This window comes from Mesoplodon bidens (genome assembly GCF_964165515.1).
Source record: "Mesoplodon bidens genome assembly, chromosome: 7".
Classification (NCBI taxonomy): domain Eukaryota; kingdom Metazoa; phylum Chordata; class Mammalia; order Artiodactyla; family Ziphiidae; genus Mesoplodon; species Mesoplodon bidens.
The window spans coordinates 36394841-36539019 of NC_138164.1; the positions used below are offsets into that span (position 1 = coordinate 36394841).

At 44.4% G+C, this 144179-nt stretch overlaps 3 protein-coding genes, 1 long non-coding RNA gene and 3 pseudogenes across 7 annotated transcripts; 4 read left to right on the forward strand and 3 right to left on the reverse strand.

Moving 5' to 3' along the window:
• Positions 1-7364: 7364 nt before the first annotated feature.
• Positions 7365-27853, reverse strand: LOC308619847 (BCL-6 corepressor-like). The gene is made up of 6 exons (XM_081239068.1): positions 27542-27853; positions 26169-26355; positions 20527-20770; positions 19109-19290; positions 11352-11508; positions 7365-9927 (listed from the first exon to the last, which is right to left on the reverse strand). The coding sequence occupies exons 2-6, from the start codon at positions 26344-26346 to the stop codon at positions 9636-9638; spliced, it is 1053 nt and encodes a 350-aa protein (XP_081095194.1). The 5' UTR covers positions 26347-26355; positions 27542-27853; the 3' UTR covers positions 7365-9635.
• Positions 27854-46032: 18179 nt separating this feature from the next.
• Positions 46033-47744, reverse strand: LOC308619867. Its single transcript, XR_014016267.1, has 3 exons — positions 47691-47744; positions 46950-46989; positions 46033-46245 (listed from the first exon to the last, which is right to left on the reverse strand). It is a non-coding gene; the product is annotated as an uncharacterized lncRNA (long non-coding RNA).
• Positions 47745-54759: 7015 nt separating this feature from the next.
• On the forward strand, positions 54760-66117 carry LOC308620754 (interferon regulatory factor 6-like; the record flags this gene model as incomplete). Its single annotated transcript, XM_081240668.1, has 6 exons — positions 54760-55380; positions 56082-56121; positions 56826-57059; positions 63707-63910; positions 64939-65001; positions 66065-66117. Exons 3-6 carry the CDS (start codon positions 56984-56986, stop codon positions 66115-66117), a joined length of 396 nt encoding a protein of 131 aa, XP_081096794.1. The 5' UTR covers positions 54760-55380; positions 56082-56121; positions 56826-56983.
• A 348-nt stretch (positions 66118-66465) lies between these two features.
• On the forward strand, positions 66466-82520 carry LOC308619858 (BCL-6 corepressor-like; annotated as a pseudogene). The gene is made up of 8 exons: positions 66466-66999; positions 68184-68370; positions 74027-74272; positions 74627-75003; positions 75466-75717; positions 76048-76302; positions 81193-81359; positions 82377-82520. The product of its transcript is annotated as a BCL-6 corepressor-like (transcript).
• Positions 82521-85581: 3061 nt separating this feature from the next.
• Positions 85582-93483, forward strand: LOC308620755 (centrosomal protein of 78 kDa-like; annotated as a pseudogene). Its single transcript has 5 exons — positions 85582-85690; positions 86742-86851; positions 89084-89258; positions 91250-91363; positions 93354-93483. The product of its transcript is annotated as a centrosomal protein of 78 kDa-like (transcript).
• A 1007-nt stretch (positions 93484-94490) lies between these two features.
• On the reverse strand, positions 94491-96840 carry LOC308620711 (transcription initiation factor TFIID subunit 7-like). The gene has a single exon (XM_081240622.1). The coding sequence runs from the start codon at positions 96084-96086 to the stop codon at positions 95040-95042; it is 1047 nt and encodes a 348-aa protein (XP_081096748.1). The 5' UTR covers positions 96087-96840; the 3' UTR covers positions 94491-95039.
• A 105-nt stretch (positions 96841-96945) lies between these two features.
• LOC308620756 (centrosomal protein of 78 kDa-like) lies at positions 96946-115596 on the forward strand (annotated as a pseudogene). The gene is made up of 9 exons: positions 96946-96967; positions 99042-99177; positions 100368-100417; positions 101836-101966; positions 110996-111073; positions 112536-112702; positions 113763-113934; positions 114257-114304; positions 114843-115596. The product of its transcript is annotated as a centrosomal protein of 78 kDa-like (transcript).
• The last annotated feature ends 28583 nt before the right edge of the window (positions 115597-144179 follow it).

A 144179-nucleotide genomic window follows, 5' to 3' on the forward strand; every position in this document is an offset into this window, starting at 1 on the left:
ATAAATGTGACACAATTCACACCATTATTTCACCCCTATACTCACCTGGATCTAGGTATATACCCAGATACTGATTTGGCTTACCTCTATGTCTCCAAATAACTGAGGCAAATACAAAAAAAAGCCCAGGAAATAAAATTACTCTTAAAAGAGCTCAATGAGCTTGTATACTTCAGTTACATTTCCACTTTGTTTAATCATGCTAACTAAAAAAAAATGTTTAACTGTTCTCATTCCATGATGCCCTATTATTCTGTACTAATTTTACAGAATTCCTAATATGTTTTACATATACATGTTTTATTTATTATATCTATCCATTTCTAATATCATAGCAAAAGTCAATGTAGCTATTTTAAGAATGCTTTACATATGATATAAATTTTTAATAATAATATTAGTGTGATATCACAAATCTTAACTTCTTTGAATGTACTATTTGATTATTAAAATATCACTCTCTTGAAATAACAATGGGCAGACGATCATAAGTTTTTGACTTCATAAACACTCTTAACAACTTATTTAATACACTATTGTCCAAGCAAGTTGATGAATAGAGAATCAAAAACATACAACTTTAATTAGAAAAAAAAAGCTGTATTTATGAAGATGTTTACAATAGTTTGAGGTTATTTCCAATTTTTCACCAATTTAAAAACTTGACCAACTCAATGAAACCTTGTGAATGCAATGTTAGAAAGTATAACTATGAATCACAGAATTTAAATTTAGTATGAAAAGAATGGCAAATTATATTGAAGCTATGTGGAATTATGTGTATAGACAGCAGGAAGAGAAAATTAAAAAAAATAAAAATAAAACCCAAAAATCTTCAAACAACACATTTTTTAAAATTTGTGGTAAACGACACAAAACAGAAAATTTATAATTTTAACCATTTTAAAGTGGACCGTTCAGTGATATGAAGTCAACAAAGTTTTAAAACTTTCAGAGGGCACCTGAATAAAAGATGTGTTGTCCACTGGTGATTTTAATGTATCTGGTATATAACTAAAGTCACCACAAAACTCTTTCTGGGAAATTGGCAGATCATAAACATAAACAATATGCTTTTTATTAAACCTTATTGTTTTGCTGTTTCAAAATTCAAATTTACTCACAAAAAAGAGTCAGTTTCATTAGATTTGGTTTCACAAATGCTGCTCCTGCTATTCATTCTTATCACCAAAAAAAAAAGACTATGTGTGACTAACGATAATATGTTACAGAAAATAAAAAGTTAAAAGGTTTTCAATCTGCATATCTGGGAACCTAAATTAAAGCATCACACAACATTTTCAAAAACAGAAAAGCCATTTGATTTGACTCAAATCTTAGTTTTAAGATGGCAGAAAGTACCTTGATAATTTTCTTTTAAGAAAGAAAGAAAACCAAGCCATTAAAGAGAAATTCTTCCGAGAGAACTGAAACATGTTATATACCTCTGACTTGGCACTCCTTCCATCTGGAGAACTTGTTTGGTAACTGTTTTCATCACAGAATGACCTAAAGTAAAATGAATTGAAATTAGAGTAATTATTTTCCAATGAGTGGCTATTTCCATTTAAAACCAAAAGGCAACTAATTATTGCTTTTCCCATACATTTAAATATGAAATCTACATTATATAATTATACACTTATTTCCCCCTTTGTGTATTCTAATTTCTTCCTCAGAAACCTAAGATGCCATCTTGCAGACTGCCCACAGTGGCTACTATTTTGGCAGCAGCAAAGGTCAACTTGAAACATTTTGCATCTAAAGTGGCTTTGGATACCTTTGGATACAAAGTACAGTCTGAGCACCGTCCAGACACTTAGATACCTAAAGAGCATCTAAGATATCAAACCAGGGCATCCAAGATAACAAACCAAGTCCTGATATTCCCTCAAAAGCTGCTCCTCCCATCAGCCCCCTTCTTCTAAGGGATACTACCCAGTTGCACACATAATCATCAACGACTTGTCTCCGTGTTACTATTTCCTTCATACCTCACATCTATCTGCAGGTCTTGATAGCTACACCCTCAAAACACAACCTGAATTCAACCACTTTTCACTTGCTGCAAACTTCCAACCTAACCTAGGCCATAAACATCTCTTATTTGGAGCACTGTGATAGTCTCCTAACTGGTCTCCCTGTTCCTCTTCTTTTTTCTTTTTTTTTTTTTTTTTGCGGTACACGGGCCTCTCACTGTTGTGGCCTCTCCCGTTGCGGAGCACAGGCTCCGGACGCGCAGGCTCAGCGGCCATGGCTCACGGGCCCAGTCGCTCCGCGGCATGTGGGATCTTCCTGGACCGGGGCACGAACCCGCGTCCCCTGCATCGGCAGGCGGATTCTCAACCACTGCGCCACCAGGGAAGACCCCTGTTCCTCTTCTTTATCCTCCCAAGTCCCTTCTCTATACCAGGTCACCTTATTCAGATACGATTTGGATCATGCCTTTTTCCAGTTCAAACCCCTCTACTCATTTAGAATAATCCACATCTTTACTCTGGCCTTCAAGACTTTACAAGAGCAGACCCCTGGCTAGCTCCTTGACCTCATGTCCTACCACACTCTTCTTCACTCGGTACTCTGCCCAGATTGGCCTCCTTGCTTTTCCTTAAATACTCCACCCACCTACATGCCTACATACTCATTGCCTCCTTGTCCTGGAATGTGCTTACTCCACATCTTCCATGGCTTGCTCCTCTCTTCATTCAGGTCTCCGTTCAAATGCCACTTCTCCAGTGAAGCTGTCCCCTAACAAACCTATCCAATGGAGTCCTACCTGCTCTCCCTCACTCTCCTTACATTAAGATACTTTTGCACTTCCTACTCTCTAAAGTTACATGACTTATCTGTTTACTCATTTCTATCTGATCTCCTTCACTAGAATGTAAGCTCCATGAGGGCAAGACTTTTGTCTGTCTGGTTCACTGCTTTATCCCTAGTCCGTAAACCCGTATCTGGCACACAGAAGATGATTACAAAATTACTTGTGAATCTGACAAATGAATAAAGTACTCCTGGCAAGAATTCAGAGGTTGCAAAGGAAAGAAAGAATGGTCTTGGTGGAAGCAGCCTTAGTATCTAGGTTCACCTCTATTCAGAGTAGAGATAAGAAAAATTGACAAGTATAATTCACTTTAATTAGTACAGTAGCTGCTAAAAACATAAGGGAAGTGCAACACTAGAAAAGTACAGTTGAAGCTTGAACAACATGGGTTTGAACCTCACGGGTCCACTGACACACGCATAGTTTTCAATAAATAGGTACTATCGTCCTACATGATCCGAGGTTGGTTGAATCCACAGATGTGGAACCACTGACTATAAACTTATACCCAGATCTTCAACTGCGTAGGGGTCGACACCCCTAAACCCACGTTGTTCAAGGGCCAACTGGATATGATGAGGAAAGTTAAACACATTAAGTTTTAAAAAACTGTCAATACCTGAACAAATTCTTTTTGTTTTGCTATGTGTTTATCAATTTTAAAAAAGTGACCACATACCAACCAGCAGATTTTTTCTTATATCCAGAACGAGCAGAGTTCTGTTGGTTTCAAGGGCCTTTAGTAGAGCCTTTGCTCCTTCACTGGTGAGGCCGCACTGCTGCAGGTCAAGTGCTTTCGATGAAAGACAAAAGGTCACTTGCTAACTCTACAGATTTAACATATAGACAACTCTCATTTTCTCACGTGTGGAAGAGTCCTGCACAAGACAAGTCATGGCAGGTTTGTAATTTTGGGTATGGAAAAAAACAGAGACATATACGCACACACATAATGCATAATCCAATTTAAAAACCTCTTCTTGGATGTGCAATGATAACCCTGGCTTTAGTACCAATAGATCAGACAACAGATTTTACAATTACAGAACTGAAGAATAACTGTATATAACCTATGAGCAAAAAGCATCACAAAATGAATCTCAGTTCATAATTAGCAAGGGCGGCAGGGGCATGTAAACCTCACAAGCAAAACCTGGTGGAGCTCAGAAATGCACTGCATTCTTTTGATCATGATCTTCAGCTCCAAATCACACTTGAAACTAGTTCAAAGGGGAAAACAAAATAGAAGAAATGTAATAACTGTTAGTTTTAGAGGAAAAAAAGACAAGTCTAAGAGGATACAAATAATAAAAACTTTCAACAATGTGTGAATAGAGCATACTAAAAACCTATCATGAAAGTAGGATGGTCAAGAACCCTCGCAGTAAAAGGTCAGACAAAAACCAGAAAAACTGATCATGAATTCTAGTAGTTCTGGGGCTGAACAACCTACTCATTTAAACCAAAGGGATCATCACTAAAGCGCAGGGATTAAAAAATATTACATGAAAGGAAACTATCATGAGTCTTTTGTTTAAGTGTTGTGTGGACCATCACATTAAAATAACTGGAGTCTTTCAACACCCCCATGACACACAGAAATAGCAAGTCAGACATACGGATCTGACAGGATATGATACAACCCTTACAAACTCTCACTACAGAAGAATGGACACAGGGTATAAATTAACCAAATAGCCAAATTAATACAAACAGCCAGTAAACCTCACCAGTCAATCAGATGAATACAAAATAAAACAAAATGTGGTTATTCTCCTATCAGATGAAGCCAAGATTCTGTAAGAAAAGCCTTTAAATAATGTCTATACCCTTTGGATCCAAAAACTCTCTTTCTAAGAATTTAACCAGAAGAAATAGTCAGAGATATAGGTAAGGATATATATCAGAGTACTATTTGTAACTGAAAAACTGGACAAAGCTTATATACAAGAATGGATAAGCTATGTGCACTGTGGCATATTCATATAATGGAATACTGAACAATCAGAAAAAATGATGTAGGAGATACAAATTTACTGATTTGCTAAAATGCTCATACTAAATTAATTGAAAAAAGTTATAAAATTTGGAGTAATCCCACTTGCATAGAAAATGGACAGGTACTCATTTTTGTAGTTTTACATTTTTTTACAAGTGCTACAGGCCAGTGTTTGTGAGAGGCAGGCTTCCCATCTACTGTTGGGGTGGACTACAAATTGGCATAGCCTTTCTGGGTGGTAATTTGGCCATGTGTATCAAATGTCTTAAAAATAGGTCACACTTAGTCATTCCACTTGTAGTACCTTATTCTACAGAAGTAATCCCGATGCACACAGAGATGTATATACAACGTATTCACATTGTTTCTGACAGGGAAAAGCAAACTGTCTAAATAGAACTGCAAAGAATTAATTAAACTATGGAACATCAATACGACGCAATACTACATAATACATCATTAAGTGAAAAAAGCAGGAATGTGAAATAGCAAGTATACTACAATTCTATTTTTGGAATCCCTAAGTGTACATATATATTTGTAGGAAAAAAAAGACTGAAAGTATATACGCCAAAATGAACAGTGATTATATCTGGGTATTAAAATTATAGGTTCTCTTGTTACTCTGTATTTTCTGTAAAGGATATATGCAACTCTTAGAGAAAGTTGAAAAGCAAAATAAAAGCTATCAGTAAAATGAGGCTTTAAATAATCCTATCACAATAGTATGCCAAAAGCTAAGCATATTTCATATTAAAAATTCAATATTTTCAATTTTAGAATTTCCCTCTAAGCCATAAATCCTCACTAAGAGATTCTGCCAAAGCACTTGCACCCAGGTCACCAATGAGCGTGTTGCAGTTCAGAGTGATGCGCCTCAAACCAGCCATGCAGTCAAGATCAGGTCTCCTGGAATGAAGACTCTCAGCCCAGGTTTCTTCATGCCTTCTGGTAGTCGGATACTTCAAAGATTTAATGGGATGAAATTAAGATGCTTGAATAAGGAAACAGGGTGTGCCTGAGTATGGCTTATTATGTCAGAGATTTACACACACACACAGATCAAGCATATATGCCAGGAGCATCAACCTGAGAAATTCAACAGTCACTTCTGGTTTACGAGTCCAGTGACCCAGATTCTGCTTGGTCAGTGATTAGATTCTAGCCACTGCATTTCCTGTTTCTGAACACTTATGCAAAGTTGGACAACTCAATTACAGTCTATGAATTATTTTCCTTATCTTCTAAGTCAGGGAATTGGTTCTAAATTCTATCTTTGCTGAGGCCCTATATTTCATCATCCTGTCCTCCAATGGCCTCCAAACACCTGACTGGGCAAACCATAAGAAAACTTTTTAATATGCATCTTATTTATTAACAAATTATATACACAAAGTTCCATACATAGAATTTATGTACATGATAAACTACACAGATTTTTAAAAATAATACAAAGGTAAAAATGTTCTAATATTTTCTTTTCCTAACTCCTAAGGCATTATTTTATTTTACTTATTTTTTATAAAGATTTATTTATTTATTTGTTTGTTTGGCTGTGCCGGTCTTTAGTTGCAGCATGCTGGATCTTTTACTTGTGGCATGTGGGCTCTTAGTTATGGCAGGAACGTGGGATCTAGTTCCTTGAGCAGGGATCGAACCCAAGCCCCCTACATTGGGAGCACATAGTGTTAACTGCTGGACCGCCAGGGAAGTCTCAAGCATTATTTAAAAAACTATATTTACAAAATGTACCTCACATGCTACCTAGGGTGTGCACACAAGCTTTAGAGGCCTGGACTATGCAGAGCCAGTTTGATGTGCCTTGGGAAAATAATGGTTTGACATTTAAGCAAAAGTACTGTCTTGAAGACATTCAATTCTTTATATTCATAAAGTAAATTTTGGTAACAGGGAACACTGACTGTCAATGAAAAAAGTCTTATTACATTCCTGAAAAAGTAAAAGACTCAAAGTGCCTTTGTTACTCTAAAAGGAAAATCATTAGTGTCATTTTTCTATTAACAATAACTTATTAAAGCTCCAAGCAGAAACAACAGCAATCACTTACACAGCGCTTAGTATGTGCCAGGCACTATTTATACAAATAAGTGCATTTAAACCTCATAAGGAGGCATAGAGGTTAAGTGATTTGCCCATGGTCACTAGCTATGAAATGGGAGAAAGGGGATTTGAACCTAGGCCATTTGGCTTCTGCACCCAAGTTCCTGACTGTTTTCTACCTCAGGGGTCAATGGACTTGCCCTGTATAGGCTCAAAGAATTTTTCAATTTTTAAAATCTAAATTTAAACATTTCCAGATTTGTGGGCTATACAGTTTCTGTTGCAACTACTCTGCCCCACTGGTGTAGGGTGAAAGGAGCCATAACTACCATGTAAACAACAGGTGCGACTATGTTCCAGAAAAACTTCCTTTACAAAGCCAGGCGACGGGCTGGATCTGGCCCACCAGCCAGAGTTTACCTATCCCTTATCTGCACCATCAAACTATTAAAAAGCCTTCATGTCAAATTATTAACTAACTTTAGGCCTAAATACAGTCATTATAACCACTGTAAAGTTGTTAAGGCATTATTTTAAAAACTGTATTTACAAATTGCTGATGTACTGACTTTTATTAGTTTAAAAACTACAACAGCTAATAAACACTTGATTCATTTAAGTCTTGAAGACTAGAATGGCATAGTTTCTTCAGAGTATTACAATAAAAGTTTTCAGTAAAAAAACATTCATAGAAGTATTATTAGGTATTATATATTAAATCTATTTCTAAAATTAAGTGGACTATCTTTACTAAATGGTAGAATCCCAAACTGAAAACTGGTCACATTCTTTCAGCAAAATGAAAGCTGCGCTCACATGTATCAAAAGACAAAAATTAGGGCTTCCCTGGTGGCGCAGTGGTTGAGAGTCCGCCTGCCAATGCAGGGGACATGGGTTCGTGCCCCGGTCCGGGAAGATCCCACATGCCGCGGAGCGGCTAGGCCCGTGAGCCATGGCCGCTGAGCCTGTGCGTCCAGAGCCTGTGCTCCGCAATGGGAGAGGCCACAACAGTACCACACACACACAAAAAAAAGACAAAAATTAACTGCCCTCTGTATCAATATATTAATGTGTTTCAATCACATATGTTTTCATGAAAGTTTAAACATAAAATCACCTTTAAGATCTAGGCCATGGGATCGGCTCCATGCCATGACAGAATACACCCCGTGAAGTTTACTTAACTTGTCTTAAGTGTGATAGAATTCTTTATACCTTGACAAATAACTAAAAGGAAAAAAAAAACCCACACACACAATAAGATGAAGAGCCTATACATTTGTCAATCTTGACTTATTTGCTTTTCTTGAGTCAGTTGGAAGTTTATAGCCACATTCTCAAAATCATTAACTACAATCTTCCCAAACAGGTAATTGACAAACAGATGCATTCTAAAACTTGTCAGTAACAAAGTGCTATTCCAGTTTACAGCAACAGTTTAATTCTATTTAGATACTAAAACTGAATACACTGAATACTGCAAACTTTATTGCCAACCACTCAGCAAAGTACTACATACCTTTTCAGATATAGGAAAAAAAATAAAATAAAAAGCATACGACTCTTCCTATTTTCATTTCCACAGATACATCCCAATCTTAATGATCAATCAGCGATTTAAACGTCAACTATAAACCCAGTATACTGCTGCTATGCAGTGTACTAGAGCAATAGAAGAGAGAGGACCTCAAACCCTCTGGTTCCCTCAAAGTCAAAGGCAGGCTTCCTGACCCCTCCAGACCACTACTGGACACAGGGAAGGCACACTAATGTTTCAGGACCCCAACCAACAGTCACCTGCTTTGTGATTACTTCCATGACACACCCTCACCAACACCACTGAGTTTGCTGCTCCTACGGGACGTTACATGTATTTCCTATTTTAACACATACCACAGTGCATCATAATTATGATTTCAGATAGATGTTCTAACAATTGAAAGAGAATGATGACTTTTTTGCTCTTTACATCTTGCTATTTCCCTTCCCATAATATTTCTTGAAGCGAAACCATAAAATATAGACAAACACAAAAAACAGAAAATATACAAAACGTGTGCTTTGCACCTTAACGCAAACTTAAGTAAAATTAGTTCTGACAGTATCCAGCATGACAAACTTCCATGGTACAAATGAGAATGGACCAAGGTTTGAGCAGGTACAGGAGACAATCCAGGCATGAACAACACCAAGGAAAGGTAGACAGGAAGTAACATGGTGTGTAGGAAATCACGAGACCAGTCTGATGGGAAGAGACTTAAACAAGACTGAAACTCACTTTCTAAACCTCCATCTCCAATTGGACAATTCGCAGGACACAGGTGCACCAAAGTGGCCAATTTATTCAATCCCTTTAATATGGAGAAAGAGTTTAAAATTTTACTGGTTTGATTTGCCCCAAAAGCAACTCTCAACAGTTATGGCCTCTGTCGTCGGAGCTTTGTATGAAATTAAGTCAAAGTGTGGAGCTCCTTTGCCTTTTTTTTTTCTCCTTAAAAAAGAAAAGAAACAATTGTTCCGAGTAAAAACAAACATATTCCAAAGCATGTGTACACTGAAAAGTAAAGAAACTTTATTAACAACTTCATAAAAACTGACTTAAAATTTTAAAAAGAAAAAAACATGTTTTGAAGTCCTTCTGACTGGAGTCGTGTCTCATAGTGTCCTTTCTTTACAGAAATAGTCGTATTAGGACACATATGCACAAGGATTAACACCATGAAACACTGTACACGGCGGGCCCCGGCGAGCTCACCAGTCGTCGTCTGAGTCCAGGTCTCTGGGGAGGATCCACTCCACGGATGAGCCCAGGAGAGTCTGAAGCTCGTTCGTGAACTCCACCAGATCTAAGAGCTCCTTACTTTCCGGATTAAAGGACTCCAGGTCTTTGGGGCAACAGAATAAGAGACTTGCTGACACTTGCCGGCAGAACTCGGCCTCTGCGATGGTGACAATTTCCACATTTGGGAAATTGCAGCGGAATATGCAGGAGGACATTTGCAGTTTCTTGAGCAGGTCTGAGAGCAACAGCCAGTTACGACGCCTACACCAGAGAAAGGACAGTGGTTTGAGTTTCCGGCAAAATTAGAGGCGCTCCCAACTATGAACTACCCGTCTCCTGGCGGTGAAAGGGCCTGCTCCTTCCACTTTGATTACCCCACCCCCACCCCACTTCTCACTGTCCTCAGAAGATCTACTTCTTCTTTTTTTCTTTAATTTTATTTATTTATTTATTTTTGGCTGCGTTAGGCCTGTTGCTGCGCACGGGCTTTCTCTAGTTGTGGCTCACGGGCTCTAGAGTGCAGGCTCAGTAGCTGTGGCGCACGGGCTTAGTTGCTCCGTGGCATGTGGGATCTTCCCGGACCAGGGCTCGAACCTGTGTCCCCTGAACTGGCAGGCGGATTCTTAACCACTGTGCCACCAGGGAAGCCCGGAAGATCTACTTCTAGCGGGGGAACTCTGGACTCATGTGCATGTGTTAAGAGACCACCTAGGGCGGATCAGCCAACTTAGACAAAAGCAGGAGCAGCGCCCCTGAACGAGCCTCGTTGCAGGCCACCCCAGTGCTGCCTTGGCTCTGGCCACAACTCAGGTCACCCCTCTCCAAGTAAGTGCACCCCGTTCTAGTCACTGGGGAAAACCAGTCTGTATGCCAACCCAAGGGAGATGGCAAACACCTCTTTGACCTCTCCTCTCCTCCGGCCCTCACGGAGAGAGCATGAGAAACACTCGAGGTCACCTGGCTTTCCTTGCCTCTCCCACACCTCCAACCCGCCCCTCAATGCTGCCGGGAGTGAGGCTTTTTCGAGAAGGGAGGTGGTACAATCCTTCCTGATACCCTGCCACGCTTTATCATCTCTATCCCGAATAGAATGTCACCACAAAGGCAGACACGTTCCCAGCCTCAGAGTCCAAGGAGGATGCTACTCCTTAAGCACCGGGGTCAACACACAGCAGAGCAAGGTCTCCTGATGTGTTCACTCCAAAGGGTTGGTCATGGGGCACAGTGGCCCGACTGTGGGGACAAGACTCGATCTAAGCAAATCTGAAGACACATAAGATCCCAGGTGCCACATACGGCTTTCTCTAATCTTATACGAGAAGACGGTACACATCAGTATCGTCCCGTGGACCTCACGCGCCTTGGACGGCCCCTATGGTAGCCGTTTGGGGTGGATCCCTTCCCCAAGAGTTTACTGACTGAAACTGTGCAATTGCAGTCGCTGACTCCCGTGTCCTTTGGGCTCTAGGGGTGTGTTCCAATGAGGGCAGTTGGCTGGGGAGCCCTCCCACCCCACAAACTTTTCTGGAAAAGTTCCACTGCATTATGTGAGGTCGGTGGACACTTGGTGAGGGATTCACTCACCCCCCAACCCAGCCACCCTCATCTGCTGAAGGGGATTTCTAACTCCTGCCACCCCACAGAACAGCTGGGCTGGCTCTCGACCACATGCTGGCCACGCTCACCCCTGAGCGACGGACACCTGGACGTTATAACACGACAAAACGGGGTCTTCGGAAAATTCAAACTCCAATAGGTCACCATAGGCCTCGTTGCTGTCATCCTGGTCCTCCGGTCGTGGGGGATTTGCTAAAACATCGTAACCACTTTCATCATCTGGTTCTAACCGGGGGGGGGGGGCGGCAAACAAGAGAGAGGTCAGTAAGCTGGAGCAAGATTCCAGCTGTTCTCCAAAAAGGACCCTGGAAAAATTCTTTCCCAAGCAAGTCCTGCTCACAGCATCACCCCCACCCCCACCCCCACAAGCCCAGCTGAAACGAACAAGGCTGCTCACCACACACACAGCTGCCAGAGAACTCCGAAGAGCAACCGGGGCTACCGTCGTCAGGAGCCTGCAGGTTACTTAAACAGTCTGCAGAGAGAGGGGGAGAGAGAGAGAGAGAAAGAGAAACAAGATAACACCTGCTGGTAAGAGGCAAATGCTGCTGGAGTTCGGGAACATCTCACGCTGGGGCTGGTGTCACCTCCTGACAAGTCCCACTGCACACGCCTCCAGGTATCTGACTGAAACCTCCCCACGCGTCCACCCGCCTTCCTGAGGGACTGCCCGCCTCACCGCCCCAGCCTGCCAAACAAAAGCTAGCCTGGCTAGCTAAGAGTTTTCCAGCCCCCCACCTCGCAAAACTCAAAGTATGTATCTCTTCTTTGACAGACTAACATTGGGCCGCTTTTCCCGGTAAAGGGTCACTTAGAGTAAACGGGGGGTGGGGGTAGGGGGAACCCAGGTGAAAGGCTGTGAAGTCACCGTCTAGATGCTTGAACAAGACCGTGTCTTGACCTCTGCCGTACCTGTTAAGAACTTCTCCAGAAGTTCGCTGTGGTTCACTTTCTTGATGGTTCTACCTGAGTACGTAGCCAGGGTAGCATCAGCACCGTAGGAGAGGAGCAAGCGGACAATTTCGAGATGATCATTCTTGACAGCATCGTGGAGAGGCCTAGGAGAGGTGCGGAGGATTACACCTGTGCACGCGACGCTTGCTTCTAAGGACACGGGGCAAAATCGAGCGTGTGCGGGCAAGCCTCATAGGCGCGCTATTTCACCGAGGAGGTGAGTGTACGGTCGCTGCGACAAATTACTCTGTTATTTCAACACATAACCCTTTACGGGACAGGTGAAGGGACCATCTCAGGCCTAATTCTTCAATGCAAATCTCTCTTAATGCATGGCCCAAGGAGGAACTCAGGCCACGATGAAAACGTTTCCAATGAACTTAAATAGTGACAGACTGTATGAAGGTAACATACGGCGGGGTGGGGGGAAGAACCCCAGCATCACGGAAGCAGATACGACAAGCCATTGTTATACCATTACAAACAAAACCCAAAAAGTGCAGTTTGTAAAAGAAACTAGGGGCAAAGTGGAACCTCTCCTGAAACCAATTTGGAGATGAGTGATCAACCCTCTCGCCCAGAAGCAGTCGACAGGCAGGGCGAGTTCTCAGGAGGATACAGAGTCCTCCTGTCCGTGTCCACTGGGGTCAGGAACACTGTCCGCAGTCCCATCCAGAAAGGATGCTATTTGGAAACCATGAACCACCAAATACCTTACGGTTTTGCTCATTTTATGACTGTCAGGAAAGCCCCAGTGCCCTGCCTCGTGGTGGCATCCCAGGTCCAACCAGGAAGATGCTTGGGCTGACTCACACCTGGGCCTCTGGCCAATAAACCGAGGTCAAGGACAGAGTGGGGGTCAGGCCCGGGGATGTGGGTGGACACGGCAGGTCCTATCAAGCCAGTTGCCACTGGACCTGTCTGTACTCCTGCAACTTTCAACTCACATATATGTTCAAGATTGAGATTCAACAGACGCTGGTGGAGAGTCCAGGGTCTTAAAAGAGAACACCCCTGATTATTCATGCAGGCTCAACATTTTCAGGGACTTCTGTCCATAAGAGCGTCACAGAGTTTTAAAGTTCTATGTAAATTTGCCAGAAAGATCTGTCCGATTCCATTCTAGAGGACTCCGCCACCAGTGTGCTTACATGGCACTCACTCTCCATCTTTCCTTCTGGGGTTCCCCGCACACCCTGAGAACCACTGCCTATGCCCCAGCAGGGCCACACCAAGAGCAACACCGCCACTGACCCGGTTCCATCCTGGGCACTGCAGTTGACATCGGCACCATATTCAAGGAGGTGTCGTATGATGTTGAGCCAACCTCTTGCACAAGCCTCGTGCAGGGCACAGTAACCCGTGTTGTCGCGGTGGTTCACATCACAAATCTTGTTCTCCAGGCAGTACAAGACCACTTCCTACGGGGAGAGGAGAGGAGAGGAGAGGAGATACCATCAGACAACCATACAGTGAAACTTGTAAGGGTGACATCCCCATAGCTTGGCCGTGCCCACTTTCAAAGGCATACATCCTTGGGGCCAAAAGCCCACCATGGCGCGGGGAGGTGGCAGGCATCCTGGTGGGGCATGAGAGTGTGTGAGAAGGGCTTGGAGATGCAGACAGTGTTGTCTAAGGCTCTGCTGCACCAGTGGCCTGGCCATGGGCAAGTTACCCTTGAACTTCTCCAAGCTTCCACAGGGCTGCTGAGAGGATGCATTCGGATAGCGATGAAAGCCCTCAGCCCAGGGGCCGAAGTGACCAGTACAGAGGTGTCACGGCTGCTAACATCTTAGATGACACATTGCCAAGCACAGACCATTCTCACTTGATGGGTCTGTTCAGTCAGTGGCAGTGGACGATAACACAAGTTTAGATAAAAGTATGGATGACCAACACTTAAAGAGAGCTTCAATCAGCCGGAGAACATTCCCCAGCTTAGAGAAGCAGGGACACCCAGGTCAGCTACATCCTCGCGCCCCCTGTTAAGACCCCAAATCAGAACCTGGGCCTCAGATGCTCTTGTCTGTATGTTAAGTAGAGTTAAAGAGAAGCTCTCTCCCTCCATTCTCGAGGAATGACACAAAATGCCTCCAATAACCCCACCCTCTATTTTGCCTCACTCCACCCTCTCGAGTAAATATGAAAATTTTAGACTGATTCTGCCCCAAGTTAATGACAGAAACCTGATACACCACAGGCTGCAACCTCCACATTTCAAGAATCAAATAAAATGTTCACCCCCGCCCCCGGAGATGTTCTGTGTCAACACTGTGCATTAGAATCACTGTTATTAACCTTATTTCTTTGGCTTGTTAAAATATTAATATGAACCACTCCCAGTAAGCAGAGCAGGAACTTATTCAATGTTTTATTACCTTAAGAAAGTTTTCAGACACATCGAAAGCATTTGCCAACAGAAAACACGTTATACTGTTTATACTGGGTAAGTCGTGCCCAGCAGAGAGCTGTCAGGTTCTGAGAGCTGGGAGTAGGCAGAACGTGCATGTGGCCCAACACATGGTCTGCTGGGTAAGGGGGGATGGGATGGGGTCAGAACAGGCCTCCTCGTGACATCTCTCAGGTAACTCATCTGTTAAACCTAAAACGGGGGTCATTCTAGCCGCCCATAAGTGCGAGATGGGTTCTGTAAAACCTTTTATGCCCTTTGGAGGACACGCCAATCAAAGGTGACCACTCACTTGGGAGCGAACTAGAATGTTCCATTTGCTTACCACGTGAACCTAATGGGGCATGCTGGTAAACCTGGCCATCGGTGCCCTGTTACTTCAGGTCACTGCAGCAGCTCCCTTCCAAAACAAGAGGAGGAAGAGAAAAGGCACGCCCACGAATGCGTTTCTCCGTTTACATCCCAACCTGCCAGAAAGCCCACAATCCTCTGGGCTCCCAGGCCACCTGCCCCGAGCCCTGGTATCCAGGATACCGCATGAAGCTGCTGCTCTTTTAGCAGGCCCTCACTAGCCAGACTTGAGTGGACGGCTGCAAGCTAATGAGTTGTGTGCCCCAGCCAGGGAGAGGCCCTGTCACGTGGCTCTGGGATCAGGTCTGAACGCCACCAACTGCTGTGCACACATCAATTTACTCAACCCAGGGTTTATTTGCTGTGACAATCATGGCCTTCACCTGGAAACCTTCATCACTACTAGGGCAGATTCAAGGGTACCTAGAAATGAAAGGCCGTCCAAGCTGATGGGTAAGTCAACTCTCTTCTCCTGGAAGATGGCAGCAAAGGCAGCAGTAGCCCCACGGCCAGGTCAGACTTTTTGCCACGGGCTGTCCTAACTCAACCACGTTGATCCCACTATTTACACAGTGCTTCTCATTTCCCCAGATGAGGACGTCTTCTGTCACCCACAGGAACCCAGGAGATAGCAGGAAAGGAAGGTAGTACTATCCTCATTCAACACTTGGAAACTGAGGCCCAGAGATATTAAACCCCAAGTTCAACATGAAGTACTAGACCTATAACTCAGGTCTTTGGTACCTGGTCAGCTGGGAAGATTCAAAAGGCCCCAGAGGGCCCCAGTTAGAGGGATGCAATCCAGCTGTGACGAGCATCCCACAGGCCTTCTCTGTTGGGGGTCAAGTGGGCTAACTACACTCTCCTAGCTAGGAGGGTGATGGCCTCTAAATGGATGGCAACCATCGCCACCAACACTTTCTCTAACTGAAAGGTGAAGAAGCGGGGCGAGTCTGTCGACGCAACAAATTCCTTGGTCTATTTTCTCCGCTAGAAATAAACGGGAGTGTCTGAAGGGCAGCCCAGCCATTCCCGAGCAAAGTCAAACTGCTTTTGTCGGACAGCTCTCTGTTCAGCAGCTATAAGCCGAATGCCATTACCCGCAAAATGTAACCATAAAGGCCATAAGCCCGACGTTGTGAGTTAATTAAATGCCTCATTAACTTTTTAAGAAACATGACATTCAATTCATAGAAAATTTAACCATCACCGCTAAAGGCACAAGCATGTGGTTGCACACTGGCGTTTTAGCCTAAGAAATAGAAGCCTTTTTCCCAGGAGGGAAAGGTTTGAGGTCTTTGGCCACACAAGTGATCTATTTAACGCGGATCTGAAGCCAGAGTGTGTTTCTAAACTTCCAGAACCAGATTATCATGACATAAAGATCAGACAGCCTTTATACTGCACATGGTATCTTTGGCTAAGCAGAAGAAAATAACCAAGAATGCTGAAGACAAAACTTCAGGAAAACCCTCCCAAACCACACCCTTATCTGCTTAAGCAAACTGTCCTTCAATTTGAAAAGGTTGAAGCTGCCACATCTCCCAACTGGGCCATCATCCCAACATTTAAAATTCTGCCCAGAGAAATCCCAGAAAGTTGGATTCAAAGTTGAAAGCGTTCATCTACTTGTCACAATGTTCAGCATCAACACTGGTGATGTGTGGAATCTACATATTGAAATTTACATTTGAAGAAAAAAACAAATCCCACCGTAAACATTCCCAAGGCTTCCTGTGCAATCAAAGGCCAGGTAGCCTAAAAAAGGATGGATCAAGTGCCCCTTGGTCCAGGCCTCAGAGCCACCAAACCAAAATGGAAACTGTCTTAGAGGACCAACGAGGGTCTTTTGACCTCTCTGGTCCCAAAGGGAGGCTGCTGGAAATGATGCCAAGCTCACAGGTGGGGCTCGGAGCCCCGCCCTCCACGGCGGGTGCAGCAGCACCCCGCCCCCCCATCTCCAGCATTTGCTGGAAGCGGGAGTCTACTTTCTCAACCCTAACCCAAAAGTTGGGGTTAGGGGTCTCCCCCGCACCTCCAGCGTTTGCTGGAAGCAAGGAGACTATCTTCTCAACCACGGGGGGTCTAGCTCCACACTATGTTCAACAACTGCTCTGTCCTCCTAGGCGCCCGCTCTCAGCTCTTGGGAAACCAACTGGGTGCTCCTTGGACTTCACCTGCAAGTAACTGCGCTAACTACCACAAAGTGCTCTCTAGCTAATGGAGAGGTCTCCAAGAGACGTGCAGATATAAACAACAGCACATTCAACCCACAACAACAACAAAAAAACACCCCAAACTAAGCATAGCCCTAGTGCTTCGAACTACCCACCCACAGGCAGGCCTTAGGGCCAAGGCAGGCACACTTCCAAGGGCTCACGGCACTATGGACCGGGGTGGGGGGACACGACGGGAGACGGGGGACAGGGGCACAGAGCTGGCTGAGGGTGTGGGCGCCAGGGCTCCGGGCCAGCCTGGGTCCTGCCACCCCAGTGCTCAGCCACACCTCCACGCTCAGCCTGCTGCACCGCGTTTTACTGTCACCATTCAACTCCCAGAGGGCTGATGCCAGCACAGAAAAATGCCTTTGCCCTGTGGGCTATTACATCACAATTGCTACTGACAAGTATGGTGGGGGAACTGCACAGGGCAGAGAGAGTCATCTGTCTCACAGAGGTTTTGAACTGTCAAAAGGGCAATTCCAGTGTGAGCCAGTCTTGCTGAGGAGCGTGGTGGGCTGTGGAGCACTGCTGGATTGCTACCTGTACGGGTATCAGCTAACCCCTCTGAGGCTCAGTTTCCTCATCCGAGAGTGGGCTAGTACTCGTTACTCCCAAGTGAAGATGTTAAAAGGGTGAAAGGAGTTACTACAGATCACACGGGCTTAGGCAGATATCAGTTATCTTTCTATGTTGCTCTAGCAATAGAGGCCATCACTGTCATCAGCCGTGCTGGGTTGGGATACAGCAGTGTGGACAGGGAGTTTTGTGCAAGGCTCAACCCGCCCATCAGCCCTCGGCTCCCGTGCCCTCTCAGAAAGAGACTGCTCAGGTCTGCCCCACTCCCACCCCTACTCTGCACAGACACTTCCCACCCGCTACCCCACAGTGGCATCACTCTGCCCCAAACAGCACAAGTTAGTAGAGCTAATAACTACTCTCCTTCTTGCTATTCAGAATCCAAAAGGGCTCATTAAAATTCCCCTGGTCGCCAAGCCCTGGGTTAGGTCAGATTTTATATCAGAGATAAGTGAGCCAGACTGGCCGAAGCAGCCTACCTGCCTGAACGGGAACGGAACATCAGAGAGGCCTGCCTTTCTTTTCACACCACGACTGAACAAGCCACCAAAGAGCCCGCAGTGTGAGCGGGAGCCAACGCAAACACCCTGCTGGAACACCCAGCCCAGCCCGCCACGTGGAGGGGGCTGGGCTCTGAGACCCGCCCCCCATCCCCAGCCAGTGTGTCCCCCACCCAAGGAGCAGCAGCCGGCGGATCCTGATCCGGGGCACCCACAAGGATGCTCACCTCATAGTCAAGCCGGGAGGCCTGCTGTAGGAGGGTCTCGCCCGCATTCTTATTGACAATAAGTCTCCGCGCTTCCGGTGGCATCGGGCGGGACTGGGTGGTCTCTGGAGGGGAGCTTGACCATGTCAGCTGCGAGGCCTGGGAAGCTGGTAACAATTGCTGCAAACAGTCCAAGGGCTTCTGGTCCTGCTTGGCCGGCGGAGGATCATAGTCAGAACTGGGCTCAGGCCGCTTTCAAAATCTCCGGACGGTCACCTATCACGAAACCAGGCAGCGCATACATTTCAGGCTGTCCTTCCTCCACCCGGCTGGTTCGCCTCCTCCCTGAGTTACAAAGCTGAGTGGAGGAAAGCACTTTTCCTCCTCTCTGTCTGGGGGAGGCAGGGTGCGAGGAAGGGGTTGCATTTTTACTCGCTGGAAACTTCACCGCCACCCAGGAGACAGTTCCCCTAGGAAGGGGCAGGGACGTTTTGGGGGGAGGGGTTCAGGAAAAGGAAAGCTTTGTCCCCAGAAGCAGAGAAGTAGGCAGGCGGGATGTGCCTGCATGGGCCCGGGGGGCGGGGGAGAGCCAGGGGCAAGAGGTACCTTGCCATCCGCATTGTCCACCTAGGAGTCCCCTGGCAGCGGCAAGCCCCGCCTGGGCTCCTGAGGGATCAAATGCTTGGTTTTGCACGGTCGCTTCCCGGATGGTTTCTCGCTGTTGTCGGTGTATTGCTGCGGCAGGGGCGAAGGCTGCCAATCCATTTCTTCGTCCATGCACAGCACATCTGTCAGGGGAGAAGAAGCGGGCGTTACACAGTTGTAGCCGGTGAGGAAAGAAAAGCCCATTGTTAGCACTGATCGTTGGAGCAGCTTCAGTTTTTAAAGATATACCAATTATGTTTTCAAAGCACTAATATTTTAATCATCCCACATTCAACCGGCAAATAGGCTAACCCACGAAACGCCAAATGGCAAGTCGCTTCAAAGGGCCGCAAGACAGGGCAGAAGCCAGCCCTTCGTGCGCTCCCGGCCCCACCCGTGGGGGGCCTGGGTGCTCGGGACAGGGCGACTGGGGACAGCCTGAGGCTGGAATGAGGGCACTGACAAGCGCCCGGGGTCACCCAAGACTTCCCTTCCTGCCCAGCCGCGGGCTGGGTGATGAGGAGCAGCCCAGGAAATCGAGCTCCCGCCTCACTGTCCATTCCATAAGGAAGTGTGCAGGCTGAAAGGACCTCATGAAGAAAACTCCCCGCTCGCCACACGCTAGTCTTGTCAACTTGGATGGCCCTCAGGTCCCCTCCAGGGCCGTTTCCCACAGAGGGCGGGTGATCCAACCTCCAGGAGCGCCCCCCGCCCCGTGCGTACCTTGTTCATTGTCACTGCATTTAAGGGACTCCTCCAACCAGCTGCTGTTGCTTTTGGCCTCTGCCCTTTTCCTGCCAGGTTTCTCTTCGGAGATGCTATTGCCCTGGGGGGTGACCGCAGGCTGAACCGCCTGGGTCACTTCCTTCCTGCCCTGCCGGCCAGGTTTGCTCTCTGCTCCCGACGTTCTCTAAGGTGCAGCAAGCGGCGCTGCTTTCTGGGATGGAGCCCTGTTAATTCAATGCACACCTCAGGTTGGTCAGCTCACTATAATGTGGCTCTTCTAAGTGGTTAGAGGAACTGTTTGTCATTTCCCTCTCAGGCCAGTCAGCTAATGGAGAAATAACTACAAATTAATGAAGAAGCCCCCCAGGGCAGGGTGGGGGAACAAACTGTCTTACACATCACTAACAGGGGTGGGGGAGGGGAGAGGTGTGGTCACTGTGTTGGCTGGAACTTGTCACCAAGTCTCGGGAGGGGGCCTATTTGCCTTTGGCCACCTTTGGGCTCCAGCCCCGGCACCTCGCTTTGGGGGGGTGGGGGGTGGGAAGGTGTGAGTGGCTCCCCCCAGGGCTCCAGGGTGGGACTGGAACTTTCCACTGCTCCGCTCCAGGACTTCCGAAGGGTGCCCTGCGGGCCTGAAGCGACATCGAGCTCACCTTTGCAGACCCGTTTCCGCTTGGCTTTCAGCAGAGTCCTCGGGGAGCACAGTGGTCTCAGTGTGGTTCCTATTGCCAGACACCTTGCGCTTTCTGTTCAGCCGGAGGGTGGGGCTGCGTGACGCGTCCGGGGCCGCCTGGTCGGTGGGGGACTCTCTGGGGGGCTCCGTGTCCATGTCCTCAGGAAGATCACTGTCTTCTGGGGCTTCAAAGCGGTCAGGTTTGCTTCCATCATAACACTCCCCTAGGGGAGGGGAGACAACCCGGAAAGGAGGGAACAAAGGTCACCAGGAGCAGGCAGGATCCCCATGCCCAAGGCAATCTGCTACCAACAGACCACCCCCCTTTGGAGACCAGGGGCCTCACACGCCGGAAGCACAAAACCCTCAGAAAGACGTCCCAAAGGAAGGACAGCTGAACACAACCAGCAAAGAAAGCACAAAATGAGGCGCGTAGCCCACTCACAATCCATCCTTCAAGGGTCAAGGTGAGGCATCTACACCATCCCTCTATAGGCATGTGAGATCACTCCCTAACTGCTTAACTCTCCAAGGTGGCTTACTTTTAAAGGGGGGGTGAGTGACCTCACAGTAAGATCCAACCAATCAGGGCATAGCTACAAATGACTATGGAAACAGCTGCTAGTCAACAAAAAAGGCTGATGTCATCAAGAGACCAAATAGCCCCCAACTGCCATGTACACAGACATAGCACCAATGTTCACTTGGGTCAGCAGGGGCGAGGGTGAAGAAAAAGGGTACGGAAAGAATGGTGGGAGGCTGGGAAGCTGGGGAGACCAAGGCAAGAGGAGCCTGGCAAAGGGAAAGGAAAGGCTTCCTGGTGCACACACAAGGGTCAAGGGCAATTTCAAAGAACTCAACCAGATTGCTACAAGTCCGTCTGTCCTCCTTCCACACCCGTGGGGGGAAAAGCATTTCACTGCCATCGAGCGGCTGCTCCTAGTTCCTGTCTAGGAAGAAGGCCTTCAGTGACACCAGTCACCCACCTGGCACGTCTCCACGCCTTCCTTCCCAGGCAACAAGCATCTAAGGACATTTCAAAGACAAGACTCCAACCCCCTTCGTGGGGGTGGGGTGGGGGGGTGCGGCGGGCAGGGCTGAACTGCTCACACCTCAGCTCCGCCTGTGTTGCTCCTGCCCCCTCTGCTCAATCTAGCATCCACTTGGGGCTTTTCCTCCAATCACCCCAGCCTAACATCACTCCTCACTTTTGCTCTAGCCAAAGAAACAGTTCAACTGCTTTGCTAGTCACATTGTTTCTAACACACAAATAATTCCATAATGATCACTGTGCTGTTAAAGAGTTCCCCGAAGATGACCCTGTGTCCATCACCGGCCGGGGGTGGGGGTGGGCGTATGAGTTTGGTATTTTGTTAACACCTGAGCTAAGCTCCCACAGCCCGTTTTTCTAGATGAAATCATGGACACACCCCTCACATGCTGCTCGCATTCCTCCTCCTCTCCCTAGACCACTTCAAGTATCACTCCCACTTCTGCCCAGCCGGCTGGTCCCCTGATCAGCCTCTCTTGGGGGCATTCCCAGCATTTAATGGCAGCCAGTTGTGGGGATGAACCTCACCCTGGCCTGGGCTAGCCTGACCTGTGTTCTCAATGGTGGAACACACTTAGCTTTTCTCCAAGGGTATCCCAAGGTGGGAGAGATCCCCATCTACTCTTGCCGGAATGGTGGAATCACCCCAACCGCGAGGGTCTCCTGCCATGGCAGCAGGAGAAACCCCAAACTCCTGGCCTGTGCTTACAGGTGATGCAGCCCAGGCTACCGCAGGCCCGGTGAAGACGGCGTGCTGCAACTCTCACTCGGGCTGCTCTGTGACCCTCTTAAACACTCGGGCAGGAATGGCGCCGCTTTACAACTCGGCCCCCTTCACTTGTAAAGTGGGAATGTTACTGCTAGCCTCCCTCCAGGGTGGGCTTCATAATCACGGGCCGGGCTCAGCACAGAGAAAGGCTGGAAAAATCCCTTTAACCAAAAGATGCCAAGACTTTCAGACCAGCCTGAATCTCAGGCCTGAAATGTAGGAAATTTTAAGAGGTGAGCCCTGCTGGTTACACCATTGGACTTCTCTGGTCCAATCTGGTCCAATCAGCCTTCCCTAAAAGCTCCGTGGGAGGGGATCCATGGAGGAATGGAAGGGCTACCTTAAGAACCCCCATGTCCAATTTGAAAGTTTCTTTTTCCAAACTAGGTCCATCTACCCTTCCCCCAACCCCGGAGCCTTTTAGGGCAAAGATCTCAATTCCCCTCAGCTAAGGCCCCCCAAGACCTTACGCTAGTGTGACCTTACCCAGGCCAGTAATAACCCTGAAGGACACCCACCCCGACTGCCCAAGATGCCCATGGCCACCAGCCATAGGGTAGAGGCTCCGTGTCACTTAGAGCTTCTCAAAGACTGTTCTAACCATGACCCACAGGAGGATTACCCTTGAGGGCAAAGGAGATGGGGAGATAAATAGATACACGGGGATCCTAACCATCAGGCTTTGCCATCATTGCTACTTTTGGCCCTTCTAAAAGTGGGAAGCCACGTGCCCTTGGTCACCCAGTCTAAGCAAGATGTGAACGTGGTCCCTGCAGCATGGTCCTATGACTCACAGCACATATATCCCAAATTCATTATGATTGTACCATAGCATCACCTCACAGAAGCATCACCACAGCAACATTTACAAGTCACTGTGGCAGCAAAGCACCCTCACCACTGTTGAGCCATGCCCAGTGAGGCCTAAACAAGGTGAGAGGGTTCTGACCTGCTGGAAGGCTCCCCAGGATTAAAATCCCCTTCTCTGTAGCTTAACTATAATAGCACCTCCAGTCAGGGCTAACCTTGTTCAAAGTTACACCCGCTACACAAGGAATGCAGGGGATCTCTGTTCCAAAGTAGTTTACAAACGTGCAAGTGCTCAGCTGGAAGAGAAGTTCCCTGAGCAAAGAAGTTTCATGAAGCCCCTCGACTGAGGCTTCCTCCAGCTCCTGGCCAGGCACTGCCACTGAGCAAGTCCTAGGCCTGTCCCAGCCAAGTGGTTGGCAAGGGAGATGGTTACTCCAAGTTTGAGAAGGAAGGGACCAGTGCCTCCTTGCCCCGCCCCATCTTCAAATGCCACTGAGGGTTCCTAGTGATGAACTTCCAAGTCTGGGGAACCTCCCAACTCATTTGGTGAACTTCCAAAATAAAAATTTCACTCAGCCACCCATGTGATCATAAAGAATAAATGAGTATCTCGGCCACTGTGTTTTCAAGTTAATTCCTTTTTTTAAACAAGCCCCTAGCAACAAGATGCACCCGCACCAGGACAACCAGGGCCACGCAAACAGCACCCACCACCTTGGAAGCTCCTGGTCCCTCCATGGGTAGGGGCTGCCTCAGAAGGGGGAAGGCATCTTGAAGGCATCCTGGACCCTCTCTGTGACCCCTGCCCGCCCCAAATCCCCGCCCCAGCTCCCATGTGCTCACAGCTCGGCTCTCGGCCACACCTACACCCATGAGAAGGACCTGAGCCCATATCAGCTCAAGACATGATGGCCCAAGAACAAGAAGGCCCATTCATATCCAGCTGAATGGAGTGAACACCTGCTGGGCCTTGGACGTGGAGGCCGCAGTAAGAACAGTGGCCCCTTCAGGTGACCTTTCCTGACCCGCTATTTACAAACCCCACGTCTCTACAAGATAGAGGGTGGGTGGGGAACCCACCTCCGTTGCCCCAACCTTTCAAACGGAGCCCCTCACCTTCCCCAACCCTTCTCCTGCCCTCCCATGGTGGCCATTCATGGCTCACTGGGCCATGTCCCGGGTGCTCCAGGAAGAGACCCGTCGGTCGGTCTGAGATTGAAGGCAGGCGGTGGGGGGAGGGGGCTTTCGGAATCATCTGGGGCTCAGGCCCTGCTCCCCATCAGCCACACCGAGTTCTCGTCTCCACGCTCAGCAGGAAAGACTGGGAAGGACGCACACAAACGTCTCTGGGAAGAAGGGCGGGTGAGGCCACTGAGACGTGAAGGGCAGCGGCCACCCTGGGTTTGGCCACGTTGCTGGAGAAAAGGGCGAGAAGACTCGAGGCCGGTTAACTGCCCGCTCCCTTCCTCCAGCCTCCCTCACCGTCCACCCACAACAGGCAGATCCCATCCTCAGAAAAGTGCAGCCCCGTGAACTTGGCCTTGCCCACTTTTATCACATCTCTCGGAGAAACTTCCCCAGGAGCTGAGTTATGAGGCCACTCAGGAGGGTAAGGGCTGCGTGTCAGCTGTGAGCACAGGCAAGGAGGGAGGCCTTCTTGCTGCTTCACTCCAGGGTGGCCTGGACCCTCCGTTTTTCATTCCAATCCCGAGGGGGAGGAGCTCGGAATCGTCTACTCCAGGCACATCAAGAGCCCCATCCCTCGGGTAAGGCCACCACTGACTAGCCCCAGAAATCCCCTTCTACGGGAGCCACGTGGGACAGACCAGTCCCAGTGTGGCTTACCCAGAACCGTGGCCACAGGCCTTTGTCTGACCCCAAAGATGAGCTGGGGGAGGGCAGTGCTCCAAGCAGCAGAGAGAAGCACACGCTGCTGCTGACCACAATTCTCCCGAACTGCATCAGGCACCCACGACCTAAGCGTGCGGGCGAACGCCGACCCTACGACCGGGTCCAAGGGCCTGGGCCTCCCAAACGTGCCCACCACCCCCGACTGTCCCGTCTCAGGAGGATTTCATGCCCACCCTGTCCTCGACGTTCACCGAGGTGCCCTCACTCACCATCACCGGTGAGGTTTCTGGGGTCCGGAGCAGGCTGCAGGCCGCAGGCCACAAGCACGCACACTGAAGAAAGCGGGAGAAAGACCTCCACTTGCTGCCAACGCATCTCATTCGCCCTGGAAGTCTCGAGGGCCAAGCCCGAAGTCAACCCCAGTGGGGGAGCAGCCGATGGGACCGCAGAGTGTGACTCGAGGCCAACACGAGCTTTCTCTCCAGTTCGGCCTCCAGAACAGAACACACCCGTCTGGTGGGAAGAACGGCCTCGCTGATCCCACGGCCTGGGAGCGTGGTGTCAGCTCCTCATGACTGCAAACGAGCCTCCACAGAACACAATGATGCTCATCTCTCTGGGGCCTTCATCAGCCCTCATCGCACTTGAACGAAACCTCTGCCTCTGGAGGGAGAGTCCGAGTACTCTCCACTCCCACCCACAGGAGACTGTCACTCTGGAGGGTCTGGCTCTGGCTGCAAGTGCCATTCCACTGCTACCAAAAACCCGTGTCCGTACCTGCTACACAACAGAACACATACCTGCTACGCTGGAGGTCCTGCACTGCCATTCCTCTGCTCTACTGTATCAGACTATGACTAACTACAGGACTAGCATTGCTCCGGAAAAAGGAGACGCGTGCCAGGGAACAACATTTCATAGGTGCTTCACTCCTGGATGCCGCAACGCTCAAAAGGACAGCCAGCCTTGCAATCCACAGCTGGGAAGGGTGGCCAGAGCAGCCCGTTCTCCGAACAGCCAGCACCCAGACGCTGGGCCGTCGGAAGCGTACTGTTTCCTCTCACCTCCCTCGGCACTGGGAGCGGAAGCGCCCCGTTCCCACCGACGTGGTACCACACGCGAGCCGCCTGGGTTCACTTACATCTCTCACTGTCGTTCTGGTCGGCAATGGCCTCCTCCGGGGCGACCGACTTTGGCTTTTTGTCCTGACTTCCTTTCAGCCTTTCCCAGTCAGCGGGGCTGAATTTGCGCACCTCGGAGTCTTTGGTCGTGGGGTGGCCACCTTCTCGCTCTTTCATCTCCAACTCTGAGAAGCGCATCACTGCACGCTACAAAGAGAACGGAGATGGAAAAAAGACACACCTTACCACCAAAGCTATTTCACTGCCCTTACCTTAAAGGAAGGTATCTTCAAAGAAAAGTTTGCCCAAAACCAACCACAATTTATGATACAACTGAGATATTTTAAAATTGAACGATAAAAACGTAAGAGTGTCTATGTGTAACTAGTCACACACTCTTTATTCGTAAAGCCATACGTATGTAGAGATATATGTGGTGTGTATATATAGCCATACATACACTGTGGCATACAGACAGACATTCTCTTTCGAAGGTAAATAAAACAAAACAAAAACACAACACAAAGAAAGCGAAACAAAAACACAACAGAAAAGAAAACAAATGCACAGTGAATAAAGACGACCATGGCCCACAAACTTCCCTTTGTATATTTGGAAATGAAATTTAACTGAAAAGGTTTATGGAAGATTCTAGTAATAAAAATTTGAAGAACTGACCTCACAGTAAGCAGCGGGTAGACATAAAATACTGTCCTCTTGTAATCCTTCCATCTATGTAATTAAAATGGGCACTCAATGGATCATTTAGATAACTTCATCCATTTTTATAAGCATAAACCAATTTTTTCCTTAACATTGCAAAACAATTTGGCTTTATTTGTCTTCTAATTAAAAGTAAAATATCTTAAGGAAATTCTTATACAACATCTATCATTCACTAGCAAGTTAAATACATACTCTATCCCTTTAAGCAAGGTTTGTGTTTTTGTTTTGTTTGTTTGTTTGTTTTTTGGGTGGAAAAAAAATTGCACGAATCTCACAGACATGCGGCCGCTACACACCTCCACCAAGTATCACGTAAGGCATTCTAAGCAGCGCTTTTAGGTATATTTGTTAACGTACAGTAACGGCAGAGAAATCAAAGCGACTGATAGGTAAATGTCATGCAGTCTTTTAGACATCCTTCGCAATAATTGAAACTTCCGTTATCAGCATTCGAGGGGAGTTCGCTTAAAATCTACAGAATAACTTAAAGTATCCACTTACGTCCCCTTACTGGACACATTTCAAACATTTAAATTATCCTAAGCTTCATTAACCAAATCAGCCCGGTGTCCTGCCCTATCATACCCCCGGCCCCCTCCTCTTCACACATTAAAAAAACCTGACAACTGGTCAAGCTCCTGAAATTCGGGTGTGTGGGGGGGCTCACCTGCAATGCCCGCTGCTCCCGGCCGAGCTGACTGGAGTCTGCGTACAGTCCGGTAGCGACACACTTGAACCGGTCACCCACGTAACCAGCGGAGTTTGCGATTCTCTTTGCCAGCTTAGATGGCTTCGGGTTCAGAACTTTGCCATCGGTTGATCCTGCCTCGTCAGCTCCGTCTTTGGTGTCGGTGGGGGTGACGTCCACACTCGGTGGGGCACTGCCCACGCAAAATGGTTTGGGATCCTCTTGGGTTTTCCCGAAAGTGACCGCAGAGCCGTCGCTCCCCAGGGTCGGCTCCAGGAATGGAGTCGAGACCGGCGTCGCTAGCTTCTCCTTGTTGGTTACCACTGGAACATTCTCCTTGCTGAAGCCGGAAACTGGCTGGCCCGGAGCCTGTTTGAAAGTATAGGCTTCGTGGAAGTCACTGATGCGTCCCAACTCCTCTCTCAGGGCAATGAAATCCCGGTGTGGCTGTAGGGCCACATTTTACTTTTTTATTTTTAATATACGTTCACATGTTTCCAGAAAGGATCCAAGGTGGCCCATAACGTAAGGACACACAATATTAGCTTTAAAAAAACATGAAAAAAAAAAAAGGGAAATCATGATCCTGGAAATGGGTTGCATCCTTTTAAGGGGTGAGAATAACAGAATGAGTGAGCCAAAGATTTGGGAAAGGATCTCACATTTCCAAATGTCCAAATCTTAAAATTGCACCAAGTGGGAATGTAGCTGTGGCAGTATTAACCTGAGAGAGCTCTATGATCGCTGTCTTTACTCATCACTTGGTTGCAAGGTTATAAACGACAGGGTAAGTGAAGGAGGGCAAGTAGACAGGTAAGAGTCATTTCCTGATTCTCAAAAGAAGGGGCATCACCTAGGGAAGGGCACTCCAAAATCCTACAGGAATCATCTGGATATACTAAATTTCCTAGGTGGCAAAAGTATCTCATTTGACCCTAGCAGCCAGATGGAACTTAGAAAAGCAGTGAAAAGCTACTCAACTGAATGCAAGTCATATGACTAGGAGCACGTCAGTGAAAAGTTCAAGGGAAGATGCTGTGGAAGAGCAGTTCACCTTGTGGTTGAGCGTCCTCAAAACGTGCAATGGGAGGTGCAGCACCTGCTCTGTCTCACAGGGACCCTCCAATCTCTAAACTCATCTTTCCTGGGAAGCTGAATTCAAAGAGTCAATTTAAAAAAAAGATAGGGCTTCCCTGGTGGCGCAGTGGTTGAGAGTCCGCCTGCCGATGCAGGGGACACGGGTTCGTGCCCCGGTCCGGGAAGATCCCACATGCCGCGGAGCGGCTGGGCCCGTGAGCCATGGCCACCGAGCCTGCGCGTCCGGAGCCTGTGCTCCGCAATGGGAGAGGCCACAACAGTGAGAGGCCCGCGTACCACAATAAATAAACAAATTAATTAATTAATTTAAAAAAGATAAAAGTCTCTAGTAGAGAAATTGTATCAGAGCCTAGTATTAAGAGCTGTAGAGCCACAAGTTTCCCACGATACGGCCTTAGCAGAGGCTGTTAAGGCAGTGACAGAAAATTTGTACCGAGGGAAATAGCAGAAGAGTTTGCCTACAACTCACGAAAAGGATCCCTGCACTTGGCCTGAAGGAAATCAGCAAAATTTGTAACAGCTTGTGTATTTGTATGCGGGATTGAGAATGAATTTCATTTTTTAATTTCTCTGAATTATCACGTAAGATTCAGAAGATGCTCTCTCTGCCTAGAAGCCACCCCACTGGGATAACTATGCCTACGGAGTGCCTTTGCCTATGACTCCTACTTGCTAACAGACTGGCAGCCTGGCCCCAGGGCCTGGTCGCTGCTCCCAGTGCAATGGTGGATATGGTGTCAACGGTTGCAAAATCAAAGCCCCGTACATCCTCTCCATGCCTCTGTCCCACCCCCCACCCCACTCACCACTGATGTTCAGGAAGGGGAAGGTGTCCTGGATGGGAACGTGGTGCTGTGACTGGTCCAACTCATCCTCCTCATCTTCTTCATCCACACCATTATCTTTCTCATCCCAAGGAGCAGATCCAGTGGATCCTACCTGAGAAACACACACACACACACACAAAGGTCAAAAGTGAGGCGCTCACGTTGCACTGTCATCCCTGCAGCTGACCCACTGTTCAAGCTAGGCACTGCCAGCACAGAGGTTCCTTGGGTTCAGTGTGCACCCTCAATGCCAAAGAGTGGGAACCAAGGGTGTTCACCCCACTCCCAGCTCCTCCTACGGAGCCCCAGTGCAAGCTCTCATCCCCTCCCCTATCCAGGAGCTGCACACCCTACTCCCTTCTCCTAGAAATCTTTTAATTCCTACTCTAAACCCCTTTCTACACATTCGCATCCCTTCTAAGGACCCAAGGAGCACAGCTTCTCTCCTTTGTAAGCTTACTGTGAAGACAGACCCTTCCCTCATGGCAGAGCCTCACTAGATTCACTGGAGGTCAAGTCTAAATTATCTGGCTCTTAGTCGGAACTGGCTCAACATTGAGTAAATATAGGGATCAGGTGGTATTCTCCTAGGAAAAATACCATACAAATTAAATGATCACTTACCCATCATTTATAAAGAGAACTTAATACCCTTCATAATGTCATGGCAATTGATTCTTAGAACAGCCTTTGAAATACGCAGGAAAGATGAGAACCCAGATTTTATAGTGGAAGAAGCTGAGGCTCAAAACGTTGAATGACTTGATTCAATGTCCCGCAAGTAGTGAAATGGAAAGACCGAGGTTTATAACTCAGACCTTCTAAGTTTTAAGCCCTCCGTCTTCTAAACTACCTGGCCTCTCTTCTCAGTGTTGAGTCCCAAGAGAAGTTATTTTTTATAGAACTCAATACCCCCTCTTCTTTCTAATGCTTTACTGTTCCACTGGGTGGGCAGGAAGACTGTGCTGAGTTTATATCTTTTGTTCTCTGGGTTCTTTCTAGGGACAGCATTTCTTGCTTTGTTTACCAGTCTTCAACTTTGTAAGCGAGGCGACTTTCAAGTCGACTATCGCTTTAAGGGTCCAGCCGGGAACCTGGCACACTGTCCACCTTCTCCCCAGCAGCTGGGGCCTCACCTGGGTTAATGATAGAGCCCTGGGGCTGGGGGATGTCACACACTTGATATATCTTCACTGGGTTCATGGGCACCTCCTTGGTGCCGTTGTACATCAGGTTGAATTCCCTGCTCTTGTTGAGCGCACAGTGGAGCTGGGCCTTCCATTTAGCTGGGTCGGGGTCGTCCACCCCTTCCTGGTACTTCCCCTGTCTCCACAGCCCAGGCCTGAGGGATAGGAAACTGCAGTGAGTGCCTGCTTGTTGCCCAGAAACACTGGAAAGTGTGCCCCTCCTCCCTCGTACAGACACAGATACACACAGCCCTGCCTGACCGCCCCATCACCCCAACTCCAATTTACAGAGACTGCAGCAGAAAACACCATGCTGGGGACCAGGCAAGGCAGGGCCTGAGACAAATTAAGCCATATGCAAATACAGTATTTTAAAAAGAGGAGCCTCATTTCAAGTGCTTGTGCCAGCATCATCTGTCGAGACTACAATGGCCTTAATGAAGGGTTGAAAATAAAGAAAAATCTGGAACACATATACACCAAAATACTAATGGCAACTTTTGGATAGCAAGATTTCAGGTAATTTTGTTTTGTTTTGTTTGCCTTATTTGTTTTTCACATGAATTGCTTATATAATAAGAAGAGAAAGGGAGGTGGCGTATGATATGAAGAATTTAGGCTTGCTGTTCCTCTCCCTTCAGTCTTTAATCTGATGCACAAATAACTGTTGAAACCAAGTACCTTTAGGAGTAGCAGCCCATAGGAGGGCAGGAAGCACGCTCTGGGGGTTCAGCTGGCCTCAGTGCGAGGCTGAGGGCCTCAAGTCCTAATAAACTCACACCACCTGCCTTTCCCTGCTTCCTCAAACTCCCACATTGGGAACATTTTGCTGGGAACACCAGTGGCTGGTGGCCTGGGCCAAAACCAGTGTGGCCCCGCCTCTCTGGTTTTCAATTTCCAGGTCTAACAGGCATTTATGTGTCTGTTCACGGGACATCAGCCCTCCCCCACTGTTAACCTATCTCAGATGTCTACACTTTCTTCAGGGCTGTGACGTATGTGCTGGTGCAGAAAAGGGGGATGTCTTTTGCAGAGGACTCAAGATCAAGAGAACGAGATGGACCGGCCAGACTGCTCCCACTCGATGTCAGGAAGATAAGGTGGCCGTGTAGTTAGAATTCTGCAGGGAAACATAGCCTATACAGTCTATGGGTTTGCGGATCCACAACTTTTATTTTTTCAGTAATGCCAACCAAGCTCATAAGAGACTGACATATAATCCAGAATGCCAGTCTACTCATTTTCAAAGGGGGATAAAGCTGGTCAGTGACCAGCATGGTTAAGTCCAATAACCTGGACATAACCATGTATGATCTCAACCAGTAACTCCTGTGTCTGGTTTCTAATGACAATTCCAAGAACATAAGACCCACTCAACATTTAAATCCAAATTTTCAGAGGACTCCAAAGCTAAATGGAAATGATTTGATATTGAACTCTAAATCTGCATTATCTAGACTATCTCTTACCCAGTTGGGTAACCCAGAAGCGACAGTAAGAGGCTCCTGCTTTCCCAAAAATCACAGGGCGTAAAGATGAAAAGCACTGGAAAGGCAAGACCCCCAGTGAATTTGCAAAGCTGCTCTTGTGTCTTTTTCTTTGTGACCTTGAAGCCAGGAGAAATTCTAAAAATACAAATGTATTCATTTTTAAAACTTGACTTTACTGACTATTGTTCAGATCCCCAAGCCTACAAAAATAATTTTATTTTTTTAAAAATGCTCCCTGCCCCAAAGGAGTTTACAATCCCTTAAAGGAGACAGATGAGTCCACAGATCAGAAATACAGATACTATGTGAACACCAGTAAAACTGCCTAATCCATAAAGAGTCGGGGGGTAGGTATGGTTGGCCAAGTTTATCAGAATTTATGATTCTAGGGCTGAATCTTGAACATGGGTAGAAGTTAACCAGGTGAGAAGCGTGGGTCACGATACTCTAAGCAGAAGAAGCTTTATGGGCAAAGGCAGAGGCTGAAAAGCACAGTGCTTAGGGGACCTACAAGCAGTTCAGCTTGCGTGGAGGCAGCATGAGATGAAAGTCTGGGCTTGTAAGTAGGAACCATGCCAAGGAGTTTGGACCTGATTCTTAGAACACTGAGAACCACTGAGAGATTTAAGCAGGTTGAGATGGGATCAGATTTAAGTTTTAGAAAGAACCCTCTAGCTGCAGGACTGAAAAGGGTTTGGAGGGAGGCAAGGCATGAAGATAACACATAGTCTCTATATAAACCATATAATAGTGTCACTAGGGTCTGAACTAAGGAGGTGGCGGTAGGGATAGAGGATACAGGTAACGAAGGAGCCGTTAAAGACGCTGACTTGACAGAGCTTGATGAGGAACTGAGTCCTTGAAGAAGGTGAGAGAGAAATCAAGGATGATTCCCTGGTTTAGGGTTTGGGAGACTGGGTGGGGGGTGATGCTGGCCACTGAGATAGGAGCAGGTTTAGAAAGATGATTTCCCTTTGGAAACGTCGGAGTTCAAATGCCTGTGGAAGGCCTAGGGGAGAAGGCCCAGCATGCCCAGGGCAGTTTTTTATCCCCACTCACCTCTCACATCACCTGAGGGACTCTCCCTGCCTGCCTCCAGCCTGGACGAAGGTCCACCAGATTACTGACGTCTCTGCCCTGTGGGCAAGGACCAAGTTCGTTTCATTTCTGTATCCCTGCTCAGGCTTTAGCACACAGTAGGTCAATGTGTATTTGTTGAATTGCCTCAAATTTACAGAAATACACTTCTTGGGGAATGTATAAGTTGCTATTACAGATGGAAGACGAGAAAAACAGCTATGAGCAGAAGGCCAAGGAGACACTGCAGAAAGTGCTGGAGGAGAAAATGGGTTGCAGAACAGCAACTGCAGAGCAAACAGGTGTGGGGATGCTCCATAATCCTTGGGGCTGGGAACCCTGGGGCAGTCTGGGTGGCAAGGAAGGGAGCCAGCTGCACAACTCCCTGGAACCCCCAAGGCACCACCCTCTCCTCTGATCTCCCTCAGCGGTCCCCGGCCCTGGCCGAGCACAAGTGTGAAGAGTGGAAGAGCCAGTACGAGAGCCAGCCCCAGCATGCAACTGTCCCCTACCCTGCCAGCCCAGTAATCATGAACGCCGTCTTCCTTCTCTTTTTTACAATGTGGTACATATGGATTTTTTTTGAATGAGATTCAACCAGCTTTTAAACCTTTCTTCTTTCTAACAATATCAGTACTCTCTGACTCTCCAAATGCGCCTTTTCAAGTTGATTTAATTTATGGAAACATCACCCTTCATACTTTCCCTTTCTTTTTTAAACCTCCCCATGGTAGTGGAATGTAGTAGAAGGAGATTTGGCCTGGGAGTTTGGACACCAGGGTTCTAGCGGCAGTAACCCACAGTTACACACGTTATATTATTAAAGAAAAAAGTAACTTACAGAAATGTATGAGGCCATTATGCACATACACACAAACATATATTCACTCATATATCCATAAAAAAGTAGTCTGGAAGGTTCTATAAAATGTTAAAGGTGTTCATCCCACGGTGGAGGAGATATACGTTAACTATATTACCCTCTTAAATTTTTACAGTAAATATATATTACTTTTATAATTTAAAAAGCCAAACTTTTCATTTTTAAAAACCTAAAACATGAAAGAAAACTGGAAAACCAACAAAATTAAAACAATCCCTAAGTCTGAGGCGACGATTTTTTTATCCGAGTCCAAGTGATGAATGAAAATACTAAGAATGGTGTGTGACACCTCAAAGTATAGAAAAAAATACAGTAAGGCAAGTAGGCATTAAGATAATAGAATATAAAAAGTTACCCAGATATATTCAGACAATGGACTACTATTCCAGTAATAAAAAGAAATGAATTACTAATATGAGCTACACGGATGAGTCACAACAACATGAGGAGCCAAAGAAGCCACGTGCAAAAGGGTACTTGTTGTATGCTTCCATTCATATGAATTTCTAGAATAGGAAACACTAATACATAGTGAAAGAAAGCATGTCAGTGGTTGCCTGATGCCAGGCCTGGGAAACTGACTGTAAAAGGACAAGAAGGAACTTTTTGCAGGTATTGGAAGTGTTCTGTATCTTGACTTTGGCGATGACAATATAGATATACACATTTGTCAAGACTTATCAAATTACATGCTTAAAACGGGTACACCTTGTTGAATGTAATTCATACTTCAATAAAGTTGATTTTAAAGTTAAATTAAAAAGTCACCTATGGGGACTTCCCTGGTGGCACAGTGGTTAAGAATTCGCCTGCTAATGCAGGGGACGTGGTTTCAAGCCCTAGTCTGGGAAGATCCCACATGCCGCCGAGCAACTAAGCCCGTGCGCCACAACTACAGAGCCTGTGCTCTAGAGCTCGTGAGCCACAACTACTGAGCCCGTGTGCCACAACTACCGAAGCACACGTGCCTAGAGCCCATGCTCCACAACAAGAGAAGCCACCACAGTGAGAAGCCGGCGCACTGCAACAAAGACACAATGCAGCCAAAAATAAATTAATTAATAATAATTAAAAAAAAAAATAGTCACCTAGATGTCTGAGTGAGACAGAGTTCCTTTCAGCTTTCAGTCCCAGCTCTTCTCTGAAGCCTCCCCTCATTCACCCTGGCAGCATGTGACCACTTTGCATCTCTTTAACACCTTATATTTATCGGTTCCATTCAGATTGGATGCTTGAAAAGTTTTGTGTATTTTATGTCTATCTTCCATTAAACTTGGTTCCTCTAAGGCAGGAACAATCATCTCTTTCATAAATTGAGACCATTACAAAAACAGAATTATGTTCCCTTTCCTCTCAATCAGGGGAATTTGAAGTAGGATTGATGAAATCCTGGAAATCATAAGCAAAAATGTCATTTCTGCATTTTTATGGCCACAGGGTCCTGTGTTTTCATCAGATTCTTGAAGATATCACAGAGCCCAACAATGTTAAGAATCTCTGCTTTGAATCCATGTGCTTTCACCCAGCTCTGTGGTACAAGGCACCCTGCCCCTGGGGCAATCTGTCTGTGGTCCCTGCAAAGATGATAAACCCACATCAGAGACACTCACTCTTCTGCATGTCAGTGGACTCCACTGCCAGCTCTTCCTCCACAATGACGTCACTCTCGCCATCTTCAAGATTCATTTCTGTCTCATCTAGAACACTGTCTTCTTCCTCTTCCTCCTCCTCATCTTCCTTGGAGACATCCTTTAATGTGGCAAGTAGTCTGTTGTAACCAGAAACTTGTTCTGGTTCACTCTATGCTTCACTTTCAGAACTTGAAGTATCTATAAACTCTCTGACTAAAAGGAAAATGGGGATTTTAAAAACAAAAATTATACTGTTCTTGTTGCTACCCCACGACTATCATCAGGTCCACAGTGGAACCAAGTTCAGACTTTTCTAGATAAAAACTAGCTTTTCTGCAAATATGCAGTCCTATCTATTCAACCAGACCGAGCACCAAATTTGTTTCAAACAGCTAATCTAGCTATGATTCTAGAAGCGCTTCCTCTTCTTTGAACTGCTCATGTTCCACATGGGAAGACAGCAAACTAAACACACGGAGCTTTAGGTTATAAGGCGATCTAACCTATGTGTCAGACATTTGGCACCTTTAAAGGAGCAACAGGAAAACTTACAACAAAAAAGTGTACTTTATTTCTGAGTCTGTGGTAATGAAATAAGACCTTTGATGATTTTGCACTCTATTTTATGTTAAGCAAACATGACATTCCCTCTTAGGATTCACCAAGAGCCCTCTGGTAAGCCTCCTTAACAGGTTCTAACAGGCTAATCTCTCAGGACAGTTTCATACTCTATACTATATTAGTTATCACAATGGCATTTTAACAGACATCTGCACTTAAAACTAAGCAATATTACTAAAGTATAGCTTACATCTAAAATCAAAGAGAGTGGAAATGTAGCCAAACTTTACTACCATATATAATCTTAAAAGTAACAGTCCAGAATCTACTATCATAAAGAAGGTATAAAGCATTACCAGTTGACAAGTCTGTGGTTTTGCTTCCTTTCTGGAAACCCTGAGAAGAAACAGGCAATGTTAAACTTTAACTACAGTAGGTAGCAATTAGGAAAAGTCTAATGATACAACTTTAAATGAACATGGCAGACTATACCGTTATAAATACATTATATCTATTGTCAAGTAAAAACTCCATATGCATTTGGACAGGTCTTGGAAGGATATGCCAAATAGATAATAAGAGACGAATGAAAAAGTCTAACAAGACCACATGACAAATACTACAGTCACACAGTAACAGGCTCTCATCCAAAAGATGGGAAATTTTGGCAAATAAAAGCCCTCGGGGTTCACCTTTTCTAGCAAATTTCTTAAGTAGACTATCCCTCTAACTGTTGATAAAGCAGCCCAAAGGGGTGGGATGAGCACTAAGATCATAACTGAGAGTCTGGACACTTAGAGAGGAACCCACAACTACCCAAACATTAGTTTCCTCATGGTCATTGAATAGATAGGTAATGTCGAGGGTCCCAAGCAATTCTTTTTTATTTTTTTTAACTTCTTTAATTTATTTATTTTGGCCTGCTATGGGTCTTCGTTGCTGCGCCCGGGCTTTCTCTAGTTGCGGCGACAGGTGGCTTCTCTTGTTGCGGAGCAGGGGCTCTAGGCTCGCGGGCATCAGTAGTTGCACCACCCTGGCTCAGTAGTTGTGGCTCGCGGGCTCTGGAGTGCAGGCTCAATAGTTGTGGCGCACGGGCTTACTTGCACCGCGGCATGTGGGATCTTCCCGAACCAGGGCTCGAACCCCTGTCCCCTCCCTTGGCAGGCGGATTCTTAACCACTGCACCACCAGGGAAGCCCCCAAGCAATTCTTTAAAAACATAGAAAACGAACACAAGCTTATAAAACCTCTGCCCAGTCGCCACACAGGAGGCGTGCCGTCTAGCATAAAACTACAGGCTCAACAAAGGGTAGGAAGACCGGCGAGGAACCCCACCTCAGGCGGGAAGCCGCCAGGATCCCCGGGCGAGCTAGGCCGGCGCCGGGGCAGCGTGGCACGCGGCGGGAGCTGCCCTGTCACTACCCCCGGGGCACCGGCGGACCAAACGCGGGGACACGCGGGCTCCCACCGGGAAAGGACGCCGGCAGCGCCGGTCCCAGCCTCGCCTCTCCATACCTGTCATAGAAGGGATGCTCCTCGCCGAAATCCCTTAGATGCTTCTTCTGCCTTTTAGTTAGGGAGTTGAGCAGCTGGCTCTGGCTCCGGCTCCGGCTCCGGCTCCCGCGTTTGCCCATGGGGAAGACGTCAAGTCAGCCAACCTCCAAGAATCGCGTTTTTCACCTGGCAGTCGTCTCCTCAACCAACTAACGCGGGATTGCCAACGGCGCTTTACGGCGGAAGCAGGGTGCCATAAAGCAGACCCGCTTTACGTCGCGCTTGTACGACAGGCGTTAGAACCTCCTGTTTCCCATTCCGCCCCCTAGCGAGGCGCTTTGGAAGCACGCGCACGCATGCGCAGCTTTTCTCTGAGCCCCGTAAGGCAGGCAGGCAGGCAAGGGAGGCTTCGGGCTTCCCCAGGTGGGTGAATGGGTGGGTGTACTTTGTGCGTCTGTTTTGGCTGTGAGAATCAGCCTGCATAAACGTGTAGTAACTGAGATGGTTGAATGCAGTGCCTTTCTATTATGCCATAATACAAATACCAACTAACATTTAAGGCTGCCGGTGCATCTCAATTCATCCTCACAACAGTAAACAAATAGACCTCGTTAATAAGCCTGATATTGGAGATGAGAAAGCTGATGCTTACAAAAGGTTACATACACACTAGCAAGAGAGGAGATGGAAACCTAATTCTCTCTGATGCGACCACAGGCTTTTCCCACTAGGATCTGCCACATGCGTGTGCTGTGTGAAGAATGAGGACGCAAGGCTGAGATTCCCGCCCTTACCCTACCCCCTCATTTTCTGAAAGTATTGCAAGGACCCTTGGTAACATATCTGTTCTGGCATTTTTCATGTTATAAAAGCAAAAACACATCCAGAGAGGTAAAGTGACTTTCCTAAATCACCCGGAGAGTCGATGTTAGAGAAAGAAGTAAAACTCAATAAAGTGTCTCAAAACTGAATTGGGGCAAATTGGGATGGAAAACTTTTAAAAGTTAAGTAACTTTGCTATATCTGGGTCGTGGTGGTGGTTACACCTGGTATACAATTACCAAAATTAATCAAACTGTACCTTTGAAATCGGTACATTTTAATGCAAGTAAATAATAATCTCAATAAACAAAGAGGTGAGAACAGCGCAACTGGACTTAACACTCTAGAGACAGGCAGAGTGTGCAGGGATACTTAAAAACCACAGGATAGGGCTTCCCTGGTGGCGCAGTGGTTGAGAGTCCGCCTGCCGAGGCAGGGGACATGGGTTCGTGCCCCGGTCCGGGAGGATCCCACGTGCCGCGGAGCGGCTGGGCCCGTGAGCCATGGCCACCGAGCCTGCGCGTCCGGAGCCTGTGCTCCGCAATGGGAGAGGCCACAACAGTGAGAGGCCCGCGTACCACAATAAATAAATAAATAAATAAATAAATAAATTTTAAAAAGATAAAAGTCTCTAGTAGAGAAATTGTATCAGAGCCTAGTATTAAGAGCTGTAGAGCCACAAGTTTCCCACAATACGGCCTTAGCAGAGGCTGTTAAGGCAGTGACAGAAAATTTGTACCGAGGGAAATAGCAGAAGAGTTTGCCTACAACTCACGAAAAGGATCCCTGCACTTGGCCTGAAGGAAATCAGCAAAATTTGTAACAGCTTGTGTATTTGTATGCGGGATTGAGAATGAATTTCATTTTTTAATTTCTCTGAATTATCACGTAAGATTCAGAAGATGCTCTCTCTGCCTAGAAGCCACCCCACTGGGATAACTATGCCTACGGAGTGCCTTTGCCTATGACTCCTACTTGCTAACCGACTGGCAGCCTGGCCCCAGGGCCTGGTCGCTGCTCCCAGTGCAATGGTGGATATGGTGTCAACGGTTGCAAAATCAAAGCCCCTTACATCCTCTCCATGCCTCGGTCCCACCCCCCACCCCACTCACCACTGATGTTCAGGAAGGGGAAGGTGTCCTGGATGGGAACGTGGTGCTGTGACTGGTCCAGCTCACCTTCCTCATCTTCTTCATCCACACCATTATCTTTCTCATCCCAAGGAGCAGATCCAGTGGATCCTACCCGAGAAACACACACACACACACACACACACACAAAGGTCAAAAGTGAGGCGCTCACGTTGCACTGTCATCCCTGCAGCTGACCCACTGTTCAAGCTAGGCACTGCCAGCACAGAGGTTCCTTGGGTTCAGTGTGCACCCTCAATGCCAAAGAGTGGGAACCAAGGGTGTTCACCCCACTCCCAGCTCCTCCTACGGAGCCCCAGTACAAGCTCTCATCCCCTCCCCTATCCAGGAGCTGCAGACCCTACTCCCTTCTCCTAGAAACCTTTTAATTCCTACTCTAAACCCCTTTCTACACATTCGCATCCCTTCTAAGGACCCAAGGAGCACAGCTTCTCTCCTTTATAAGCTTACTGTGAAGACAGACCCTTCCCTCATGGCAGAGCCTCACTAGATTCACTGGAGGTCAAGTCTAAATTATCTGGCTCTTAGTCGGAACTGGCTAAACATTGAGTAAATATAGGGATCAGGTGGTATTCTCCTAGGAAAAATACCATACAAATTAAATGATCACTTACCCATCATTTATAAAGAGAACTTAATACCCTTCATAATGTCATGGCAATTGATTCTTAGAACAGCCTTTGAAATACGCAGGAAAGATGAGAACCCAGATTTTATAGTGGAAGAAGCTGAGGCTCAAAACGTTGAATGACTTGATTCAATGTCCCGCAAGTAGTGAAATGGAAAGACCGAGGTTTATAACTCAGACCTTCTAAGTTTTAAGCCCTCCGTCTTCTAAACTACCTGGCCTCTCTTCTCAGTGTTGAGTCCCAAGAGAAGTTATTTTTTATAGAACTCAATACCCCCTCTTCTTTCTAATGCTTTACTGTTCCACTGGGTGGGCAGGAAGACTGTGCTGAGTTTATATCTTTTGTTCTCTGGGTTCTTTCTAGGGACAGCATTTCTTGCTTTGTTTACCAGTCTTCAACTTTGTAAGCGAGGCGACTTTCAAGTCGACTATCGCTTTAAGGGTCCAGCCCGGAACCTGGCACACTGTCCACCTTCTCCCCAGCAGCTGGGGCCTCACCTGGGTTAATGATAGAGCCCTGGGGCTGGGGGATGTCACACACTTGATATATCTTCACTGGGTTCATGGGCACCTCCTTGGTGCCGTTGTACATCAGGTTGAATTCCCTGCTCTTGTTGAGCGCACAGTGGAGCTGGGCCTTCAATTTAGCTGGGTCGGGGTCGTCCACCCCTTCCTGGTACTTCCCCTGTCTCCACAGCCCAGGCCTGAGGGATAGGAAACTGCAGTGAGTGCCTGCTTGTTGCCCAGAAACACTGGAAAGTGTGCCCCTCCTCCCTCGTACAGACACAGATACACACAGCCCTGCCTGACCGCCCCATCACCCCAACTCCAATTTACAGAGACTGCAGCAGAAAACACCACGCTGGGGACCAGGCAAGGCAGGGCCTGAGACAAATTCAGCCAAATGCAAATACAGTATTTTAAAAAGAGGAGCCTCATTTCAAGTGCTTGTGCCAGCATCATCTGTCAAGACTACAATGGCCTTAATGAAGGGTTGAAAATAAAGAAAAATCTGGAACACGTATACACCAAAATACTAATGGCAACTTTTGGATAGCAAGATTTCAGGTAATTTTGTTTTGTTTTGCTTGCCTTATTTGCTTTTCACATGAATTGCTTATATAATAAGAAGAGAAAGGGAGGTGGCGTATGATATGAAGAATTTAGGCTTGCAGTTCCCTCTCCCTTCAGTCTTTAACCTGATGCACAAATAACTGTTGAAACCAAGTACCTTTAGGAGTAGCAGCCCATAGGAGGGCAGGAAGCACGCTCTGGGGGTTCAGCTGGCCTCAGTGCGAGGCTGAGGGCCTCAAGTCCTAATAAACTCACACCACCTGCCTTTCCCTGCTTCCTCAAACTCCCACATTGGGAACATTTTGCTGGGAACACCAGTGGCTGGTGGCCTGGGCCAAAACCAGTGTGGCGCCGCCTCTCTGGTTTTCAATTTCCAGGTCTAACAGGCATTTATGTGTCTGTTCACGGGATATCAGCCCTCCCCCACTGTTAGCGTATCTCAGATGTCTACACTTTCTTCAGGGCTGTGACGTATGTGCTGGTGCAGAAAAGGGGGATGTCTTTTGCAGAGGACTCAAGATCAAGAGAACGAGATGGACCGGCCAGACTGCTCCCACTCGATGTCAGGAAGATAAGGTGGCCATGTAGTTAGAATTCTGCAGGGGAACATAGCCTATAGAGTCTATGGGTTTGCAGATCCACAACTTTTATTTTTTCAGTAATGCCAACCAAGCTCGTAAGAGACTGACATATAATCCAGAATGCCAGTCTACTCGTTTTCAAAGGGGGATAAAGCTGGTCAGTGACCAGCATGGTTAAGTCCAATAACCTGGACATAACCATGTATGATCTCAACCAGTAACTCCTGTGTCTGGTTTCTAATGACAATTCCAAGAACATAAGACCCACTCAACATTTAAATCCAAATTTTCAGATGACTCCAAAGCTAAATGGAAATGATTTGATATTGAACTCTAAATCTGCATTATCTAGACTATCTCTTACCCAGTTGGGTAACCCAGAAGCGACAGTAAGAGGCTCCTGCTTTCCCAAAAATCACAGGGTGTAAAGATGAAAAGCACTGGAAAGGCAAGACCCCCAGGGAATTTGCAAAGCTGCTCTTGTGTCTTTTTCTTTTTGACCTTGAAGCCAGGAGAAATTCTAAAAATACAAATGTATTCATTTTTAAAACTTGACTTTACTGACTATTGTTCAGATCCCCAAGCCTACAAAAATAATTTTATTTTTTTAAAAATGGTCCCTGCCCCAAAGGAGTTTACAATCCCTTAAAGGAGACAGATGAGTCCACAGATCAGAAATACAGATACTATGTGAACACCAGTAAAACTGCCTAATCCATAAAGAGTCGGGGGGTAGGTATGGTTGGCCAAGTTTATCAGAATTTATGATTCTAGGGCTGAATCTTGAACATGGGTAGAAGTTAACCAGGTGAGAAGCGTGGGTCACGATACTCTAAGCAGAAGAAGCTTTATGGGCAAAGGCAGAGGCTGAAAAGCACAGTGCTTAGGGGACCTACAAGCAGTTCAGCTTGCGTGGAGGCAGCATGAGATGAAAGTCTGGGCTTGTAAGTAGGAACCATGCCAAGGAGTTTGGACCTGATTCTTAGAACACTGAGAACCACTGAGAGATTTAAGCAGGTTGTGATGGGATCAGATTTAAGTTTTAGAAAGAACCCTCTAGCTGCAGGACTGAAAAGGGTTTGAAGGGAGGCAAGGCATGAAGATAATACATAGTCTCTATATAATCCATATAATAGTGTCACTAGGGTCTGAACTAAGGAGGTGGCAGTAGGGATAGAGGATACAGGTAATGAACGAGCCGTTAAAGACGCTGACTTGACAAAGCTTGATGAGGAACTGATTCCTTGAAGAAGGTGAGAGAGAAATCAAGGATGATTCCCTGGTTTAGGGTTTGGGAGACTGGGTGGGCGGTGATGCTGGCCACTGAGATAGGAGCAGGTTTAGAAAGATGATTTCCCTTTGGAAATGTCGGAGTTCAAATGCCTGTGGAAGGCCTAGGGGAGAAGGCCCAGCATGCCCAGGGCAGTTTTTTATCCCCACTCACCTCTCACATCACCTGAGGGACTCTCCCTGCCTGCCTCCAGCCTGGAAGAAGGTCCACCAGATTACTGACATCTCTGCCCTGTGGGCAAGGACCAATTTCTTTTCATTTCTGTATCCCTGCTCAGGCTTTAGCACACAGTTGGTCAATGTGTATTTGTTGAATTGCCTCAAATTTACAGATATACACTTCTTGGGGAATGAATAAGTTGCTATTACGGATGGAAGACCAGAAAAACAGCTATGAGCAGAAGGCCAAGGAGACACTGCAGAAAGTGCTGGAGGAGAAAATGCGTGCACAACAGCAACTGCAGAGCAAACAGGTGTGGGGATGCTCCATAATCCTTGGGGCTGGGAACCCTGGGGCAGTCTGGGTGGCAAGGGAGCCAGCTGCACAACCCCCTGGAACCCCCAAGGCACCACCCTCTCCTCTGATCTCCCTCAGCGGTCCCTGGCCCTGGCCGAGCACAAGTGTGAAGAGTGGAAGAGCCAGTACGAGAGCCAGCCCCAGCATGCAACTGTCCCCTACCCTGCCAGCCCAGTAATCATGAATGCCGTCTTCCTTCTCTTTTTTACAATGTGGTACATATGGATTTTTTTTTGAATGAGATTTAACCAGCTTTTAAACCTTTCTTCTTTCTAACAATATCAGTACTCTCTGACTCTCCAAATGCGCCTTTTCAAGTTGATTTAATTTATGGAAACATCACCCTTCATACTTTCCCTTTCTTTTTTAAACCTCCCCATGGTAGTGTAATGTAGTAGAAGGAGATTTGGCCTGGGAGTTTGGACACCAGGGTTCTAGCGGCAGTAACCCACAGTTACACACGTTATATTATTAAAGAAAAAAGTAACTTACAGAAATGTATGAGGCCATTATGCACATACACACAAACATATATTCACTCATATATCCATAAAAAAGTAGTCTGGAAGGTTCTATAAAATGTTAAAGGTGTTCATCCCACGGTGGAGGAGATATACGTTAACTATATTACCCTCTTAAATTTTTACAGTAAATATATATTACTTTTATAATTTAAAAAGCCAAACTTTTCATTTTTAAAAACCTAAAACATGAAAGAAAACTGGAAAACCAACAAAATTAAAACAATCCCTAAGTCTGAGGCGACGATTTTTTTATCCGAGTCCAAGTGATGAATGAAAATACTAAGAATGGTGTGTGACACCTCAAAGTATAGAAAAAAATACAGTAAGGCAAGTAGGCATTAAGATAATAGAATATAAAAAGTTACCCAGATATATTCAGACAATGGACTACTATTCCAGTAATAAAAAGAAATGAATTACTAATATGAGCTACACGGATGAGTCACAACAACATGAGGAGCCAAAGAAGCCACGTGCAAAAGGGTACTTGTTGTATGCTTCCATTCATATGAATTTCTAGAATAGGAAACACTAATACATAGTGAAAGAAAGCATGTCAGTGGTTGCCTGATGCCAGGCCTGGGAAACTGACTGCAAAAGGACAAGAAGGAACTTTTTGCAGGTATTGGAAGTGTATCTTGACTTTGGCGACGACAATAGAGATATACACATTTGTCAAGACTTATCAAATTACATGCTTAAAACGGGTACACCTCGTTGAATGTAATTCATACTTCAATAAAGTTGATTTTAAAGTTAAATTAAAAAGTCACCTATGGGGACTTCCCTGGTGGCACAGTGGTTAAGAATTCGCCTGCTAATGCAGGGGACGTGGTTTCAAGCCCTAGTCTGGGAAGATCCCACATGCCGCCGAGCAACTATGCCCGTGCGCCACAACTACAGAGCCTGTGCTCTAGAGCCCGTGAGCCACAACTACTGAGCCCGTGTGCCACAACTACCGAAGCCCACGTGCCTAGAGCCCATGCTCCACAACAAGAGAAGCCACCACAGTGAGAAGCCGGCGCACTGCAACAAAGACACAATGCAGCCAAAAATAAATTAATTAATAATAATTTTTTAAAAAATAGTCACCTAGACGTCTGAGTGAGACAGAGTTCCTTTAAGCTTTCAGTCCCAGCTCTTCTCTGAAGCCTCCCCTCATCTACCCTGGCAGCATGTGACCACTTTGCATCTCTTTAACACCTTATATTTATCGGTTCCATTCAGATTGGATGCTTGAAAAGTTTTGTGTATTTTATGTCTATCTTCCATTAAACTTGGTTCCTCTAAGGCAGGAACAATCATCTCTTTCATAAATTGAGACCATTACAAAAACAGAATTATGTTCCCTTTCCTCTCAATCAGGGGAATTTGAAGTAGGATTGATGAAATCCTGGAAATCATAAGCAAAAATGTCATTTCTGCATTTTTATGGCCACAGGGTCCTGTGTTTTCATCAGATTCTTGAAGATATCACAGAGCCCAACAATGTTAAGAATCTCTGCTTTGAATCCATGTGCTTTCACCCAGCTCTGTGGTACAAGGCACCCTGCCCCTGGGGCAATCTGTCTGTGGTCCCTGCAAAGATGATAAACCCACATCAGAGACACTCACTCTTCTGCATGTCAGTGGACTCCACTGCCAGCTCTTCCTCCACAATGACGTCACTCTCGCCATCTTCAAGATTCATTTCTGTCTCATCTAGAACACTGTCTTCTTCCTCTTCCTCCTCCTCATCTTCCTTGGAGACATCCTTTAATGTGGCAAGTAGTCTGTTGTAACCAGAAACTTGTTCTGGTTCACTCTATGCTTCACTTTCAGAACTTGAAGTATCTATAAACTCTCTGACTAAAAGGAAAATGGGGATTTTAAAAACAAAAATTATACTGTTCTTGTTGCTACCCCACGACTATCATCAGGTCCACAGTGGAACCAAGTTCAGACTTTTCTAGATAAAAACTAGCTTTTCTGCAAATATGCAGTCCTATCTATTCAACCAGACCGAGCACCAAATTTGTTTCAAACAGCTAATCTAGCTATGATTCTAGAAGCGCTTCCTCTTCTTTGAACTGCTCATGTTCCACATGGGAAGACAGCAAACTAAACACATGGAGCTTTAGGTTATAAGGTGATCTAACCTATGTGTCAGACATTTGGCACCTTTAAAGGAGCAACAGGAAAACTTACAACAAAAAAGTGTACTTTATTTCTGAGTCTGTGGTAATGAAATAAGACCTTTGATGATTTTGCACTCTATTTTATGTTAAGCAAACATGACATTCCCTCTTAGGATTCACCAAGAGCCCTCTGGTAAGCCTCCTTAACAGGTTCTAACAGGCTAATCTCTCAGGACAGTTTCATACTCTATACTATATTAGTTATCACAATGGCATTTTAACAGACATCTGCACTTAAAACTAAGCAATATTACTAAAGTATAGCTTACATCTAAAATCAAAGAGAGTGGAAATGTAGCCAAACTTTACTACCATATATAATCTTAAAAGTAACAGTCCAGAATCTACTATCATAAAGAAGGTATAAAGCATTACCAGTTGACAAGTCTGTGGTTTTGCTTCCTTTCTGGAAACCCTGAGAAGAAACAGGCAATGTTAAACTTTAACTACTGGTAGGTAGCAATTAGGAAAAGTCTAATGATACAACTTTAAATGAACATGGCAGACTATACCGTTATAACTACATCATATCTATTGTCAAGTAAAAACTCCATATGCATTTGGACAGGTCTTGGAAGGATATGCCAAATAGATAATAAGAGACGAATGAAAAAGTCTAACAAGACCACATGACAAATACTACAGTCACACAGTAACAGGCTCTCATCCAAAAGATGGGAAATTTTGGCAAATAAAAGCCCTCGGGGTTCACCTTTTCTAGCAAATTTCTTAAGTAGACTATCCCTCTAACTGTTGATAAAGCAGCCCAAAGGGGTGGGATGAGCACTAAGATCATAACTGAGAGTCTGGACACTTAGAGAGGAACCCACAACTACCCAAACATTAGTTTCCTCATGGTCATTGAATAGATAGGTGATGTCGAGGGTCCCAAGCAATTCTTTTTTTATTTTTTTTAACTTATTTATTTATTTTTGCCTGCTATGGGTCTTCGTTGCTGCGCCCGGGCTTTCTCTAGTTGCGGCGAGAGGTGGCTTCTCTTGTTGCGGAGCAGGGGCTCTAGGCTCGTGGGCATCAGTAGTTGCACCACCCTGGCTCAGTAGTTGTGGCTCGCGGGCTCTAGAGTGCAGGCTCAATAGTTGTGGCGCACGGGCTTACTTGCACCGCGGCATGTGGGATCTTCCCGGACCAGGGCTCGAACCCCTGTCCCCTCCCTTGGCAGGCGGATTCTTAACCACTGCGCCACCAGGGAAGCCCCCAAGCAATTCTTTAAAAACATAGAAAACGAACACAAGCTTATAAAATCTCTGCCCAGTCGCCACACAGGAGACGTGCCGTCTAGCATAAAACTACAGGCTCAACAAAGGGTAGGAAGACCGGCGAAGAACCCCATCTCAGGCGGGAAGCCGCCAGGATCCCCGGGCGAGCTAGGCCGGCGCCGGGGCAGCGTGGCACGCGGCGGGAGCTGCCCTGTCACTACCCCCGGGGCACCGGCGGACCAAACGCGGGGACACGCGGGCTCCCACCGGGAAAGGACGCCGGCAGCGCCGGTCCCAGCCTCGCCTCTCCATACCTGTCATAGAAGGGATGCTCCTCGCCGAAATCCCTTAGATGCTTCTTCTGCCTTTTAGTTAGGGAGTTGAGCAGCTGGCTCTGGCTCCGGCTCCGGCTCCGGCTCCCGCGTTTGCCCATGGGGAAGACGTCAAGTCAGCCAACCTCCAAGAATCGCGTTTTTCACCTGGAAGTCGTCTCGTCAACCCACTCACGCGGGATTGCCAACGGCGCTTTACGGCGGAAGCAGGGTGCCATAAAGCAGACCCGCTTTACGTCGCGCTTGTACGACAGGCGTGGCTGTGAGAATCAGCCTGCATAAACGTGTAGTAACTGAGATGGTTGAATGCAGTGCCTTTCTATTATGCCATAATACAAATACCAACTAACATTTAAGGCTGCCGGTGCATCTCAATTCATCCTCACAACAGTAAACAAATAGGCCTTGTTAATAAGCCTGATATTGGAGATGAGAAAGCTGATGCTTACAAAAGCTTACACACACACTAGCAAGAGAGGAGATGGAAACCTAATTCTCTCTGATGCGACCACAGGCTTTTCCCACTAGGATCTGCCACGTGCGTGTGCTATGTGAAGAATGAGGACGCAAGGCTGAGATTCCCGCCCTTACCCTACCCCCTCATTTTCTGAAAGTATTGCAAGGGCCCTTGGTAACACATCTGTTCTGGCATTTTTCATGTTATAAAAGCAAAAACACATCCAGAGAGGTAAAGTGACTTTCCTAAATCACCCGGAGAGTCGATGTTAGAGAAAGCAGTAAAACTCAATAAAGTGTCTCAAAACTGAATTGGGGCAAATTGGGATGGAAAACTTTTAAAGGGTAAGTAACTTTTCTATATCTGGGTCGTGGTGGTGGTTACACCTGGTATACAATTACCAAAATTAATCAAACTGTACCTTTGAAATTGGTACATTTTAATGCAAGTAAATAATAATCTCAATAAACAAAGAGGTAAAAACAGCGCAACTGGACTTAATACTCTAGAGACAGGCAGAGTGTGCAGGGATACTTAAAAACCACAGGATAGGGCTTCCCTGATGGCGCAGTGGTTGAGAGTCCACCTGCCGAAGCAGGGGACGCGGGTTCATGCCCCAGTCCGGGAAGATCCCACATGCCGCGAAGCGGCTGGACCCGTGAGCCATGGCCGCTGAGCCTGTGCGTCCGGAGCCTGGGCTCCGCAACGGGAGAGGCCACAACAGTGAGAGGCCCGCGTACCGAAAACAAACAAACAAACAAAACATGAAAAAGTCTCCAAAGTCTTTTGGAGGTGGGCAGCATCAGTAGCGAATCGGCTGCTCCAGGAAGGCGTCGGAAAGGAAGATTTAATGTCCTTGTCACCCATACAGACATCACCGTGATTTCGCTGAAGTCCAAATCGGTTCACATAACCCCCTTGCTTGAAATCCTTTAAGGGTTCCTCACCTTACATGGGATTGGGCCTCAATGCCCCAGCAAGGCATGCAAGGCCTTTAGTGGGCTGAATCCTCACCTGTCCGTCTCTCCAACCTCTCTACTCCCACCCACCCACCTCAGCAACAGGGTCCACAGACAGTTCTCCAAACCCATCTTTCCACCTTGCTCATGCTATTCCCTCTCCCTGGAACCTTCTTTCCCAGGAAACCCTGACTCAGTGCATCCTCTGTGCAACTCCCCATGACCTTTCCTCTCTCCTCCACAGAAAGAGGAGCTTCTTTATCTTCTGGGTTCCTAAAACCCTTTGTAGACACCCTTCTAATCTAGCCCATGACAACATAATTATTTGTTCATTGCTTTGTCTCCCCCAACTAGACTATGAGGTCTTTCAAGGGGAAAGCCTGAGTTCTGAGCTTTTTAAATCATTAATGCCTAACATTATGACAGGAACATGGTAACTGTTTAGAAAATGTTTGATAAATGAATGAAGGTTTGCCTGCTAAGCTTCTGCCAGAAAAATGTGAAAAACAGAATGTAGTTACACCAACATTCCACTAGAGAGAGGGAGGTAAAACTTTATCCCCTCTAGTGTAGCATTTTAGCCTTGTTCTCAGTCAGGTGAATATAATCTTTTTTTTTTTTTTTTTTTTTTTTTTTTTTTTTTGCGGTACGCGGACCTCTCACTGTTGTGGCCTCTCCCGTTGCGGAGCACAGGCTCCGGATGTGCAGGCTCAGCGGCCATGGCTCACAGGCCCAGCCGCTCCGCGGCATGTGGGATCTTCCTGGCCCGGGGCACAAACCCGTGTCCCCTGCATCGGCAGGCGGACTCTCAACCACTGCGCCACCAGGGAAGCCCCAGGTGAATATAATCTGATAAAATATTTCAGTTTTAGGCTAGGCCTAATATAAAACAACCTCTGATAAGCTTGAGGAAACATAATTATTACAGGTCACTCTATGCCAGTCTCTGGGTTTCACAATGGATAGTTCTTCTGGGTACAGATGAATAGAAAGTGAATGAATAGGCACTATATATAATATGAATAGGCACTATATATAATAGTGTTTTACATTTTCAAGTTATGTAGAGTGCATTGAAATGCATTACAAAGCTTTTCTCTTTTCAGACATAATCTCGTTATCTAAAACATGCTCCACCTAGAAAGCTCATTGCTCCTTACACAATAAACGCTGTGGAATCCGATGACTACCCAGCTCTCTAATTTCCTGTTGCCCTATATCCCTCATACCCTGTCTTGAACACACACACATGCTGTTCATGAAGTCAGCTGAAACAACTCATACAGCCTAAAATCTAGAATCTAGATTAATCTCAAGTTCAATACCGATGTTCAATGAGCGTGACAGGCTGACAAACGCTCAAAGGCAGCAGATGACCCTCCCCCCTGGCCCCCAACCCCCATCAGCACCAAAACTCTGACTGAGCTGCTTCCTTAGCACCCAGCATCTATCAGTTTAGCATTCATCACAGTGTATCGTAAGAGTCTGCATACGTATCCATACCTGGATGGGCTGAGAGCTCCTTGAAGAGGCTGGAATGGATCTTATTCTTCCCCCAGCCTCAGCTACTAGCACAGCACCTGGCACGTGGTGTTTCGTACATTTTTTTTAATGAATAAACAAGCTCATTTCATTGTACAGGTAGCGAGAGACTGATTTCTGCCAGCCCTCTCAGGAAGAGGCTGGATGGCTTTGGGGTGTATACAGTCATGTATGCATACATGTGGTGGAGGAGACTGTCTGATTTGAGGCATCTAGGAGGAGACAGATGTGTGGGTGCACACACACCTTCCCCAGAATCTTCCCAAATCAGTAGCTGAGGTGTCAGAGCTTTCATAATTAGAGAGTCATACCTTTGGATTATTTATGGCTCCCTGTCAACATATCTTGAACACATGTGCCCTTGTTACCACTTATATTATCACATAAATTTCAAAACTCAAACTTCCCCAGCATCTGATCTGTATCCTCAAATTGTGCTCCTTCCCCACCTTCCCATTCCTGCTCTGTTGAGAATCTCAGATAGACTCCTGTTTCCTTTCTGTGGTTTGTATTAGGACATAGTTTGTCTTTTCAAATACATCACTATATGTCAAATAAGCTCTTTCAAATCATGTACACCATAATACTTGCAAGGGATTAAAACACATCAATTTGTATAATTCCATGAGTTCATAATGATACTAAAAATTTAAAAAAAAACTTGATTGGTCAACATGAGAAGATCCAGTGAATTGACTCCTTGTGTTGAAAATTAGTAAATGAAGGGAGAGACTCAAGCATTTCTTCTGCTTTTCCTATACAAACAGTACCACTGGGTAAGCAAAATTTAGGGGAAGGAAAAGCTTGCTTTCATAGAAATAGTCCAGCAAGTAAGTGAAGAAGAAATGATAGAATTAGAATATCACCTCATGATAGAATTAGAATGTGACCTCTAATGAATTAACGAATTTAGACATTGACTACCAATGACGGGTAACATCACAAAATGAAAGACAACCAGACGGTATACGCCTCCTGATGGAAGTCTAAAATATCAGCTATAATGAAATCTGATCAAAGTTCTAAATCCCACAATGTATTCGCGAGAGACACAGAGAACAGCAGAACATGTTCAACTAACAGTGTAAAAAAAAAAAAAAAAGACGACATTTATGAGACAATCAGAAATCTGAATACTGACTGGTTACATGATGATATTAAATAATTGTTATCATCTTTTTTTAGGTGAAATAGTGCCATTGTAGCTATGTTAAAGAAAGAACCCTTATCTTTTAGATATTTAGAAATAAATATTTACAGATAAAATAATACAATGTCTGGGATTTGCTTCAAAAATAATACAGGGGCGGGAGGTAGGGGTAGTGGGTGGGCATACCTTGCATTGAAGCCGAGGGATGGGAACATGGGAGTGTATTATACTGTTTTGTCTACTTTTGTATATACTTGAAATTTTCCAAAGAAAAAGTTTTTAATAAAGAAAAACTAACACTTTTCTGAATATTCTGACCATCTTGTCTTAAGGGACAGCCACCCCCCTCCCACCCCTTGAGATCGTTATCCTAGGGAGTCTCCCCGAATTGAAAGTACCCAAGTAACATTAATTCATCAGCCTCTCTTTACAAACTAGTATAAAAGATTATTTCCTGGATTGTTTTTACCCCAGAAAATACTGAGTCCCTGAGGGCAAAGGGCAAAGAAAACCCTGCAGGAGGGAAAAGGAAGGGCTGAGCGTGAGAAGAAGAAAGGGAAGAACAAATTTTGCCTTTATTACAATTTTCCCAGGGCCTTCACTAGTTGGCACATGCATCTTCTTTGTGTGGGTTTTACTAAGAGAACTTTCACTGGAGGCATGAAAAATATGTTTCAATTCCGAACTCTCAGGTTAAAATTTCACAAAGCATCCCCTTTTATGTTGTCAAAGGCTAATATAAATATTTTCAGAAGCGGGCTCAGTGAGCCAATGATGAGAGCACTTGGGTGAAGCTAGGGCACAGTTGTGTCTGAACCTGGGAACAGTCTAGAGCTGTCCATAGGACTACAATGACATGGAAAGCAGGAGAGAGTAAAGAGTCACATCAAGTGCTCAAGAGTATAGCTTTTTATAGCAGATCTCTGGAAGAACACCAAGAAACTGGTTTCCTCTGGGGAGGGAAGCTGGGGCACTTGGAATAGGGTGGGAGGAGAAAAAACATTGTATGACTTTATTGTCATAGCCAGGTTATACTGTGGTTAGTGCCTTAGTATGTATGATGACATTTGCAAGCAGCCTTTTGTTTACGTAAGTGACTGTACTTTTTATCTTGAAATGAGACAGAAGACACATGTCTGTTTGTTTCTGGGTTCCTTGGCTGGGCCATCTGCTGGCACTACCTGCTGTTTGCACATTTTCTTGATACTCCCTCCCCTTGCCTCCGTATGCCACCCTAAGCTCCCAGAATCTAATTAGGAGTAGATGGTCCCCAGGACGACAAAACTAGGATTTTAATAGTTGTAGTGCGACTTCTATAGGTGTGACATGGTATTGGACAAAGCTCCAATTCTCTCACAGACACTCCTCTAATAGCAGAGGCAGTGAACACTATCTTTGATGGCTCCTATTTTACCTTAAATATTCAGGTGAATTCTGTGGTTTATGATTGACATTGTAAGTTACTATTAGAAAAAAAGTGTCTCTGTGTTTATCGTTTGGTTTTTGTTTTGTTATTTCGGTACGCGGGCCTCTCACTGTTGTGGCCTCTCCCGTTGCGGAGCACAGGCTCCGGACGCACAGGCTCAGCGGCCATGGCTCACGAGCTTAGCCGCTCCGCGGCACGGGGGACCTTCCCGACCTGGGGCACGAACCCGCGTCCCCTGCCTCGGCAGGCGGACTCTCAACCACTGCGCCATCAGGGAAGCCCTATCCTGTGGTTTTTAAGTATCCCTGCACACTCTGCCTGTCTCTAGAGTATTAAGTCCAGTTGCGCTGTTTTTACCTCTTTGTTTATTGAGATTATTATTTACTTGCATTAAAATGTACCAATTTCAAAGGTACAGTTTGATTAATTTTGGTAATTGTATACCAGGTGTAACCACCACCACGACCCAGATATAGAAAAGTTACTTACCCTTTAAAAGTTTTCCATCCCAATTTGCCCCAATTCAGTTTTGAGACACTTTATTGAGTTTTACTGCTTTCTCTAACATCGACTCTCCGGGTGATTTAGGAAAGTCACTTTACCTCTCTGGATGTGTTTTTGCTTTTATAACATGAAAAATGCCAGAACAGATGTGTTACCAAGGGCCCTTGCAATACTTTCAGAAAATGAGGGGGTAGGGTAAGGGCGGGAATCTCAGCCTTGCGTCCTCATTCTTCACATAGCACACGCACGTGGCAGATCCTAGTGGGAAAAGCCTGTGGTCGCATCAGAGAGAATTAGGTTTCCATCTCCTCTCTTGCTAGTGTGTGTGTAAGCTTTTGTAAGCATCAGCTTTCTCATCTCCAATATCAGGCTTATTAACAAGGCCTATTTGTTTACTGTTGTGAGGATGAATTGAGATGCACCGGCAGCCTTAAATGTTAGTTGGTATTTGTATTATGGCATAATAGAAAGGCACTGCATTCAACCATCTCAGTTACTACACGTTTATGCAGGCTGATTCTCACAGCCACGCCTGTCGTACAAGCGCGACGTAAAGCGGGTCTGCTTTATGGCACCCTGCTTCCGCCGTAAAGCGCCGTTGGCAATCCCGCGTGAGTGGGTTGACGAGACGACTTCCAGGTGAAAAACGCGATTCTTGGAGGTTGGCTGACTTGACGTCTTCCCCATGGGCAAACGCGGGAGCCGGAGCCGGAGCCGGAGCCAGAGCCAGCTGCTCAACTCCCTAACTAAAAGGCAGAAGAAGCATCTAAGGGATTTCGGCGAGGAGCATCCCTTCTATGACAGGTATGGAGAGGCGAGGCTGGGACCGGCGCTGCCGGCGTCCTTTCCCGGTGGGAGCCCGCGTGTCCCCGCGTTTGGTCCGCCGGTGCCCCGGGGGTAGTGACAGGGCAGCTCCCGCCGCGTGCCACGCTGCCCCGGCGCCGGCCTAGCTCGCCCGGGGATCCTGGCGGCTTCCCGCCTGAGATGGGGTTCTTCGCCGGTCTTCCTACCCTTTGTTGAGCCTGTAGTTTTATGCTAGACGGCACGTCTCCTGTGTGGCGACTGGGCAGAGATTTTATAAGCTTGTGTTCGTTTTCTATGTTTTTAAAGAATTGCTTGGGGGCTTCCCTGGTGGCGCAGTGGTTAAGAATCCGCCTGCCAAGGGAGGGGACAGGGGTTCGAGCCCTGGTCCGGGAAGATCCCACATGCCGCGGTGCAAGTAAGCCCGTGCGCCACAACTATTGAGCCTGCACTCTAGAGCCCGCGAGCCACAACTACTGAGCCAGGGTGGTGCAACTACTGATGCCCACGAGCCTAGAGCCCCTGCTCCGCAACAAGAGAAGCCACCTCTCGCCGCAACTAGAGAAAGCCCGGGCGCAGCAACGAAGACCCATAGCAGGCAAAAATAAATAAATAAGTTAAAAAAAATAAAAAAAGAATTGCTTGGGACCCTCGACATCACCTATCTATTCAATGACCATGAGGAAACTAATGTTTGGGTAGTTGTGGGTTCCTCTCTAAGTGTCCAGACTCTCAGTTATGATCTTAGTGCTCATCCCACCCCTTTGGGCTGCTTTATCAACAGTTAGAGGGATAGTCTACTTAAGAAATTTGCTAGAAAAGGTGAACCCCGAGGGCTTTTATTTGCCAAAATTTCCCATCTTTTGGATGAGAGCCTGTTACTGTGTGACTGTAGTATTTGTCATGTGGTCTTGTTAGACTTTTTCATTCGTCTCTTATTATCTATTTGGCATATCCTTCCAAGACCTGTCCAAATGCATATGGAGTTTTTACTTGACAATAGATATGATGTAGTTATAACGGTATAGTCTGCCATGTTCATTTAAAGTTGTATCATTAGACTTTTCCTAATTGCTACCTACCAGTAGTTAAAGTTTAACATTGCCTGTTTCTTCTCAGGGTTTCCAGAAAGGAAGCAAAACCACAGACTTGTCAACTGGTAATGCTTTATACCTTCTTTATGATAGTAGATTCTGGACTGTTACTTTTAAGATTATATATGGTAATAAAGTTTGGCTACATTTCCACTCTCTTTGATTTTAGATGTAAGCTATACTTTAGTAATATTGCTTAGTTTTAAGTGCAGATGTCTGTTAAAATGCCATTGTGATAACTAATATAGTATAGAGTATGAAACTGTCCTGAGAGATTAGCCTGTTAGAACCTGTTAAGGAGGCTTACCAGAGGGCTCTTGGTGAATCCTAAGATGGAATGTCATGTTTGCTTAACATAAAGTAGAGTGCAAAATCATCAAAGGTCTTATTTCATTACCACAGACTCAGAAATAAAGTACACTTTTTTGTTGTAAGTTTTCCTGTTGCTCCTTTAAAGGTACCAAATGTCTGACACATAGGTTAGATCACCTTATAACCTAAAGCTCCATGTGTTTAGTTTGCTGTCTTCCCATGTGGAACATGAGCAGTTCAAAGAAGAGGAAGCGCTTCTAGAATCATAGCTAGATTAGCTGTTTGAAACAAATTTGGTGCTCGGTCTGGTTGAATAGATAGGACTGCATATTTGCAGAAAAGCTAGTTTTTATCTAGAAAAGTCTGAACTTGGTTCCACTGTGGGCCTGATGATGGTCGTGGGGTAGCAACAAGAACAGTATAATTTTTGTTTTTAAAACCCCCATTTTCCTTTTAGTCGGAGAGTTTATAGATACTTCAAGTTCTGAAAGTGAAGCATAGAGTGAACCAGAACAAGTTTCTGGTTACAACAGACTACTTGCCACATTAAAGGATGTCTCCAAGGAAGATGAGGAGGAGGAAGAGGAAGAAGACAGTGTTCTAGATGAGACAGAAATGAATCTTGAAGATGGCGAGAGTGACGTCATTGTGGAGGAAGAGCTGGCAGTGGAGTCCACTGACATGCAGAAGAGTGAGTGTCTCTGATGTGGGTTTATCATCTTTGCAGAGACCACAGACAGATTGCCCCAGGGGCAGGGTGCCTTGTACCACAGAGCTGGGTGAAAGCACATGGATTCAAAGCAGAGATTCTTAACATTGTTGGGCTCTGTGATATCTTCAAGAATCTGATGAAAACACAGGACCCTCTGGCCATAAAAATGCAGAAATGACATTTTTGCTTATGATTTCCAGGATTTCATCAATCCTACTTCAAATTCCCCTGATTGAGAGGAAAGGGAACATAATTCTGTTTTTGTAATGGTCTCAATTTATGAAAGAGATGATTGTTCCTGCCTTAGAGGAACCAAGTTGAATGGAAGATAGACATAAAATATACAAAACTTTTCAAGCATCAAATCTGAATGGAACCGATAAATATAAGGTGTTAAAGAGATGCAAAGTGGTCACATGCTGCCAGGGTAGATGAGGGGAGGCTTCAGAGAAGAGCTGGGACTGAAAGCTTAAAGGAACTCTGTCTCACTCAGACGTCTAGGTGACTATTTTTTTAAAAATTATTATTAATTTATTTATTTTGGGCTGCATTGTGTCTTTGTTGCAGTGCGCCGGCTTCTCACTGTGGTGGCTTCTCTTGTTGTGGAGCATGGGCTCTAGGCACGTGGGCTTCGGTAGTTGTGGCACACGGGCTCAGTAGTTGTGGCTCACGGGCTCTAGAGCACAGGCTCTGTAGTTGTGGCGCACGGGCATAGTTGCTCGGTGGCATGTGGGATCTTCCCAGACTAGGGCTTGAAACCACGTCCCCTGCATTAGCAGGCGAATTCTTAACCACTGTGCCACCAGGGAAGTCCCCATAGGTGACTTTTTAATTTAACTTTAAAATCAACTTTATTGAAGTATGAATTACATTCAACGAGGTGTACCCGTTTTAAGCATGTAATTTGATAAGTCTTGACAAATGTGTATATCTCTATTGTCGTCGCCAAAGTCAAGATACAGAACACTTCCAATACCTGCAAAAAGTTCCTTCTTGTCCTTTTGCAGTCAGTTTCCCAGGCCTGGCATCAGGCAACCACTGACATGCTTTCTTTCACTATGTATTAGTGTTTCCTATTCTAGAAATTCATATGAATGGAAGCATACAACAAGTACCCTTTTGCACGTGGCTTCTTTGGCTCCTCATGTTGTTGTGACTCATCCGTGTAGCTCATATTAGTAATTCATTTCTTTTTATTACTGGAATAGTAGTCCATTGTCTGAATATATCTGGGTAACTTTTTATATTCTATTATCTTAATGCCTACTTGCCTTACTGTATTTTTTTCTATACTTTGAGGTGTCACACACCATTCTTAGTATTTTCATTCATCACTTGGACTCGGATAAAAAAATCGTCGCCTCAGACTTAGGGATTGTTTTAATTTTGTTGGTTTTCCAGTTTTCTTTCATGTTTTAGGTTTTTAAAAATGAAAAGTTTGGCTTTTTAAATTATAAAAGTAATATATATTTACTGTAAAAATTTAAGAGGGTAATATAGTTAACGTATATCTCCTCCACCGTGGGATGAACACCTTTAACATTTTATAGAACCTTCCAGACTACTTTTTTATGGATATATGAGTGAATATATGTTTGTGTGTATGTGCATAATGGCCTCATACATTTCTGTAAGTTACTTTTTTCTTTAATAATATAACGTGTGTAACTGTGGGTTACTGCCGCTAGAACCCTGGTGTCCAAACTCCCAGGCCAAATCTCCTTCTACTACATTACACTACCATGGGGAGGTTTAAAAAAGAAAGGGAAAGTATGAAGGGTGATTTTTCCATAAATTAAATCAACTTGAAAAGGCGCATTTGGAGAGTCAGAGAGTACTGATATTGTTAGAAAGAAGAAAGGTTTAAAAGCTGGTTAAATCTCATTCAAAAAAAAATCCATATGTACCACATTGTAAAAAAGAGAAGGAAGACGGCATTCATGATTACTGGGCTGGCAGGGTAGGGGACAGTTGCATGCTGGGGGTGACTCTCGTACTGGCTCTTCCACTCTTCACACTTGTGCTCGGCCAGGGCCAGGGACCGCTGAGGGAGATCAGAGGAGAGGGTGGTGCCTTGGGGGTTCCAGGGAGTTGTGCAGCTGGCTCCCTTGCCACCCAGACTGCCCCAGGGTTCCCAGCCCCAAGGATTATGGAGCATCCCCACACCTGTTTGCTCTGCAGTTGCTGTTCTGCAACACATTTTCTCCTCCAGCACTTTCTGCAGTGTCTCCTTGGCCTTCTGCTCATGGCTGTTTTTCTGGTCTTGCATCTGTAATAGCAACTTATTCATTCCCCAAGAAGTGTATTTCTGTAAATTTGAGGCAATTCAAGAAATACACATTGACCAACTGTGTGCTAAAGCCTGAGCAGGGATACAGAAATGAAAAGAAATTGGTCCTTGCCCACAGGGCAGAGATGTCAGTAATCTGGTGGACCTTCTTCCAGGCTGGAGGCAGGCAGGGAGAGTCCCTCAGGTGATGTGAGAGGTGAGTGGGGATAAAAAACTGCCCTGGGCATGCTGGGCCTCCTCCCCTAGGCCTTCCACAGGCATTTGAACTCCGACATTTCCAAAGGGAAATCATCTTTCTAAACCTGCTCCTATCTCAGTGGCCAGCATCACCCCCCACCCAGTCTCCCAAACCCTAAACCAGGGAATCATCCTTGATTTCTCTCTCACCTTCTTCAAGGAATCAGTTCATCATCAAGCTCTGTCAAATCAGCGTCTTTAACGGCTCCTTCGTTACCTGTATCCTCTATCCCACTGCCACCTCCTTAGTTCAGACCCTAGTGACACTATTATATGGATTATATAGAGACTATGTATTATCTTCATGCCTTGCCTCCCTTCAAACCCTTTTCAGTCCTGCAGCTAGAGGGTTCTTTCTAAAACTTAAATCTGATCCCATCACAACCTGCTTAAATCTCTCAGTGGTTCTCAGTGTTCTAAGAATCAGGTCCAAACTCCTTGGCATGGTTCCTACTTACAAGCCCAGACTTGCATCTCATGCTGCCTCCACGCAAGCTGAACTGCTTGTAGGTCCCCTAAGCACTGTGCTTTTCAGCCTCTGCCTTTGCCCATAAAGCTTCTTCTGCTTAGAGTATCTTGACCCACGCTTCTCACCTGGTTAATTTCTACCCATGTTCAAGATTCAGCCCTAGAATCATAAATTCTGATAAACTTGGCCAACCATACCTACCCCCCGACTCTATGGATTAGGCAGTTTTACTGATGTTCACATAGTATCTATATTTCTGATCTATTGACTCATCTGTCTCCTTTAAGGGATTGTAAACTCCTTTGAGGCAGGGAGCATTTTTATTTTTGTATTTTTTGTATTTTATTTATTTATTTATTTATTTATTTATTTTTATTAGTTTCTGCTTTATAACAAAGTGAATCAGTTACACATATACATCTGTTCCCACATCCCTTCCTCATGCATCTCCCTCCCTCCCACCCTCCCCATCCCACCCCTCCAGGCGGTCACAAAGCACCGAGCTGATCTCCCTGTGCTCTGCGGCTGCTTCCCACTATCTATCTACCTTACATTTGGTAGTGTATATATGTCCATGCCTCTCTTTCGCTTTGTCACAGCTTACCCTTCCCCCTCCCCATATCCTCAAGTCCATTCTCAAGTAGGTTTGTGTCTTTATTCCCGTTTTACCCCTAGGTTCTTCATGACATTTTTTAAAAATTCCATATATATGTGTTAGCATACGGTATTTGTCTTTCTCTTTCTGACTTACTTCACACTGTATGACAGACTCTAGGTCTATCCACCTCATTACAAATAGCTCAGTTTCGTTTCTTTTTATGGCTGAGTAATATTCTGTTGTATATATGTGCCACATCTTCTTTATCCATTCATCCGATGATGGACACTTAGGTTATTTCCATCTCTGGGCTATTGTGAATAGAGCTGCAATGAACATTTTGGTACATGTCTCTTTTTGAATTATGGTTTTCTCAGGGTATATGCCTAGTAGTGGGATTGCTGGGTCATATGGTAGTTCTATTTGTAGTTTTTTAAGGAACCTCCATACTGTTCTCCATAGTGGCTGTACCAATTCACATTCCCACCAGCAGTGCAAGAGTGTTCCCTTTTCTCCACACCCTCTCCAGCATTTATTGTTTCTAGATTTCTTGATGATGGCCACTCTGACTGGTGTGAGATGATATCTCATTGTAGTTTTGATTTGCATTTCTCTAATGATTAATGATGTTGAGCATTCTTTCATGTGTTTGTTGGCAGTCTGTATATCTTCTTTGGAGAAATGCCTATTTAAGTCTTCTGCCCATTTTTGGATTGGGTTGTTTGTTTTTTTGCTATTGAGCTGCATGAGCTGTTTATAAATTTTGGAGATTAATCCTTTGTCAGTTGCTTCATTTGCAAATATTTTCTCCCATTCTGAGGGTTGTCTTTTGGTCTTGTTTATGGTTTCCTTTGCTGTGCAAAAGCTTTGAAGTTTCATTCGGTCCCATTTGTTTATCTTTGTTTTTATTTCCATTTCTCTAGGAGGTGGGTCCAAAAGGATCTTGCTGTGATTTATGTCATAGAGTGTTCTGCCTATGTTTTCCTCTAAGAGTTTGATAGTTTCTGGCCTTATATTTAGGTCTTTAATCCATTTTGAGCTTATTTTTGTGTATTGTATTAGGGAATGATCTAGTCTCATACTTCTACATGTCCCTGTCCAGTTTTCCCAGCACCACTTATTGAAGAGGCTTTCCTTTCTCCACTGTACATTCCTGCCTCCTTTATCAAAGATAAGTTGAGCATATGTGCGTGGGTTTATCTCTGGGCTTTCTATCCTGTTCCATTGATCTATCTTTCTGTTTTTGTGCCAGTACCACACTGTCTTGATTACTGTAGCTTTGTAGTATAGTCTGAAGAGGGAGCATTTTTTAAAAAAATAAAATTATTTTTGTAGGCTTGGGGGTCTGAACAATAGTCAGTAAAGTCAAGTTTTAAAAATGAATACATTTGTATTTTTAGAATTTCTCCTGGCTTCAAGGTCAAAAAGAAAAAGACACAAGAGCAGCTTTGCAAATTCCCTGGGGGTCTTGCCTTTCCAGTGCTTTTCATTTTTACGCCCTGTGATTTTTGGGAAAGCAGGAGCCTTTTACTGTCGCTTCTGGGTTACCCAACTGGGTAAGAGATAGTCTAGATAATGCAGATTTAGAGTTCAATATCAAATCATTTCCATTTAGCTTTGGAGTCATCTGAAAATTTGGATTTAAATGTTGAGTGGGTCTTATGTTCTTGGAATTGTCATTAGAAACCAGATACAGGAGTTACTGGTTGAGATCATACATGGTTATGTCCAGGTTATTGGACTTAACCATGCTGGTCACTGACCAGCTTTATCCCCCTTTGAAAACGAGTAGACTGGCATTCTGGATTATATGTCAGTCTCTTACGAGCTTGGTTGGCATTACTGAAAAAATAAAAGTTGTGGATCCACAAACCCATAGACTCTATAGGCTATGTTCCGCTGCAGAATTCTAACTACATGGCCACCTTATCTTCCTAACATCAAGTGGGAGCAGTCTGGCCGGTCCATCTCGTTCTCTTGATCTTGAGTCCTCTGCAAAAGACATCCCCCTTTTCTGCACCAGCACATACGTCACAGCCCTGAAGAAAGTGTAGACATCTGAGATACGTTAACAGTGGGGGAGGGCTGATATCCCGTGAACAGACACATAAATGCCTGTTAGACCTGGAAATTGAAAACCAGAGAGGCGGGGCCACACTGGTTTTGGCCCAGGCCACCAGCCACTGGTGTTCCCAGCAAAATGTTCCCAATGTGGGAGTTTGAGGAAGCAGGGAAAGGCAGGTGGTGTGAGTTTATTAGGACTTGAGGCCCTCAGCCTCGCACTGAGGCCAGCTGAACCCCCAGAGCGTGCTTCCTGCCCTCCTATGGGCTGCTACTCCTAAAGGTACTTGGTTTCAACAGTTATTTGTGCATCAGGTTAAAGACTGAAGGGAGAGGGAACTGCAAGCCTAAATTCTTCATATCATACGCCACCTCCCTTTCTCTTCTTATTATATAAGCAATTCATGTGAAAAACAAATAAGGCAAGCCAAACAAAACAAAATTACCTGAAATCTTGCTATCCAAAAGTTGCCATTAGTATTTTGGTGTATACGTGTTCCAGATTTTTCTTTATTTTTTTTTATTTTTTATTTTTATTTTTTTTTTGCTGTATGCGGGCCTCTCACTGTTGTGGCCTCTCCCGTTGCGGAGCACAGGCTCCGGACGCGCAGGCCCAACGGCCATGGCTCACGGGCCCAACCGCTCCGCGGCATGTGGGATCCTCCCAGACCGGGGCACGAACCCGTGTCCCCTGCATCGGCAGGCGGACTCTCAACCACTGCGCCACCAGGGAAGCCCGAGACTCCTCTTTTTAAAATACTGTATTTGCATTTGGCTTAATTTGTCTCAGGCCCTGCCTTGCCTGGTCCCCAGCGTGGTGTTTTCTGCTGCAGTCTCTGTAAATTGGAGTTGGGGTGATGGGGCGGTCAGGCAGGGCTGTGTGTATCTGTGTCTGTATGAGGGAGGGCGGGCACACTTTCCAGTGTTTCTGGGCAACAAGCAGGCACTCACTGCAGTTTCCTATCCCTCAGGCCTGGGCTGTGGAGACGGGAAGTACCAGGAAGGGGTGGACGACCCCGACCCAGCTAAATGGAAGGCCCAGCTCCGCTGTGCGCTCAACAAGAGCAGGGAATTCAACCTGATGTACGACGGCACCAAGGAGGTGCCCATGAACCCAGTGAAGATATATCAAGTGTGTGACATCCCCCAGCCCCAGGGCTCTATCATTAACCCAGGTGAGGCCCCAGCTGCTGGGGAGAAGGTGGACAGTGTGCCAGGTTCCGGGCTGGACCCTAAAAGCGATAGTCGACTTGAAAGTCGCCTCGCTTACAAAGTTGAAGACTGGTAAATAAAGCAAGAAATGCTGTCCCTAGAAAGAACCCAGAGAACAAAAGATATAAACTCAGCACAGTCTTCCTGCCCACCCAGTGGAACAGTAAAGCATTAGAAAGAAGAGGGAGTATTGAGTTCTATAAAAAATAACTTCTCTTGGGACTCAACACTGAGAAGAGAGGCCAGGTAGTTTAGAAGAAGGAGGGCTTAAAACTTAGAAGGTCTGAGTTATAAACCTCGGTCTTTCTATTTCACTACTTGTGGGACATTGAATCAAGTCATTCAACGTTTTGAGCCTCAGCTTCTTCCACTATAAAATCTGGGTTCTCATCTTTCCTGCGTATTTCAAAGGCTGTTCTAAGAATCAATTGCCATGACATTATGAAGGCTATTAAGTTCTCTTTATAAATGATGGGTAAGTGATCATTTAATTTGTATGGTATTTTTCCTAGGAGAATACCACCTGATCCCTATATTTACTCAATGTTGAGCCAGTTCCGACTAAGAGCCAGATAATTTAGACTTGACCTCCAATGAATCTAGTGAGGCTCTGCCATGAGGGAAGGGTCTGTCTTCACAGTAAGCTTATAAAGGAGAGAAGCTGTGCTCCTTGGGTCCTTAGAAGGGATGCGAATGTGTAGAAAGGGGTTTAGAGTAGGAATTAAAAGGTTTCTAGGAGAAGGGAGTAGGGTCTGCAGCTCCTGGATAGGGGAGGGGATGAGAGCTTGCACTGGGGCTCCGTAGGAGGAGCTGGGAGTGGGGTGAACACCCTTGGTTCCCACTCTTTGGCATTGAGGGTGCACACTGAACCCAAGGAACCTCTGTGCTGGCAGTGCCTAGCTTGAACAGTGGGTCAGCTGCAGGGATGACAGTGCAACGTGAGCGCCTCACTTTTGACCTTTGTGTGTGTGTGTGTGTGTTTCTCGGGTAGGATCCACTGGATCTGCTCCTTGGGATGAGAAAGATAATGGTGTGGATGAAGAAGATGAGGAAGGTGAGCTGGACCAGTCACAGCACCACGTTCCCATCCAGGACACCTTCCCCTTCCTGAACATCAGTGGTGAGTGGGGTGGGGGGTGGGACCGAGGCATGGAGAGGATGTAAGGGGCTTTGATTTTGCAACCGTTGACACCATATCCACCATTGCACTGGGAGCAGCGACCAGGCCCTGGGGCCAGGCTGCCAGTCTGTTAGCAAGTAGGAGTCATAGGCAAAGGCACTCCGTAGGCATAGTTATCCCAGTGGGGTGGCTTCTAGGCAGAGAGAGCATCTTCTGAATCTTACGTGATAATTCAGAGAAATTAAAAAATTAAACTCGTTCTCCATCCCGCATACAAATACACAAGCTGTTACAAATTTTGCTGATTTCCTTCAGGCCAAGTGCAGGGAGCATTTTCGTGAATTGTAGGCAAACTCTTCTGCTATTTCCCTCGGTACAAATTTTCTGTCACTGCCTTAACAGCCTCTGCTAAGGCCGTATCATGGGAAACTTGTGGCTCTACAGCTCTTAATACTAGGCTCTGATACAATTTCTCTACTAGAGACTTTTATCTTTTTTAAATTTATTTATTTATTTATTTATTTATTGTGGTACGCGGGCCTCTCACTGTTGTGGCCTCTCCCATTGCGGAGCACAGGCTCCGGACGCGCAGGCTCGGCGGCCGTGGCTCACGGGCCCAGCCGCTCCGCGGCATGTGGGATCTTCCCGGACCGGGGCACGAACCCGTGTCCCCTGCATCGGCAGGCGGACTCTCAACCACTGCGCCACCAGGGAAGCCCTATCTTTTTTTAAAATTGACTTTTTGAATTCAGCTTCCCAGGAAAGATGCGTTTAGAGGTTGGAGGGTCCCTGTGAGACAGAGCAGGTACTGCACCTCCCATTGCACGTTCTGAGGACGCTCAACCACAAGGTGAACTGCTCTTCCACAGCATCTTCCCTTGAACTTTTCACTGACATGCTCCTAGTCATATGACTTGCATTCAGTTGAGTAGCTTTTCACTACTTTTCTAAGTTCCATCTGGCTGCTAGGGTCAAAGGAGATACTTTTGCCACCTAGAAAATTTAGTATATGAAGAGGATTCCTGTAGATTTTGCAGTCCCCTTCCCTAGGTGATGCCCCTTCTTTTGAGAATCAGGAAATGACTCTTATCTGTCTACTTGCCCTCCTTCACTTACCCTGTCATTTAGAACCTTGCAACCAAGTGATGAGTAAAGACAACGATCATAGAGCTCTCTCAGGTTAATACTGCCACAGCTACATTCCCACTTGGTGCAATTTTAAGATTTGGACGTTTGGAAATGTGAGATCCTTTCCCAAATCTTTGGCTCACTCATTCTGTTATTCTCACCCCTTAAAAGGATGCAACCCATTTCCAGGATCATGATTTCCCTTTTTTTTTTTTTTTTTTTCATGTTTTTTTAAAGCTAATATTGTGTGTCCGTACGTTATGGGCCACCTTGGATCCTTTATGGAAACATGTGAACATATATTAAAAAATAAAAAAGTAAAATATGGCCCTACAGCCACACCGGGATTTCATTGCCCTGAGAGAGGAGTTGGGGTGCATCAGTGACTTCCACGAAGCCTATACTTTCAAACAGGCTCCGGGCCAGCCAGTTTCCGGCTTAAGCAAGGAGAATGTTCCAGCGGTAACCAACAAGGAGAACCTGGTGACGCCGGTCTCGACTGCATTCCTGGAGCCGACCCTGGGGAGCGACGGCTCTGCGGTCACGTTCGGGAAAACCCAAGAGGATCCCAAACCATTTTGCGTGGGCAGTGCCCCACCGAGTGTGGACGTCACCCCCACCTACACCAAAGACGGAGCTGACGAGGCAGGATCAACCGATGGCAAAGTTCTGAAACCGAAGCCATCTAAGCTGGCAAAGAGAATCGCCAACTCCGCTGGTTACGTGGGTGACCGGTTCAAGTGTGTCGCTACCGGACTGTACGCAGACTCCCGTCAGCTCAGCCGGGAGGAGCGGGCATTGCAGGTGAGCCCCCACCACCCGAATTTCAGGAGCCTGACCAGTTGTCAGGTTTTTTTAATGTGTGAAGAGGAGGGGGCCGGGGGTATGATAGGGCAGGACACCGGGCTGATTTGGTTAATGAAGCTTAGGATAATTTAAATGTTTGAAATGTGTCCAGTAAGGGGACGTAAGTGGATACTTTAAGTTATTCTGTAGATTTTAAGCGAACTCCACTCGAATGCTGATAACGGAAGTTTTAATTATTGCGAAGGATGTCTAAAAGACTGCATGACATTTACCTATCAATCGCTTTGATTTCTCTGCCGTTACTGTACGTTAACAAATATACCTAAAAGCGCTGCTTAGAATGCCTTACGTGATACTTGGTGGAGGTGTGTAGCGGCCGCATGTCTGTGAGATTCGTGCAATTTTTTTTTCCACCCAAAAAACAAACAAACAAACAAAACAAAAACACAAACCTTGCTTAATGGGATAGAGTATGTATTTAACTTGCTAGTGAATGATAGATGTTGTATAGGAATTTCCTTAAGATATTTTACTTTTAATTAAAACACAAATAAAGCCAAATTGTTTTGCAATGTTAAGAAAAAAATTGGTTTATGCTTATAAAAATGGATGAAGTTATCTAAATGATCCATTGAGTGCCCATTTTAATTACATAGATGGAAGGATTACAAGAGGACAGTATTTTATGTCTACCCGCTGCTTACTGTGAGGTCAATTCTTCAAATTTTTATTAGTAGAATCTTCCATAAACCTTTTGAGTTAAATTTCATTTCCAAATATACAAAGGGAAGTTTGTGGGCCATGGTCGTCTTTATTCACTGTGCATTTGTTTTCTTTTCTGTTGTGTTTTTGTTTCGCTTTCTTTGCGTTGTGTTTTTGTTTTGTTTTATTTACCTTTGAAAGAAAATGTCTGTCTGTATGCCACAGTGTATGTATGGCTTTACATACACACCACATATATCTCTACATACATATGGCTTTACGAATAAAGAGTGTGTGACTAGTTCCACATAGACACTCTTACGTTTTTATCGTTCAATTTTAAAATATCTCAGTTGTATCATAAATTGTGGTTGGTTTGGGGCAAACTTTTCTTTGAAGATACCTTCCTTTAAGGTAAGGGCAGTGAAATAGCTTTGGTGGTAAGGTGTGTCTTTTTTCCATCTCCGTTCTCTTTGTAGCGTGCAGTGATGCGCTTCTCAGAGTTGGAGATGAAAGAGCGAGAAGGTGGCCACCCCACGACCAAAGACTCCGAGGTGCGCAAATTCAGCCCCGCTGACTGGGAAAGGCTGAAAGGAAGTCAGGACAAAAAGCCAAAGTCGGTCGCCCCGGAGGAGGCCATTGCCGACCAGAACGACAGTGAGAGATGTAAGTGAACCCAGGCGGCTCGCGTGTGGTACCACGTCGGTGGGAACGGGGCGGTTCCGCTCCCAGTGCCGAGGGAGGTGAGAGGAAGCAGTACGCTTCCGACGGCCCAGCGTCTGGGTGCTGGCTGTTCGGAGAACGGGCTGCTTTGGCCACCCTTCCCAGCTGTGGATTGCAAGGCTGGTTGTCCTTTGGAGCGTTGCGGCATCCAGGAGTGAAGCACCTATGAAATGTTGTTTCCTGGCACGCGTCTCCTTTTTCCGGAGCAATGCTAGTCCTGTAGTTAGTCATAGTCTGATACAGTAGAGCAGAGGAATGGCAGTGCAGGACCTCCGGCGTAGCAGGTATGTGTTCTGTTGTGTAGCAGGTACGGACACGGGTTTTTGGTAGCAGTGGAATGACACTTGCAGCCAGAGCCAGACCCTCCAGAGTGACAGTCTCCTGGGGGAGGGGGTGGAGAGTACTCGGATTCTCCCTCCAGAGGCAGAGGTTTCGTTCAAGTGCGATGAGGGCTGATGAAGGCCCCAGAGAGATGAGCATCATTGTGTTCTGTGGAGGCTCGTTTGCAGTCATGAGGAGCTGACACCACGCTCCCAGGCCGTGGGATCAGCGAGGCCGTTCTTCCCACCAGACGGGTGTGTTCTGTTCTGGAGGCCGAACTGGAGAGAAAGCTCGTGTTGGCCTCGAGTCACACTCTGCGGTCCCCTCAGCTGCTCCCCCACTGGGGTTGACTTCGGGCTTGGCCCTCGAGACTTCCTGGGCTAATGAGATGCGTTGGCAGCAAGTGGAGGTCTTTCTCCCGCTTTCTTCCATGTGCGTGCTTGTGGCCTGTGGCCTGCAGCCTGCTCCGGACCCCAGAAACCTCACCGGTGATGGTGAGTGAGGGCACCTCGGTGAACGTCGAGGACAGGGTGGGCGTGCAATCCTCCTGAGACGGGACAGTCGGGGGTGGTGGGCACGTTTGGGAGGCCCAGGCCCTTGGACCCAGTCGTAGGGTCGGCGTTGGCCCACACGCTTAGGTCGTGGGTGCCTGATGCAGTTCGGGAGAATTGTGGTCAGCAGCAGCGTGTGCTTCTCTGTGCTGCTTGGAGCACTGCCCTCCCCCAGCTCATCTTTGGGGTCAGACAAAGGCCTGTGGCCAGGGTTCTGGGTAAGCCACACCGGGACCGGTGTGTCCCACGTGGCTCCCGTAGAAGGGGATTTCTGGGGCTAGTCAGTGGCGGCCTTACCCGAGGGATGGGGCTCTTGATGTGCCTGGAGTAGACGATTCCGAGCTCCTCCCCCTCGGGATTGGAATGAAAAACGGAGGGTCCAGGCCACCCTGGAGTGAAGCAGCAAGAAGGCCTCCCTCCTTGCCTGTGCTCACAGCTGACACGCAGCCCTTACCCTCCTGAGTGGCCTCATAACTCAGCTCCTGGGGAAGTTTCTCAGAGAGATGTGGTAAAAGTGGGCAAGGCCAAGTTCACGGGGATGCACTTTTCTGAGGAGGGAATCTGCCTGTTGCGGGTGGATGGTGAGGGAGGCTGGAGGAAGGGAGCGGGCAGTTAACCGGCCTCGAGTCTTCTCGCCCTTTTCTCCAGCAACGTGGCCAAACCCAGGGTGGCCGCTGCCCTTCATGTCTCAGTAGCCTCACCCGCCCTTCTTCCCAGAGACGTTAGTGTGCGTCCTTCCCAGTCTTTCCTGCTGACCGTGGAGACGAGAATTCGGTGTGGCTGATGGGGAGCAGGGCCTGAGCCCCAGATGATTCCGAAAGCCCCCTCCCCCCACCGCCTGCCTCCAATCTCAGACCGACCGACGGGTCTCTTCCTGGAGCACCCGGGACGTGGCCCAGTGAGCCATGAATCGCCACCATGGGAGGGCAGGAGAAGGGTTGGGGAAGGTGAGGGGCTCCGTTTGAAAGGTTGGGGCAATGGAGGTGGGTTCCCCACCCACCCTCTGTCTTGTAGAGACGTGGGGTTTGTAAATAGCTGGTCAGGAAAGGTCACCTGAAGGGGCCACTGTTCTTACTGCGGCCTCCACGTCCAAGGCCCAGCAGGTGTTCATTCCATTCAGCTGGATATGAACGGGCCTTCTTGTTCTTGGGCCATCACGTCTTCAGCTGATATGGGCTCAGGTCCTTCTCATGGGTGTCGGTGTGGCCGAGAGCCGAGCTGTGAGCACATGGGAGCTGGGGCGGGGATTTGGGGTGGGCATGGGTCCCAGAGAGGGTCCAGGACGCCTTCAAGATGCCTTCCCCCTTCTGAGGCAGCCCCTACCCATGGAGGGCCCAAGAGCTTCTAAGCTGGTGGGTGCTGTTTGCACGGCCCTGGTTGTCCTGGCGCGGGTGCATCTTGTTGCTAGGGGTTGTTTAAAAAAAGGAATTAACTTGAAAACACAGTGGCCGAGTTACTCATTTATTCTTTATGATCACATGGGTGGCTGAGTGAAATTTTTATTTTGGAAGTTCACCAAATGAGTTTGGAGGTTCCTCAGACTTGGAAGTTCATCACTAGGAACCCTCAGTGGCATTTGAAGATGGGGCGGGGCAAGGAGGCATTGGTCCCTTCCTTCTCAAACTTGGAGTAACCATCTCCCTTGCGAACCACTTGGCTGGGACAGGCCTAGGTCCTGCTCAGTGGCAGTGCCTGGCCAGGAGCTGGAGGAAGGCTCAGTCAAGGGGCTTCATGAAACTTCTTTGCTCAGGGAACTTCTCTTCCAGCTGAGCACCTGCACGTTTGTAAACTACTTTGGAACAGAGATCCCCTGCACTCCTTCTGTAGCGGGTGTAACTTTGAACAAGGTTAGCCCTGACTGGAGGTGCTATTATACTTAAGCTACAGAGAAGGGGATTTTAATCCTGGGGAGCCTTGCAGCGACTCAGAACCCTCTCACCTTGTTTCGGCCTCACTGGGCATGGCTCAACAGTGGTGAGGGTGCTTTGTTGCCACAGTGACTTGTAAATGTTGCTGTGGTGATGCTTCTGTGAGGTGATGCTATGGTACAACCATAATGAATTTGGGATATATGTGCTGTGAGTCATAGGACCATGCTGCAGGGACCACGTTCACATCTTGCTTAGACTGGGTGACCAAGGGCACATGGCTTCCCACTTTTAGAAGGGCCAAAAGTAGCAATGATGGCAAAGCCTGATGGTTAGGATCCCCGTGCATCTATTTATCTCCCCATCTCTTTTGCCCTCAAGGGTCATCCTCCTGTGGGTCGTGGTTAGAACAGTCTTTGAGAAGCTCCAAGTGACACGGAGCCTCTACCCCATAGCTGGTGGCCATGGGCATCTTGGGCAGTCGGGGTGGGTGTCCTTCAGGGTTATTACTGGCCTGGGTAAGGTCACACTAGCGTAAGGTCTTGGTGGGCCTTAGCTGAGGGGAATTGAGATCTTTGCCCTAAAAGGCTCTGGGGTTGGGGGAAGGGTGGATGGACCTAGTTTGGAAAAAGAAACTTTCAACTTGGACATGGGGGTTCTTAAGGTAGCCCTTCCATTCCACCATGGATCCCCTCCCATGGAGCTTTTAGGGAAGGCTGATTGGACCAGAGAAGTCCAATGGTGTAACCAGCAGGGCTCACCTCTTAAAATTTCCTACATTTCAGGCCTGAGATTCAGGCTGGTCTGAAAGTCTTGGCATCTTTTGGTTAAAGGGATTTTTCCAGCCTTTCTCTGTGCTGAGCCCGGCCCGTGATTATGAAGCCCACCCTGGAGGGAGGCTAGCAGTAACATTCCCACTTTTTTTTTTTTTTTGCGGTATGCGGGCCTCTCACTGTTGTGGCCTCTCCCGTTGCGGAGCACAGGCTCCGGACGCGCAGGCCCAGCGGCCATGGCTCACGGGCCCAGCCGCTCCGCGGCATGTGGGATCTTCCCAGACCGGGGCACGAACCCGTGTCCCCTGCATCGGCAGGCGGACTCTCAACCACTGCGCCACCAGGGAAACCCAACATTCCCACTTTACAAGTGAAGGGGGCCGAGTTGTAAAGCGGTGCCATTCCTGCCCGAGTGTTTAAGAGGGTCACAGAGCAGCCCGAGTGAGAGTTGCAGCACGCCGTCTTCACCGGGCCTGCGGTAGCCTGGGCTGCATCACCCGTAAGCACAGGCCAGGAGTTTGGGGTTTCTCCTGCTGCCATGGCAGGAGACCCTCGCGGTTGGGGTGATTCCACCATTCCGGCAAGACTAGATGGGGATCTCTCCCACCTTGGGATACCCTTGGAGAAAAGCTAAGTGTGTTCCACCCTTGAGAACACAGGTCAGGCTAGCCCAGGCCAGAGTGAGGTTCATCCCCACAACTGGCTGCCATTAAATGCTGGGAATGCCCCCAAGAGAGGCTGATCAGGGGACCAGCCTGCTGAGCAGAAGTGGGAGTGATACTTGAAGTGGTCTAGGGAGAGGAGGAGGAATGCGAGCAGCATGTGAGGGGTGTGTCCATGATTTCATCTAGAAAAACGGGCTGTGGGAGCTTAGCTCAGGTGTTAACGAAATACGAAACTCATACACCCACCCCCACCCCCGGCCGGTGATGGACACAGGGTCATCTTCGGGGAACTCTTTAACAGCACAGTGATCATTATGGAATTATTTGTGTGTTAGAAACAATGTGACTAGCAAAGCAGTTGAACTGTTTCTTTGGCTAGAGCAAAAGTGAGGAGTGATGTTAGGCTGGGGTGATTGGAGGAAAAGCCCCAAGTGGATGCTAGATTGAGCAGAGGGGCAGGAGTAACACAGGCGGAGCTGAGGTGTGAGTACTTCAGCCCTGCCCGCCGCACCCCCCCACACCACCCCCACGAAGGGGGTTGGAGTCTTGTCTTTGAAATGTCCTTAGATGCTTGTTGCCTGGGAAGGAAGGCATGGAGACGTGCCAGGTGGGTGACTGGTGTCACTGTGGGCCTTCTTCCTAGACAGGAAATAGGAGCAGCCCCTCGATGGCAGTGAAATGCTTTCCCCCCACGGGTGTGGAAAGAGGACAGACGGACTTGTAGCAATCTGGTTGAGTTCTTTGAAATTGCCCTTGACCCTTGTGTGTGCACCAGGAAGCCTTTCCTTTCCCTTTGCCAGGCTCCTCTTGCCTTGGTCTCCCCAGCTTCCCAGCCTCCCACCATTCTTTCCCTACCCTTTTTCTTCACCCTCGCCCCTGCTGACCCAAGTGAACATTGGTGCTATGTCTGTGTAGATGGCAGTTGGGGGCTATTTGGTCTCTTGATGACATCAGCCTTTTTTGTTGACTAGCAGCTGTTTCCATAGTCATTTGTAGCTCTGCCCTGATTGGTTGGATCTTACTGTGAGGTCACTCACCCCCCGTTGTAGCTCTGCCCTGATTGGTTGGATCTTACTGTGAGGTCACTCACCCCCCCTTTAAAAGTAAGCCACCTTGGAGAGTTAAGCAGTTAGGGAGTGATCTCACATGCCTATAGACGGATGGTGTAGATGCCTCACCTTGACCCTTGAAGGATGGATTGTGAGTGGGCTACGCGCCTCATTTTCTGCTTTCTTTGCTGGTTGTGTTCAGCTGTCCTTCCTTTGGGACGTCTTTCTGAGGGTTTTGTGCTTCCGGCGTGTGAGGCCCCTGGTCTCCAAAGGGGGGTGGTCTGTTGGTAGCAGATTGCCTTGGGCGTGGGGGTCCTGCCTGCTCCTGGTGACCTTTGTTCCCTCCTTTCCGGGTTGTCTCCCCTCCCCTAGGGGAGTGTTATGATGGAAGTAAACCTGACCGCTTTGAAGCCCCAGAAGACAGTGATCTTCCTGAGGATATGGACACGGAGCCCCCCAGAGAGTCCCCCGCCGACCAGGCGGCCCCGGACGCGTCACGCAGCCCCACCCTCCGGCTGAACAGAAAGCGCAAGGTGTCTGGCAATAGGAACCACACTGAGACCACTGTGCTCCCGGAGGACTCTCTGCTGAAAGCCAAGCGGAGACGGGTCTCCAAAGGTGAGCTCGGTTTGGCTTCGGGCCCGCAGGGCACCCTACGGAAGTCCTGGAGCGGAGCAGTGGAAAGTTCCAGTCCCACCCTGGATCCCTGGGGGGAGCCACTCACACCTCCCCACCCCCCACCCCCATCCCACCCCCCACCCCCCCAAAGCCAGGTGGCGGGGCTGGAGCCCAAAGGTGGCCAAAGGCAAATAGACCCCCTCCCGAGACTTGCTGACAAGTTCCAGCCAACACAGTGACCACACCCCTCCCCTCCCCCACCCCTGTTAGTGATGTGTAAGACAGTTTGTTCCCCGCACCACCACCCCCGCCCCGGGGGGCTTCTTCATTAATTTGTAGTTATTTCTCCATTAGCTGACTGGCCTGAGAGGGAAATGACAAACAGTTCCTCTAACCACTTAGAAGAGCCACATTATAGTGAGCTGACCAACCTGAGGTGTGCATTGAATTAACAGGGCTCCATCCCAGAAAGCAGCGCCGCTTGCTGCACCTTAGAGGACGGCGGGAGCAGAGAGCAAACCTGGCCGGCAGGGCAGGAAGGAAGTGACCCAGGCGGTTCAGCCTGCGGTCACCCCCCAGGGCAATAGCATCTCCGAAGAGAAACCTGGCAGGAAAAGGGCAGAGGCCAAAAGCAACAGCAGCTGGTTGGAGGAGTCCCTTAAATGCAGTGACAATGAACAAGGTACGCACGGGGCGGGGGGCGCTCCTGGAGGGTGGATCACCCGCCCTCTGTGGGAAACGGCCCTGGAGGGGACCTGAGCGCCATCCAAGTTGACAAGAGTAGCGTGTGGCGAGCGGAGAGTTTTCTTCATGAGGTCCTTTCAGCCTGCACACTTCCTTATGGAATGGACAGTGAGGCGGGAGCTCGACTTCCTGGGCTGCTCCTCATCACCCAGCCCGCGGCTGGGCAGGAAGGGAAGTCTTGGGTGACCCCGGGCGCTTGTCAGTGCCCTCATTCCAGCCTCAGGCTGTCCCCAGTCGCCCTGTCCCGAGCACCCAGGCCCCCCACGGGTGGGGACGGGAGCGCACGAAGGGCTGGCTTCTGCCCTCTCTTGCGGCCCTTTGAAGCAACTTGCCATTTGGCGTTTCGTGGGTTAGCCTATTTGCCGGTTGAATGTGGGATGATTAACATATTAGCGCTTTGAAAACATAATTGGTATATCTTTAAAAACTGAAGCTGCTCCAACGATCAGTGCTAACAATGGGCTTTTCTCTCCTCACCGGCTACAACTGTGTAACGCCCGCTGCTTCTCCCCCTGACAGATGTGCTGTGCATGGACGAAGAAATGGATTGGCAGCCTTCGCCCCTGCCGCAGAAATACACCGACAACAGCGAGAAACCATCCGGGAAGCGACCGTGCAAAACCAAGCATTTGATCCCTCAGGAGCCCAGGCGGGGCTTGCCGCTGCCAGGGGACTCCTAGGTGGACAATGCGGATGGCAAGGTACCTCTTGCCCCTGGCTCTCCCCCGCCCCCCGGGCCCGTGCAGACACATCCCGCCTGCCTGCTTCTCTGCTTCTGGGGACAAAGCTTTCATTTTCCTGAACCCCTCCCCCCAAAACGTCCCTGCCCCTTCCTAGGGGACGTGTCTCCTGGGTGGTGGTGAAGTTTCCAGCGAGTAAAAATGCAACCCCTTCCTCGCGCCCCGCCTCCCCCAGACTGAGAGGAGGAAAAGTGCTTTCCTCCACTCAGGTTTGTAACTCAGGGAGGAGGCGAACCAGGCGGGTGGAGGAAGGACAGCCTGAAATGTGTGCGCTGCCTGGTTTCGTGATAGGTGACCGTCCGGAGATTTTGAAAGCGGCCTGAGCCCAGTTCCGGCTATGATCTTTCGCCGGCCAAGCAGGACCAGAAGCCCTTGGACTGTTTGCAGCAATTGTTACCAGCTTCCCAGGCCTCGCAGCTGACATGGTCAAGCTCCCCTCCAGAGACCACCCAGTCCCGCCCGATGCCACCGGAAGCGCGGAGACTTATTGTCAATAAGAACGCGGGCGAGACCCTCCTACAGCAGGCCTCCCGGCTTGGCTACGAGGTGAGCATCCTTGTGGGTGCCCCGGATCAGGATCCACCGGCTGCTGCTCCTTGGGTGGGGGACACACTGGCTGGGGATGGGGGGCGGGTCTCAGAGCCCAGCCCCCTCCACGTGGCGGGCTGGGCTGGGTGTTCCAGCAGGGTGTTTGCGTTGGCTCCCGCTCACACTGCGGGCTCTTTGGTGGCTTGTTCAGTCGTGGTGTGAAAAGAAAGGCAGGCCTCTCTGATGTTCCGTTCCCGTTCAGGCAGGCAGGCTGCTTCGGCCAGTCTGGCTCACTTATCTCTGATATAAAATCTGACCTAACCCAGGGCTTGGCGACCAGGGGAATTTTAATGAGCCCTTTTGGATTCTGAATAGCAAGAAGGAGAGTAGGAGAGCAGTTATTAGCTCTACTAACTTGTGCTGTTTGGGGCAGAGTGATGCCCCTGTGGGGTAGCGGGTGGGAAGTGTCTGTGCAGAGTAGGGGTGGGAGTGGGGCAGACCTGAGCAGTCTCTTTCTGAGAGGGCACGGGAGCCGAGGGCTGATGGGCGGGGAGCAGGGGTTGAGCCTTGCACAAAACTCCCTGTCCACACTGCTGTATCCCAACCCAGCACGGCTGATGACAGTGACGGCCTCTATTGCTAGAGCAACATAGAAAGATAGCTGATATCTGCCTAAGCCCGTGTGATCTGTAGTAACTCCTTTCACCCTTTTAACATGTTCACTTGGGAGTAACGCGTACTAGCCCACTCTCGGATGAGGAAACTGAGCCTCAGAGGGGTTAGCTGATACCCGTACAGGTAGCAATCCAGCAGTGCTCCACAGCCCACCACGCTCCTCAGCAAGACTGGCTCACACTGGAATTGCCCTTTTTACAGTTCAAAACCTCTGTGAGACAGATGACTCTCCATGCCCTGTGCAGTTCCCCCACCATACTTGTCAGTAGCAATTGTGATGTAATAGCCCACAGGGCAAAGGCATTTTTCTGTGCTGGCATCAGCCCTCTGGGAGTTGAATGGTGACAGTAAAACGCGGTTCAGCAGGCTGAGCGTGGAGGTGTGGCTGAGCACTGGGGTGGCAGGACCCAGGCTGGCCCGGAGCCCTGGCGCCCACACCCTCAGCCAGCTCTGTGCCCCTGTCCCCCGTCTCCCGTCGTGTCCCCCCACCCCGGTCCATAGTGCCGTGAGCCCTTGGAAGTGTGCCTGCCTTGGCCTTAAGGCATGACTGTGGGTGGGAAGTTGGAAGCACTAGGGCTATGCTTAGTTTGGGGTGTTTTGTTGTTGTTGTTGTGGGTTGAATGTGCTGTTGTTTATATCTACACGTCTCTTGGAGACCTCTCCATTAGCTAGAGAGCACTTTCTGGTAGTTAGCGCAGTTACTTGCAGGTGAAGTCCAAGGAGCACCCAGTTGGTTTCCCAAGAGCTGAGAGCGGGCGCCTAGGAGGACAGAGCAGATGTTGCACATAGTGTGGAGCTAGACCCCCCGTGGTTGAGAAGATAGTCTCCTTGCTTCCAGCAAACGCTGGAGGTGGGGGGGAGACCCCTAACCCCAACTTTTGGGTTAGGGTTGAGAAAGTAGACTCCCACTTCCAGCAAATGCTAGAGATGGAGGGGCGGGGTGCTGCTGCACCCGCCGTGGAGGGCGGGGCTCCGAGCCCCACCTGTGAACTTGGCATCATTTCCAGCAGCCTCCCTTTGGGACCAGAGACGTCAAAAGACCCTCGTTGGTCCTCTAAGACAGTTTCCATTTTGGTTTGGTGGCTCTGAGGCCTGGACCAAGGGGCACTTGATCCATCCTTTTTTAGGCTACCTGGCCTTTGATTGCACAGGAAGCCTTGGGAATGTTTACGGTCGGATTTGTTTTTTTCTTCAAATGTAAATTTCAATATGTAGATTCCACAGATCACCAGTGTTGATGCTGAACATTGTGACAAGTAGATGAATGCTTTCAACTTTGAATCCAACTTTCTGGGATTTCTCTGGGCAGAATTTTAAATGTTGGGATGATGGCCCAGTTGGGAGATGTGGCAGCTTCAACCTTTTCAAATTGAAGGACAGTTTGCTTAAGCCGATAAGGGTGTGGTTTGGGAGGGTTTTCCTGAAGTTTTGTCTTCAGCATTCTTGGTTATTTTCTTCTGCTTAGCCAAAGATACCAAGTGCAGTATAAAGGCTGTCTGAGCCTTATGTCATCATAATCTGGTTCTGGAAGTTTAGAAACACACTCTGGCTTCAGATCCGCGTTAAATAGATCACTTGCGTGGCCAAAGACCTCAAACCTTTCCCTCCTGGGAAAAAGGCTTCTATTTCTTAGGCTAAAACGCCCATGTGCAACCACATGCTTGTGCCTTTAGCGGTGATGGTTAAATTTTCTATGAATTGAATAAGTCATGTTTTTTAAAAAGTTAATGAGGCATTTAATTAACTCACAACGTCGGGCTTATGGCCTTTATGGTTACATTTTGCGGGTAGTGGCATTCGGCTTATAGCCGCTGAACAGAGAGCTGTCCGACAAAAGCAGTTTGACTTTGCTCTGGAATGGCTGGGCTGCCCTTCAGACACTCCCGTTTATTTCTAGCGGAGAAAATAAACCAAGGAATGTGTTGCGTTGACAGACTCGCCCCGCCTCTTCACCTTTCAGTTAGAGAAAGTGCTGGTGGCGACGGTTGCCATCCATTTAGAGGCCATCACCCTCCTAGCTAGGAGAGTGTAGTTAGCCCACTTGACCCCCAACAGAGAAGGCCTGTGGGGTGCTCGTCACAGCTGGATTGCATCCCTCTAACTGGGGCCCTCTTGGGCCTTTTGAATCTTCCCAGCTGACCAGGTACCAAAGACCTGAGTTTTAGGTCTAGTACTTCATGTTAATTGAACTTGGGATTTAATATCTCTGGGCCTCAGTTTCCAAGTGTTGAATGAGGATAGTACTACCTTCCTTTCCTGGTAGCTCCTGGGTTCCTGTGTGTGACAGAAGACGTCCTCATCTGGGGAATGAGAAGCACTGTGTAAACAGTGGGATCAACGTGGTTGAGTTAGGACAGCCCGTGGCAAAACGTCTGACCTGGCCGTGGGGCTACTGCTGCCTTTGCTGCCATCTTCCAGGAGAAGAGAGTTGACTTACCCACCAGCTTGGACGGCCTTTCATTTCTAGGTACCCTTGAATCTGCCCTAGTAGTGATGAAGGTTTCCAGGTGAAGGCCATGATTGTCACAGCAAATAAACCCTGGGTTGAGTAAATTGATGTGTGCACAGCAGTTGGTGGCGTTCAGAACTGATCCCAGAGCCACGTGACAGGGCCTCTCCGTGGCTGGGGCACACAACTCATTAGCTTGCAGCCGTCCACTCAAGTCTGGCTAGTGAGGGCCTGCTAAAAGAGCAGCAGCTTCATGCGGTATCCTGGATACCAGGGCTCGGGGCAGGTGGCCTGGGAGCCCAGAGGATTGTGGGCTTTCTGGCACGTTGGGATGTAAACGGAGAAACGCATTCGTGGGCGTGCCTTTTCTCTTCCTCCTCTTGTTTTGGAAGAGAGCTGCTGCAGTGACCTGAAGTAACAGGGCACCGATGGCCAGGTTTACCAGCATGCCCCATTGGTTTCACGTGGTAAGCAAATGGAACATTCTAGTTTGCTCCCAAGTGAGTGGTCACCTTTGATTGGCGTGTCCTCCAAAGGGCATAAAAGGTTTTACAGAACCCATCTCGCACTTATGGGCGGCTAGAATGACCCCCGTTTTAGGTTTAACAGATGAGTTACCTGAGAGATGTCACGAGGAGGCCTGTTCTGACCCCATCCCATCCCCCCTTACCCAGCAGACCATGTGTTGGGCCACATGCACGTTCTGCCTACTCCCAGCTCTCAGAACCTGACGGCTCTCTGCTGGGCACGACTTACCCAGTATAAACAGTATAATGTGTTTTCTGGTGGCAAATGCTTTCGATGTGTCTGAAAACTTTCTTAAGGTAATAAAACATTGAATAAGTTCCTGCTCTGCTTACTGGGAGTGGTTCATATTAATATTTTAACAAGCCAAAGAAATAAGGTTAATAACAGTGATTCTAATGCACAGTGTTGACACAGAACATCTCCGGGGGCGGGGGTGAATGTTTTATTTGATTCTTGAAATGTGGAGGTTGCAGCCTGTGGTGTATCAGGTTCCTGTCATTAACTTGAGTAAATATGAGAATATTAGACTGATTCTGCCCCGAGAGGGTGGAGTGAGGCAAAATAGAGGGTGGGGTTATTGGAGGCATTTTGTGTCATTCCTCGAGGATGGAGGGAGAGAGCTTCTCTTTAACTCTACTTAACGTACAGACGAGCATCTGAGGCCCAGGTTCTGATTTGGGGTCTTAACAGGGGGCGCGAGGATGTAGCTGACCTGTGTGTCCCTGCTTCTCTAAGCTGGGGAATGTTCTCTGGCTGATTTAAGCTCTCTTTAAGTGTTGGTCATCCATACTTTTATCTAAACTTGTGTTATCGTCCACTGCCACTGACTGAACAGACCCATCAAGTGAGAATGGTCTGTGCTTGGCAATGTGTCATCTAAGATGTTAGCAGCTGTGACACTTCTGTACTGGTCACGTCGGCCCCTGGGCTGAGGGCTTTCATCGCTATCCGAATGCGTCCTCTCAGCAGCCCTGTGGAAGCTTGGAGAAGTTCAAGGGTAACTTGCCCATGGCCAGGCCACTGGTGCAGCAGAGCCTTAGACAACACTGTCTGCATCTCCAAGCCCTTCTCACACACTCTCACCCCCCACCAGGATGCCTGCCGCCTGCCCGCGCTATGGTGGGCTTTTGGCCCCAAGGATGTATGCCTTTGAAAGTGGGCACCGCCAAGCTATGGGGAGGTCACCCTTACAAGGTTCACTGTATGGTTGTCTGATGGTATCTCCTCTCCTCTCCTCTCCTCTCCTCTCCCCGTAGGAAGTGGTCTTGTACTGCCTGGAGAACAAGATTTGTGATGTGAACCACCGCGACAACGCGGGTTACTGTGCCCTGCACGAGGCTTGTGCAAGAGGTTGGCTCAACATCGTACGACACCTCCTTGAATATGGCGCCGATGTCAACTGCAGTGCCCAGGATGGAACCGGGTCAGTGGCGGTCTTGCTCTTGGCCTGGCTGGGGCATAGGCAGTGGTTCTCAGGGTGTGCGGGGAACCCCAGAAGGAAAGATGGAGAGTGAGTGCCATGTAAGCACACTGATGGCGGAGTCCTCTAGAATGGAATCGGACAGATCTTTCTGGCAAATTTACATAGAACTTTAAAACTCTGTGACACTCTTATGGACAGAGGTCCCTGAAAATGTTGAGCCTGCATGAATAATCAGGGGTGTTCTCTTTTAAGACCCTGGACTCTCCACCAGCGTCTGTTGAATCTCAATCTTGAACATATATGTGAGTTGAAAGTTGCAGGAGTACAGACAGGTCCAGTGGCAACTGGCTTGATAGGACCTGCCGTGTCCACCCACATCCCCGGGCCTGGCCCCCACTCTGTCCTTGACCTCGGTTTATTGGCCAGAGGCCCAGGTCTGAGTCAGCCCAAGCATCTTCCTGGTTGTACCTGGGATGCCACCACGAGGCAGGGCACTGGGGCTTTCCTGACGGTCATAACATTAGCAAAACTGTAAGGTATTTGGTGGTTCGTGGTTTCCAAATCGCATCCTTTCTGGATGGGACTGCGGACAGTGTTCCTGACCCCAGCGGACACGGGCAGGAGGACTCTGTATCCTCCTGAGAACTCGCCCTGCCTGTCGACTGCTTCTGGGCGAGAGGGTTGATCACTCATCTCCAAGTTGGTTTCAGGAGAGGTTCCACTTTGCCCCCAGTTTCTTTGACAAACTGCACTTTTTGGGTTTTGTTTGTAATGGTATAACAATGGCTTGTCGTATCTGCTTCCGTGATGCTGGGATTCTTCCCCCCACCCCTCCGTACGTTACCTTCTTACAGTCTGTCACTATTTAAGTTCATTGGAAACGTTTTCATCTAGGCCTGAGTTCCTCCTTGGGCCATGCATTAAGAGAGATTTGCATTGAAGAATTAGGCCTGAGATGGTCCCTTCACCTGTCCCGTGAAGGGTTATGTGTTGAAATAACAGAGTAATTTGTCGCAGCGACCGTACACTCACCTCCTCGGTGAAATAGCGTGCCTACGAGGCTTGGCCGCACACGCTCGATTTTGCCCCGTGTCCTTAGAAGCAAGCGTCGCGTGCACGGGTGTAATCCCCCGCACCTCTCCTAGGCCTCTCCACGATGCTGTCAAGAATGATCATCTTGAAATTGTCCGCTTGCTCCTCTCCTACGGTGCTGTTCCTACCCTGGCTACATACTCAGGTAGAACCATCAAGAAGGTGAACCACAGCGAACTTCTGGTGAAGTTCTTAACAGGTACGGCAGAGGTCAAGACACGGTCTTGTTCAAGCATCTAGACGGTGACTTCACAGCCTTTCACCTGGGTTCCCCCTACCCCCACCCCCCCATTTACTCTAAGTGGCCCTTTACTGGGAAAAGCGGCCCAACGTTAGTCTGTCAAAGAAGAGATACATACTTTGAGTTTTGCGAGGTGGGGGGCTGGAAAACTCTTAGCTAGCCAGGCTAGCTTTTGTTTGGCAGGCTGGGGCGGTGAGGCGGGCAGTCCCTCAGGAAGGCGGGTGGACGCGTGGGGAGGTTTCAGTCAGATACCTGGAGGCGTGTGCAGTGGGACTTGTCAGGAGGTGACACCAGCCCCAGCGTGAGATGTTCCCGAACTCCAGCAGCATTTGCCTCTTACCAGCAGGCGTTATCTTGTTTCTCTCTCTCTCTCTCTCTCCCCCTCTCTCTCCACACTGTTGAAATAACCTGCAGGCTCCTGACGACGGTAACCCCGGTTGCTCTTCGGAGTTCTCTGGCAGCTCTGTGTGTGGTGAGCAGCCTTGTTCGTTTCAGTTGGGCTTGTGGGGGTGGGGGTAGGGGTGGGGGTGGTGCTGTGAGCAGGGCTTGCTTGGGAAAGAATTTTTCCAGGGTCCTTTTTGGCGAACAGCTGGAATCTTGCTCCAGCTTACTGACCTCTCTCTTGTTTGCCCCCCCGGTTAGAACCAGATGATGAAAGTGGTTACGATGTTTTAGCAAATCCCCCAGGACCGGAGGACCAGGATGACAGCAGCGAGGCCTATGGTGACCTATTGGAATCTGAATTTTCCGAAGACCCCGTTTTGCCGTGTTATAACGTCCAGGTGTCCGTCGCTCAGGGGTGAGCGTGGCCAGCGTGTGGTCGAGAGCCAGCCCAGCTTCTCTGTGGGGTGGCAGGAGTTAGAAATCCCCTTCAGCAGATGAGGGTGGATGGGTTGGGGGGTGAGTGAATTCCTCACCAAGTGTCCACCGACCTCACATAATGCAGTGGAACTTTTCCAGAAAAGTTTGGGGGGTGGGAGGGCTCCCCAGCCAACTGCCCTCATTGGAACACACCCCTAGAGCCCAAAGGACACGGGAGTCAGCGACTGCAATTGCACAGTTTCAGTCACTAAACTCTTGGGGAAGGGATCCTCCCCAAACGGCTACCATAGGGGCCTTCCAAGGCGCGTGAGGTCCACGGGACGATACTGATGTATACCCTCTTCTCGTATAAGATTAGAGAAAGCCGTATGTGGCACCTGGGATCTTATGTGTCTTCAGATTTGCTTAGATCGAGTCTTGTCCCCACAGTCGGGCCACTGTGCCCCATGACCAACCCTTCGGAGTGAACACATCAGGAGACCTTGCTCTGCTGTGTGTTGACCCCGGTGCTTAAGGAGTAGCATCCTCCTTGGACTCTGAGGCTGGGAACGTGTCTGCCTTTGTGGTGACATTGTATTCGGGATAGAGATGATAAAGCGTGGCAGGGTATCAGGAAGGATTGTACCACCTCCCTTCTCGAAAAAGCCTCACTCCCGGCAGCATTGAGGGGCGGGTTGGAGGTGTGGGAAAGGCAAGGAAAGCCAGGTGACCTCGAGTGTTTCTCATGCTCTCTCCGTGAGGGCCGGAGGAGAGGAGAGGTCAAAGAGGTGTTTGCCATCTCCCTTGGGTTGGCATACAGACTGGTTTTCCCCAGTGACTAGAACGGGGTGCACTTACTTGGAGAGGGGTGACCTGAGTTGTGGCCAGAGCCAAGGCAGCACTGGGGTGGCCTGCAACAAGGCTGGTTCAGGGGCGCTGCTCCTGCTTTTGTCTAAGTTGGCTGATCTGCCCTAGGTGGTCTCTTAACACATGCACATGAGTCCAGAGTTCCCCCGCTAGAAGTAGATCTTCCGGGCTTCCCTGGTGGCACAGTGGTTAAGAATCCGCCTGCCATTTCAGGGGACACACGTTCGAGCCCTGGTCCGGGAAGATCCCACATGCCACGGAGCAACTAAGCCCGTGCGCCAAAGCTAATGAGCCTGCACTCTAGAGCCCGCGAGCCACAACTAGAGAAAGCCCGTGCACAGCAACAGGCCCAATGCAGCCAAAAATAAATAAATAAATAAAATTAAAAAAAAAAAAAGTAGTAGATCTTCTAAGGACAGTGAGAAGTGGGGTGGGGGTGGGGTAATCAAAGTGGAAGTAGCAGGCCCTTTCACCGCCAGGAGACGGGTAGTTTATAGTTGGGAGCGCCTCTAATTTTGCCGGAAACTCAAACCACTGTCCTTTCTCTGGTGTAGGCCTCGTAACTGGCTGTTGCTCTCAGACCTGCTCAAGAAACTGCAAATGTCCTCCTGCATAGTCCGCTGCAATTTTCCAAATGTGGAAATTGTCACCATCGCGGAGGCCGAGTTCTACCGGCAAGTGTCAGCAAGTCTCTTATTCTCTTGCCCCAAAGACCTGGAGTCCTTTAATCCGGAAAGTAAGGAGCTCTTAGATGTGGTGGAGTTCACGAATGAGCTTCAGACTCTGCTGGGCTCATCCGTGGAGTGGATCCTTCCCAGAGACCTGGTCTCAGACGACGCCTGGTGAGCTCGCCGGGGCCCGCCGTGTACAGTGTGTCATAGTGTGTCATGGTGTTAATCCTTGTGCATATGTGTCCTAATACGACTATTTCTGTAAAGAAAGGACACGATGAGACACGACTCCAGTCGGAAGGACTTTGAAACATGTTTTTTTCTTTTTAAAATTTTAAGTCCGTTTTTATGAAGTTGTTAATAAAGTTTCTTTACTTTTCAATGTACACATGCTTCGGAATATGTTTGTTTTTACTCGGAACAATTGTTTCTTTTCTTTTTTAAGGAGAAAAAAAAAAAGGCAAAGGAGCTCCACACTTTGACTTAATTTCATACAAAGCTCCGACGACAGAGGCCATAACTGTTGAGAGTTGCTTTGGGGGCAAATTAAACCAGTAAAATTTTAAACTCTTCCTCCATATTAAAGGGATTGAATAAATTGGCCACTTTGGTGCACCTGTGTCCTGCGAATTGTCCAATTGGAGATGGAGGTTTAGGAAGTGAGTTTCAGTCTTGTTTAAGTCTCTTCCCATCAGACTGGTCTCGTGATTTCCTACACACCATGTTACTTCCTGTCTACCTTTCCTTGGTGTTGTTCATGCCTGGATTATCTCCTGTACCTGCTCAAACCTTGGTCCATTCTCATTTGTACCATGGAAGTTTGTCATGCTGGATACTGTCAGAACTAATTTTACTTAAGTTTGTGTTAAGGTGCAAAGCACACGTTTTGTATATTTTCTGTTTTTTGTGTTTGTCTATATTTTATGGTTTCGCTTCAAGAAATATTATGGGAAGGGAAATAGCAAGATGTAAAGAGCAAAAAAGTCATCATTCTCTTTCAATTGTTAGAACATCTATCTGCAATCATAATTATGATGCACTGTGGTATGTGTTAAAATAGTAAATACATGTAACGTCCCGTAGGAGCAGCAAACTCTGGTGTTGGTGAGGGTGTGTCATGGAAGTAATCACAAAGCAGGTGACTGTTGGTTGGGGTCCTGAAACATTAGTGTGCCTTCCCTGTGTCCAGTAGTGGTCTGGAGGGGTCAGGAAGCCTGCCTTTGAATTTGAGGGAACAGAGGGTTTGAGGTCCTCTCTCTTCTATTGCTCTAGTACACTGCATAGCAGCAGTATACTGGGTTTACAGTTGACGTTTAAATCGCTGATTGATCATTAAGATTGGGATGTATCTTTGGAAATGAAAATAGGAAGAATCGTATGCTTTTTCTTTTTTTTCTTTTTTTTCCTATATCTGAAAAGGTATGTAGTACTTTGCTCAGTGGTTGGGAATAAAGTTTGCAGTATTCAGTGTATTCAGTTTTAGTATCTAAATAGAATTAAACTGTTGCTGTAAAGTGGAATAGCACTTTGTTACTGACAAGTTTTAGAATGCATCTGTTCGTCAATTACCTGTTTGGGAAGATTGTAGTTAATGATTTTGAGAATGTGGCTATAAACCTCCAACTGACTCAAGAAAAGCAAATAAGTCAAGATTGACAAATGTATAGGCTCTTCATCTTATTGTGTGTGGGGTTTTTTTTTTCCTTTTAGTTATTTGTCAAGGTATAAAGAATTCTATCACACTTAAGACAAGTTAAGTAAACGTCACGGGGTGTATTCTGACATGGCATGGAGCAGATCACATGGCCTAGATCTTAAAGGTGATTTTATGTTTAAACTTTCATGAAAACATATGTGATTGAAACACATTAATATATTGATACAGAGGGCAGTTAATTTTTGTCTTTTTGTGTGTGTGTGTGTGGTACTGTTGTGGCCTCTCCCATTGCGGAGCACAGGCTCTGGACGCGCAGGCTCAGCGGCCATGGCTCACGGACCTAGCCGCTCCGCGGCATGTGGGATCTTCCCGGACCGGGGCACGAACCCATGTCCCCTGCATTGGCAGGCGGACTCTCAACCACTGCGCCACCAGGGAAGCCCTAATTTTTGCCTTTTGATACATGTGAGCGCAGCTTTCATTTTGCTGAAAGAATATGACCAGTTTTCAGTTTGGGATTCTACCATTTAGGAAAGATAGTCCACTTAATTTTAGAAATAAGAGATTTAATATATAATACCTAATAATACTTTTATGTATTATTTTACTGAAAACATTTATTGTAATACTGTGAAGAAACTATGCCATTCTAGTCTTCAAGACTTAAATGAATCAAGTGTTTATTAGCTGTTGTAGTTTTTAAACTAATAAAAGTCAGTACATCAGCAATTTGTAAATACAGTTTTTAAAATAATGCCTTAACAACTTTACAGTGGTTATAATGACTGTATTTAGGCCTAAAGTTAGTTAATAATTTGACATGAAGGCTTTTTAATAGTTTGATGGTGCAGATCAGGGATAGGTAAACTCTGGCTGGTGGGCCAGATCCAGCCCGTCGCCTGGCTTTGTAAAGGAAGTTTTTCTGGAACATAGTCGCACCCATTGTTTACATGGTAGTTATGGCTCCTTTCACCCTACACCAGTGGGGCCGAGTAGTTGCAACAGAAACTGTATAGCTCACAAATCTGGAAATGTTTAAATTTAGATTTTAAAAATTGAAAACTTCTTTGAGCCTATACAGGGCAAGTCCATTGACCCCTGAGGTAGAAAACAGTCAGGAACTTGGGTGCGGAAGCCAAATGGCCTAGGTTCAAATTCCCTTTCTCCCATTTGATAGCTAGTGACCATGGGCAAATCACTTAACCTCTATGCCTCATTATGAGGTTTAAATGCACTTATTTGTATAAATAGTGCCTGGCACATACTAAGCGCTGTGTAAGTGATTGCTGTTGTTTCTGCTTGGAGCTTTAATAAGTTACTGTTAATAGAAAAATGACACTAATGATTTTCCTTTTAGAGTAACAAAGGCACTTTGAGTCTTTTACTTTTTCTGGAATGTAATAAGACTTTTTTCATTGACAGTCAGTGTTCCCTGTTACCAAAATTTACTTTATGAATATAAAGAATTGAATATCTTCAAGACAGTACTTTTGCTTAAATGTCAAACCATTATTTTCCCAAGGCACATCAAACTGGCTCTGCATAGTCCAGGGCTCTAAAGCTTGTGTGCACACCCTAGGTAGCATGTGAGATACATTTTGTAAATATAGTTTTTAAAATAATGCTTGCGACTTCCCTGGCGGTCCAGCAGTTAACACTATGTGCTCCCAATGTAGGGGGCTTGGGTTCGATCCCTGCTCAAGGAACTAGATCCCACGTGCCTGCCATAACTAAGAGCCCACATGCCACAACTAAAAGATCCGGCATGCTGCAACTAAAGACCTGGCACAGCCAAACAAACAAACAAGCAAATAAATAAATAAATCTTTATAAAAAAATAAGTAAAATAAAATAATGCCTTAGGAGTTAGGAAAAGAAAATATTAGAACATTTTTACCTTTGTATTATTTTTAAAAATCTGTGTAGTTTATCATGTACATAAATTATATGTATGGAACTTTGTGTATATAATTTGTTAATAAATAAGATGCATATTAAAAAGTTTTCTTATGGTTTGCCCAGTCAGGTGTTTGGAGGCCATTGGAGGACAGGATGATGAAATATAGGGCCTCAGCAAAGATAGAATTTAGAACCAATTCCCTGACTTAGAAGATAAGGAAAATAATTCATAGACTGTAATTGAGTTGTCCAACTTTACATAAGTGTTCAGAAACAGGAAATGCAGTGGCTAGAATCTAATCACTGACCGAGCAGAATCTGGGTCACTCACTGGACTCGTAAACCAGAAGTGACTGTTGAAGTTCTCAGGTTGATGCTCCTGGCATATATGCTTGATCTGTGTGTGTGTGTAAATCTCTGACATAAGAAGCCATACTCAGGCACACCCTGTTTCCTTATTCAAGCATCTTAATTTCATCCCATTAAATCTTTGAAGTATCAGACTACCAGAAGGCATGAAGAAACCTGGGCTGAGAGTCTTCATTCCAGGAGACGTGATCTTGACTGCATGGCTGGTTTGAGGCGCATCACTCTGAACTGCAACCCGCTCATTGGTGACCTGGGTGCAAGTGCTTTGGCAGAATCTCTTAGTGAGGATTTATGGCTTAGAGGGAAATTCTAAAATTGAAAATATTGAATGTTTAATATGCTTAGCTTTTGGCATGATACTATTGTGATAGGATGTTTTAAAGCCTCATTTTACTGATAGCTTTTATTTTGCTTTTCAACTTTCTCTAAGAGTTGCATATATCCTTTACAGAAAATACAGAGTTACAAGAGAACCTATAATTTTAATACCCAGATATAATCACGGTTCATTTTGGCGTATATACTTTCAGTCTTTTTTTCTTCTACAAATATATATGTACACTTAGGGATTACAAAAATAGAATTGTAGTATACTTGCTATTTCACATTCCTGCTTTTTTCACTTAAAGATGTATCATGTAGTATTGCGTCGTATTGATGTCCCATAGTTTAATCAATTCTTTGCAATTCTATTTAGACAGTTTGCTTTTCCCTGTCAGAAACAATGTGAATACGTTGTATATACATCTCTGTGTCCATCGGGATTACTTCTGTAGAATAAGGTACTACAAGTGGAATGACTAAGTGTGACCTATTTTTAAGACATTTGATACACATGGCCAAATTACCACCCAGAAAGGCTATGCCAATTTGTAGTCCACCCCAACAGTAGATGGGAAGCCTGCCTCTCACAAACACTGGCCTGGAGCACTTGTAAAAAAATGTAAAACTACAAAAATGAGTACCTCTCCATTTTCTATGCAAGTGGGATTACTCCAAATTTTATAACTTTTTTCAATTAATTTAGTATGAGCATTTTAGCAAGTCAGTAAATTTGCATCTCCTACATCATTTTTTGTGATTGTTCAGTATTCCATTATATGAATATGCCACAGTGCACATAGCTTATCCATTCTTGTATATAAGCTTTGTCCAGTTTTTCAGTTACAAATAGTACTCTGATATATATCCTTACCTATATCTCTGACTATTTCTTTTGGTTAAATTCTTAGAAAGAGAGTTGTTGGATCCAAAGTGTATAGACATTATTTAAAGGCTTTTCTTACAGAATCTTGGCTTCATCTGATAGGAGAATAACCACATTTTGTTTTATTTTGTATTCATTTGATTGACTGGTGAGGTTTACTGGCTGTTTGTATTAATTTGGCTATTTGGTTAATTATACCCTGTGTCCATTCTTCTGTAGTGAGAGTTTGTAAGGGTTGTATCATATCCTGTCAGATCCGTATGTCTGACTTGCTATTTCTGTGCGTCATGGGGGTGTTGAAAGACTCCAGTTATTTTAATGTGATGGTCCACACAACACTTAAACAAAAGACTCATGATAGTTTCCTTTCATGTAATAGTTTTTAATACCTGTGCTTTAGTGATGATCCCTTTGGTTTAAATGAGTAGGTTGTTCAGGCCCAGAACTACTAGAATCCATGATCAGTTTTTCTGGTTTTTGTCTGACCTTTTACTGCGACGGTTCTTGACCATCATACTTTCATGATAGGTTTTTAGTATGTATTCTCTATTCACACATTGTTGAAAGTTTTTATTATTTGTATCCTCTTAGACTTGTCTTTTTTTCCTCTAAAACTAACAGTTATTACATTTCTTCTATTTTGTTTTCCCCTTTGAACTAGTTTCAAGTGTGATTTGGAGCTGAAGATCATGATCAAAAGAATGCAGTGCATTTCTGAGCTCCACCAGGTTTTGCTTGTGAGGTTTACATGCCCCTGCCGCCCTTGCTAATTATGAACTGAGATTCATTTTGTGATGCTTTTTGCTCATAGGTTATATACAGTTATTCTTCAGTTCTGTAATTGTAAAATACGTTGTATGATTTATTGGTACTAAAGCCAGGGTTATCACTGCACATCCAAGAAGAGGTTTTTAAATTGGATTATGCATTATGTGTGTGCGTATGTTTCTGTTTTTTTCCATACCCAAAATTACAAACCTGCCATGACTTGTCTTGTGCAGGACTCTTCCACACGTGAGAAAATGAGAGTTGTCTATATGTTAAATCTGTAGAGTTAGCAAGTGACCTTTTGTCTTTCATCGAAAGCACTTGACCTGCAGCAGTGCGGCCTCACCAGCGAAGGAGCAAAGGCTTTACTAAAGGCTCTTGAAACCAACAGAACTCTGCTCGTTCTGGATATAAGAAAAAATCTGCTTGTTGGTATGTGGTCACTTTTTTTAAATTGATAAACACAAAGCAAAACAAAAAGAACTTGTTCAGGTATTGACAGTTTTTTAAAACTTAATGTGTTTAACTTTCCTCATCATATCATTGGCCCTTGAACAACGTGGGGTTAGGGGTGTCGACCCCTACACAGTTCAAGATCTGGGTATAAGTTTATAGTCAGTGGTTCCACATCTGTGGATTCAACCAACCTTGGATCATGTAGGACGATAGTACATATGTATTGAAAACTATGCGTGTGTCAGTGGACCCGCGAGGTTCAAACCCATGTTGTTCAAGCTTCAACTGTACTTTTCTAGTGTTGCACTTCCCTTATGTTTTTAGCAGCTACTGTACTAATTAAAGTGAATTATACTTGTCAATTTTTCTTATCTCTACTCTGAATAGAGGTGAACCTAGATACTAAGCCTGCTTCCACCAAGAGCATTATTTCTTTCCTGTGCAACCTCTGAATTCTTGCCAGGAGTACTTTATTCATTTGTCAGATTCACAAGTAATTTTGTAATCATCTTCTGTGTGCCAGATACGGGTTTAGGGACTAGGGATAAAGCAGTGAACCAGACAGACAAAAGTCTTGCCCTCATGGAGCCTACATTCTAGTGAAGGAGATCAGATAGAAATGAGTAAACAGATAAGTCATATAATTTTAGAGAGTAGGAAGTGCAAAACTATCTTAATGTAAGGAGAGTGAGGGAGAGCAGGTAGGACTCCATTGGATAGGTTTGTTAGGGGACAGCTTCACTGGAGAAGTGGCATTTGAATGGAGACCTGAATGAAGAGAGGAGCAAGCCATGGAAGATGTGGAGTAAGCACATTCCAGGACAAGGAGGCAATGAGTATGTAGGCATGTAGGTGGGTGGAGTATTTAAGGAAAAGCAAGGAGGCCAATCTGGGCAGAGTACCGAGTGAAGAAGAGTGTGGTATGACATGAGGTCAAGGAGCTAGCCAGGGGTCTGCTCTTGTAAAGTCTTGAAGGCCAGAGTAATGATGTGGATTATTCTAAATGAGTAGAGGGGTTTGAACTGGAAAAAGGCATGATCCAAATCGTATCTGAATAAGGTGACCTGGTATAGAGAAGGGACTTGGGAGGATAAAGAAGAGGAACAGGGGGCTTCCCTGGTGCCGCAGTGGTTGAGAATCTGCCTGCCGATGCAGGGGACGCGGGTTCGTGCCCCGGTCCGGGAAGATCCCACATGCCGCGGAGCGACTGGGCCCATGAGCCATGGCCGCTGAGCCTGCGCATCCGGAGCCTGTGCTCTGCAACGAGAGAGGCCACAACAGTGAGAGGCCCGTGTACAGCAAAAAAAAAAAAAAAAAAAAAAGAAGAGGAACAGGGAGACCAGTTAGGAGACTATCACAGTGCTCCAAATAAGAGATGTTTATGGCCTAGGTTAGGTTGGAAGTTTGCAGCAAGTGAAAAGTGGTTGAATTCAGGTTGTGTTTTGAGGGTGTAGCTCTCAAGACCTGCAGATAGATGTGAGGTATGAAGGAAATAGTAACAAGGAGACAAGTCGTTGATGATTATGTGTGCAACTGGGTAGTATCACTTAGAAGAAGGGGGCTGATGGGAGGAGCAGCTTTTGAGGGAATATCAGGACTTGGTTTGTTATCTTGGATGCCCTGGTTTGATATCTTAGATGCTCTTTAGGTATCTAAGCGTCTGGACGGTGCTCAGACTGTACTTTGTATCCAAAGGTATCCAAAGCCACTTGAGATGCAAAATGTTTCAAGTTGACCTTTGCTGCTGCCAAAATAGTAGCCACTGTGGGCAGTCTGCAAGATGGCATCTTAGGTTTCTGAGGAAGAAATTAGAATACACAAAGGGGGAAATAAGTGTATAATTATATAATGTAGATTTCATATTTAAATGTCTGGGAAAAGCAATAATTAGTTGGCTTTTGGTTTTAAATGGAAATAGCCACTCATTGGAAAATAATTACTCTAATTTCAATTCATTTTACTTTAGATCATTCTGTGATGAAAACAGTTACCAAACAAGTTCTCCAGATGGAAGGAGTGCCAAGTCAGAGGTATATAGCATGTTTCAGTTCTCTTGGAAGAATCTCTTTAATGGCTTGGTTTTCTTTCTTTCTTAAAAGAAAATTATCAAGGTACTTTCTGCCATCTTAAAACTAAGATTTGAGTCAAATCAAATGGCTTTTCTGTTTTTGAAAATGTTGTGTGATGCTTTAATTTAGGTTCCCAGATATGCAGATTGAAAACCTTTTAACTTTTTATTTTCTGTAACATATTATCGTTAGTCACAAATAGTCTTTTTTTTTTTTGGTGATAAGAATGAATAGCAGGAGCAGCATTTGTGAAACCAAATCTAATATGAAACTGACTCTTTCTTGTGAGTAAATTTGAATACTGAAACAGCAAAACAATAAGGTTTAATAAAAAGCAAAATAAATTTTTTATGTTTATGATCTGCCAATTTCCCAGAAAGGGTTTTGTGGTGACTTTAGTTATATACCAGATACATTAAAATCACCAGTGGACAACACATCTTTTATTCAGGTGCCCTCTGAAAGTTTTAAAAATTTGTTGACTTCATATCAATGAATGGTCCACTTTAAAATGGTTAAAATTATAAATTTTCTGTTTTGTGTCGTTTACCACAATTTTTAAAAAATGTGTTGTTTGAAGATTTTTGGGTTTTATAAAGGTATTGTATTAGCATAAAAATGAAAAATTTAACAGACCACCTCTAATCCCATTCTCCTATCAAGCAATATTTACATTTTAATTTTCTCTTCCTGCTGTCTATAAACATAATTCCACATAGCTTCAATATAATTTGCCATTCTTATCTTTTCATACTAAATTTAAATTCTGTGATTCATAGTTATACTTTTTAACATTGCATTCACAAGGTTTCATTGAGTAGGTCAATTTTTTTAATTGGTGATAAATTGGAAATAACCTCAAATAAACTATTGTAAACATCTTCATAAATACAGCTTTTTTTTTTTCTACTTCAAATTGTATGTTTTTTTGATTCTCTATTAATCAACTTGCTTGGACAACAGTGTATTAAATAAGTTGTTAAGAGTGTTTATGAAGTCAAAAAAAAGCTTATGATCGTCTGCCAATTGTTATTTCAAGAGTGATATTTTATTTTTTTTTAAGGTGAAAATTACTTGCTTTTATTTATTGTTAAAACAACTTTATGAAATGATTTGCAATGCAAAATGTGGAAAACTGCTTTGAATAACTGGGAAAATAGCTACAGCATGGGAAAACGTATGTAAACAAACTTCACTGCCACCAAACTAGAATCTACTAATTTATCTCAGATGGCATCACAGAGTAGCAATGGCAGCTTCTGGTAAACGGAGAAACAGCAGCAAAGTCCTGCAGTGAAGCTGTGATTAATTACCAAACTGAACTGTTCACTCCACTAATCCTACAACTTCCCTACATTTATCTGTCTATACATTCCTACTTACTACAGGACAAACACCCACCGAAGTGGTTCCAAAAAACAAATGAGATAGAAATTCACAATTATAAAACAAATCCAATAGAAGGCAGTGGAGGAAACTGGGAACTACTGCAAAGTTTTACTATCTAGTCCAGGTGATGAAAACAAAGTTTTTCTTTCAAGGCTGACCACTGTCAGGAATGAAATTAAGTATCAAAACTCTCCTCACTTCTCTAGGAGTGATTCTAGCTCTTCTTGCAAAGAGCTGAGCTGCTCCTTTTCTCGGTCTTCCTTTTGTTTCAGTTCATCCAGCACAGCCTGAAATCTGTTCTTGAGAGCCAGGTTCTCCACTTTCATGATGAGATCCTCCTGTCGCTTTGCCCTGTCCTGGGTCTCTTGGAGCTTGCCTTTCATGTTATCAATCTGTTTCTGAATTCCCATAACCAGCTGATTAGTTCCCTCGTTTTCTTGGTGGTGTTCATCTGACTCATTTAGCTTGTGCTGTAGCTGCCTTTCCAGATCTTCCTCAGTGTCAATGATGTTTATATCTTCATCTTGATGCTGTGTCTCATCTTCATCTTCACTGCTGCTGCTGAGGTCATTGAATATCTCCCGAAGCTCATCATGTTCTAATGAGTCATGGCCCTGCCTGTGGCCAGACATTCCGGGGGAAGAGATATCAAGGCCTTGACTTTCTGCTTCTTTTGTTTCATCTTCAGCAATTATTTCCCAACGGGTACTGACAGCTTCAGCATCTGTGCTCAGCAACCGCTTTACTTCTTTTTCCACATCTGGAGACTCAATATATTTCTTCTTTGCTGTCTTACGGAACCTTCTCTTTCTGACATTTTTTAGAGGCAGAGTAATTCCATGGTTCCATATAAACTTTTTCTCTTTGTCCTTATCCTTTTTCTTGCTTGCTTTGGGATCAGCAGTGGCAACTGGTTCCTCAACAGGAGGATAGAGATCACCATCAGCTGTACAGACAAGCATCTGAGAGATATCAGCTGTCTTGTAAAAGGTTTTTTTATCAATGGTTTTCAAACTTTCCATAACACATGGCAGATCTACCAATTTTGACGCCAATGGGACCTGGTCCACTCTGACAATTCCATGACGCCCATCAGGGTGTAACTCAATTGTCAGTCTGTCCTTCAGGTTGACATGACCAGACTGTATCGCCCGCCTCACAGTAGAGGCATACTCCGGAGGTAGGCGTAAGATAAACTGGCTCTCTACTTCGTGAGGAGCATCATCTTTGCTCTTACTCATCTTTATTTCTTTGTGACTCAGTTTTTCTCTAATAACCAGTTGTTGCACTAAAAAATTTCAGCTATTTCAACAGAAAGACCAGTTCTTTATAAATTGACGTCTTTAATTACAAAGAGTTCTAGGTAGAAGAGCAACTAAGCGTCTATTCGGAATTAAGTTCCAAGTCTTTCTAAATATGCTGTGACAATACCAGTCGTTAATGACGCATTGCCTTACTCAGGTCCATTTAAATCTGTTAGCTGCAATGCCAAGTTCCAACCTCTAGATAGAGGTTGTCCTGCCGCTGCAGGACAACGCAGGGAAAGCAAATGGCGGCTCCTACGAAATGATTTTCGGCACAGAAAGTAAGGCTCAGCAGATACTCCCAATCCACAAACTCTCCCGGAACAAAGATACGCAAAAAGCGGGGCGTAGTGAGCTCTCTTCGCCTCGGGTACTTACAATCCAGTGACGGTTATAAGTCCAGTTTCTCCGGACAGGCGCGAGCGGGAAACGAAGCCACTCAGAGAAAGGCGGCCGGGAGCCGAGAGTCTCCTTCCGAATTCCTTTGTTCTTCCCGGCACTTGGCAAAGCGATCCGCTGATTTTCAGTGAAACGGCTGAGGACGGACAACGCGAAACCTCGCCAAGAACCGCAGCTCCGAACGCCAGATTCTGCAACTCCGCAGCTCAGGCGGCCTCCGTCCGTTACAGCAGACCTAGCCGAGAAAAAACAGCTGCGTCACCACGCGAGACCGGCAGCTGCTGTGAGTCGCAACACGCCACGGGCGGAAGTGCGAGCTGCCCCAGCGCGCGCAGGCACAACGTGCGATTAAGCTATCCGGCGTCTTGTCGTCTCGCGAGAACTTAGCCTTAAAGGGATGAAGACTTTCGCCAAGAGCTGTTGGTTTAAAAGTATTTAGAGGAAACGGTTCTAAGAAGGACATGGATTCTCCCGCGCGCCTCCGCTACCCCCTCCGCTAAAGAGAGTGATATTTTAATAATCAAATAGTACATTCAAAGAAGTTAAGATTTGTGATATCACACTAATTAGATATTATTATTAAAAATTTATATCCTATGTAAAGCATTCTTAAAATAGCTACATTGACTTTTGCTATGATATTAGAAATGGAAGGATATATAAATAAAACATGTATATGTAAAACATATTAGGAATTCTGTAAAATTAGTACAGAATAATAGGGCATCATGGAATGAGAACAGTTAAACATTTTTTTTTTTAGTTAGCATGATTAAACAAAGTGGAAATGTAACTGCAGTATACAAGCTCATTGAGCTCTTTTAAGAGTAATTTTATTTCTTGGGCTTTTTTTTTGTATTTGCCTCAGTTATTTGGAGACATAGAGGTAAGCCAAATCAGTATCTGGGTATATACCTAGATCCAGGGGAGTATAGGGGTGAAATAATGGTGTGAATTGTGTCACATTTATATTGTACTTATGTATGCCTAATAAAAGATGGGAACTTTTATTAGAAATTTTTTAATCTCCTAACAAGAAAAGTGTAATTTTAAAAAATTTTAATACACACACATATATATATATATATATATATATATATATATATATATATATATATATATATATATATATATTGTGTGTATGTGTGCGTGTGTGGTACGCGGGCCTCTCACTTTTGTGGCCTCTCCCGTTGTGGAGCACAGGCTCAGCGGCCATAGCTCACGGGCCCAGTTGCTCCACAGCATGTGGGATCTTCCCGGACCGGGGCACGAACCCGTGTCCCCTGCATCGGCAGGTGGACTCTCAACCACTGCGCCACCAGGGAAGCCCTCCTATATATTTTTAAGAGGCATGTAAATCACAGAGGATCGTGTGGTGATTATCAATAAGCTACACTCTATGAAATATTTGTCCTATATTACCGAATACACTCCATTTTACCCTGCATCCTAATGCTGCTAAAATATAGTAGAAAGCAGCAGCATAGCACAGGGAGATCAGCTTGGTGCTTTGGGATGACCTAGAGGGGTGGGATAGGGAGGGTGGGAGGGAGGCTCAAGAGGGTGGGATATGGGGACATGTTTATGCATATGGCTGATTCGCTTTGTTGTGTAACAGAAACTAACACAGAATTGTGAAGCAATTATACTCCAATCAAGATCTATTAAAATAAATAAATAAAATAACATAAAATATAGTAGCTTTGAAGGATAAATATAACCATTTTAACCTATGATGTTTGTTTTCAGTAAATTCAAATTAAATATTTAAATGTGAATTTTAATATATGGCTTGTTCTAAGTAAAATATTAACACGTAGGTCTAGTTTTTGCAACCAAATGTTTCCTATAAAGATACTTGCCTCTTTACTGCTGAAATATAGGGTAATTCTCCACATTTCACTCTTTCATCCAGTGGGTTTCATTTGTTTTTTTGTGTGTTTTCTATATGAAATCAAAGGAGCAGTGAAGGTTGACAGGCTTATAGGAGGGTAAAATTGACTCACCTACCCCCCAGCAACTTGCAGCCTTATAACTTGTATTGTTTTTACATAGAAAAATTCATCTTAAATTTAACTTTTGGTCTACTTCTGAAGATTCTGTTTGGCAGAAGTCATGGGTGTATCTGTGTTTCTGTGTCCTTGAGATTCAGAAATGCCAAAGGTGTTCTAAGATTCAGGAAACTTGAGTGTTTCTGCATGATACATAAAATGTATCATACTTTGGGATTTTTTTTTAAACTTTTATTTTTGCATTTCTGCACATCTCAATACTTTTGTTTTAGTTAAAATAACTTGTTACTGTAGAGAACTTATGTTTTTTTAAAATGCTGGCTTATGTAAAACCTTTGTACAAAACCGATCCTCTTTTTAATGGGCTTGGCATCGTTGTCAAGTGCCTTTTTGATTCCTTTCGACGTGTGCACGTGTGACATTTGCTCTGTAGACCTTTGGTGCATCTTGATTCCTTCTTTTCATGCTTTGTCAAACGTAGTCTTGGCCGCAAAGAAGCCTGTAAGTAATGGAAGGAAATACTCTGCTGGTAAAGAATGTTACCCTCCTGAAGCGCTACCACCTGGAGTGTCTGGTTTCCGGCCATTGTGTCCTGCAGAAAGTGCAAAAAGCAACAGGTAACCTGTTTGCATTCCCTGTCTTTTTCAGTCATTTAGAGTTCTTTATTTTGGAACTTGTATTATGTGGGTGGTCTCTGGTGCTTTGTGTAGAGGAAAAAAGGTAACTCACACATGGCTTCTGCCTAATGAGCCCTCTAAGGAAGAAAAATTAAAAGTAATTGGGAGTTTCAAGTTGTTTCTCAAGTGTCACAACAGAGGTAACTCCGTGGGAGTCTTGAGGAGACTAAAATGATCACCAATTGTGCATGTGAGAGAAGTTTGATTAAAGGCAGGTGTAGTTGAGCGAAGCCCTACAGCACAGAAGTAGGAATTTGGATACGTACGAATGGGAAAAAAGACATTTTAGGCATGGGAAATAGTTTAATGCAGAATGGATGAAAAATGTGCATTAGACCTATTCTAAATCAACTGGCTTATTAACTCAGTAAATCAGATTTAGTGAGTCAAACTAGCATTACCTGATTTCTTATCCAGGGGATAGCTGTTCATAGTAATTTTTGTCACAGAACACTAAATAAAATGGTTGAATTATAGCTTTAGGCTTGCTAAGTGAAATAGATGGCTCTAGATGATCTTCAGGTGACTTACTTGGTAGTAATCAGGAAATTGGGGATTAACAATTGCTTAAGAAAACAAAGAGAATTGATTTTAAATAGTACTTGAAGTAGTTCCTGTGTAAAATATCTCTTCAGTTGCTCATGTTAAATGGATGTTTCTAATCCCCACTGGACAACCGACTACTTTTTTGCAAATGGTAATGTGAATTGCTGTTGCATAAACTATAGTGTTGAATCCCCAGTGTTTGCACTTGAGTTTCACAGCTCTGTGGTTTCCTATCTTCTTCCTGAGACACTTAATCGCAGGTCCATCCTCGTCACACAGGGTGGTAAATTAGAGAACGATTAATATCACCATTTAAAGAAGTGAGACTGAAATCTCAACCATCCTGAACATAGGAGCTGAAGGGGCCTCTCAGCAGTTCAGAGAGTGATTACCAAGCCAGTAGGCTGAATTCTGTTCTGTTTTCTCCGTAGCAGAGCCCTCCAGGTCCTTGTTTTGAGCTTATTTATTTTTATACACAATTCTGTATGGATACTGTTCATACTACTAAATAGTTGTATTAACTGGGTTTAACTGGTGATGTATTTACATGAAGATCTAACTTCGTTTTGTTGCTATCTTTTTAGGGGCTTTCCATTCATCAAAGCTCGTGATGTATGTAATCAGTTGGTGGTGTGTAGCTATCATATTTATGATATATAGGGCTTGAATTGGGAAAGGTGGATGGTCTTGCTTGGATTTTTCTTGCTTTTTAAACTGACAGAGCCTTCCAAGAAGCATTTCCCTCTCTGAAATAAATCCATGTAAAACATGTTTGGTCGCTCTCCCAATGCAACTGTGTATTTGTGTGGATTTAGCGCACACCTGGCAGCCTTGTGGTTATGTCTGTAAACAAGGAAGCCTGTTTTCCAGTCCGCAAATCAGCTGTTACCCAGTGAAACGAACTTGACTGCCATTTCTGACCCCTCACATGGAGCTGTCATACTCAAGAATGTTCACGTTTTCAAGAAACGTTGTTTGCGGGCTATATGTACAAATTCCTGATCTGAAAGCCAATATAAAGCAACATCTCCCAAACCTCTGCTCTCTCACCAAGACCACACACATTCCCTCGCTTATGGCCTCGTGGCAAGCTAATACTGTCAGTATCAGACTCTCCTTCCCAGTGGTCTTGGGAGACTGCATAGTTGCTCTGTGAAAGGCACCACTGCTGAGGTTGAGAGAAGAGCATCTTGGGTGTCAGTCCTGGCCTTGCATTCCCAGAGAGAGGGGTGTGCACCTCGTTCTCCTGTTAGGGTTTTCCTATGCTGCAGGGTTTGCTGCTTGTTGTCAAAATGATGTCCTAGTGACTTGTCTTCTGCGTGGTTTATAATCCCAGCACAGTTCTTTATGATCTGTAGACTTTTATGGGGTTGTGGCCAGGTCAGTTTTTAAATGTTTGGAAATGTCCTATTGAACAACATTGCAGTGGCAGTGAAGCTTGCTGGGAGAATTGTTGCCCTAGTTTTGGCTTAAGGGTGGTGAGAAGATGAAATTTTTGATGGGTCAGTTTTAGTTGTGTATGTGTATGTGATTTATTTTTTTAAATTCTAATGTCTATTATTCACAGCTTAGATATGTTGACTTCCTGATTATTCATCAGTCCCTTTACTGATGTATTTTCCTCTGAAAAACTACATTTTCTTCCAGACTGTTTTTGTCTGATGGTGAAGAATAAATTTTTCATTTGCAGTATAAAGTTGATCTGAGAAAAAATGTTTACCTTGGATCTTCACTTGGCTTCTGTGAAAGAAACTTAATAAAATAATATGGGCAATTCCCATTACTAATCCTAACCACGTACAACAGAGGTCTGTACAGTAACATAGCAAAAATAAGTTCCTGTACTTTTACTTAGTCATTGCCTGTTTTACACTAAAGAGCAGTGAGAGACATTTATAAAGAATGATACCTCAGATCACTTTTGTTAAATGTCCTCTAATATTTGGATATTTGGTATCTGGCTTGTGTTGTCTTTTATACAATCTTGTCTTCTTTCTTTGCACTTTAGTGTAACAACTCTGTGGTTTCCTGTCTTCTTCTTGTGACACTCAGGTCCATCAGAATTTCCTGTGACTGTGACAGTAGGGAGTCCTTCCTCCTCAGAAATCGAAGAGGTCGATGATTCCTCAGAACGTGTTCAGGAAGAGCCAGAGAAAATCCGTTTGAAACAAGAAGCATTGCAGGTACAAAGTTATCACTTTAAAGCTATAGAGAAGATTATTTTTCAAACGGAAGGCTGATTGCAACACAGCACAGCTTGTGTGAGGGTTCTGTTTTCTCCTCCCATCTGCGTTGTATCCCCTTGAATGGTTCCTTAAGCTTAGACCAAGGTGAATGGTGGACATTTGAACTCTAAGAAACTAAAATCAAAACATGTCGTTAGTAATATATTTTCCTTTGCTTAGAAGCTTAGTATTTTAGATTTAGGGAGAAGCTTAGTGATCATAAGATAAGGAAATTGAGTTCTGAATGAATACAGTCAGCTGATTCAGTGCTCTTGTTTTACAGATGAGAAAATAGACAGTTCTAGTTGAACTCTCTTTTTATAAGAGGAAAATATGGCCTCATTTTAAATAAAAGTAAAGTTGAAAAAAGTTTTGATGTTGATATTCTCCTTTCCTAAAATCAAAAATATCAAGAAGCTACATTCTATTGCCAAATAAACCTGACCTCTAATGTCATTCCATACTTTTGTTTGTATGGACAGAAAAGAAAAATTGATTTTTATAAGAAATTTTTGCACCTCAAAATTAATATATTTATTTTATTTCAACTTTAATGCAGAGCTGAACATTTCTAGTAAATAAAGGAACACCATTTGGGGGGGACCTTGTCTTTGTGCTACAAAGTCCATGTTTAATTTTTTAAAATTATTTAATATGATTTTCTCTTCGTATGAAACATGACACTTGACAGGTTTCAGAACTAATTATCCCATTATTGTAGGACTACGGGAACTACTCTTTGATTTTCAAAAGAGAAAGTTAGATTTTTATTTTTTAATTAAAATTAATGATAATATAGAGAAATTTTAAGAAAAGAACTTAGAAAATTATGAAATGTTAGAGTAGGAGAAATCTATAGTTCATGTAGAGTTACTCCCTTTCGTTTTATAAATGCGCACCTACAATTTGTAGAACGTAAGTGGTTTATTAGTAAATGGCAGAGTATGACTAGACCCTAGAGCATCTAACCCGCATTCCTTGTTATTTTAGATGTGGTGTATTCATTTCCTTCACGAATAGACCATGAGATTGTATTTGTAAAAGCAGTAATAGACAGTGGGGAAGTCCAAGAAGTTTAAACACTGGGACCACAGAATAGCAGATTCAGAATGCACTGAGAACCCTTTTAGCTCTTCTCTGTTTTGACAAGACACTACAATGATGGTATCAAAGTGTTTAAGTATATATGCACACAACTATCAAGAGATTTCAACATAGTTTTGAAAGAAGACAGGTGGAAGAGTGTGAAACTGAAGCAGTAGAACAGAGGAAAAGCATCACCTAGAATATGCACAGGGACCACGTGCAACTGAGGAGGATTCTGACCCCACCTGAAAAAGTAGCCCCATGCTCAGGTGCGCATGTAGGAGAGAGGGTGGAGTTAGTTAAAAGTGTGACCAATAGGGGAGCTCATTGAAGGGATGTGTTTGGAGGAGTGGACTCCCTGCCCCGCCCTAACCCTCCTGAAATGAGATGATTTCATTTTGAAGACAGTGAAACTGGCGAGAACTGGGGCAGCTACTGTGAGTTTTTACACCCTAGAAAACTGTTTTTGGGGGAGATCCTGTTACAGTTACTCCCCGCTTCTTCCTGCATAAGAAGCCAATCAATCGTTGACTTCAGGGAGCTTTCTGCGCTCATTCTTAAATAGAAAATAAGTGTCATTTGCCTGTTAGTTGAGTAAAGCTTACAACATGAGAGAGGGGGAAAGAGTGCAAACATATCCTAGTAGGACCAGGGACAATTTAGGGCACAGAATAATTTAAGAAAAAACCCTAATTAGCATCCTGAGAGAGGTTTAAAAAGAGCTAGCAACTATAAAATAAGACTAGGGTATTAATGAAAAGGAGAATGGTCAGAAAGCAAGAGAGGTCTCCTGGAAATGAAAATATGGTTGCTGAAATAAATTCAGTAGGAATTTAAAAAATTTCTCAGTATATAAAAAAGAAAGACACAATGGAAAATGTGATAGAAATATGTTAGAGAGGCTGCATCTGGGAGATCCCACATGTTACTATTAGAAAGTCCAGACCCAGAAAAAAAATGGAGGGAAGCTGTCAAAGGGCAACAAAATTCCCCACAGCTGAAAGTAGACATCAGGCCTCAGATTGAAAATAGTTATGCAAGATGAGTAAGAATAGACTCATACCTAGGCACCCTTCATTGTGAAACTTTCAAATACTTAAAAAATAAATTAAAATAGAATAAAATACTGAGAGGATACATCCATTCCAGAGAGAAAAATACTGGTCACCTAAAAAAAAAGGTTACAATCTGACTTTATCATACTTGTCATGAGCACCATGGATCCTGGAAGGCATTAGAAAGATACCTCCAAAGTTTTTCAGGCACATAATTTTCACCCTAGGGGTTTGTATCCAGCCAAACTATCAGTCATACGTGGAGGCTGAAGAAGATATTTTGTACCCAAAGAAATTTGAAAAATTGACCTCCTGTGCTACACCTTAAGCTATTTATAGACATAATCCAGCAAAATGAGGCAATAAACCAAGAAGGAAGGTAATAGGGGATTCAGTGCAGATTGCAGCTAGTCTATAGTGGAGAGGCTTCTATTGATTGTGTGATTGAGAGCTTAGAAACACCTTGAGGCGTATCGTACTTACTAGGTGTTAGGCACTGTTGGAAGGGAGGAGGGAGAGGAAGAGGAGAAGGAACTTGAACTCCAGAGGAGAAAAGGCTATACGGACATAAAGCTGAAGCACACTGAACTATGGTTGATTTTTAACCTACTATTGGTGAGGAAGGGAAGAATCCACTTCAACTTGACACTATAGATGTCCCCCTTTTCAGTGACACACAGGGGTAATGACCACCTATCTAATTTGTTGTCCAAACCGGAACTTGTCCAAACTCCTTACACTTCAATAGTGTAAGGAAGCATTCTAATGCTGTAACATCAGGACAACAGGTATAAACTGGAACAGCCCAAGGCGGCTTGGGGTATGTGGTCACCCTGCACAAGGGCAGTGACACTGGCACAGTATGGAACGAGGTATAGTCTATACACAGAGACACAGTACATCTGCAGTGGGCAATATTAATTTCATTGTAATAATGGCAATACTGTCTTGGTTTGCAGCTTTTATTGCCAACTTGCATGTAATCACAAATAACTAAAGTAAACTATACTTAGTATGTATTAGTATTAACTTGGTATGTACTGAAATGTATTGTGTACTAGTATGTACTTAGCATATATTAGGCTCTAAGTGTTTTTGCATATATTAACTCATTTAATCCTCTGAATAGCCTTATGAGGTTGGTGCTAATATCATTCCCACTTTTGAGAGCAGGAAGCTAAGTCAGGGAAGGAACTTGCCCAGGCTGTACCTAATTTAAGGTTGGATCGAGGCTTTGAGTTTAGGCTCTCTGCCTGTTCTCTTAAACCTTACTCCGTACTGACTCTCAAGTAACAGAAGACTTAACTGCACATAGAACAGAATATAAATTTCAACTTTGACAACGTAACAGCTGGGTTTGGAAGGTAGACAGGAGGTAGAAAAAAGGGAAGATGGTAAGAATGTCCTCATTTTACAAAGCGTGACGTTGAGAGAGCTTCTAGTTGATCAACAATGTAGGTTTTTAAGTATATGACTACAAGTCAAAGAGATCATGAGCAGTGGAATAACTCATGATGACATAACTTTACTGAGCAGTGTGGACATAGGAAAGAGTGTAGAGGAACTAAACCCTTACTTATTAGTAAGTTAGAAAGTGAACTGATAACGCCTCCAATTTAGTGAGAAAATAGTCATGTAAGCGTATTACTTGGACATGGAGAAGAATTCAAAATAACAATAGTTGGACCTCCCTGATGGCGCAGTGGTTAAGAAACTGCCTGCTAAGGCAGGGGACACGGGTTCGAGCCCTGGTCCGGGAAGATCCCACATGCCACGGAGCAGCGAAGCCCGTGCACCAGAACTACGGAGCCTGTGCTCTAGAGCCCGTGAGCCACAACTACTGAGCCCACGTGCCACAACTACTGAAGCCTGCGCGCCTAGATCCTGTGCTTTATAACAAGAGAAGCCACCGCAATGAAGAGTAGCCCCCGCTCGCCGCAACTAGAGAAAACCTGCACGCAGCAACGAAGACCCAATACAGCCAAAAGTAAATAATAATAATAAAATAATAAAAAATAACAATATTTGATGTAAACCTCATAAAAAAGGAAATCCATACAGCCAGTAAACACAGAAAAGTGTACGACTTCATGAAGTAATAAGTGAAAAGTGAGTCAAAACCAAGGAAACTACATGTCAATCAGATTGACAAATACATAAATAAAAAGTCTGGTAGTATCAGGTATTGTAGACCTGAAGTACTATGGGAATCTTCTACCCTGTTTATACTGGAGTATAAATCGACACAACTACTTTGGAAAGCATTTAGCACTCTCCATCAACTGAAGGTATATAAATAGCCTGTGAGCCAGCAGCCCTCACCCCCGCCCTGTGTAAATGCACCAGAATAGCGGGTACAGCAGGATTCCTGTCCATGATTTGCATTAGCACAAACTGAAAACAAACCAAATGTCCATTAAGAGTCAAAAATTAAATAAATGATGTGTATTTGTACAGTGGGAAAACTATCCAGCAATAAAATTGAATGAACTAGAGCTACAGGCAGCAATGTGGATGAATTTTTTAAACCAACGTTGAGAGAAAGAAATAAGATAGAAAAGACTTCATATACTATGATCCTGTACATAAAGTTAGATGTTGACACAACTAAACTCTTTTGTTAGGGATGCATGCAGGTTAAAGGAAATGACTGTCAAGAAGTGAGGTTGGTGTTTAACCGGGAAGAAGGAAGGAGCTTGTGATGAGAAAAGGATATGGGGGGTTTTTGCGATGCTGACAGATTCTAGTAGTGCTTATGTAAGTATTCTCTTTTTCTTTGTCACATTGACAGTTTTGTTCTGTGCACTTCTCAGTACACATATCGTATTTTACAATTAAAAACTGCATAAAGAATCGGTCGCTTCTTGAGTGCTGGATGTGGGAGTGGGATGAGACCGTTTCATTTGAAGCCCTTCACTACTGTTTGCATTCGCATGTTCATTCATTCAGCATTAATTGCACATATTCTATGTACCAAGCACTCTTCTAATTTTATATGTGTTTTAACTCATGTAATTCTCACAAGAGCTCTGTAATATGGGAGCTTATCTCCATTTTATAGATGAGGAAGTTGAGGCCTAGAGTTATACAACTTGTCCAAGGTTATGTAGCTAATGGGTAGTGCCAGGCCCATTTGCCTCAGAGAATCTGAATATTTACAATATAATCTAAAAGAGAAATTTAATGACTAATTATAAGCAAAAAAATTGCACATTAAAGAAGATGACAAGTTTTCATCTATCCAGTTAGAGAAAAACACACAGTCTTTCACACACGTACATCTTATATGTACGTGTGTGGCAGGGATTTTCCTTATTAAGCAATTATTTATTGACTGTCTACGTTGTGCTAGGCACAGGTGCTGGGGATAAACACTTAATAAAATACACCCCCTATCTTCAAATAACTTGCACTCTAAGTGAGGAAGTAAGCCAACAGTTACAGTAGAGGTTATATACCAAGTGATACATCGCTGATGGCAGTGTAAAATCTCAGAAATCTTTTGGAAAGAAGTCTGGAGATAGGTACCTCAGAGCCTTAAAAATGTTCATTTGCTTTGATCTCAAACTCATTTTTATGGATTTATTGTAAGAATGTTATTCTCAATATGGAAAAAAGCCTTCATGCATAAAAACGGTTATTTTGTCTGATAATACTGAAAAGTTGGAAAGAATTTAAATCTGTAAAATGGTTAACCAGTAAACCCACTCAGTGGAATATTTTGTAGCCCACACAAAAAAATCAAGGTTATGAATCCCCTGATTATATGAGAAATGATTGATTACAATGTTAAATGGAGAAAAGTTGAACATAAAATTTGATATCCAATATGATGGGAGCTTTGCCCCAGAAAAATCACCCTAGCTGGTGTACAGAAGGGTGGAATGGAGAGCAGATGGAAGGAAGGAAAATTATTCCAAAGCCTTATCATTAGTCTTACTTAAGTAATAGAATATCAAGCAATTTTACTTTCTAACTTTTTTGGTTCCATATTTCCATGTAAGGGACATGAATTCTGAATATTTTGTAGGAGGAGGGTACACTTTTTCACAAAAATTGAACACTGTGTTCTAATTCCCTCCATTAGAGGGAGAAACTGTTGCATGTAATTGCACTTTGATGTGCTATTTAGAACCAGTCAGGAATTTTAGTCTACTTTCCTCTGACCGTGCTGAGGGTTTTTTGTTTTTTTGTTTATTTGTTTAGAATTTCTTTGAAATCAGTTTTAGAAGATTGACTAAACCATTATATTAAAAGTAGAGGAATTTTGCAATTTTTTCCCCTTTTTCCCCATTGAAAACTTGACTGGCTTTAGTAATGAAACATTAAAGAATTTGAAGTTCTTAGACTGTCAATTTTTTAAACATGTTCTGAATATAAAAATATATGTTCATTGAGCAAATGTTTGAAAACAATGAATAACTTCTTGAAGGAAATAAAAGCCACCTCTGCATGTACACACACCTAATCTGTTCTTTTGTCTTAAAAAAGTATCAGAAATATTTTGCCATGTCACTAACTACTCTTCTACATCAGAGAATTTGATTAAGCTTATGCATCATCTCCCAGGAAAAACGCACAGATATATTTTGAATGTAGCACTCCTGAAGCCCATTCATGAACTCTGGTTGAGACCTCTTGTCATTCTTAGAGGCTTCATAGCGCATTCCTTCAGACGATGAGCTGTTTTTATTTAAACCAGTCCCAATTCGGAGGCTCTTAGCTTTCTTCTAGGGTTTGGTTATCAACAATCTTATGACATCATGTTGGTAGATAAATCTTTGCCCACATCTTTGATTTCCTTAGGGTAAACTCCTGATGTAGGATTGTTGTTAGGTACCAAAAGCTACTCTCCAGAAAGTGATACCAGCTCCTCTCCCAATGATGGCAGGTAATAGAGTTCCTCATTCTTTAAGTGATTGTTCAAAGCAGTTAACATGTATAAATATACCTTACTGTTTTCATAAGTATAGGTATTATGATTGTTTATCACTGCATAAGAAACCACCCCAAAACAGTGGCCTAAAACAATGACAATCATTTATTTTGTTCACGAACCTGGAGGTTGAGTAGAATATTAATTCTTTTACTACACTCTTACTGACTGAAAACAATACCTATTTGACTAGCTCAGAGTTCTGTAGGTCAGAAGTCCAGGCACAGCGTGACTGGGCTTCCTGCTCAGATACACACGGGAACATGTGGGTTCCCTCCTGAGAGTGTTAAAGCACGTGAAATTTAAGTGTAAGATATTGAGCCCCAAACGTTGGATATTCACCATAGTTTGTGTGGGCCACAGAGCTGAAATCAAGATGTCAGTCTGGCTGTGTTAGCGTCCAGAGGCTCTGGGAAAGAATGCCTACAGGCTTCTTCCGGCTTGTTGGCATAATTCAGATTCTGGAGTTGCAGGACAGAGGTCCCCATTTCCTTGCTGGCTGTCAGTCGGGGGAGAGTTTCAGCTCCTAGAGGCCTCTCGCTTGCCTTCTCTGCCGCAGCATTGGACTTCTTCAGAGCCAGCAATGGAGAGTCTCCCTCTTGTCCATTTTGTACTTCAATTCAGGAAGAGTTCAGGTCCTTTTCGTGGGGTGCCTGAGTAGGCCACATCCACCTAAAGTAATCTCCCTATCTTAAAAGATCAACTGATTTTGAACCTTAATTCCATGTGCAAAATCCCTTCACTACAGCACCTACATTTAGAGTTTGATTGGATAAGTGGAAGGTTTGTGTACTTCAGTAAGTGGTCATCTTGGAGGCTCTGTCAGAATTCTGCCTATTGCAAGCAGTGTCCCCACTTCAAGGACCGAAGTGTCTTAGTTCCTAAAACTCCTAAGATAGTTTATCAGTATTCATTTTATTTCAGTGACCTTGGTGAAGGGAAGACTACCACCGCCGTGAGCAGGAATGGCAGCCAGCTTCCTGAGTCCACAGTGTGGCTCTGCTACTTAGTGGTGTGACCTTGGCTGTGCTGCTCTACTTACTCTACTTCTCTGCCTCTGTTTCCCTCATCTGTAAAATAACATGGAGTTAGTGATCGTTCTTTCCTCGTAGGGTTTTTTGTTTTATAAATTTATTTTTGGCCGCGTTGGGTCTTCGTTGCTGCTCGCCAGCTTTCTCCAGTTGCGTCGAGCGGGGGGCTACTCTTCGTTGCGGTGCGGTGGCGTCTCTTATTGCGGAGCACAGGCTCTAGGCGCGCAGGCTTCAGGAGTTGTGGCACGTGGGTTCTAGAGCGTAGGCTCGGTAGTCGTGACGCACAGGCTTAGTTGCTCTGCGGCATGTGGGTTCTTCCTGGACTAGGGCTCGAACCCGTGTCCCCTGCACTGGCAGGCGGATTCTTAACCACTGTGCCAGTAGGGAAGCCCCCTCTTAGGGTTTTGATGATTCGATTATTTAATACCCAGGGAACTCCAGGAACAGTGCTTGACTGTAAATTGCTTTAAAAGTGATTACTTTTTTAAAACATGCTTTTGAATCTGCAATTATGCAATTCAGGTATGCTAAGCAGGTTCGTTAATAGGACTTCCTGCTATAAAGAGACCCACAAATAAAAATAGAATTTTTCTTTCTTGGTCGTAACTTCTTATTTCTGACTTACTATGTTATATGCATATGCCTTTTATGGTGGGCTGCCACAAATTTATGTTGGAAAGAGTGGAATTTAAATAAATCTTTGCAAATTTGATAGATTTTGATCATTCATTTCACTGGCATGGTATAATATGACCAGTAGCAGACTAAAATCTGAGTTCACTTCTGGCTCTGCCCCTAAATCCTGATGAGACCAATAGCTGGAAAGGCTTTTGGATATTATACTATGAATTACTTATAATATTGACTCTGTTTGTTTAGGAAACCCTGGAGGAGTGCCTAAAGCAGTTAAAGGAGGAAAGAGTAATAAGACTGAAGGCTGATAGACGAGTCAGTGAGGTAAACACGTTTCATCTGCTTTTGAGAGTGTTTTGGTTTTATTTTGATTTGATTTTAAGCCATATACACATATTTTGTAAGCTTTAAAACTGTAATATGTTGCAAATCGGTGGTATCATATGGACTTTTGCATTTACTGGTATTTAGTGATCATATGATCTATATTCCAGAAAGCATGTTTTTAAAGATGTGAAAATCTGGTTTTGTGTATGTGTGTGTGTGTGTGTGCTTTTATATGACATTAGCTTATTTCCTGTTCATGATTCTTTGATGCAAGAAGGCACTTTCTGTGCATGTATTGTATATACAGTAACATAAAAGACATGATGAGACTCTCCTGGCAATGAATTAGGAAAGTGAATCATTTAAATAAATTTAAGATATTGGAAAACTTCTAAGAATGCAATGAAAGATAAAAATATATACTATGAGAATTACATTAGGTAATGTGCATGAAAGCAGGGCATAATCTAAAAAGTTCTATCTAAATATAATTTATCACAGGGTGAGTGTAGGGAGGAATTTTTAAAAGTGCATCCAGTGGATTGGCAGACACTCATTCAATAAATGTTGAGTACCTGCTCATGTAAGGCAAAAGGGGCATCATGAACATTAACGGCCTTTCTGAGAAATACGAGAGTTGAGCTTACAGGGGGTTTTAAGTGCGTAGATGCTGAGCGGAAGGGGAAGAGTGCACGGGGGTGAATATGTTCAAGAAGCCAAAGAAAATATTGGTGATCGTACATTTAATAAATTGGGTTGGGTATGATTTAGGACTTTTAAACGTAAGCATTAGATATTTTACTCACTAAAGTTAATTCTTAACATTCAGCAGAGTTGTAATATGTTTTGTTCAAATCAGATTCTATAATTCACTTTCTAATTTAAGGGAAACTTAAAGCAGGTCATTTTCTAATGTGGAATGAGGCTCCATTATGAATTGAACCAGTTAGAAATGTGATCTTTTGTGAAAGATCATTAATAAAACGGTAACTTGGGTTTATTTATATACCACCTAAGTGTTATATAGGAAACTTTGTTGGGTGCCTGTGGGCTTTGGTTATTATGTGATATGGTCTCTGTCTTTACTGGCGGAGGGTTACATTAATTATAAAATAATTACATTTTGAGTGTTTTAGTTTTGTTCCTTGAAACTAGGCAAGACTACTTTTTCTTTGTTTGTTGTTTTTTGGGGTTTTTTTTGCGGTATGTGAGCCTCTTACTGTTGTGGCCTCTCCCGTTGCGGAGCACAGACTCCGGACGCACAGGCTCAGCGGCCATGGCTAACGGGCCCAGCCGCTACGCAGCATGTGGGATCTTCCCAGAGTGGGGCACGAACCCGTGTCCCCTGCATCGGCAGGCGGACTCGCAACCACTGCGCCACCAGGGAAGCCCAAGGCAAGACTACTTTTGATGACAATGAGAAAAAATCATGTCAGACGTTTTCAGTCTTCTTGTATAGCTGGAACATGAAAATGCCCAGTTAAGAAACACAACTTTCTCTTTGTCTGAAGCCCTTCATGCCCGCTCATTGACAAGCATGATCCTGGATGATGAAGGTGTTTGGGGCAGCACTGAGAATTCTTTTCAGAAGTTCCATGCTTTCCTGGTTCTCCTTAAAGATGCTGGGTTAGTTCATTTCTCTTCATGGCATTCTTCTCTTTGCGACTCTAATGGTAGTTTGCTGAGGAACTGGAGCAATTTTCATCACTTACGTGGCTATATTTAGCCAAATTTAGTGTAATTATAGGTAATATAGTTGACGTTTTAAAATGAGGAATTAAATTTTTTAAGAAATGCAAATAGGGAAGCCTGCTTTGGTAGAGTGGGGAGCCCATTATAAAAGAGTAACCTGTAGACAGAGTAATTAGTAGGTATAGTTGTTTTGTAAAGACTAAATTAAAGGCAGTTTTCATTGAAAATAGTCGGGAATGCATAAGAATTTTCCTATCTTTCACTTCTTTTGCTTGTTTGATAAGTTTGAATTAAAGTTATCTTTGCCTTAGACATAAAAATGATTATTAATCTGCAGGGGAGATATAGGTCAGTGGTTCTCAACCGGGAGCAATTTTGCTGAAAGAGGGAAGTGGAGATTGATAGTTGATGGAGTGGTGTTTTGTCAGTGAATGAATTGGTGTTGGTGTTGGGAAGGAAGGAACAAACACATTCTTGGAAACTGGAGGAAAGGTGGTAAAGAAGTGTAGGAATGGAGGTGTGACAGGCAGTGGACAGGGTGCATGGAACATATTGAAGCTTCTAGTGAGACAGTGGGATGTCTCCTAGAGGATGAATCTGGAAATGGCTGAGGATTTGGGGGAGAGAGAGGCTTGTAGTCTGGAGTAGGATGTTAGCTTTTAAGATTTTAGAAGTAGGGCTTCCCTGGTGGCGGGGTGGTTGAGAGTCCGCCTGCCGATGCAGGGGCTATGGTTTGTGCCCAGGTCTGGGAGGATCCCGCATGGCGCGGAGCGGCTGGGCCCGTGACCATAGCCGCTGAGCCTGCGCGTCCGGAGCCTGTGCTCCGCAATGGGAGAGGCCACAGGAGTGAGAGGCCCGTGTACCGCAAAAAAAAAAAAAAAAAAAAAAAAAAAGATTTTAGAAGTATTTCATGATTGTAAGTCTGGGGAAATCTAAACTGCTCTTCTGTGATTATAATAACCTTTGTCTTTTCTCCTTTCCTCCTCTCGTCTAGGCTTGGGCAGTTGGCCACAATGGCTGGTATAGATCAGTCAGATTTTCATTTACTAGGTCGTCCCCAGATGAATTCTCCTGTTAGTAGTCCACCTAAAGAAGAAAAGAAGGCACTTGAGGAAGGAAAATCAGAATCAAAACAGGGTGCCCCATAACAAATGCAAAATAGCCAAGTAAATGGACAGAACAGCACTTAATGATTCTAAGAGTGATTAGCAAAAAGGAAATGACCAAGTCAGCGAGAAAACAATAACGATCAGTCTCTAATAGTTCACATGCCCGGGAGCTAGAAGACTCTGGAATCCTTTCGAAATCTGAGATTAGTAAATGTGGGCCCATTTCATGATACTGTACTTTTGTAAATAAGGAGACTGGAAGTTCTTGAGAAAATTTATGAGTTAAAGCAAACTATCCTTAATGAAGAAAGAAGACATTAGAGAAAATATTCCAGATTTTAAATTGTATAAATGTCTATTCTGTTCATATTTTATCTAGGTTTCTATTTGTATGCAGTCAGCTTACAATGAAGGAACACTAATGAAGGTACACATACTGATATAATTTTTAAAATAAGTAGTCCAGACATAGCTAATAGGTAACATATTAGAGTGAATCACCTGGTTATGGGAATGGGAGGGGAAAACCTGTCAGCTTTTCCTCTAGCCTTACTTGGAGCCCCCATCAGCCCATCTCAGAGTGGTCTTGGGAACTGACAGCTTGAGAACACAGTCTGGTCACAAACTATATACGGTTTACATGTGCCTGGAGGATAGAAAAGACATTAATTATCTTACAGAATAGGGTTTTATTTTTAGTGAGGGAAAGGAAATGGGTAATAACTACCCCAATCACCAAAGTCTGAAAAAGTAGCGGACATAGCCTTGGATATAGCTAGGTTAAGCTGAGAATCACTTGGCAAGATATAATTACAAAAAAAGCTGGCTCTGAAATCTTCTGATTAATCAATTGACTGTGTTAATAATAAGATTACAGAGTAACATTGAAGTTTTGAGCTCTACTTTTTAATGGTTGGCTTTGTTCATCACTGAATTTTTGTCTTGTCTTTTGTCTTCCCCTCCACTTTCCGAAAATTACAGGTGATGCTAGGATTCCTTTGCCTCTCGACTCCTTCCGTGTCCCAGCGTCTACTCAGGAGGCCTTAGAAACTTCCAAAGACAACCTGGGGGTCCCAGTCACAGAGCAGCGGCAGGAGTCTTTTGAAGATTTCATTGCTAGAACATATTCTCCTTCAGCAGACGTCATTTCTGGAACTGGAAGTCAAAGAAAAGAAGAGGAATTATCTAGAAATAGCAGGTCTTCTTCAGAGAAAATGAGCAAAGCAGGTGAATAGACCAAAAAATACTCTGCTAAGAAACAACCTGGGAAGGACCTGCATTCCTGCTCTGACTCACCTGTAAAGCAGAAAAGCAAAGGAATTGGGCAAAATAATTCTTTGGTTAATAAACCAATTAAAAGTGAGTCTTCGAAAAAACACACTTCTGTTAAGAAAGAGAGTAGAATAGTGACTGTGTCATCAAAGACAACTAAAAGTAAACTCAGTGTACTAGAACAGTCTGAAAGTGATACTCTTGGATCTGATTGTGAATTTCAAGAAAGCATCCATACTCTATCACGCCTAACGTAGGTCTAAATCTTTTAAAATTATGTTTTTGCCTTCAAATTTTCATAAATTACTTATGTTATTATTATAGCATATGGTGTTTTCAGTTACTTGACTGGAAGCCATTAGAGAAAGATTTTTTTATCTATACTTTTTTATTATAATGAAAGTTTGGGTGTACTTTTCCTTGTAACACTTTGCACCATTCATTCAGCTAGTGTTTACGGAGGGCTTCATATGTACAGTACTTTTCTGGGTGCTGTTGCTTTCAGCAGTGAACAAAATAAAGCCTTTACTCTCCTGGAACTAGCACTCTGTGGTGGGAGAAAACATAAACAACAAAGCAGGCTAAGGGTTAAAAAGAGATGGGAATAATAAATGGAATAGTTTTACCATTTGGTTAAACATCAAACTATTATATAAATCACACGGCCAGAAGCCATTGACATATTTTAATTCATAATAACCAGAGAGCCTCAAACATTTACCAAGGCACTTAACCGTGTTTATGGATTACAGCAACGCTCTGAGGTAGGGAACTCTTACCATCCCCATTTTATAGATGAACAGTCTGAGGAGACATTATGTGAGTTGCCCAGAATTACACAGCTATAAGTAAGTGGGAAGTTGCAATGTGACCCGAACCCATGCTCTTTTTTTTTTTTTTAATGTATGGACTTTATTATCTTTCATTTGTTTCTGATTTATGTGAATTTTTTCTTTAAAGATTTTTTATGCTGTCAACCATTTTTAAAGTGTTTATTGCATTTGTTACAGTATTGCTTCTGTTTTATATTTTGGTTTTTTGGCCTCAAGGCATGGGGATCTTAGCTCCCCGACCAGGGATTGAACCCTCACCCCCTCCATTGGAAGGCAAAGTCTTAACCACTGGACCACCAGGGAAGTTCCCCTTATGTGACTATTTTTCTGGCAATTTTTTTAAATTTTATTTTTTATTGACATACACTTGAATTACAGTGTTGTGTTAATTACTGCTGTACAGGAAAGTGACTCAGTTACACATTTATGTACATTCTTTTTCATATTCTTTTCCATTACGGTTTATCACAGGATATAGAATATAGTTCCCTGTGCTCTACAGTAGGAACTTTTTGGGGTTTTTTTAAATACATGCACTTTTTAAAAATAAATGCATGTATGTATTTATTTTTGGCTGTGTTTGGCCTTTGTTGCTGCACGCGGGCTTCCTCTAGTTGAGGTGCACATGCTTCTCATTGTGGTGGCTTCTCTTGTTGCAGAGCACGGGCTCTAGGTACCTGGACTTCAGTAGTTGTGACATCCGGCTTAGTTGCTCTCTGGCATGTGGGATCTTCCCGGACCAGGGCTTGAACCCATGTCCCCTGCATTGGCAGGCGTATTCTTAACCACTGCGCCACCAGGGAAGTCCCATGTAGGACCTTTATGTTTATCCATCCTGTATATACACCAGTTTGCATCTGCTAATCCCAAACTCCCAATCCAACCCTCTCCCACCCCCTCCTCCTTGGCAACCGCTAGTCTATTCTCTATGTCCCTGTTTATGTTTCTGTTCACACATAGGCTGTAACCAGGCTCTTAATTACTTTGTTATCCTGTTCCCTTGTTAAGAAGGGTTTAAGGAAGGCACTGAGAGAGAAGCCAGTGACCACTAGAAGTGCAAAAACAGTGGGGCTGTCAGAAAGCACACCTGTCTCCTTCCCCCATTGTGAGCAGAATTTTTAAATGGCAGAGTATGTAAGAGTATGTGATGACACATCTCTGGATTAAATTATGTCTCCCTGGTAAAACATGTACAGATAAGTCTTTAGTTCAGAGTGAAAGGTGAGATCAGAGAAAAGCTGGAGTGTCAGATTTCTTGTAGAAGGTCCTGCCTGATTGTTACTAAGAGGGCTACTACAGTACTAGTTAGTTCATTAGTCATGGGTTGAGTGTTAGAGGAGTGAAACAATGAGCAAGATGTAGTGTTGGCCCTTTAGCAGTGGAGTCAGAGGGGAAGACGCACAGCAGATGTCTCATCCTGCACGTGACCTGCTGTGACGGGCATATTCAGGGCGTTTAGTCAGTGTTTGTGGAAGAAGAGGGGGAGCCGTGAGGCAAAGAAAAGTCATCAAAAGGGGCAGTCCCTAAGCTAAGTCTTAAAGGACTCGTGAGAAACTGGTGAGTCAGCCGGTGAAAGGCAAGGATACTCAAGGCAGAGTGGACAGCGGAAGTCCAGAGCCGTGAGTGTGCGAGGGGTGTGTTACAGAGCCACAGGCACAGGCTCTGGAGGATCAGTGCAGTGTCCCCAGGCAGCGGCAAGTGCCCCTAAAGGAGGCAGCGAGGAGGAGGAGAGCAGGTCTTAACCAACCATGTGCGTGGAGCTGGTTTCCTCAGAAAATAGCTAAGAATGGAAAGGACAAGTTCAGGTGGCATTTTAGACCACTGACGTCAGTATGGATGAGGAATCTGAAGAAGCCTGGAGATAATTATGCCCCACTCTTCTGAGGAGCAGTGCTTTATATTTTCAAGTGGGATTTTCACGCTGCCACCTCCTCTCCTGTCCCTACTGAAAGGTTTATAGGCCGGCAGAAGGGAGAACCTGGCTTAAGGAAAGTTAATCAGGTTCCTTTACTGTACAGCTTCTTGGGGCTGCTGTAGGCTAATGTTCATTCTGGATCGTCACAGCAGGCGTATGGTACACAGCCATCCTCAAAGCTATTTGACCCTAGAGTCCTTTTTGAATAGAATGTCTAACAACTGGTTCCACCGAACAGCAATTTCGTAACTTCTAGACCAGGTAATAGCAAGAAGAAAGGGGTCTGAAATAAGGTATAGATGAAGGGAGGAAATAAGTTCTAATTGTATTTAGGAAATTACCAGCAAGACTTGACCTTGGGAAGTAAGGAAGAAGTAGGAGGCGGAGGCTGAACCCCCATCTGTGTGACTAAGGTTGGGTGGTGGTATCATTGAGTTTGGAAATAGGGGATAAAGAACTGAAGTGGGGAAAAGACTTTAGTTCTGGACATGTAGAATTTTGAAGCACCTGTAGAATTCAGAAGACAAACTGGTAGATAACTGGACATGCACGTGGAGACATGGAAAGATAAAAATTTGAATGTCCTCAGCACATATCAGCAGTCATTAAAATCATGAAAATGGGTGAGATGTCAGAGAACTGTGAGTCCTGACAACGTTTCAGTGATAAGCAGAGAAAGAATTCTGGGAAGGAGAGAGGTGACAGAGATTCAAGAAGGAGGAAGGAGATGCCAGCGTCGTCCTTCAGAGAATGTGAGTGTCCATTGGATTTGGGCAGTTAGGTCCCCAGTGACCTGAGAGCAGTGCAGGGAAGTGGTGGACAAAAAGCCAGATGGCAATAAACTGAGGGTGTAGGGCTGCCTGTCGGGGCCAGGCGGGGCTAGTGAGGACAGTGGGAATAGGCTGCTCTCAAGGAGTGTGGATGAAAAGAGAAAATAATTAGCAAAAAAGAATTTTTTAGAATGAGAAGGACTTCTATTTTACATGTTGAAATGAAGGAACCAATAAAGGAGATCCTGAAGATGTAGATAATAATTTAGAGAATTGGGGAAACATGGACATATGAATAAGAAAAAAACACCTTGCACAGTATATAAAAATCACTTGTATCCTTCGAGCTGGATGGATACTGGTAAGTTTGGGAGGAAATAAAGGTAAGAAGAGATAGAAGTTAAAGAAGTTTATACTGATAGCCTCAGTTTTCTTTGACACAGATTTTTCAGAGACACATATATACACATACATAATTACCGTTCGAAAATTCTTTCATAGTTACATGTTTTATTAATCATGTCTGAGAAAAGTCACTGATTTTCATTTTGTACAGCATTATCCTGTAAGGACAAGATACAGTGACAACTTCCATGCTTTTTGCATATCAGAGCTGACACTGAAAGTATCTGCATAATTGAATTTTCACTTCTTATTTGTAATAAGTTTATCCTTAGGAGGATACTTTCATAGTGTTTGATCACAGATGAGTTTGGGCATTGCTATCACTCAATAATGTGAAGCATCTGTCAGGTTCTCTCCTATACTATATATTAATTGTTTGTCCGTTAAGCAAATATTTATTGGCAGCCTGTGGGAATAAGATACACCTAGGTCCTCTTTCCTTGGTATATTCACAAAAGCCTCTGAAACTAAATTTCCAAGTCAGGCCATACTAAGGCCTGGCATAATAAGTTTTCCTTGTTAACAGTTTTTTTGTGTTTGTGGGGGTTTTTTGTTTTTATTTTTTTGAAGCAAGGATAAGACACTGTCTTAACTCAGTAGTTGTCCATTCATTAACAAGTCAAAGAAGACATTGATGAAGCATGGTATTTTGAATATCCTTTCCACAGAATAGGTAATGGGCCATCCTGAAACTCTGGTGAGATGCTTATCATTTTCAGATTTTGGAGTGGCTGAGAAAACCCTATTACACCTTGAATTATCACTAGAAACATGAATTCAGCCAAATAAAAACAGTGCCTCTGCCTACTGAGGTGGTCAATTTCCATCTCAACAAAAGTGACCATTTCTCCTTTAGATTAAAATCAAGAAAATCCCCTCTGTCCAGGATGCAATAATGGGGTGCACGAAAGAGGAAAACTGAAGCTATTCCCTCTTTACACCTGAACAGTGAATTCATTCTGATATCAAATATTTGTTATGATTCTGTTATGACCAGGTGCTTTATTGTTTAGAGATCAAGTTACTGTTCATTCTTGGTAAGTAAGAAAAATCCACGTTTTAGGACTCTGAATAGTAACTTTATATATATTATATATATATATATATATAAAAAATAAATATGTATATTATATGTAATATATATTCCACCTATTCAACAAAATTGTAACTTTCATCATCTCTTACGAATGATGAACTGTATTCACTCTTTGGAAAGGGCTTATAGGGAATTAAAGTCTCCATATACTTTTTATATAAGACCGTGGAAACCAAATTCTCAACTGGGAGCAAACTTAGGTTTTGCTATGAAGGTTTATGCTTGCCTGGCCTTAGAGTGGTAGGCCAGGAACTCAAGTTTTTTTCCTCTAAGTTACTTTCATTGATGCCACCCTGAAAAAATTTGGAGGGAGTATTTTTGAAATAGCTTTATCTCAGTAACCCTTTAAAAAGGCTTCAGGGTATGGGGAACATAACTGTCAAAATGTTCAAGCAACTCTTGTTGATTTAAGTGTAATGGATCAGGAGCAATACAGGAAGGAGCTGGGTACAAAAGACAAAAGGCGTGAGGCTATTTCATGTATTGTTTTTGGCTTATTGTACAAAACAGAGAAAGTCTCATACACTCGCGCAGCCAAGGTCCCCTACTGTTCTCTCCTTTTAGTAGAAATAAAAGAGAGCTCGTTTCTCAATAGCAGCATTCTATCCTTAAGTGGGTACACAGTGATATTCTGATGGTCTCTGGAGCAGAGAATAATTCCGTGGCAGCTCTGACCTCCAGTCACCGGGTTCTCTGTAACTTAGTCTTTCATGGCCAAGGACTATAATCATTATTTCGATTTATATTTAGCATCTCAAAATGGAAAGGATTCCATGGACAACAAAACAGGAAGTGATTTCATGAAGTGTTTTAGTATGGATAAAACAATAAACTATAAAAATACAAATCATCAGTAAAGCTTTTTCTTTCCGGAGAACTATATTCAGAAATTAATGTAAGCCTCTAAGGTGCGCATGTGTGTTTTTTCACCCATGATCATGTTTGTATGTGTGCGCATTCCACTGCTACAGGAGACATGCAAAATGATATCAGATTTGCTACTATATGCAGTACTGGTTTCTCCCAAGAACTGTGTGCTCGCAGGGTTCGTTCAGGAAGGTGAGTGTCCTACCACCTCATCACAGTCGTATCTCATCACCTTCGGCAGGAATAGTTGACACTTTAACCTCACATGCAGGCTTATTAAATTAGTATTACTCATCAGAACTTGCTTACTAATAAAACAAGCTGAATTAGCCACTGCAGAATCATATTTGGAAATTCAATGAAAATTTTACCTTTTTAATAAAGGCCCAGAAATATTATTTCAGAGCAGGTGGTACAGAAAACTGTGGTCAAATTTGACATTCATTCATCATTGAAGTGTGGAACGTGACAGGTGAAAATTGATATTGATTTCTTTCCTCTAATATTTGGAAGAGTTCTAACAGGTAAATCAAATGAGATAACAAGACATATCAAGTCTCACTCATTTCTATGATCACATCCTCCCCACATATCACTCCTTCGCCTGCCATGTTTTGAATAATTCAATGCCCATAGTCTTTCCAGTCCAGTGTATTATAAGACACACTCAAGCTGGGTTTCAATCATATTAGACTGAAAGCTGAACATTTTAGGAAGGATTATTTAAAACCAAATGCGTCTTGAGCCCAACAGCCTATGAAACCAAACAATCCTGGGAGTTCAGTTGGATTCAGAAAATTCAGTAATCCTATTTGATGTATGTTAACCGTATCAATATTAACAACCTTCCGCTGGATTTCAGCACTGATTTGAGAGCTGAGTTACTACTGGTCTTGTATTTTACCTAGTTGTGAAAGCACTGAGAGAGTTGTTCTTGGGTTGGACTTGACCTCCCTCTGGGAATGCTCTCTGTTATATCCATCTTGAAAAACTTTATTCAAGTGCCATTTCTCTGCCTGCCTTCTCTTCACTTGCACCCCTTGGGAAAACGAAAGATGCTCAAATATAGATGTGAACACTGCAGGTGCTCTGCTTGGCAATGGTGTCTTTCAGCTTCCCAATAAAAAATTATATTGCTGACCACCCATTTGACTGAAAAGTGACTCATTTTACTGACAGATATCTGGATTGAGATGCCAAAAGAAATAGGTCATTTCAAATTTCCTTTTTAAGTCATAGCTTTGTGTTGCAACACTACTTGTTCAAAACTTAGATCATGAAGGTTCCTTCCTATGACCTCCAAATAATTAAAATGTTCTTCAATACGCTATATAAAAAGCAAGCAGAGGGGCTTCCCTGGTGGCACAGTGGTTGGGAGTCCGCCTGCCGATGCAGGGGACACGGGTTCGTGCCCCGGTCCGGGAGGATCCCACATGCCGCGGAGCGGCTGGGCCCGTGGGCCATGGCCACTGGGCCTGCGCGTCCGGAGCCTGTGCTCCGCAACGGGAGAGGCCACAGCAGTGAGAGGCCCGCGTACCGCAACAACGACAACAACAAAATAAATAAAATAAAGCAAGCAGAATATTCCTAATTATCAATCTTTCTCTTGAGTCATATAGTTCTTGTAATTTCAAGGAAGAGAAACTCAAATGTAAAGTGTTACAATAGCCAAGCATACCAGCACTATTATCTAACCATTCAGCAATTTTCTCTGCCAAGTCACTCTGAACCTTAGACTACTGAGGATGTCTTCTTAATTAATTTTTAAGGTTCTCCTCTTTTGAATTAAAAAATGGTCACAATTTTATAAGTAAAATTAAAGAAAAATACCAAAGAGAACATCTGAGATGTTTCCATTAGGCATTATATATATATACATAAATTTAATAGATATACATATATACATGCACTGGGATACATCTCCATCTTCTGTGTCAGTCGGACATAGGTCCATTTCCTTAGGAATAGGGAACTCCTTTCACAGTGGAAGTGAGGAAATTGGCTGGACCATCCTTCTTGAAAATAATTCTGTGAAGCCGCCATTCCTTCTAGCAATCTACTACTCCATCAGTGTGTAGTTCATCAAATTCAGGTCTTCTGAAGCCAGGCTAGAAATACAAAGTGAGGTGGACGACTAAGGTAACTGACCAAAAAGGAGGAAAGGAAGAGGAGCAAAACAATTTCCCAATTTCATTCTTTCCCATATTCTCTGTGCTTGACAAGGGAAAAAATATTCGGGTCTGAGTGCCTCTCATTCTTAGCCATTGTTAGTTCAAAGTCTGAGAAAAAAAAAAAAGGTAAAAACGAAAATATGGAGTCCAGAATTCCCTTAGCTCTCTTGCATGCAATATCTCAACTTAAAAGGCCTTCCAAAATGGAGGGATAAACTTTTAAAAATATAGCCCAATCTTTTCAATCTAAACAAGTAAACACTAAAAATATATTTTAGAAATCCAGCAAACACACTAACCACAGTCAAAGCAAAGGAAGGCTTATGGCTTACCAAATGACAGTGGCTGTCTACAAGAGAGAGAAAGAGAATAGTCCAAAATTCTATCTGACCTGGCAGAGCTAGGAGGGTGCCCTGGTTAGGGTCTTTCATATACAGTTATTCAAGCTCAGACTTGATCATCTGTCAGGGATGCTACAGTAGGGAGAGATTTGCCGTAACTGTGAGACTCAGCAAGATCACTTCCAACTCTAAAACCTACAACTTTAATCACCAACACCAGCCATCATTAAGAGCGACCTCAAATAACTCCAAATCTGTTCATCTACTCACATATTCTTTACACAGTCAACAGACCTCGAGTGATTACTACATGCCAGACACAGTTCTAAGACCCAGAATAAGGGATAAGAAAGGTAACAACCTCTGTCACTGGGGGGCTTGAGTTCTTTGGGAAGAAGTTCATCTAAATACAAAGAGACACCAAAGATAATATTTGGTTTGATTATTATTCTGTGAAAGAAGTAAGGTAATCTGTTAAATTGGGACTGAGTTAGGCTAGTAGGACAATCAAGGAAAAAATATCTTTAAGAGATGAGTGCCAAAGAATAGAAAGGAATCAGTTATGGAAAATTTTTCTGGAAATAATATTTCCAAAACATGGGAACAGCGAATACAAAGTCCCTGAGGCAAGATGAAGCTTAACTACAATCAAGGAGCAAAAAGAAGCTAAAAGGTTAGGTCAGGAGATAACCACACAGATTTACACCAGCTGGTCCCTAACTTCAAGTCTACGTGGGTATATTCTTCAGGTGAGTTACATATATATCATCCAAAAAACACAAAAAAAATGGACTCCAAAATTACCCTGGAAATTCTGAGTGAGATTCTTTACAAAGGCACAACCATATTAAAGATCACAGCCATCATTCTCCAAACTCCACTCTGGGCATCACTTGCAGGCATTTAACGGGGGTGTTTCATAACCTCTCTAAAATATTGGGCAGGAAGAACAAACACCCTAGCATGTCTGCACTGTGCACCTAGTGTCTCACAATTGAAAAGTAGCCGGAGCTCACCCTGCTGATGGCTTTGCTGGGTTTTTTTAACCATTTATTAAGAGTCCCATCTCTTTTAAGAACTGGGATATATTTTTTGAGGAAATAAACTACAGGAAAATTCAACTGACAGAGATCATACTGTAGTTGACTTTTCTGTTCTTTGTTACATCTATTCGTTGAGACAAACGTCTGTTCTTAGTCTTTTTTTAATGGCTCTGTTAAATAGAACGGACACAGTACACTGCACATACTTAAAAACACAATTTAAATTCTGAAATATGCATATACCCATGGAACTGCCAACACAATCAAGAAAAGGAACATATCCATCACTTGCAAGTGTTTATGCCTCATTCATAAAGCCCCTTTTTTCCCCTCACATTCCAGCCCTCCACATCCCCAAGTGAGCACTCATATGCTTTCTTTCATTAGAGACGTGTTTGCATTTTTCCAGAAATTTAGATAAAGGGATTCACACACTGAGGACTCTTTTATCTGGCGTCTTTCACTCAATGTAATTATTTGGAGAGTAATTCATATTCTGGTGGGTGTCAATAGTTTATCACTTTGTTTTGCTGAATAGTGTTTCACTGTATGGGTATACCACAGTATATTTCTTCATCCTCTTGTTGATGGGTGCTCGAGGTTGTTTCAATTCTGTCTATTAGAAATAAAGATGCTATGATGATCCATGTACAAGTCTTTGTGTGCACATATGCTTTCACTTTTCTTGCGTAAATATCCAGGTGCAGAAAGGCTGGGTCATACGGTAGGTGTACGTTCACCTTATGAAGAAACGGCCAAACTGCGGACTGAAGTGACTGCACTCTTGCCCTCCCACTAGCATGTAAAAGCCGCGCAGTTCCTACACTGCCTCACCAGTACTTGGTGTGGTTGGACTTTTCTAATTTTAGCCATTCAGTAGGTGTGTAGTGGTATCTCCTGGGGCGTTCATTTCCATAGAGCTAATAATGGATTACATTGAGCAACGTCATGTGCTTATTTGCATCCGTACACCTCCTTGGCAGGATCTCTTTTTAAATATTCTTACCCATATTGTTAATTTAAAATTTTTTTTCTAATTACTGAGTTTTGAGAGTTCTCTACGTGTTAGAGGCACAAGTCTTTTCAGGTGTATAATTTGTAAATATTTTCTTCCAACCTGTGGCTTTTCTTTTATTAATAATGGCTTCCAAAGATGAAACCCAATTTATTACTTTTTTTCTTTTATGGATCTTGTTTTTGGTGTCGTCTCTAGGAAATCTTTGCTTAACCCAAGGTCAAAAAGATTGTGTCCAAGTTTTAGACATTTATGTTTTGATCTACATTTAGTTAATTCTTTATATGGTGTGAAGTAGGGATCAAAGGTCATACTTTTGCATATGGTGAACTAGGCACTATATCCATGTACTACATGCTTCCAGCACCATTTGTCAAGAAGACTATCCTTTCTCCTCAAAATTGGCTTTGCACCTCTGTTGAAAAATCAATTGTCCTTATATGTGTGGATATGTTCCTGGGATCTACATTCTATTTGATTGACCTATTATATCTGACTCTTGGTTATAATATATTCTTTCACTGATTTCTTTTCACTTGCTCATGTAAATAGTCTCCCAGTGATATAGCCTTACCATATGACTGGACATACCTAGATATACCTGAAATGCATTTGATAAATCGATGGAACTTGCACTCAAACTAGGGTTACTTTCCAAAAACTCTTAAAATGTTGAGGTGTAAAAACGATGTACTCTACAGCCTTCCTGCCTCAACCAAGTGTATGTTAACACATCCCCACACAAGCTATTTTGCATGTGTATGGGGCTGTAGAGTCTGGGGAGTATGAGAGTGGTATGTGCTGTCTATCCCAAAAGATCATCATAGGAGGCAAAGGAAACATTAAGGAAGTAGATAAGAATAGTCAAATGCCGAATGTTAACATATTTCTCATGCGTTTTTAATATTTACATTGAGATAAATAAGTAAATTATTATAAAATAAAATACAAAACTTTAGAGAATATTTCAAAATGCTCTTTTTTGCCAGATGCAACAAGATACTAGGAATAGAGGGATTTTCTGGAACCGGCTTATCTTTCCTTTTCTTATCACCATCGAGTGATGGGCTTGTATTTTATTCAGTGTATTGTACATGTGGGTGTGAAGAAGATGGAAGTTGTCTCAAAAAGAGAAATGAGCAAAGAATATATGTCGTCAACTTGTCTAAAACACTTTTTCATGTTCTGACTCATTTTTCTTTGTATTGGCATTTCAAGGCATTTTGTTTTTTAGTGACTATTAAAAAACCTTGATAATTTCAGTGAAATCCCATGAAGATAATATAAACAACAGTCATGGAAAATGAAAAGATGATAATAGCAACCAGCACTGTGCTATTTCTTGTCAGTGTTCTTTACTATTTAGAATAGTAACAAATCCCATATTAATTTGACTTTTTGAACTTTGGCCTTTACTTTGGTGGAAGAAATTCCTTACACTTTGCTTATTATCTGTTTGCAATTAAAAACAATTAATGACCATACTTTGATATGATCATCTTAGAGTTGTATAGAGGGAGGATAGTTATGCAACTATTTATATATCTATGGGTTCAAGGAAGTTTAAAGGCTTGATATTTGAATCCTGTGGAAAGTAGCCTCCTTTCCCAGAGGGAAATGAACATATACATGTACTTAATGTAGTTTAAACTAAAGCAACACCTGTTCGTAGAGGCACCTTCTATTCCAGGTATGTTTAGGTATAGGGAAGGGGAACAAGAGCTATAAAACATAATTCTTGTGTATAAGAAGTTTACAGGGGCTTCCCTGGTGGCACAGTGGTTGAGAGTCCGCCTGCTGATGCAGGGGACACGGGTTTGTGCCCCGGTCCGGGAGGATCCCACATGCCGCGGAGCGGCTGGGCCCGCGAGCCATGGCCGCTGAGCCTGCATGTCTGGAACCTCTGCTGCGCGTCTGGAGCCTGTGCTCCGCAACAGGAGAGGCCACAACAGTGAGAGGCCCGCGTACCACAAAAAAGAAAAAGAAAAAAAAAGTTTACAGTTTAGGGGGGTTGAGGGCACTCAATGACTCAATGCGGATGAGCCTGATGCAGGTTACGAAAAGGTCACCCTTGAATAAACTCTGCTTTAGGAAACACCAGCCTACTCTTATTCTGTTAAACTCTTTAATGTGGTGCTCAATATACCTGAATATCAATGTCAAAGGCCACTTTAGAAATGTTTCCAGGGGTGCTAACAGCCAACAAGTTAATATGATTCCTATACACTTGACACAACTCACCAGAGGTCTTGAATTCGGTGAGCATATTGGCCTCCTTTAAGAAAGATCACCCGTTAAACTTCGAATGCTAAGTGCTAAGAGAATGAAGTAAGTAATAAGTGATATTCAGGTTCAGAGGCGGAAGAGAAAAGACGTCTCACCTTGAGTAGAACATTTTGTTGGATTCTCCAAAGTGGCAAACAATAAGGAGAACACTCAATAACTAAGACTGAATAAGTTGAGAAATAAGATGAAAGCCTAAGATGGAGGTCAAAATGGCCCCTAGATTTAAGGATACATTTAGGCTGAAAGGGAAACTATTGAAAAAGATGTAGAAAGTGCTAAATATTTCACAAAAAATTATTAGAACAAAAAATGTATTAGAATAAACTTAGCAAAGTTTGTTTGCAGAATATGAAATCAACATACACACATCACTTGCATTTCTGTACATTAACAATGAACAATCTGAAAAAGAAATTAGGAGAACAATTCCATTTACAATACCATCTAAAAGGATAAAATACTTAGCAATAAGCTTAACCAAAGACATGAAACACTGGTACACTGAAAACTACAGCAGTATTGAGAGAAATTAAGGAAGACATAAATAAATGGAAAGACATCCCATGTTCATGAACTATTGTTAAAATGTCCATGTTACACAAAGCTATCTACAGATTTAATGCAATGCCTATCAAAATCCCCTGTTTTTGCAGAAATAGAAGAAACCACTCCAAAATTGATATGTAACCACAAAGGACCCTCAATAACGAAAGCAAACTTGAAGACCTCACACTTTCTTTTGAAATGAAGTTTTCTTGTTATTGTGGGTTAAAAATCCAGTCCTAAGTGTCCATAAATTATCCTCCTAAATTTATATTTTGGTTCATTCTCAGTGACAGGGCTTTCAGTGCCTGAGTGGTATTGAGGGCCCCTTCAATATCTGTAGCTTGGGCTCCTGTCACTGACATGGTGTGGGTATCTCACAGCCTTGGCTGTTTTTACCAGTTTATCAAGTCCCAGATGAACCATGCTCAGAAGGGCCCCACACTTGCTTCGTTTCATGCTCTGATATTGCTGTCTTAATATTCTTAATGATTTTATCTTTGAACTTACGTTCTGTAAGTAAAGTTTATGGGACAATAAAATATACGCATGAGCAGAGGAGACGTGTGCAATATGTGTGTCTGCCACCATTCCTGCTGCCCCATTCACATCTAGTTTTCACCCTGCTTATGGTGTGCTTTCCATGACATGCTTATTTGGTACCCATTTGGAGTCTTGCTGTGTTCCACCAGAATTCTGTGCTACTGGTCACATCCAAGACTAAGTGAAGGTGTTAACAGATGTGGAGGCCATGCTTTCCACTTGAATCTGAACTTACTTCTAACACAGAAAGAAAGTGTTGTTTTTTAAGAAACAAGAATGTCCAAGGAATCTTATCATATCCTTTCTTACTCGTGTTACTTCCCAATATTAGCCAAACAGTCTGCTGAAAAAGATGACATGTATGAAAAAGAGAAGAGAGAACAACCCACAGAACCCATTTAGAACTCATCCTAATCTAGTATGATGTCATCTTATCTCGATTCTATCTGAAAGAAGAATTTACTTGGGCACATTCACAGGTTCCAGGTGAACATGAATTTGGGGAGGACACTATGCACCCCAGTGCAAATACTTTCAACAAGACTTTTTCTTTGCAGTTTGAACAAGAGGCACTATATTTTCATTTTGCACTGGAGCCCACACATTATGTCACTTGTTACCGTTAGAGCCCATGTTGGAAAATGGGGCTTCATGACATAGCCAAGTGAGTCTGTCAACTGAATTCTAGAGTTATCCAGACTTACCCACTTTGTTGCAGCAAGTTGGTTCCAGGCAAAGCCAGGTGAGAGGGGCATGTCCACAGTGGAGCAGAGAACTTCTGTCTCTCTATCACCAGACTCACTCCCAAGAGGAAGGAAAGAAGAGCTTAGCAAAGCATGGCCAGTTATTCTTCCCAACTTTGCCCGTCAGGTAGGTCACCTCACCTAGCCAGTGTCAGTGAACAGAAGAGCAGGGAGGTTAAAAGTTACACTAATCAAATTCCCTTCACATGCTGGTACCCGTAAGAATGAGAAGGGAAACTGTCACTAATGCTCCCCTGGTGTTTTCAATCTCTTAACCCACTCAACGATGCTTTTAAGCCTATAATTAATGGAATATGGCTCTCCCTTCAGGAAAGAATAGACCTTTATCAGGACAGCCCTGCTCACACTTTTATGGGGCTACTCGTTTGAGTGGCCTCCAGGAACTGCTGGTGGATGCCTTAGAGTTTCATCCCAGAAGTCTCTGATATGGGTGAGAAATTGCATTAATTCAAATGAACTCCAAGGCTACTCATATCCAATGATCAGAAACAACTTTTTGTTCTACCAGCCATCCACAACATAGCTAACCATAGACATTTGATGAGGTCAAATGACAAACTAAGATTAAATACATAAAAGCATCCAGTAATACAATTCAGAAATCATAGAAATGTTGCAAATTTGTAAGTACACCTTTGCCAGTATCAAATTCTTCACAGACAAATTAAAAGGGCACACATGACACGCTCTTATGAATTAAGGTTCCAAAGTATTAAATCCCAATTTTGAAATCAAGTTTCCTTGTTACTGTGGGTTAAAAATCCAAAGTCCTAAATGTCCATAAACAATCCTCCCAAATGTACATTTGGTTCATTCTCAGTGACAGGGCTTTCATTGCCTGAATGGGACTGAGGGCTCCTTCAGTATCTGTAGCTTGGACTTCTGTCACTGACACGGGTGTGGGTCTCTCAGGGCCTTGGCTGTTTTATCAGTTTATCAACCCTCTCATGAACCATGCTTTTAAAGAGTCTAAAGAGTTACTAAGATACAATTTGATTTTACAGCACTATCCCCAACATTTAAAAACAATCTCAAAAGCAAGCCAATCCCCCACTCTTAGAAGAGTGAAACTAGGCACATTTTTGTTCCCGGAATCCAGTCAAGACTTTGATCAAAGAACATAGCGGAAACTCAATGGCATTTGAGAGAAAGATAAAGTCTCTTTGGTTTTAGCCTCACTAGAATGTCCATTAGTCTATGCCATTTAACTGAAATTTCTGACCTGCGAACTTCGAACCAGGAGGAAACTTTTAGCTTGACATTGATTTGTCACTATGAATTTGCCATGTGCAGTGCACAGCCCTGAGCATCTGTCACACATGGACTCTTGCGTTATCCTTCCTCTTTGATGACCTTGTTGTTTACACTGCAGTACTGAACTGTTTATGGGTTCTGTCGAGTGACATTACACCTCCAGGTCTGAGGCCTAGATTTGACAGTCCTATGCCGCCATGGCCATTTTCACTGCCTCCTGCTATGGAACTACATAGACCAAAGGCGGCTGCCTTTAGGACAACATTTCTTTCTCCAATATAATTGACAAATCCAGTGTCAGCTTGGGTCCACATGTGAAGGGCGTCACTTGAGCCTACGGTAGACCATATGTGTCAGTGCCGACAAGTTCTATAAAACATGTTTTCCTTATAATTGAGTCTTTGTCTCAGTCAAGCCTGCTTGGAAAAAACTGTACCTGAAGAGTAAGGCAAGGTGGACGGCTGCCTGAGACTTTCCTGCCCTGTAAACTCCTGCACACTCTCAAGTCAAGTGCCAGGTAAAGGTCTCTGTATACTAAAGACCCTCCAGGTGCCTTATTCATTCCGCTCCAGGTATTGCTCAGTCACCTGCAACTCCCTAATGCCCCTTTTCTTTATATCAGACCTTTACTTAAGTGGCTCGAAAGAAACAGCCACTCACCCACACCATAAGCTGCAGCCATCAGCCAAAATCAAAGTATCTTATGGCTGGTGTAGTGGGTTGGATGGTGGCCCCCAAAAGGATATATCCATGTCCTAAGCCTTGACTGTTACCTCATTTGAAAAAAAAAGGGTTTTGCAAACGTCATTAAGGATCTTGAGATGGGATTTCCATCCTATATTAGCTGGATGGGTCCTAAATAGAATGACAATTGTCCTTAATATACAAGAAGGGCAGAGGGATATTTGAGACACACAAAAGAGAAGATACAGACACAGAAAGGGGGTGATGTGAAGACACAGACCAAAACTGAGTGACGTGGCCTCAAGCCAAGGAAGCTGGCAACCACCAGAAGCTGAAAGAGGCAAGGGATAGAATCTCCCCTAGAGCATCAGTAGGGAGAGCAGCCTTGCTGACACCTTGACAGCACACTTCTGGCCTCTACAACTGTGAGATCGTAAATTTCTATTGTGTTCAGCCTCCAAGTTTATTAGTCTCCCAGCAAGCACGGCACATTTATACAGCATGCATTAAACGTTTTCTAAGCTTCAGCAGTTTACTGCACAAACCTAAATATTTTCAAACAGTCAAAGGTTTCAACATCCCACCATACATTAAAGACCAAGGCAGTAGACTACCTTCCTTGGCAGTAACAAAAGATTTTCCACATGGACATTTTCCTCTCCAAAATGTCTGCTCCTTTCCTTTTATTTCTCAGTGTTCCCAGGTAATGCACCAAGTGTCAGGAACTTCTAATTACCTTTCAGCAAGTACAATGCCTTAATTCCATTTGGTTTGGAATAAATTAGGAAATAAGATAAAAGAGAAAAGATGGAGGGCCGAATATTCCTGTTACTCTTGATAACCCTGGCAGAGTGAAGTTAGTCAGAAAGAGAAAGAGAATCCAGTTTGAATGAAATGATCACATAACTGAACCGCAGAATTGGGCAGATTTACTAACTAGTAATACACAGAATGAGAGAAACAGAAGACACTCACACTCTCAAGGGAGAGAACAGAATTAGTCAAGGCAAGCATGCTCACTTAATTCTTTTCAAGCTTTCTATATAAGTCACTTGATCACCCTGGGGCAGAGTCAGTAAAGAAGCAGCGCTGATAGGACCCTACGCGCTCTCTTGACAGGACTGAAACATCAGGAGCAGGAAAGCAACATTCCCTCACTCCCCACCACCGCCACCCCCAGCAGTAAAAATATGATCATCCACATAGACAATGTAAAGAAATCAGAAACTATGCTAACTCTGATTCACTCTTAGTATACCAACAGCTAATCGGGAGCCTTGTGAAAAAACATCTTGATTAGTTGCTAATAAAACTCCTTAGGGGCCTGGGGGAAGATGGCGGAAGAGTAAGACACGGAGATCACCTTCCTCCCCACAGATACACCAGAAATACATCTACACGTGGAACAGCTCCTACAGACCACATTCTGAACGCTGGCAGAAGACCTCAGACCCCCCAAAAGGCAAGAAACTCCCCATGCACTCTGGGTAGGGCAAAAGAAAAAAGAATAAACAGACACAAAAGGATAGGGACGGGACCTGCACCAGTGGGAGGGAGCTGTGAGGCAGGAAAGCTTTCCACACACTAGGAAGCCCCTTCAAGGGCAGAGACTGCAGGTGGCAGAGGGGGAAAGCTTGGGAGTAGCGGAGGAGAGCACAGCAACAGGGGTGCGGAGGGCAAAGCGGAGAGATTCCCGCACAGAGGATGGGTGCCGATCGGCACTCAGCAGCCGGAGGCTTGTCTGCTCGGCCACCGGCGCGGGCGGGGCTGTGAGCTGAGGCTCGGGTTTCAGGTTTCTGTCGGGAGCACAGGGAGAGGGACTGGGGTTGGCAGCCTGAACACAGCCTGAAGGGGTAAGTGCACCACGGCTGGCCGGGAGGGAGTCCGGGAAAAAGTCTGGACCTGCCGAAGAGGCAAGAGACTTTTTCTTCCCTCTTTGTTTCCTGGTGCGCGAGGAGAGGGGATTAAGAGCGCTGCTTAAAGGAGCTCCAGAGACGGGCGCGAGCCGCGGCTAAAAGCGCGGACCCCAGAGGCGGGCGTGGGATGCTGGGGCTGCTGCTGCCACCGCCAAGAGGCCTGTGTGCGAGCGCAGGTCACTGTCCACACTCCCTTTCCGGGGAGGCTGTGCAGCCCGCCACTGCCGGGGTCCCGGGATCCAGGGACAGCTTCCCCGGGAGAGTGCACGGGACACCTCGGGCTGGTGCAACATCACGCCGGCCTCTGCCGCCGCAGCCTCGCCCCGCACTCCGTACCCCTCCCTCCCCCAGGCCTGAGTGAGTCAGAGTCCCCGAAGCAGCTGTTCCTTTAACCCCATCCTGTCTGAGCGAAGAACAGATGCCCTCCGGTGACCTACATGCAGAGGCGGGGCCAAATCCAAAGCTGAGCCCCCGGAGCTGTGCGAAGAAAGAAGAGAAAGGAAAATCCCTCCCAGCAGCCTCAGAAGCAGCGGATTAAAGCTCCACAATCAACTTGTATCCTGCATCTGTGGAATACATGAATAGACAAGGAATCATCCCAACTTGAGGAGGTGGACTTTGAGAGCAAGATTTATGATTTTCTCCTCTTTTCCTCTTTTTGAACAACACAATAAGTGAAATGAAAAATACTCTAGATTGGATCAATAGCAGAATAACTGAGGCAGAAGAACGGATAAGTGACCTGGAAGATAAAATAGTGGAAATAACGACTGCAGAGCAGAAGAAAGAAAAAAGAATGAAAAGAACTGAGGACAGTCTCAGAGACCCCTGGGACAACACTAAACGCACCAACATTCGAATTATAGGGGTTCCAGAAGAAGAAGAGAAAAAGAAAGGGACTGAGAAAATATTTGAAGAGATTATAGTTGAAAACTTCCCTAATATGGGAAAGGAAATAGTTAATCAAGTCCAGGATGCACAGAGCGTCCCATACAGGAAAAAATCCAAGGAGAAACACGTCAAGACACATATTAATCAAACTGTCAAAAATTAAATACAAAGAAAACCTATTAAAAGCAGCAAGGGAAAAACAACAAATAACACACAAGGGAATCCCCATAACGTTAACAGCTGATCTCTCAGCAGAAACTCTGCAAGCAAGAGGGGACTGGCAGGACATATTTAAAATGATGAAGGAGAAAAACCTACAACCAAGATTACTCTACCCAGCAAGGAGCTCATTCAGATTTGATGGAGAAATTAAAACCTTTACAGACAAGCAAAAGCTGAGAGGGTTCAGCACCACCAAACCAGCTTTACAACAAATGCTAAAGGAATTTCTCTAGGCAAGAAACACAAGAGAAGGAAAAGAACTACAATAACGAACCCAAAACAATTAAGAAAATGGGAATAGGAACACACATATCGATAATTACCTTAAATGTAAATGGACTAAATGCTCCCACCAAAAGACACAGATTGGCTGAATGGATACAAAAACAAGACCCATATATATGATGTCTACAAGAGACCCACTTCAGACCTAGAGACACATACAGACTGAAAGTAAGGGGATGGAAAAAGATATTCCATGCAAATCGAAATCAAAAGAAAGCTGGAGTAGCAGTTCTCATATCAGTCAAAATAGACTTTAAAATAAAGACTATTAGAAGACACAAAGAAGGACACTACCTAATGATCAAGGGATCGATCCAAGAAGGAGGTATAACAATTGTAAATATTTAGGCACCCAACATAGGAGCACCTCAATACATAAGGCAAACACTAACAGCCATAAAAGGGGAAATCGACAGTAGCACATTCATAGTAGGGAACTTTAACACCCCACTTTCACTAATGGACAGATCATCCAAAATGAAAATAAATAAGGAAACACAAGCTTTAAATGATACATTAAACAAGATGGACTTAATTGATATTTATAGGACATTCCATCCAAAAACAACAGAATACACATTTTTCTCAAGTGCTCATGGAACATTCTGCAGGATAGATCATATCTTGGGTCACAAATCAAGCCTTGGTAAATTTAAGAAAATTGAAATTGTATCAAGTATCTTTTCTGACCACAACGCTATGAGACTAGATATCAATTACAGGAAAAGATCTGTAAAAAATACAAACACATGGAGGCTAAACAATACACTACTTAATAATGAAGTGATCATTGAAGAAATCAAAGAGGAAATCAAAAAATACCTAGAAACAAATGACAATGGAGACACCACAACCCAAAACCTAGGAGAGGCAGCAAAAGCAGTTCTAAGAGGGAAGTTTATAGCAATACAATCCTACCTTAAGAAACAGGAAACATGTCGAATAAACAACCTAAACTTGCACCTAAAGCAATTAGAGAAAGAAGAAGAAGAACAACAAAAAAAACCCAAAGTTAGCAGAAGGAAAGAAATCATAAAAATCAGATCAGAAATAAATGAAAAAGAAATGAAGGAAATGATAGCAAAGATCAATAAAACTAAAAGCTGGTTCTTTGAGAAGATAAACAAAATTGATAAACCATTAGCCAGACTCATCAAGAAAAAAAGGGAGAAGACTCAAATCAATAGAATTAGAAATGAAAAAGGAAAAGTAACCACTGACACTGCAGAAATACAAAAGATCAGGAGAGATTACTACAAGCAACTCTATGCCAATAAAATGGACAAGCTGGAAGAAATGGACAAATTCTTAGAAATGCACAACCTGCCAAGACTGAATCAGGAAGAAATGGAAAATATGAACAGACCAATCACAAGCACTGAAATTGAAACTGTGATTAAAAATCTTCCAACAAACAAAAACCCAGGACCAGATGGCTTCACAGGTGAATTGTATCAAACATTTAGAGAAGAGCTAACACCTATCCTTCTCAAACTCTTCCAAAATATAGCAGAAGGAGGAACACTCCCAAACTCATTCTACAAGGCCACCATCACCCTGATACCAAAACCAGACAAGGATGTCACAAAGAAAGAAAACTACAGGCCAATAACACTGATGAACATAGATGCAAAAATCCTCAACAAAATACTAGCAAACAGAATCCAACAGCACATTAAAAGGATCATACACCATGATCAAGTGGGGTTTATTCCAGGAATGCAAGCATTCTTCAATATACGCAAATCAATCAACGTGATATACCATATTAACAAATGGAAGGAGAAAAACCATATGATCTACTCAATAGATGCAGAGAAAGCTTTTGACAAAATTCAACAACCATTTATGATAAAAACCCTGCAGAAAGTAGGCATAGAGGGAACTTTCCTTAACATAATAAAGGCCATATATGACAAACCCACAGCCAACATTGTCCTCAATGGTGAAAAACTGAAAGCATTTCCAATAAGATCAGGAACAAAACAAGGTTGCCCACTCTCACCAATCTAATTCAACATAGTTTTGAAAGTTTTAGCCACAGTAATCAGAGAAGAAAAGGAAATAAAAGGAATCCAAATCGGAAAAGAAGAAGTAAAGCTGTTACTGTTTGCAGATGACATGATACTATACATAGAGAATCCTAAAGATGCTACCAGAAAACTACTAGAGCTAATCAATGAATTTGGTAAAGTAGCAGGATACAAAATTAATGCACAGAAATCTCTGGCATTCCTATACACTAATGATGAAAAATCTGAAAGTGAAATCAAGAAAACACTCCCATTTACCACTGCAACAAAAAGAATAAAATTTCTAGGAATAAACCTACCTAAGGAGACAAAAGACCTGTATGCAGAAAATTATAAGACACTGATGAAAGAAATTAAAGATGATACAAATAGATGGAGAGATATACCATGTTCTTGGATGGCAAGAATCAACATTGTGAAAATGACTCTACTACCCAAAGCAATCTACAGATTCAATGCAATCCCTATCAAACTACCACTGGCATTTTTCACAGAACTCGAGCAACAAATATCACAATTTGTATGGAAACACAAAAGACCCCGAATAGCCAAGGCAATCTTGAGAATGTAAAACGGAGCTGGAGGAATCAGGCTCCCTGACTTCAGACTATACTACAAAGCTACAGTAATCAAGACAGTATGGTACTGGCAGAAAAACAGAAAGATAGATCAATGGAACAGGATAGAAAGCCCAGAGATAAACCCACACACATATGGTCACCTTATCTTTGATAAAGGAGGCAGGAATGTACAGTGGAGAAAGGACAGCCTCTTCAATAAGTGGTGCTGGGAAAACTGGACAGGGACATGTAAAAGTATGAGATTCGATCCCTCCCTAACACCATACATAATAGTAAGCTCAAAATGGATTAAAGATCTAAATGTAAGGCCAGAAACTATCAAACTCTTAGAGGAAAACATAGGCAGAACACTCCATGACATAAATCACAGCAAGATCCTTTTTGACCCACCTCCTAGAGAAATGGAAATCAAAACAAAAATAAACAAATGGGACCTAATGAAACTTCAAAGCTTTTGCACAGCAAAGGAAACCATAAACAAGACCAAAAGACAACCCACAGAATGGGAGAAAATATTTGCAAATGAAGCAACGGACAAAGGATTAATCTCCAAAATTTATAAGCAGCTCATGCAGCTCAATAACAAAAAAACAAACAACCCAATCCAAAAATGGGCAGAAGACCTAAATAGACATTTCTCCACAGAAGATATACAGACTGCCAACAAACACATGAAAGAATGCTCAACATCATTAATCATTAGAGAAATGCAACTCAAAACTACAATGAGATATCATCTCACACCAGTCAGAATGGCCATCATTAAGAAATCTAGAAACAATAAATGCTGGAGAGGGTGTGGAGAAAAGGGAACACTCTTGCACTGCTGGTGGGAATGTGAATTGGTACAGCCACTATGGAGAACAATATGGAGGTTCCTTAAAAAACTACAAATAGAACTACCATATGACCCAGCAATCCCATTACTGGGTATATACCCTGAGAAAACCATAATTCAAAAAGAGTGATGTACCAAAATGTTCATTGCAGCTCTATTTACAATAGCCCGGAGATGGAAACAAGCTAAGTGTCTATCATCAGATGAATGGAAAAAGAAGATGTGGCACATATATACAATGGAATATTACTCAGCCATAAAAAGAAATGAAATTGAGTTATTTGTAGCGAGGTGGATGGACCTAGAGTCTGTCATACAGAGTGAAGTAAGTCAGAAAGAGAAAGACAAATACCGTATGCTAACACATATATATAGAATTTAAGAAAAAAAATGTGATGAAGAACCTAGAGGTAAGACAGGAATAAAGACACAGACCTGGGGCTTCCCTGGTGGCGCAGTGGTTGAGAGTCTGCCTGCCGATGCAGGGGACACGGGTTCGTGCCCAGGTCTAGGAAGATCCCACATGCCGCGGAGCGGCTGGGACCGTGAGCCATGGCGGCTGAGCCGGCGCGTCCGGAGCCTGTGCTCCGCAACACGAGAGGCCACGACAGTGAGAGTCCCGCATACCGCAAAAAAAAAAAAAAAAAAAAGACACAGACCTTCTAGAGAATGGACTTGAGGATATGGGGAGGGGGAAGGGTAAGCTGTGATACACTACCAAATATAAGGTCGCTAGCTAGTGGGAAGCAGCCGCATAGCACAGGGAGATCAGCTCGGGGCTTTGTGACCACCTGGAGGGGTGGGATAGGGAGGGTGGGAGGGAGGGAGACGCAAGAGGGAAGAGATATGGGAACATATGTTTATGTATAACTGATTCACTTTGTTATAAAACAGAAACTAACACACCATTGTAAAGCAATTATACTCCAATTAATATGTAAAAAAAAATGTCATGAAGAACCTAGGGGTAAGACAGGAATAAAGACACAGACCTACTCGAGAATGGACTTGAGGATATGGGGAAGGGGAAGGGGAAGCTGTGACAAAGCGAGAAAGTGCCATGGACATATATACACTACCAAACGTAAAATAGATAGCTAGTGGGAAGCAGCCACGTGGCACAGAGACATCAGCTCGGTGCTCTGTGACCACCTAGAGGGGTGGGATAGGGAGGGGGGGAGGGAGGGAGATGCAAGAGGGAAGAGATATGGGAACATGTGTGTATGTATGACTGATTCGCTTTGTTATAAATCAGAAACTAACACACCATTGTAAAGCAATTATATTCCAATAAAGATGTAAAAAAATATATAAATGGTTTAAAACAGCACGTAAATATCTATGTATTGCTAGGAAAGAGATAATTTAATGATGAGCTTTCTTTATTAGTCATATTTTATACTGTTAGAAGAATGAGACTGTCAACTGAATTCTGTTCCCCCAAAATTCATATATTCAAGCTCTAAGAAAGTGATGGTATTTGGAGATGGGGCCTTTGGCAGGTAATTAGATTAAATGATGTCATGAGGATTAGGCTCTATTAGTGCCCCTATAAGAAGAAACCAGAGAATTTTTTCTGTCTCTCTCCAACATGTGAGGACACAGTGAAAAGACAGTTGTCTGCAAGCCAGCAAGAGAGCCCTCACCAGGCACTGAATTGGCCAGCACCGTGATCTTAGACTTCCAAGCCTCTAGAACTGTGAGTTGTTAAAGTCACTAAGCCTATAGTATTATGTTATGGCAGCTTGAGCTATAAGAGTACTAAATGGAAGAGACATGGAGGAACCCTAAACGCATATTGCTAAATGAAAGATGCCAAACTGAAATGGATACATGCTGTATGATTTCAGCTATAGGACATCCTGGAAAACGGAGGGCACTTAACCTATTCTGTATGACACTGTAATGGTCAATGCTTGTCATACATTCATCAAAACCCATAGGATATACAACAGAGTAAACTGTAATGTAAACTATGGATATTAGTTAATAATAATGTATGAACATTGGCTCATCAATTGTAAAAAAATGCCCCACACTAATGCAAGACGTTAATAATAGGGGAAAGTGTGGTTTGGGGAATAGATGTGAGGGGGTGTATGGGAACTCAATACTCTGCTCAAAAATTCTCTTTAAACTTAAAACTACTGTAAATATAGTCTACCAATTTATTTAAACAAAATAAATCTAAGTTGCCTCATCATATTGTGAGGTTAGTAACCATCTTATAGTTTTTCTATATTCTATTTCTATTTCTAAAGACCTACTTCTTTAATGTTCATTTCTATCTTCTTTTATCCTTGTAAAAAATATATCAAATGTTTTGTATTGTTTCACCTCCCAGCCTATTATCTTTTTAGTTATATGTCTTTCACAAACATTCATTAGAAACTACATTAGATATCCTTGACTTATTACACTCTATGCCCATTACTATTTTCACCACCTCCCTCGTAATGCTTGAACCTTGGCTATGACCCATTGTCACCTCTGGACAAATCGTTTCTGCTCTATTTTCTGTCTTCTGTCCTTCTGGGCCACTTCTATCTACCATCATTACCCAAAGAACTGACTTTACAGATTCTATATGCCAGTGTGTAAGACTTGCAGTGTTTTAACAAGTATCCCAACTTCATGATGGTGATTTGGGGTCATTACTAAAGCACTCAGGATCATACATATTCTTTTAAGGTAGTTTTACAGGACAACGCACATTGGTATTTTTCTCCTATTAACAGAGTAGGAAATTGTGGGTTGATGTGCAGTTATTTTGATTAAGAAAGCAAGATATGAACACTGCTTCTTTGCTGGGGTACTTGGCACTGCTCTTTCTCGTGCTGGGACATATTTTGCGCCTTTACAGCCTTGCATCTAGGCGTACTGATCAGACTAATGTTTGGCTTTATTGGATACGTTGACCAGTCTGATTGATATTCTGGTACATACAGGGTACTTGGTCATGGTTGCTCACCTCTGAACCTCAGCTTCATCACCTGCAAAGTTCAACTAATAGCATATCCACTTTGTGGGGTTTTTAGGGATTTGGCAAGCGTCATAGTGCCTGGTACATGCTAGAGACTCAGGTGATGCAGTAATTATTCAAATGTGCATTTTCAGTGGATCCTTCCCACCTGGACAGGGTGACTTAACAGCCTTGGGAGAGTAAGAGCAGGACAAACAGCAAGGGCAGCATGGGCCAAGGGAAGGAGGTGAGAACTGACATGCAGGGAGCCCTCTTGCTGGTATCACCAGAGGGCCCATAGTGAGCCAGGATGTGGGGAGAGACTGGCCGCTCAGTAAGACCAGGCCAAGAAAGGCCGTGTGAGGGGGCTTAGCTTTTACCTTGTGGTAGAGGCCATCCAAAGGAGAAAGTGGAAGATGGGTAGGTATAGACTTCTCCCTTAGGAATTGTCCTCAGGGTCTGTTTATCTCCTGGCAGGGTGCGTTCAACGAGTTGGCCGCTCCAGCACATTCTAGAGAGGACTGGCCAGGTCTGACCTTCTGGAGATACAGCCCTGACCTCCTGGCCACCTCACTGAGGAGAGGGCTCATGGGGGAATCAGCTTCACTCTGCATCTGTCCACCAGTCCTGCACCCTGGACTCTAGGACCACTCACTTGCAAGAGGCACATCCAGCTGCCAGAGGAAGTGACATTTCCTGACTCATCTGGCTAAGAATGAGCAGAGTATCGCTGACCACTCCAGGGGAGTAGATGCCACAGAAGATCAGGATGCGGACAAGCCACAGAGGATCAGAAGGAACAAAGGTCAGTCCACGTGGGAGTTCACATGGGTGCCTCACAGTCCCCAACAGGCCCTCGAGTTTCCCTTCCAGCCCAACACACACTCCACCTGCCCACAGTCACCTGTGCCACCATCACAGAGCCCCACAGAGCTCCAAACATCCTCAAACACACAAACTCCCTACTTATGAGCAAATGCCTGACTGTGTGCCCAGAACCCTCCTGCTCCAATATACATGCACTACAAACCCCAATAAAACCACAGCCACAGTCTTGAATACAAAATCACACCCACAACGGCCCCTGATAATCAAACACCTAAATCCTCATACCCCACAAAAATCCACCCAACCCCATATAACCCCTCAATGCAAACACACAAACCCTTCAACAATAGCCAAATATATTCAAACCAAACTCACAGACTTCTTAATATAAGACACAACCCCCCAAATCCAAGTAGAACACATACAGTCCGCACACAGCTGTCAACATCCATGTATGTACAATGCCTCAGAAGCTGAGACAAACACAAAATACCATCAGAGAGACACAATGTTTCCAACCTTCTCCTAAATACTCCCCCCAGAACACATCATGACCTCACACCCCCAATACAAACATACACCCATCTCCCTCTTGAGATACTATAAACAGCCTCTGACACATCCCCTGATTATACACACACAGCTAGCAGCCCCAATTTACACTGACAACCCCAATCTCTGCAAATTCCTCCACATCAAAAATACACTCCCTGAACTCTTACCCTACAGGATGAGCATGTGTATAACCCCTGCACTCTGAATACACACGGATCCAACACACAAAGCATTAAAATGCATACCCCTACCTCTTCTCAAATGCCTGCACACATAGCCTCAAAACACCCAGAAGCAGCCCACCACCCAGCCACACCATGCTACACCAACCGTACACTCACAAAGGCACTCATGCCCCTCATCTCTCCCCAGATCACACATACACAGTCTCTACACAGCTTTACTATTACCCCAAACCATCCTATGCCCTAAACATACATCCAAGAGTTCCCCACACAGCCCTAACCGATGATAGAGGCAGCTGTACCAGGGGCATCACGGTACCCTGAACGGGCAAATGCCGCTGAGGTAAGTGCCTCCTATGTTGCTGCATTTCTTGCTGCTGTTGCAAGTCATCCCTTGACCCCACCCAGGCTGACTGGGACACCCTAAACAGGAAGTGGCAGCGTATGAGTCAGGAAGAGGAAACTCCATTCCAGGTGTTCCCTGTCACCATCCATTGCACCAAAACATCAGATGACCAGCATGAACAAGAAACAGAGACATGTAACTATACCATGGTTGAAAGGCAAATTTTTCTAGAAAACATTTGTCCAAGGGAAGGGGGAGAAGGGTGCTCCCCCTAATTGTAGAGCCACGCTGTTACGATTCAAAGAAACGTCAGATACAGTCCAACAGGCGTGGGACTGCATCCATGTTGTAGCTGGATACGAAAAAGATAAGTTTTCGGAAGCCCCAAATCTCGCTTGCCAGTAAAGGCACATGGGCCCCGCTGCCCCATTGGCCAGGAACCCAGCAGAGGACCCTTAAGGGATATAGGGACTTCTGGGACCCTTACTGAGCTCCACCAAGGGGTGGTGCCATCACACAGCTCCATCCTTCATGAGATGACTAACAGACCTCCCTGTATTGGCAGCTCTGGAGATCGGGGGTCCCTAATGATGTCAACTTGAGACCGCCCGAGCACAAGTTAGAAATTTTTGCTCAGGCGCTGCAGACTCTTCAGGAGACTGGAGTGATGGGTAGCCGTCACCTCTCCGAATCCTGTACCCTGACCTCTGCCAACGCCTCTGCCTTAGGGACCTGGCAGATCCCTGGAGCGTGGCCCTCCTCTGGGACACTTGCCCATATACTTCTCTAATTTTCCTTGGGACACACATAAACAAATTTTCTTATGGCTCTCATTGACAACGGGAGCTCAAATTACAG

Excerpts from the sequence above, each read along its gene's own strand:
- LOC308619847 (XM_081239068.1), bottom strand. The coding sequence starts at position 26,346 with ATGCGCTTCTCAGAGTTGGAGATGAAAGAGCGAGAAGGTGGCCACCCC. Across the intron at positions 19,291-20,526 it reads GCGGAAACGGGTCTGCAAAG|ATGTGCTGTGCATGGACGAA; the intron begins GTGAGCTCGATG and ends CTCCCCTGACAG. Across the intron at positions 9,928-11,351 it reads CAGGTGTCCGTCGCTCAGGG|GCGTCGTAACTGGCTGTTGC; the intron begins GTGAGCGTGGCC and ends TCTCTGGTGTAG.
- LOC308620711 (XM_081240622.1), bottom strand. The coding sequence starts at position 96,086 with ATGAGTAAGAGCAAAGATGATGCTCCTCACGAAGTAGAGAGCCAGTTT.